This window comes from Euprymna scolopes, chromosome 15 (assembly GCF_053919585.1).
Source record: "Euprymna scolopes isolate OS-2025 chromosome 15, ASM5391958v1, whole genome shotgun sequence".
NCBI classification, from domain to species: domain Eukaryota; kingdom Metazoa; phylum Mollusca; class Cephalopoda; order Sepiida; family Sepiolidae; genus Euprymna; species Euprymna scolopes.
This window is the reverse complement of record NC_136496.1, coordinates 64,809,296-64,950,993: the sequence shown is the minus strand read 5'-3', so window position 1 is coordinate 64,950,993 and position 141,698 is coordinate 64,809,296. Positions and strand designations below refer to the sequence as shown.

Below are 141,698 nucleotides of genomic sequence, written 5' to 3'. Positions count from 1 at the left end.
GCTTTTCAAAACCCTACTTAACGTTTGTCTAGTTTCCTGAAGAGGAAATAAATAAACTCACTAGACTTTTGGCTCAGCACAACGTGTAGTACCTCTTCTGATACTACACATCATCTTTTCTATCCTCAGTCAGTGAAGTAGAAATCCTTCTAGACTGAGGCATTTTAAAATATTTTTTGTCCCGATCTAGAGTACCCGTTTTGGGGATCTAGATTTTCCCCACATTAAAAACCGACTTTGTGTCTAGCTCTGCCCTCGTACAGAGACAAGCAAATAGGACCTTGCTTCTCCACACAAGTAAAGCTCAACACAAAGTCGACTTTTTTGTGGGGGATAAGAAATGTCTTAAAGAAATATTTTTCCTCCTCTGACTGATCTATTTTAAATACCTCTGATCATAGCCTGAAGGTCATTATTAGCCATATCATATTTTTTCCAGAATGGCTATTTATTGATTCACGTGTATGATTCAACTTGTTATAGCTAATATATTTTTGTTGTTAAGACATGATTTTTCTTTTTAGACATGATTGTTGTTAAGACATGATTTTAGTCAAAAATAAATTATTTAAGAGCAATGCTGAAACCCATTTCACTATAAATAATTGACGCTTTTGAAACTCATAAAACTTATTATAAATTTCCTTACTGCCTGTCTGTCTGTCTGTCTGTATGTGTGATGCTGTTTAACTCAGCCTACAGGCAACCCACCCAGGCAAGTTAGGTACCGAAATGAAGCTTATGACCCATGTTTGATGTATGGAAATACAAAAAAATGCAAAAAAAATAACGCTTTACTAAACAATGTTTTATTTACTGGATATTTTTCCGGTATTCACCGAAAGTTATTATCTCCCTTAGTAAGTTCGATGTACTGTGTGTGTGTGTGTGTGTGTGTGTGTGTGTGTGTGTGTGTGTGTGTGTGTGTGTGTGTGTGTGTGTGTGACGCGGTTTACCTTAGCGTACAGGTAACCCACCCAGGCAAGTTAGGTATCGAAATGAAACTTATGACCCAGTGGATGTTTTAGTGATATTTATATCCATATTAGGTGTATAGAAATGCAAAAAACAAAATACAAAAAAATAACGATATACTAAACAACGTTTTATTTACTGTATATCTATATTTACTGGATATATATTTACTAAACAACGTTTTATTTACTGGATATTTTTCCGGTACAAGAACCCAAGTTTGCCCAGCTGGGCAAACTTGGGTTCTTGTCATGTCCATTTGTATATCTATCTTTATGAGGAAAAAAGTATTCATTCAATAAATAAATAAAAATAATAGTTAAATGATAAAATTCCATTTTTCAAAACCAACAGTGTAGTAAATAATGGGTTATCTTATCAGAGTGTAGCTGCTGGGGTTGAGAAGTCTCTTCTAGCGTCCAAGCCAAACGATAGTTTGGCGGATATTTATACTAATAGAGAAAGATTCATTTATTATAAAAACCTTCCTCACTTGTAGGGAATTACTATCTTCTTTGTTACATGTACTTAAATGACCTGAGAAGAGGGTCGTGAAAGAAGCTTGAATTTTTTTGCAACCTCACTTCAGGCCAGCTGGTATTATCTGATTTTTTGTTTTTTTTTTAAACAATATATAAATATCAGGAAGTTTCATTAGATATCCTTTTTTTTTTTTTACACAGAAAAAAACACTTTTTTGAACTCTGTCAAAACAGGATAAGCTGCTCCTAGCGGCTCCTGCCCGGATGTGGCAACAGTACTCCACTGTTGGCCATACCTGGCTTTTATTTAGGTAGAGAATTGCATCAGGAGTGAGATATCTACTGGAGCGGTAGAAGGATCCCACCATTTTTCCAGCGACCTTGGCAATGGATTTGATATACGTGTTCCATTTCAGATCGGGAGTAAAGGTCAAGCCCAGAAGCTTGTCAAAACATGAAGCCTCCCCAAGATGAGAGTCATTCATTTAAGTTGATGCCAGATGGACATCAGAGCGTTGATGATGTTAAGATAGAAGCTTGGTTTCAGATGCATTAAAAGTAACCAGCCATCTCTTTCCCAATTGTACCATGTGCTCAAGATCAGAGTAGAGAGAATCAGAGAGAACTTGGTTGTTTATGGTCTTTGATGTGCTACCATAAATGGTAGTGTCGTCAGCATAAATGTCTACGAATGATGTAAGGATATGGTTTGGAAGATCATTAATGTAGATCAGGAAGAGAGTGACTCCGGCATTAATACTGAGAGCTTCTGATTTCTGCCCATCAACCACTACTCTTATGAACCTATCAGAGAGAAATGATTTAATAATTGAGAAGACATTTCCAGCTATCCCGTTGACTTGGTAGGCCGAGATCAGACTCAAAGCATATTTACGAATACTGATGATGAAGAGACACTTGCAAAGCCAAGTAAATTCACGATGGCATCTCATTAAAAGATCAAGTCTATTGAGGAAGTCGCCCGTGGTAAATCCTATCGCTCTACTCATCTCCAAAGTAGTCAGCTGAAACACAAATTTGTTGAAAAGATGGCGCATTTTGATTGCTTCCATGCCTAGGGTTTGTCGCATTTGCCATCCCTTCTGCTGAAACTAACTGGTTTGAGAATCAACCAGAAACCAGCAGGGTCTGTCAGGGCCTGTCAAATAATATCATTCAAAGGAAATCTGCCCACACTCCTAATACATGAAAGAGTAAAGAGTCCATTGACTGGTTTACCACACTGGAACTTGTTAATGCTGCACACTTAAACCTATGCTTAGGACGATAGTGAATCTGAAGAAAAATACATAAAATGACTGCTACCATAATGAATAAAAGCTAGTTGCCAAAAGCAGTGTGACATCATAAATGATGAATGGTAATTGCCAAAAGCTGTGAATGCTTTCTGTCATGTGTATGTTTATTTAAAATTAAGTTGCTTTATTAAGAACTCTCAAAGTTTAAAAATTATTTATTTAATCTATTATATAAAAGAAAGTTATCTGTATATATATATCTGTGTGTGTGTCCATTTGAAAGTAAAAAGAAACTACACAAGACACACCCACATAGCTGATACATTCTTTTTCAATATTGCCTCAGACAGAATATAAACATATTTTTTTTTTGTAATATTCATTCTTTTGGAGCCACCAGGAAAACAATTAGCCAGAGGGAGCAATGGTTTTGTTTGGGGTAAGATAGTACTTGTGATAAGGAGTAGGAGAGGAGAGGAGAGATAGATAGATGGAGAAGGGGATAGAGCAAGAAGTTTTAAAAGATAGATATTCAGATATTGCACACACATTTTTACACTTCTATTTTATTGACCATGTGCCCAGTTAACGCCGGGTAGCCATACTAGTGATATATATAACAAATACTAATCCAACGGACAAGCTTCTCTAGTATTCATATATATCTGCATTATAGCATCATATCCTGATGAAATATATTATAAGATAAGGACTCAATAAAATTATTAAATTAATACTTATCGGTATACAGAGTTATCTACCTTGATAACCGAAACATAACGTTTGTTTTTTTTTTTTTCAAAGAATAACAATATGCATGTGCGAAGCAAGATGCCCGCACACATTTAAATCACATTGATCTAAGTCATTGTTGAGGTGGCGTGCTGTCATGCTGAGGTATTACTCTGTGCAGTTCTAGGTAGTTCATCTTCCTAGATTTTACTTTCTCATCCTAAGGGGTTAGTTTATTGCTTGTTGCCTAAGCTGCCCCTATCGGGAATGCCGATGGGATTACCCAGGAAATTTTTGGTCAGCCAGAGTGCTTTTCCACAAAGGCACTAATTTTTCAAATCAGACTTTGCCGACCTTGTGTCACATCTTCCTGCCATAGAAGAGAGATAAATAACTCAACCAATCACATTATGATAACAGCTTAGAATAGTTAATGCTCAATAATTTAGAATCGCCTCCCACAAAAAAAAAAAAAAAAAAAAAACGTATAATTTATGTAAAATGTATTAGAATGACATTCTCTAACAAACCTGGCTAATTTTAATGTGTGGAAAGAAAGACTTTTATAAATTGTAAAAGTACAGAGTAGTCAACAGTTGAGAACTAATAAACCAAAAGGTCAACTGCTGATGTTCCAACTACAATATCAGGCAAGATCAGTTAATCCCTTTACAGTCTTTTTTTTCTAGAACAATAGCTCTTAACATATCAAAGGCTTTTGACAATGTCTAGCACAAAAGTTTGTTTCAGAAACTTGCTGGCTATGGAATGTCTGGCAATGTCTTCACAACCATTGAACCTTTACTTTCTGATAGAAAGGTCTATAAAAATGGCTGTTGATGAGTAGAAGTCTGAAGCACAGTATCAATGCATGTCTCAAGGATCTATCCTGGGCCTTGTCTTCTTCATCGTTTATATTAACGATCTTTGAAGTTACATTCTAAGATCACTTATTGACATCTATAATATAAATCTCACCTGTCTGTTTAAATGTATGTATGCATGTATACATGCATGTCTGCCTAAAACTTTCGACAGAGGTGACGGATTTTCAAAAGATTAGTATCATTTTGAAAGTCGACACTTTGGAAGACAAATATAAAAAAATTGGCCAAAAACATTAATTCCTTCACCCTCAACTGGGCACTTTTATACAGGAAGGGTCGCTTTTTTCGCTGACATTTTTTGCAAGTCATTCAACCTTCGACGTCACATAAAAGGCATTATTTTGACCGCCCGTGACGTCACGACCACGGTAGGCACAACGGTAAGACAGTTTTTTTTTTTTTCACCTCTTTTTCCTCTGGCACATTACAGGTTCGAGCCTGTTTAGTACTCCTATATTTTTTTGCTCAACCAACACTCTTACACACACCTCCACTTTCTTTTCCGCCTTCATGTTATGGGTTCGAACCTGCTTGCTTACTACAATTTTTTTTTTTTTTTTTTGCTCAACACACACCTCCAAACACCTGGGCAACACCAGGTACCCAGGCTAGTCTACACAGAAGATACAACTGTCTATGGCAGCACATCAAATGTAATATTATGCGCCAGTTGTAGAGAAACGTATGAATATATTTGCAGCTGTACTTTCTTCAAATGTGTACAGATGTATATTTTTAATAACACAACAACTCAGCTTATGAAAACAACTGTCTTTAATTTTGATAAATCAGCTCATCGCTTGTGACAAGTGACATGAAGATCGAGAAAGAATCGCACTTAGCATAAACGATAGTGAAGAAAAAACAAGCACCATTCTGGTCAGTGCCTCTGTCGTCTCTCTCTTCCTTTGTTATGTGTGTGTATCGTGTATATTGACCAAACTCCACACTTATTTTGTCTGGCCATTGATGTCATGCTCCCAGTCAATATCTGGGATGTATTTGCTACTTACAACCCGGCATTACCAACACTAATTCAAAACAAAGAGCTCTGATTAACAAGCTCTGAACGATTCCCTCTCTGGAATATGTAGTGCAATGGAAGTAAAAGATGTTTGTTACTTTCAACACTTCCAAAATCAAGCTTCTTTCTTTCCATCACTAACACCTGGATCCTTGCTTTACTCTAGTCGAAATGAATGGCTTTTTTTCTTGCAAAAGTTCCTTACTTTGATAAGCTCCTATGGCTGACTATGTCTAAAATGGAAGGCTTACATCCAATTTGTTGCTAACGTCACTGGAAGAATATAGTTAGATTATTCTACTGGTCCAGGATTCTTAATGCAATCCTGTACTTATATAAAAATCGCATATGCACAACTCTCAACATCTATGCTCTCCTATCGGCTGTCAAAAACTTGACTGCCTGTTCTTTCCAATTCGTTCTTCTAATAGCGACTACCCCCACCCCCCATATGCTAATTACTAGCAAATGTATCGAATGGACCCATTTGGAAAATTAAGTTTTTCTTTTCTTCTTTTTCCTTCCCCAATCCTATCACCTGATTGGCTAAACAGAGGTGCGACCGCTTATCTGAGTAATATTGTTTCTTACATACATGTGAACTAATGTTTTTTTGTTTTTACCTTCATGGTGTAATCGTCTGGACGTCGTAGAGAATAATTGGTTTAAGTACACTATATTTTCACTCAATAAAAAAAGAAGAAGAAATGCAAAGGAAAGAATAAGTCAAACAAATGAAGAAAGAAAAAGAATTGTGACAGCAGTTCTACAAGTAGCAGCAGTATAACAGCAGCAGTATAACAGCAGCAGTAGCGACAAGTGCCATAACGATTTTGAATCTATGCTTAATTTCTAAGCTGAGTGCTGATTGGTGCAAGCATTTATCTTCCTTTCTAACTTGTCCAATCATGCAAACTGAACATGCGATGGGAGGTTACAAAAGGGATAGCTCACTGTTTACTTCCATGTCTTTCTTCCATACTTCTTTTTCTTCCCCATGTGCCGGAGCTGACAAAAACTAATCCACACTGCTTAAACCAATCTGGAATCTTCTCTCTTGAGACAGAGTAGAACACCTCAGGCTGTTTAATATCTTTCTCACTTTTGTTCGTCTCGCATGCCTATGTACCTCTAGACTTAATATTAATAAGGCTGTGTGACCACTTTTTCTGTATCTTTATGTGTGTCTCATCTCTATGTAACTTGCAAATTATTATATTTATTTATTGTTAACTGAAATAGAAAATGCACTAACATAAATTACCAAATATAACTTGGAAAAATTCTATTAAAAAAAATAGTTTCATGATCAAACCTACCATTTTGGCTTATTTGAAAACAAGTCAACCATTTAATATTTTTTTTTATTTTTTATTTTTTTTTTTATTACATTTTCACCCCAAACAAGGCAAATTGCCACTTTGGTGTAGGGGGCTACTATCAGGGGCAACAACTACTGGGGTACTATGTAGGGATTTGGGCAGCAAGGTGTCGGTTCACGTTACACTTGAACTTCTGCACGTCAGTACTGTTGGGGAAGCAGGGACCTGGAATGGAATTCCAGAGTCTAGCGGTTCTGGGGAAGAAACTATTGGAGTAAAAAGATCTTTTACATCTAGGGATCTCTACAGTGTGGGGGTGGGATTTAGCAGCCTGTCGGGTTTGTCGAGGGTGCACACGTCGTGGGGGCACAAGTGATTGCAGTTCGTCAGAGCATTCACCACTAAAATACTTGTAGAAAAGGCAGAGGGATGCAACATTTCGTCGATGGGACAGAGGCTGAAGCTTAGATGCCAGTTCAGGGCCTATCAGGTTTGCGACTCTCTTTTGAACCTTGTCAAGGAGCGAGAGACTAGTAGCAGATGCACCAGCCCAGATGTGGCAGCAATACTCCATACATGGGCGAATGGTGGCCTTATAGAGGTACAGGATACTTTCGGGTGTTAGTAGTTTTCTAGCACGGTAGAGAGAGCCCACCTTTCTTGTAGCGGCCCTGGCAATGCCTTCAATGTAATTGTTCCAACTCATGTTTCCTGTGAACGTTAGGCCAAGGAGTTTGAAAGATGGACTCTCAGATAAAGAGTTGTTGGCCATTGCTATGGGTGGTAGAGAGGGTTTCTTGTAATTATTGAATGAAACTAGTTTAGTCTTGGCAGCATTGAACGCGACCAACCACTTTTGTCCCCATTCCACTACAGATTGGAGGTCTTCCTCTAGTGTTTCTGCCATTTCTTTAGAAATGTGTTCATTCATCTTCCTGTCGTGCCTGCCATAGAGTGTAGTGTCATCAGCATATATACCCATCTCAGAGGCAATGTTGTCGGGGAGGTCATTTATGAATATCAGGAACAATAGAGGTCCAAGGATAGAACCCTGGAGCACCCCCGCATTTATATCATATTGTTTAGATGTACGACCGTCGAGGACAACCTGGATTTTTCTCTTATCTAAGAAGGATTTAATTATGTTAAGTATTCTACCAGTCATACCGTATGATCTGATTTTACTGAGGAGACCCTCATGCCATACCCTATCAAAAGCCTTAGATATATCTAGAGCTACCGCTCTGCCCTCCCCCGCGTTGTCCAGTAAATGGTATATGCGTTCAGAGATCACAGTTAAGATGTCTGCTGTGGAACGGGCTTGTCTAAATCCATATTTTTTTGTCAGTCAGTAGTTTAGCATCATTTTGTTAATAGTTTTAAAAAACAAAAAGAAAAAATGTATACTTCGAAATTTGAAAGGAATTTGGACGTTTTTAAACTATCATATAGGAAGTAATCTGTAACTTCAAATTAAAAGAGAGAAAGTTTTGGCAAATAGAGACTATTATCCAAATTATTCTTATGAAAATAAATTATAGTTTTGTAACAATTTGGTTTAATTAATTTTATGATCAAGCGATACTGTAATACTTAAAAAAAAAATAATAAATTGAATGAAAATACAAAACGCAAAGTAAGAAAAATATAACAATGAAAGTAAAAACACTTCAGGGCAATGTCAAGTAACTACAACTACAAATTAAATATAGCCTTTTTATGGGAAAAAAAAAGAAGAAAATATAGAGTCCACCCTCCCAAGATTCTATGAACCTTTTTCTTCTTGTAGCATTATATTATCATACATTTTTTTTCTATCGAAACAAAGAATTTCTACTTTTTCTGAAGAGAAAAGAGACGGTATTGACATAATAATAACTACTTGTTTCTTCATAACAAAACGAATCTGTAATACCTGTAAAAAATGTGCTGAAATTTTAACATGCTGGAGGAGCTGTTTTGCATTAAAAATAAATATTTGGATCTTGGAATGTAACTATACTGTTAATATTTCATGTATATATATATATATATATATATATATATATATATATATATATATATATATATATATATATACATGGAATATATATATGTGTGTGTGTGTGTGTGTGTGTGTGTGTGTGTGTGTGTACAGTGGAATCTCTCTCTCTCTCTCTCTCTCTCTTTATATATATATATATATAAATGGAATACATGTGTGTGTGTGTGTGTGTGTGTGTGTGTGTGTGTGTGTGTGTGTGTGTGTACAGTGGAATCTCTCTCTCTCTCTCTCTCTCTCTCTCTCTTTATATATATATAAAGAGAGAGAGAGAGAGAGAGATTCCACTGTACACACACACACACACACACACACACACACATATATATATATTCCATTTATATATATATATATATATATATATATATACATATATATATATATATATATATATATATATATATATATATATATATATATATATATTATATACACACGCACATAAGTTCACATGTATACATACGAACAAAAATTGCAGAGTTGTTTCCCTTACATTAATAGAAATTTAGCTGTTTCGTGTAAATACTAGTCTGGTGTTAGGCTATATGCAGATGGGTCTATCCTTCCAAGTTTTTCATTTACTCTGAGAAGAGGTTAGTCTATTGCTAATTTTCCGAGGTGCCCCCATCTGCGAATACCGACTGGGTTGTTCAGGCATTTTTTGTAGGCCAAAGTACACTTCTTCCAATCACACTTGACCTTGTGTCTAAGCTTCTGGCAAGGCAGTAAATGATTTACCTAAAAGGAGTAACCACTTATCAAGACCAAGATGCTACTCGAGGATGAGGGTTAATGAGATGTAATGATTATCAGAACCAAGTTTGAACATTTGTGAGGATGGTTCTAAGTAGGAATGTGTTGACATTGGTTTGAAGATGGGCAAGTTGTAATCTGTGAGGTGTCAGTTCTGCAGCAATGTGTTCCACAAACAGGAAGCTCTTACGAAAAAGCTCATTTATGGAAATATTGCCTGATGCTAGACACACTGAAGATGAAAGGAAAGATTTCTTTGGTGTGGTAGAAAAAAATTTTTTGTTGTCTTACAAAGTAAGCGCTCAGTAAAGCACCTTCAATGAAAATAACGGTAGAGTAGAGAGAGATTAGCAACGTTTATTCTATGAGAAAAGGGCTGTGATGAATGGAAGAGATCATTCCTACTCACTAGATTGTGAAGTCGGTTTTGTACTCTGTCAAGTATAGATGTTGAGAGTTGGTATAAATTACGGTTTAAGTTAAGAGGAGTTGGTGCGAATTGTGACATTAGCAGGAGTTTTGACATTTTTTTTATTTACAATGTAGATACAAACTCACAAATTCTTAACTAATAAGAAAGATTCACATATATTTGAAATGGCTTGTCTGAAATCCTTGGTAAATGGACTAGTTCCAATATAAATCACATTTCGTTAACCAAAACGAAAGTTTTAGGTTGTTTTATTATTTTATCTTTTTTTTTTTTTTAGGCTGACATCCTAATGTCACTGTTACTGTGATAAGATGCTGGAAACAACAGCAGCACATACTTGTAGTGGCGGAGCTTTACCTTTACGTGCACAAAATGAAAGTGTTCAAAATCGTTTGTGTGCAGACGATTCTGCACATACATTTGTCTGAATTAACAAAAACAAACAAATATCATTTGAACCAATAAAAGTCTTCTCTATGAAATTGTTGAATTTGCCTTACCTTTTTGATCTACCTTGACTTTTCTTCAAATATGTTGAGTCAAAATCCAGAACAGAGCTAAGATCTATATCACACTCAGATTCTCTCTCCTCTGCGGTAAGAAAACTATATTCAACTTTCAAGTTACACACACACATTGGGGACACTAACTTATATACAAACCTTAGTAAAAGTTAGTGTCTCCACTTATGCTGGGTTAAACAGAGTTGAGAGAGAAAAGATAACAAAATACCAACATCTTATTTATGACATGAAAAGAAACTGGAATCTTAAGAAGATCACTATCATTCCAGTTATTATAGGAGCAATTGTACTCATGAAAGAGAATTTCACAAACTACCTAGCAAATATACCCGGTAAACTAAGTGAAAGAGAAATCTAAACAATTGCACTTGAGGACAGTCAGAATCTTAAGAAAGATATCTCAGTTTGGAATATCTGAGCGAGTGAATGTTTGGCGTCCGGTAGGATGCTCCATCCCCAGCTTGAACAAACTGGTAAGAAAATTAAAAAAAAAAAAATACACACTCTGAGAAAAAGTGACAGACACACAATGCCTCATTCTCTCATACTGTCACACACAATCCACATTCACTAAAGACAAAAGTATAAACTTGTTCATTTAAACACTTTTAACATTTCTCACTGAATTGTCTTCAATGAAAACTACATGTATTAAAAGAATATTAAATAAAGTTAAATGTTATCATCAAACTCTACAATAAATGCCTTGCTGAATCTTGTTTCCCTTGTAGCTGGAAAATCGCCTCTGTGGTACCAGTGTTGTAGAATTTTGATGAAAGAACTAATGCACTCAGTTACCGCCCCATCAGTATCTTCCTCCACTTTGCTAAAATCTTTAAGTCATTAAGCAACCCTCCCTAGTAATAAAAAGCCACCAAGATTCCCACTCTCTACTCTTAAAGTAGAACCCTAGGATACGGTGGCCCTGGGATACGTTTTTTCAGATTACGATGTGGAATACAATGTTTTTCCAGCTTCTAGTTACAGTATTTGCCCCGCCTTCCAGTGTTATTTATAATGTTATTTGATTATATGCATATGTATTATATACTGTACTGTATTTTGTTAGTGATTTTTAATATGTGCTGTATAAAATTTTGCTTAGGCCTCACCATACGGCAATTTCACCTTTCGATTCCAACCCTGGAACAGATTAATGCCAGATTCCAGAGTTCTATTGTATTTCTTTTTTCATCCATGGCCTTTATTCTCAACATGCACTCGTCTTGGAAGGACTCTATCCACTCCCCAACTCCCTCCTCTTTCTTTTCACCCACACTTAGATCCCACTCCCACTTAGAGATTAACCTGCTTGTTTTTGGCAAACCGAAAAATAGTGAGAGGTCTATCATTTAGAAAGGGTTGGGAAGGCCTTACTAACAAATTTTTGTTGTTTCTTGTTTATTACCCATCCCCTCGCGAATAAAATGTTATGAGTGTAAATAATTCAATAAAACTTTTTCAAATTTGGGTTTATCTTAAGTAGGACAGCCTTTGGAATGAATGTGGTATTGTGGTGACTGAGACATTTTTAGTTAAGAGTAGGATAAACAATTTTAAGTATTTGGGACCAAAGATGACTAACAACACTCGTTATCCCCACATTTTTGAATGACTTGTTATTCATTATGTATTTTTATATTTTGTGCAAATAAATATTTCAAGTGCAAGTTCACTACTTTGTAAAGACTTCTTTCTATTCAAAGCTGGAAACTAAATCACATTAAATGATGCATTAGATAACAAAATAATTTGTTATCCTGTGCTTATGTTGATGTTTCTCATTCATATATAACTGCCATCGTGTGTTTTATTTTACTAAAACATAAATGAAGTAAAAATTACTGAAACCTCTTTTTACGCTTAATTACTTGGCTGATTTAAATAGGAATTAACCATATATATACATATGCATATATATATATATATATATATATATATATATATATATATATATATATTTGTAGTTATTCACATACAGTACTGTTTTGTTGTATCACAACTCATCAGTGCAGCTACTCTAGCATCTTTCCCAAGCCAAGGATTGAACCTAGAATCATCATGTTGATAGCCAGAAGTTCTACCCCCTCGACGCACAAGAGCGGCGCCCTAAATGGCCTCAACAAATGTCCATTTCAAACAAACATTCGTCCACCACTTTTATAGTGCTCAAGCAGCTTGTTTACAAACAAATAGCGAGTCTTGCATTTATAACCAATATATATATATATATATATATATATATATATATATATATATATATATATATATATATATATATAAAATAAAAATTACAATAAGTTTACCAAGGTAATCAAAATGGTAAACTTAAAATATATTATAAATATTAAAGAGTTAATATTTATAAGTAAAGTAATCTCAACCAGATGTAAAAGCTCAATAAAACCGAAAAGGAAATAGAGCTTATAATATGAACAAATGATTAATAAAACATGTTAAAAGACATCTTGAAAAAGAGTTAAAAACATATTTAATTTTAAAAAAGGAAGCACAAGATAAGTGGATAGTCCTTAATCTGCGGAGTTTCGAAGAAATACTCTCCTTCTCATCACCTATCCACTTATCTTGTGCTTCCTTTTTTAAAATTAAATATGTTTTTAACTCTTTTTCAAGATGTCTTTTAACATGTTTTATTAATCATTTGTTCATATATATATGTGTGTGTGTGTGTGTATATATATATATATATATATATATATATATATATATATATATATACAGGGTGATAAAAAAAAACAAAAGCTAAATGGAGGCCATCTAGAACAGATGTTGTAGCACGGAGAAAAAAAGGCCAAAGACCCTAGTGTTTTGATGTGATGTTTTGAATATAATAAACTATTTATGACCAAAGTTTCATTTCATTCGGACAAAACACTAAGAAATGGGGCCTAATTAGAGTTTTGGGGGATCACCCTGTATATATATATATATATATATATATATATATACAGGGTGACCCCCAAAAAACGGGCCTCAACTCTAATTAGACAATGTTTCTGATGGATTAAATACCAATATAACGAACCAATCGAAATTATGTATTGGCACCAATCAGAATCCAGTATTCAAATCAGCAAATATTGAATGATTTTAGATATGTGAGAGTCGTTCCAAAAGTAAAGACTCCCATTTTTTAAACTCCAAACAGTGAAAAGCTACCAAGACGGGAGTGGTACCATTAAAACGAGCGATCTTTTGTGGTCCAGAATTTATTTTTCTACATAGTCGCCACCATTCTCAATGAATAGTGATGAACGATGGCTGTGCATTATGTTGAAATTTAAACGTTCGTTATTTAATATCGAGACATCCGTCCAGACTGATCTAATGATTATAATATCATGATCTGCACATGTAAGCTTAAATAACCGACTTACATTTCAACTTTTTAAGTGCTCAACAATAAGAACTGAGTTCTTAAAAGGGCTGACATAATTATTGCTATTATAATTTTTTTTTTTCAATTAAAAATTGGTCTATCACTGACAGACCATGTGAAGGACCATTGTGAGTGACTCCCATCATATTATCCAATAGAATGTTTCGAGCTTACTCTCAGCATATCAAACCAACAGTACATCAGATAAAAATTCCTAATGATCCAGATTTATTGATAAAGCCTTTTCTTTAACTTTGACAATTGAAACAAATTATTTTCAATAGAAAGGCAACAAAAGAAATGCTCGTATTAACTTTTTAAACCGTTTAGATTTAAATCTAATTAATTCAACAAAATTTTGTCAAATTTTAAATTATGTATCAATTGAATGAATATCTTTGAAGAGTAAAAACATGATAAGTGAACATTCTTTTTTTGGGCAAAAGTGCATTATAGTTAACAAAAAAGGGATGGAAAAATACACATATTCAGCAAAAAAAAAGTTGTTACAAAAGGCAATAAAGGTTACTTTTCTATTTACCTGTATAATTCTTTTGTTTGAAAGTACTTAATTTCAATATCAGATTTTGTTCAAATCAGATACCGTTAGAGTCATGATCAACAATGGTTGCCACTTTCCAAAAAATCAATGAAGTCTGATTATTATCTTTTTTTTTCTTTTTTTTTTCACTATTTTCTCCTTTTCAATTGGGTAGAATATAAAATTTATTGCATTTGGAATAGTTAATTGTTGTATATTTGTTTTTTGTCTTTTGTTTATTTATTTTTGTCCTATTTTACCCCAAAACATGGAAAACCCTCAAATAAAACTAAATAAAGTTTAAAAAAAAACATAAAAAAACAAATTCTAAAATGCAAGGTAGGTAGAAAAGTAAATTTTCTTACATTTTGTGGTTTCAAAATATAATTTGCATATGAGTGACTGCAAGAAGAGAGGTGAATTGTGGAAGGAGGAAGGGTTGAGTATTTTGCAAGGATAAGAACATTGCAAAGTTAAGAAGTCATGCTAATGATTAAAATGCTGGGGGCGCGTTGTCAATTTTTTTTTTTTTTCTGCTTAGATTGCAAGCTATTTTTGGCAAGAAAAAAAAAGTTGATTCGATCATGTAAGAAGGCGGATTATTTGAGAATTAGAATCGTCATGTTATGGGGAAGTTTTAATTGGAAAGGAGTTGAATTTTTTAGAGTTGGCATTGACATGTTTTAGACTTTTTGAAAACTATTGTAATTGTGTTATTCAGAAGTTTAAAAAATGATTTGAGAGCCAGACTTTTTGAAAATTGTTGTTGTGCTATGAACAAGATTAAATTGCGTGGGCTTTTCCAGAAATGTTGTTATCATGTTATGAAAAAGATTAAATTGCGTTGGTTTTTTAAGAAATGTTGTTATCATGTTATGAAAAAGATTAAATTGTGTGGGTTTTTCCAGAAATGTTGTTATCATATTATGAAAAAGATTAAATTGCGTGTGTTTTTCCAGAAATGTTGTTATCATGTTATGAAGAAGATTAAATTGCGTGGGTTTTCCAGAAATGTTGTTATCATGTTATAAAGACGATTAAATTGCGTGGGTTTTTCCAGAAATGTTGTTATCATATTATGAAGAACATTAAATTGTGTAGGTTTTTCCAGAAATGTTGTTATCATGTTATGGAGAAGATTTAATTACGTGGGTTTTTCCAGAAATATTGTTTTCATGTTAGGAAAAAGATTAAATTGCGTGGCTTTTTCCAGAAATTTTGTTATCATGTTATGAAAAAGATTAAATTGCATGGGTTTTCCAGAAATGTTGTTATCATGTTATGAAGAAGATTAAATTGCGTGGGTTTTCCAGAAATGTTGTTATCATATTCTGAAAAAGATTAAATTGCGAGGGTTTTTCCAGAAATGTTGTTATCATGTTATAAAGAAGATTAAATTGCGTGAGTTTTTTCCAGAAATGTTGTTATCATGTTATGAAAAAGATTAAATTGCGTGGTGTTTTCCAGAAATGTTGTTATCATGTTATGAAGAAGATTATATTGCGTGGGTTTTTCCAGAAATGTTGTTATCATGTTATGGAGAAGATTAAATAATGATACTAGTAATACTGTTTGAGAAATGCCATTTTTTAAAGAAGATAATTGCAATTTAAGTCTAACATTTTTGTGTTTGAAAGTTAAGAATATGAAGGACTAGTTGTGTCTAGCTGTGTAGTGAGGGCTAGTTTAGTCTAGGCAATGTATCGAGATTTAGCTGTGTCTGACAGTGCATTGAGGACTAGCTATGTCTGGCCATGCATTGAGTTAGTTTAGTCTGGCTGTTTATTAAGAGCTAGCTGTGTCCAGATGTGTATCGAGAGCTAGCTGTGTCTGACCATGTATGAAGGGCTAGTTGTATTTAGTCATGTATGGATGGTTACTTGTGTCTAACCATGTAGTGAGGACTAGTTTAATCTGGCCATGGAGTGAGGGCTAGTTATGTCTAATCTTGTATTGTGGGCTAGTTATGTCTGGCCGTGTATCGAGGGCTAGCTGTGTCTTGCTGTATACTAACAACTAGTTTAGTCTAGCCATGTATCAAAGGCTAGTTTAGTCTGGCCGTGTATGAAACACTAGAGATGTAAGGTCTATGTGATGGTAAATGATCTTCAAAGATCATGGGGTCGTGTGGTTTCAAAATATAATTTGCACATGAGAGGAGTGGTTGCAATAAGAGGGATGAATTGTAGAGGAGAAGGGGTGGAGTAATTTGCAGAGAAGAGAACATGGCAAAGTTAAAAAGTTATACTAATAAAGTGAATGCTGTGGGAGTGTCGTAAATTTCTTTTTTCTGTTTTTAAACCTTTGGTAACAGCTATTTCTTGAATATTTGTTGTTTTTTTCTTTGTTAATAATTATGGATTTTTTCCTTAAAAAAAAAACAAAATGATATCTGACTAAGAAGAATGGATATTTACAATAACATTGTGGCAAATATTGCAAATACGTATCCATTAATGTTATAGTAAGCACTGACTAAAAATTAATAATACTTAAATGAAAACAGTACATAATATGAACAGTGATAAATAAATAAACCCATTATATATTTTTTAATAAGGTTTAAGCCAAATGTTGCTAATCTTATATGGATTTAATACCTGTAGACACGGAGATTATCGGAAATAAATATTTAATGAGTTATAAGAGAGAGTTATGATTCGAAATATAGATCGAAAACAAACCAGAAATAAATGTGGAAAGAAAAATGTAAGAGAAAAACAATGAAAAATCAAAAGAAAAGTGCATAGTTATCTCCCCTGAACCGGGAAACAAAGGTAACATTTTATCTATTTATTCATTTTTCACTTAATTTAACTTACAATTTAACATTAAGGTTTGAAAGAATTTTTAACTTCAATGTTTGAGATAGTTTTATCAAACATTTTTTTATTTTCTTTAGTACATGGTGAGACAAACACCTCAAGGCTATATATAAGAAAAATGTGATTTGTTGGGTCATCCACTGAGTCTGTGTTGCATTGTTTTAATCGGGGAAAAATGTAGTTTGTAAAACCAGTTAAATTTTAAAACATTAAAAGAAATTGGCGCTTTCTGTCATATATGGTGCTACCAGATCAGGTTGCCTGAAGATACTTGCTTCCTGATTCAAAATGCACCAAACATTGATGTTGTTTTTTTCCTTTCTCTTTCTAAATCTCAATCATGTTCTGCAAAATCTTAAACAAAAACAATTTTTCTCTAAGAAAACAAGCAAACCAAACACCATGAATAAATATTTGAAGACTTAAAGCATAAAAACATTTTCCAAAATTACTAGAGTCGCAAAGGGTTGGTATGGCCATAAAAATCAAATAAAACAGATAATTAAAGGAAGCATTTTTGTTATCAGAAAATAGGCACAAATTTTTCCAATTTTGATAGCGATTCCGATGCTTAAAAAAATTATAGTTTTTTTCATTCCTGATTCTGATTGATCATCCCACCACTAATATATATATTTATAACGCTATACAGTAGTTTGTAAACAGGCACACAAATTTGTGGAAAAAGAGACGAAGGACACAAGTAAGAAATATTTTTTAATGACATGAATTGGCTAGCCTAAATTTATCTGGAGGAAAAAACTAGATCCAGTATTAAAGCAAAATTTGTTTGTGTGTTTTAAGGGAGGTAGTGTTTGATAAATATTGTTGGGGAGCTATGATTTAATATACTGTTTTGTTTTATATCCCCAAAACAGTGTTTCATGGTAAACAACTGATGATCTCTTTAAGAACATTGATACTATTGTTTGTTCATGTAAGTAAAAATATTCAGCAATATGGGAGATTAATTGACTTACTGACAAAATAATGTTCCAACAAAAGACAATTATTATTTATTTCTTTTTCTAGTTTTAAAGGTTTTAAAAAAACTTCCAAGATTATATATATATATATATATATATATATATATATATATATATATATATATATTAAAGCACATCTGATTGAACACGACAGAGTTATTCTTTTTTCAATATTTCAATATTTCTGAATATCTTTTCCATTCACTGAGCAATCTTTTTAATTTCAGCTGGCATATTGTATAAAATGACACCCAAAAGTTGTTGTTCAGCCATATTTTTCTCAAGCGCTTTCTATCAGAGCATCTGATTATCATCAGAAGTGATTGTTGTTAAAGTTTTCTTTTCCTTTTCCTTTGAGGCTTGATATATTTATAATTTTTTTTTTTTATTATCGGTTATAAAGGTGGGTGCAAGATAGTTAGGGGCGAATTATTTTTATTTTTAATTTCAATTTTCCTATTTTATAGTTTATTTATTTAGATTCTTGTTAGTTATTAAATACTGTTTGTATATTTGTCCTGGTGTTAAATGAGATCATGTTAAAAAGGGCTGTAATTTTTTTATAAGTATGGCTTCTAGTAATTTTAGTCATTGTGTGCAGTTGTTAATATATCGAATTTTAGTATTTTTAGTTAAGATATTTCTAATGTCGGACGACTGTAGGTTTTTATCATGAGATGTTAGGTGTTGTTTTATGGCACTATCGTCAGCTAAATGATAGGTTAGTCGTCGAGAGAGTGTTGTCGGAGTGTGGCTTATGTATGCATTGTATGAGATTTTAGAGTGGGTTCGGAAACATTCTTCGGAGGGAGCAAATAAATTCATACACTACATTACTTATGTTTAGTGTGGTGTTAGTATTGTTATTGTTTTTGATTATTAAATTGGAGGCTTTAAATTTAGTATAATATATTATTAGTTTGATCTTTTTGTTCTGGTCAGTGGGTCTGGAGTATCTTTTAATTAGGTTTGCTATTATTTTTTCATCTGTTTCGAAGTTAGTGTAGAGCTGGATTTTATAGTATACTTTGATGGTGTTGATATAAAGCACTTGAGAAGAATATAGCTGAACAACTTTTGAGCGCCATTTTATACAACATGCCAGCTGAAATTAAAAAGACCGTTCAGCGAATGGAAAAGATATCCAGAAAAATCAGAAAAAAGAATAACTCTGTCGTGCTCAATCAGACGTGCTTGAATAATGACTTGCTGCTAAAATCACACACACACACAGTAGCGTCCAAAACTAAGGGACAAAATTTGAAAACCTAATATTTGTTAGAAATAACAACTGTGAAAAACTGAAATTTTGACAACTGGTAGTCATTATCATCCATAATCTTCTATATAAATAAAACATTAGATGCATGAGGGTGTGTAAATATCTAACAGGTAAACTCTTAAACTACTGGTCACATAACACTGACATTCTCACGAAATAATATTCATGTACCAAGGGTGGTTTATAGTGAATAATATCTTTGCTTACATGCATATATATCGCATCCAGACATCGGCAAATTTACATGTAAAATGTTCATTAAACATTAGCTGACATTTTGTTTTGTATGCGCATGTGCATACATTCAGTTTTTTCTCAGGATGGAACGCTTGTTGTTTTTTTAAATATTTATTTCAATTCTAACTGATGACACCAACTCATTTTTAATGTCTTTGTATTATAAAAAAAAAAAACGTAATCATACATAAATTTTACTCGCGGTTTGAAATTTGTAAATATGAAAACAAACCTATATATCTTTTTTACGATCTCATATTTACTTTATTTCATACATATGTTTAAGACGAGGGGTGGGGATGACACACGGAATACAGACGGTGTTGAAATAATAACGTTATTATTTAGAAAGCCATTCTTAATATGGAGAGGGGAAGGTATTATTTAAACTATTCTGTACTTTCACCTAACAATTTATTAAATAAGAAACTGACATGTATTATCTCTATTTTTGTTTAGCATTAGTTAACATTAATATCTGTTTCTTAATCCAATTTCTTGATTAGTTTATTGTAAAGCAAGTGTTGCCTAACCACTAACTGCACTTTGAAATATTCATTTTTTTAGTAGCATGAATTTTAAAGAAGGTGCTTCTACAGTGTAGTACCCATATTAAAAAAGTACAAACAATTTATAATGAAATCATGTATTTTGAAAAACTGCTGAGTCATTTTTCGGAAGTGAAGTCATGTGTTGATGATAGTGGTGGTGGGGGGACAAGCACGATTATGTTTTTTTAAAAGTATTCTGGAGGCCTCCAGGGATTACCAAACCTTCTTTTTTTTAGGTGAGGTTGGGGTGTAATGAATTAGTGCCTGTTCATTCTCCCAAGCATTAGCTCCACTTTTTTTGTTTATGGAGAGGGGACCAGTAGATGATTTCGCTGAAATGCTGTGTCAGAACAGGTACTACATTTTGATCTTAGCCCAAAGGCCAAGTTCACGTAATATAGTTTTTTACCAGGCATTACCTCCTTCAAAAAACAAAAATACAAAATAACCGACACAGCATATATTTTAAGGGGTAGGGAGGGGAATATGGATTAAGTCCCGGAAATGGCTGGAGCAGTTTATGATCTCAAAATTACTTTATTTCATATATATTTTTAAAAGAAGTGGGGATACGGAGTCAGGTCCGGAAACGGCTGAAGAAGTTTACGATCTCAAAATTACTTTATCTATATAAATAAAAGAGTAGACATATGTGTGTGTGTAAATATCTAACAGGTAAACTATTAAACTACTGGTCACGTAGCACTGAAATTCTCATGAAATAATATTCATGCACCAAGGGTGGTTTATAGCGAATAATATCTTTGCTTACATGCATGTATATCGCATCCAGACATCGACAAATTTATATGTAAAATGTTCATTAAACATTAGCCAACATTTTGTTTTGTATGCACACGCGTACTTTTGTATTTTGTTTTTTTTTTTCTTAGGCTGGAACACTCGGTTCTTTTTAATTTCAATTCTAACTAATGACACCAACTCATTTTTTTAATGTTTTTGTATAATAAAAAAAAACGAAACCATACATACATTTTATTCGCGGTTTGTAATTTGTAAATCTGAAAACAAACTTATATATCTTTTTTTACGATCTCATATTTACTTAATTTCATACATTATTTTTAGACGGAGGAGGGGGATGACACACGGAATATGAACAGTGCTGAAATAATAACGTTATTATTTAGAAAGCCATTCTTAATATAGGGAGGGGGTGGTATTATTTACACTATTCTGTACTATTCCTGACAATTTATTAAATAAGAAACTGACATGTATTATCTCTATTTTTGTTTAGTATTAGTTAACATTAAGATCTGTTTCTCAATCCAATTTCTTGATTAGTTTATAGTAAAGCAAGTGTTGCCGAATGACTAACTGCACTTTGAAATATTTATTTTTTGAGTAGCATGAATTTTAAATAAGATGCTTAGCATGAATTTTAAATAAGGTGCTTCTACAGTGTAGTATGCATATTTAAAAAAATACAAACAATTAATAATGAAATCATGTATTTCAGAAAACTGCTGAGTCATTTTCCGGAAGTGACGTCATGTGTTGATGATGGTGGGGGGCAAGCACGAATATGTTGCTTTAAAAAGTACTCTGGAGGCTGCCAGGGATTACCAAACCATCTTTTTTTAGGTGAGGTTGGGGTGTGGTGAATTAGTGCCGGTTCATTTTCTCAAGCATTACCACCACTTTTTCTGTTTATGGAGAGGGGGCAATAGATGATTTCATTGAAATGCTACGTCAGATAGATACTACACTTTGATCTTAGCCACAAGGCCAAGTAAGCGTAATATAGTTTTCTACCAGGCATTACCTCCTCCAAAAATAAAAAATACAAAATAAACGACACAGCATATATTTTAAGAGGTGAAGAGGGGAATATGGAGTAAGTCTCGTTAATGGCTGAAGCAACAGTTTATGATCTCAAAAATACTTTATTTCCTATATATTTTAAAAAAGAAGTTGGAATACGGAGTCAGACACGGAAATGGCTGAAGCAGTTTACGATCTCAAAATTACTTTATCAAATATTAAAAGCTGAAACAGTCTACGATTAAGACATTACGTTGTTTCATGTATGTTTTTAAAACAGTGAGGTGGGGGATATGAAATCAGTCTAGGAAATGGCCAAAACCATTTACGAGTAAAACATAACTATATTTCATTCATATTTTTAACAGTGGGGTGGGGCTTGCAGAGTCAGTCCCGGAAATGGCTGTAACATTTTACGTTTTAGACATTAATTTATTTAATGTATATTTATAATAGTGTGGTGAGGGATAAGAAGTCAGTGCCGGAAATGGTTGAAACAGTTTACGATTTAAACATTACTTTATTTCATGTATATTTTTCAGAAACATTATTACATAGTTATTATTTTCATAAGGGGAGAGGTGATAATGTGCGTTAAAATTATGAAAAATGATTGTCTAAATTAGTAACATATACAAGAATTATGAAAAATGATGAAATGTGAGTTAATTGATTGGTGTTTTTTTTTTATGAAATAATCGGCCCAGACAATATATCAAAGTTATTATTTTCGTAAGGGGGGGGGGGCTAAATTTGGGTTATAATTATAAAAAAGAACGATTGTCGAAATTAGTAACATATACAAAAATTATGAAAAATGATTAAATGTGAGTTAATCGATTGGTGTATTTGTAATGAAATAATAAACTCAGACAAAATCTCAAAGATATTATTTTTGCAAAGATGGGGCCATTATGTTGGTTACAATTATAAAAAATGATTGTCAAAATTAGTAACATATCCAAGAATTATGAAAAATGATGAAATGTGAGTTAATTAATTGGCATTTTTGTAGTGAAATAATCGACCCAGACAATATATCAAATTTTTATTTTCGTAAGGGGGGGGTGCGATAATGTGGGTAACTATTATGAAAAATGTTTATCGAAATTAGTAACATATACAAGAATTATGAAAAATGATGAAATGTCAGTTAATTGATTGGTGTGTTTGTAATGAAATAATCAGCCCAGACAATATATCAATATTATTTTTTTTTGTAAGGGGGGGGCGATAATGTGGGTTAAAATTATGAAAAGTGATTGTCGAAATTAGTAACATATTCAAGAATTTATAAAAATAATGAAATGTGAGTTAATTGATTGATGTGTTTGTAATGAAATAATAAGCCCAGACAATTTATCAGTTTCTGTAGGTGATCAACAATATTTTTCTGAATTTTCAATGTTAACTTCTGGGAATGACATCACAGTTGTAGTGGTGAGTAGAAAGACACATGATTATGTTGCTTTTTAACGTGCCCTGGAGTTCTCTGTGAATTAACAAACCTTCAATTTTGGGATGGGGCTGGAGAGATAATGTCCATTTTGGGGTCACTATGCAATCTCCCACAATGTCATATTCCAAAAATATGGAATAACTATTGAATCATATTTCGGAAATGACATCGTTTCTCTTACTAATGTGTTGTTGGCGGTTGTGGTAGTAAAGGGGGAGAACTATATTTATATTGAAAATTGTGGTAAAGTAAAAGTTGCCTAATTATCATTCCCATCAATGCATTTTTGTAATTATTTAGAAAACCTGCTGAGTTATGGTCAAGAAATGACATCATTTCACTTAAAAATGATCTGTCAGTATTAGGGAGGGAAAGAACACAGTAATGTGGAATTTTGTAGTGAAGCAAGGGTTGTCTAATCAGAAAGCTTCTCAACATATTTCTTTATTTGTTTGTAAAGCCGGCTGAGTAATCTTCTGAAAATGGCGTCTTTTTTCCAAAACATTTTGACTGTCAGTAGTGGGGAAAAAATGAAACAGAGTAATGTGGAATTTGATAATGAAGCAAGGGTTGTATAATCACTTAACTTTGTCAATGTATTTATGCATTAATTTTAAAATCCTACTAAGACATCTTCCAAAAATGACAATTTTTCATACAATAATAGTGCCGCTAGTGAGGGAAGAAAGAAACGCAGTAATGTTGAAATTTATGATGAAGCAAGGGTTGCAAACTCATTAACCAACACAATGTATTTATGTATTAATTTGGAAATCCTAATGATCCATCTTCTAAAAATGATTTCAATTTTTCTTAAAATCATGGTAGCCTTGGTGGAAAAAGAAATTATTTCATATATGTTGTACAATACCTGTTGAGGGTGTGTTAAATTGTTTCATATATGTATATAAATTACCCATGTGAAGGTAGGTAAACATATTTTTAATATGTGTTGTAAATTACCCATTCCAAAAAGATAAAATTATTTCATATACATTCTGTAAATTACCTGTCCTAGGGAAGGTACAATTATTTCATATGTGTAATAGCCATCCTAGGGTAGGTAAAATATTCTTTTGCTCGAAAGAGCAAATGATACATACACATTAAAAATTCCTCTCCAAAGAAAAACAATTATTATTATTCAAAATCAACTTCGATTTTCACATTGTTTATATGGTCCGAACAACGTCGAGTAGCCCAGCTAGTCTAATATATAAAAGCTGAAACAGTCTACGATTTAGACATTACATTATTTCATGTATGTTTTAACATTGGGGTGGGGTATATGAAATAAGTCTAAGAAATGGCCGAAACTGTTTACGAGTTAAGCATTACTATATTTCATTCATATTTTTAACAGTGGGGTGGGGGATAAAAAGTCAGTGCCAGAAATGGTTGAAACAGTTTACGATTTAAAAATTACTTTATTTCACGTATGTTTTTCAGAAACATTATTACATAGTTATTATTTTCGTAAAGTGAGGGGGCGATAATATTGGTTAAAATTATGGAAAATGATTGTCTAAATTAGTAAACAGATCCAGGAATTATGAAAAATGATGAAATGTGAGTTAATTGATTAGTGTTTTCTTTAATGAAATAACCAACCCAGACAATATATCAAATTTATTATTTTCGTAAGGGGGGGGGGCACAATGGGGGTTAAAATTATAAAACATTACTGTTGAAATTAGTAACATATCCAGGAATGATGAAAAATGATTAAATGTGAGTTACTTGATTGGTGTGTTTGTAATGAAATAATTAGCCTAGACTATAAATCAAAGTTATTATTTTCGTAGGAGGTGGCAATAATGTGGGTTAAAATTATGAAAATGATTGTCGAAATTAGTAACATATCCAAGAATTATGAAATATGATGAAATGTAAGTTAATTGATTAGTGTGTTTATAATGAAATAATTAACCCAGACAATATGTCAAAGTTATTATTTTCGTAAGGTGGGGGGGGCGATAATGTGGGGTACAATTATGAAAAATAATTATCGAAATTAATAACATATCCAAGAACTATGAAAAATGAAATATGAGTTAATTGATTGGTGCATTTGTAATGAAATATTAAATTCAGACAATATATCAAAGTTATTATTTTCATGCGGGGGGGGGGAGGCAATAATGTTGGTTAGATTTATAAAAAATGATTGTCGAAATTAGTAACATATCCAGGAATTATGAAAAATGATGAAATGTTGATTAATACAGACAATATATCAAAGTTATTATTTTTGTAAGTTGGGGGGAGGGGAGTGATAATGTGGGTTACGATTATTAAAAATGCTCGTTGAAATTAGAAACATATCCAAGAACCGTGAAAAATGATGAAATGTGAGTTAATTTATTGTTTCTTTTTAATGAAATAATCAAACCAGACAATATATTAAAATTATTATTTTTGTAAGAGCAGCAGGTGATAATATGGGTTAAAATTCTGAAAAATGGTTGTGAAAATTAGTAATATAACCAGCAATTATGAAAATTGATGAAATGTGAGTTAATTGAATGTTTTTCTTTAATGAAATCATCGGCCCAGAAAATATATCAAAGCTATTATTTTTGTAAGGGAGGGGGCTATAATGTGGGTTAAAATTATGAAAAATGATTGTTGAAATTAGTAACATATTCCAGAATTGTGCAAAATGATGAAATGTGAGTTAATTGACTTGTGTGTTTGTAATGAAACAATAAACCCAGACAATATATCAAAGTTATTTTTGTAAGGGTGGGGGGCATAATTTGGGTTAAAATGATAAAAGATGATTGTCGAAATTAGTGACATATCCAAGAATTATGAAAAATGATGAAGTGTGAGTTAATTGATTGGTGCATTTTTAATGAAACAACATCACATTCAATATATCAAAGTTATTATTTTCGTAATGGAGGAGGGGGCAATATTGTGGGTTACAATTATGAAAATATTTGTCGAAATTAGTAATATATCCAAGAATTATGAAAAATTATGAAATGTGAATTCACTGATTGGTATGTTTGTAAGGAAATAATCATCCCAGATAATATATCAAAGTTATTATTTTTGTAAAGAGGTCAAAATTATGAAAAATGTTTGTCGAAATAAGTAACATATTCAGGAATTATGGAAACTGATTAAATGTTAGTTAATCAATTGGTGTGTTTGTAATGAAATAATCAACTCACACAATATATCAAAGTTATTATTTTTGTAAGGTGGGCTATTACTTGGATTACAAATATAAAAAATGATTGTCGAAATAAGTAACATATCCAAGATTTATTAAAAATGATGAAATGTGAATAAATCGATTGTATGTGTTTGTAATACAATAAACAACCGGGACAATATATATCAAAGTTATTATTTTTGTAAGAGGGGTGGTTAATGTGAGTTAAAATTATGAAAAATTATTGTCGAAATTATCCAAGAATTATGAAAAATTATGAAATGTGAGTTAATTGATTAGTGTTTTTGTGATGAAATAATCAGCTCAGACAATATATCAAAATTATTATTTTAGTAAGGGGGTAGGCGATTACGTGGGTTACAAATATAAAAAATGATTGTCAAAATTAATAACATATCCAAGGATTATGAAAGATGATTAAATGTGAATAAATCGATTGATGTGTTTGTAATGAAATAAACAACTCAAACAATATATCAAAGTTAATCTTTTTGTTAAAGTGGTGGATGATAATGTGGATTATAAATATCAAAAATGATCGTCGAAATTAGTAACATATCTAAGAATTATGAAAAATGATGAAATGTGATTTAATTGATGGGTATGTTTGTAATGAAATAATCGAACCAGACAATATGTTAAAGTTATTTTTTTCGCAAGGTAACAAAGTTCGATGGCTTGCGATCTTAGCCCGAAAGCCAGGTACTTTTTCTTTTCTGGACAATATGGAGAGAGGAGCCTACAAGAAAGGACCAACAAACCTCTATTGAACATACTATTCTGGACTTCTGTAAACACACACTCTTTTAAATGTACACCCCATTTTGTATTATTTATTATAGGCCCTTCAAGGTCACAACAGTACCATTACTATTAAACATGACTTGCATCCTTCTTGGTGTCACACAAAAAACAACAAAACGCTCTAAGCTCTAGGACGTTTTCCTCGCTTTACTTCCATTAAAATATTGTTACAACTTCTTTTTAACCCATCTATCATCTCAAGAACTACATAACTAGTCAACAGTGCTCTGTACTATTTTTTACAGAGATATTTGGCAGCCCTCTCCTAATTATGAACATGATAACACGTAAATGCATACATCTAACATTAGACCAAACAGGAAAACAAATAAATTAGTTAGTGTCATATCCAACCTCGTCAGCATCTATATTCTATATTACCAAACCTACCTCCACTATATTATTTTATTTGTGGACTGTTATCTTCATAGTTGTTCCTGTTTCATAACGTTTCGGCCAACTATTTCTCTGGCCTTCTTCAGGTGGTTGTTAACCACGACGGGATAGAAATGTTGAGTCTCTCAACTGTATCCTCAGTAATTACTGCCTTCCATAATTGTTGTCGTCTCACCATATTTTTGGACAATAAATCCTCTGGCCTGCTTTGGGTAGGATTAAGACCACTATCTTCAGACAATTCTCACCTGGAACTTTAGAGACTCAATGCCTCTACCCACTGCACAACAGGCCCCGAAGGGTGATCAAGGTTGGATTTTTTGGTCTTATAAATCCAAGTTTTTCGTTTTTATCTGATCTTCTATCATCAGGTCCGTACCGTACACACACATATATCTCTGGACCAACCTAATAATTGCATATCCTTTCACTGGCATTTTTAAGTTTTCATTTTGCATTTCTTTTCTGCATTTCACTAACTTTTATGCATATATGATAAGTTTCAGATGATGCAGTTTCAATTTATGCTAGTATCAGCAAAATCATAGCTTCGCTATAATGATTACTTTGCTAATATCTTTTCTTTGATGAGAAGAACGCATTTCTTTGAAACCCTGCGGATTAATAAATTCTGAATATTTCTTTTCGAGTATCCTGTCGAACAATAAATTCTTGTAAATTATATTTTACAATCTTTAATTGTGTTTTTTTTATGATAAGCTCTATTCTATATTTTGATTGTATTGAGCTATTTTTATCAGGTTGGGATTACGATATAAATATTAATATCTATATTCTCTTCACGTTTGCAGACTTGTACAATTTGTTTTTACATTGAGTTCATTGGAACACTAATATTTATAAACATGTCAATGATTTTTAAAAATATATGATGATGATTTGAAATCAAATAACACCAATGTACGTATTTAACATTTGAATAAATACCAAAATATCTGAATGTCTTTTTCTGTTTTTTTTTTTTTTTTTTTTTTCATAAACTAAAGCAAACCATATTGTTAATATTTTGGTTTTAAAAATATCTATCTTATATTTTCTGTTTAAATGCCCATTTTTTATTTTCTTTAAATCAAACTTTAACCATTCTTTTTTTATGATCAGTATTGCTCGTTTATTTCTTTTTTTTCTCCTTTATTGTTATTTTTCTTCCAATGTTTGACGTAAAATTCTTTCTGTTTTTTATTTTTTTATATATATATACATCTTTTTTCTTTCATTCTTTGTGAGTGCTTATATGTGTTGTATTAACACAATTACACGAAGGTGATGTCCTGATCTGCCTTATAAAGACTCACTCTTACTCTTTTTGTCTCAAAACCTTCTACAGATAACATCAGTTAGATTCTCTCTGTCTCTCTGTCTCTGTCTCTGTCTCTGTCTCTCTCTCTCTCTCTCTCTCTCTCTCTCTCTCTCTTTCTATTTGGGCTGACGGCTGCCATTCACCATGTGTACACACACACATTATATAAAAACTTTTCCTCATTCACAAACATATGCGCAAAATATTCAAACTTTATACTATAAATATTTCCAATGGACACTTTGTCTCTACATATACATATAAGTATGCGCACACAAACATACACATACACAAATGTACAAACACACACACACACACACACACATGCACACACACGAATCCATCATTCCACAGACTTACTTTGTATATGTCTTAATGAATACTATTTCATGGTATGTTCTGCATATATTAAACCTTTCATTGAATTATGTTTTCTTTAATTAGTTACTCTGCTCTCATTAGTACATACTTGTATTGTGAACCCACACACACTCATATATATATATATATATATATATATATATAAATAATATAATATAATATAATAATTTTCCAAATATCAAGTTTTCTCAGTTGGTCAGTTATTACTTTTCAAAAGGAACAGTAGGGTGTGTCGGTTGCATGAACCATGAAAGTTGTTTAAAATAATGTTTTTTCTAAATGTTTTAAGATAAACATCTGATGAGTATGTGACTAAATATGCAGCAATAACATAATTTTGCAGACTTGTTAGTTGCAATATGAAACACTATTGTAATGGATACCTTTTGAAAAATAATAAATGACCAAATGAGAAAACTTGATATTTGGAAATGAGTATCGAATGTGTGTTATATTTATAGTTTTTATCTTGGTGGTGTGTTGGAAGTGTTGCTAAATAATTGTGAGTGCAATATTTAAAAGGGATTCATTTTAATATTTACATTGTGATATAATCTAAATTTACAGTTTTTTTCCTTATGGCATTAACTTATAGTCATTTACGAACCCAGACACTTCAAAATATCATGCCTGGATTCGTAATTGATTTTATTTATTTTTGGGTGTTTCGTTTTTATATACAGCACTTCTAGTATTTTAAATCTTTTTACATTGGGTTCACTATGTAGAATTTTGGTATTTTCTACCACCATTTTTCGAAATTCAAGTGTTGAAATATCGACCTATAGTGTGGAACAATAAATTTGTTGCCCTAAAGAAGACGACATGATTCCATTTCCATTTGATGAAAACTAGTTTTTTTTTTGTTTTTTTTGTTACAGACCATCTACTAGTTGGCCAATTGTGTACAAATCCCAAAAGCGATAGGAGCCTTTTATTATTTCTGAAAACGACACAATGTACAACGAACAAAATTGGAGATGCACTGCTGTACAACTCACGCTCTCTACTAATCCAAGTTATGACAATAGGACCATTGTCAGCACCCTGAATTGCTACAAATAACAGGGACATGCCAAGAGTGATGAAAACAAAGTTTCCAGCCAAGGTTATGGTGTGGTTTCAAGTGAGGACACATCAGGCCACCTCACATCTTCGAAGTCAGCTTGAAAGTCAACATTAAAGCGTATCTGGATGTGCTGAAGAGTGTATTGATCCCCTGGTGCAATCAGGTGATCACTGGTAGGCCTTGGGTGTGGCAGCAAGACTCGGCACCAGCCCATAAGTCCAAAAAGACCCAGGTTTTGATACAGGAGTGCTACGACTGTGTACTTTTCTTTCACTGCTCCTTCCTTCCCAACCTAAACCCGCTGAACTACTTCGTTTGGTCATACATTGAGAACATCACCAACATGACCTCTCACAATACTAAAGCCAGCCTGATTGCCGCCATCTGCCGAGTATTCGCCGAGCTCCTGCCGACGCTTGTGGAAAAAGCATGCTCCCAGTTCTAGACCCGTATCAAGGTAGTGATTGAGGCTGTAGGCAGCTACATTGAATAGATGTCAGCTCTACTACACAATCAAGTTACCTGAACTGATTTTTTAAATAAAAGTTTCAGAATAAAGCTGTAGTGTTGTTTTCTTTAGGGTGACAACTTTATATTTCCACCCTGCAGAATCAGAAAGGTGGAGTGTAAGACTTTGGGACAATATGTTGGCAGTATGACTATAATGTTAGGGTTGTTGGAAAGACATTCTCCCAATGGGTAATTAAACTGATAGATTACATTAGTTTTTTTTTTTTTTTTTTTTTTTTTTTACCAAATGGTGTTGTTGTTAATTATCAAGTTAACTGTTTTTGATTTTTGATAGTAAATAATAAAACTGACCATGTATTATATTTTTAAGAACTTTCCAATCGAATTTGAATTTATCACATAATTGGTTACGGTAGCATATACTAATGGGGTGGAGATTATTTTGTAGTGGACTGGTGGATATATTATATATATCCCCCAGTCGTACAAAATAGGAAAAATGAATTGAGTTGAGAAAGAAATGAACAACGCGTTTATTGAAATAAACGAACTAGAATTTATTTATCGGAGCCGAATCAAAAAGGAGGAAACAGCTCAAGTCTTGCTTTTGTAACTGTTTCCGGTGGTCTTTTGCGCATGTGTGGATTTCCTTTAAAGGGAAGTGACGTTGTCCATGTGTGCGTACGTGTGCGCGTATGTGTGTGTACATGTGTGTACGTTAGCATGTGTGTGTGTATGCACATGAATGTGAGTGTATGTACGTGAACGTAAATATATGTACGTATGTGTACGTGCACACGTATGTTTGTGTGCGCGTATGTGTATGACAAGAAACGTGGTATGAAATGTGAACGCGTGTTTTGTGTGAGACTAGAAAAGCTTGCACAATACTCCCTTTCCCAGGAAAAAAAAATATGCAGTGTATATATTTTATTTTATATAAGTAATGTTTTGGGCAATTGACCTTTCGTCCCATTTTTTTTTTTTTCTGTTGGCGTGGTTGTTTCAAAAACGGAGTGTGTTCATAAAAAAAAGTATTTACTTACATGTGGAAAAGGCGTTTACTCTTTTTTTAGGCTGACATTTGTTTGTTTGTTTTTTGTGCTGACATGTGCAACAAGTTGCTTGGGCAGTGAAGTGAATTGTTCGTTTGGAAGGAAAATTTTGTTTGTGTTGACATGAGTCTTTGCAAGTGAGTCTGCGGTAGTGTGTGTATATTGCCTGTACGGGCGCTTGTTACGCATCCATTCGTGTTGAACGGTGAGTGTCAAGTTGCTGCCTGTCAACGAAACTTCCAGTTGTGAGTTTATCCATGTGCGTGATGCATCTTAACTCGTATTGTTGATTTAACTTCTTCCTATGTGTTAATAAGGATGTCCTGTTATTGCTACTTTGTTGTTGCCTCTGCTGTGCGGGAGAGAGTGTGTATAGGCCTATGTGATTTTGCTCCTGGCGTTTGTTGCAGGGTAATGTCAAGAAACCGTGAAAAATGTTTGTCAAGCTCGAATTTTTTTTAATTCGGTATGAAGTCGACAGCTCCGTGTTTATTTATCTTAGCCGAGTCTGACGAGGGGTTTTGTCATTGTAGTTCGTCCGCTGCTGGAGAAATTCTCTTTTTCCTCGCCGTCTGTATACCCAACATTGCTTGTGTTTAGTCAAATAATGGGGTGATGTGCCGGTTGTCTAAAAGGGAAAAGAGTTCTGGAAAAATGAGGTCTGTTAGCGCGAAGAGGAAAAAGGGGGTTGAATGCCATTGTTGCTTGTTGAGTTTCTTGTCAGTAGTAGTTTACTGGTTGTCTTTCTTTGTTGAAAATTTTTTTTTTTTGTTTATCAAATAAAACGCGCATCTCACTCAAAACAATTCATTTAAACAAAATAGTGTCACCATGCTTGTTCGTTTCATGTCAGTCGGTCGCCAGTTTGTTGCGGGATTTCTGGTGTAGAAGGAAATGCGTGTTCATCTCATGTTCAAGTGTCACCAGTTTGTAGTGGACTGGGGGTGTACAAGGAAATGCGTGTTCATCTCACGTTCGGGTCACCAATTTGTAGTGGACTGGTGGATATATTATATATATCCCCCAGTCGTACAAAATAGGAAAAATGAATTGAGTTGAGAAAGAAACAGACAACGCGTTTATTGAAATAAACGAACTAGAATTTATTCTGTGAAGAAACAAATAAAAGAAAAGGGTACAGCACGTGTTTAGTTTGGCGTGCGTCTCTAGCTGGTAACTGGTGAAAAGAAAAGTCTATTGTTGTAGAGAGAGAGAGAGAGAGAGTGAGAAAGTCAATCCTGTTTGGCGCACGTCTCTCACTGTTAGCTGCTGAGAGGGAAAGTCTATTGTTGAAGAGAGAGAGAGAGGGAGAGAGAGAGAGAGAGTCAATCTAGGCCATGGAGAGAGAAAGCGTGTAAGGTGTACGTCCCCTGCTACTATGTGTGGGGCAAGAGCCCCACAGATAGTAGCAGGGGACATGAGGCATGCGGGCGCGCACCCTGAAAGGGAGTGAGTGGTCCGTCGACCGCACAGGTTGGGAGCTGAATCGAAAAGGAGGAAACAACTCAGGTCTCTTGCTTTTGTAGTTGTTTCTGGTGGTCTTTTGCACATGTGTAGATTTCCTTTAAAGGGAAGTGATGTTGTCCGTGTGTGTGTACATGTGCGCGTATGTGTGCATACATGTGTGTACACTAGCGTGTGTGTGTATGCACATGAATGTGAGTGTATGTACGTAAACGTGAATATATGTACGTATGTGTACGTGCGCACATATGCTTATGTGCGCATATATGTATTACAAAAAATGTGGTTTTAAATGTGAACGCATGTTTTGTGTGAGACTAGAAAAGCTCTCACAATTTTGTTGATTATTAGTCGTTTGATCTAAGTTTCTGATTTTTAATTTGATTTATTTATCGACTAGGAAATTAGGGAATTGGTTACTGATTAAGACTTGTTTAACTTTTTAGTTCACTAAAGAATATTTTTATTTGAGGAAATCAATTTAGCGAAATGTATTATATTCTTTATGATTGCAATTTTATAACTATATATGGACATTCGCTTCTGTAGTTCAAGATACAGTAATTAATTCATCTAGGTTTCATACATACAGAGTCGATGAATTTGTCTTTGTTAGAGTCAATAAGAACGTCAGAATTTTGTTATTGACATTCAGTTCATAAATGAATGTAAGTACTGAATTTATTTGGAATATGCTTTTTAATTCGCCTATTTCATTAGTGTGTCTGCAATGATAAATATGTCGTCAACATAACTGACATAAATAGAAAGTTTTTTTTTTGTTGTATTAAATATTTTATTTTCAAGATTAGACATGTAGAAATTACTGAATGTTGGTCCAAGTGCGGAATCCATCTATCAGTTTGTTTGTAAATGTTGCCCAGGTGGTTGTAGAATGGGACTTCGGTTGTGCAGAATAATAGTAGTTTTTTTTTTAATTATAGGATTAATTTTGTGTGGAGGAAAGGATGAAATGTATATATTATCAATAATAATGTCGATCGTTTCATGCATTGGGACATTAGAAAAAAGACTTTCGGCGTTGAAGGAGGCAGTGATTTTGTTATTAACTTTAGTGGTTTGGAGAATCTGCATAAGTTTTTCAGTATACTTAACACTGTATTTACAAGGTAAATGTGGAGTGATGAGTTCGTTGGTTAATTTATATATTGGGGTGGGCACTGGTGAGATTATGGGATGGAGGGAAGAAAATTGGATTGAAACTCTATTAATTAAAATTTACAACAAATTTATTTTTTAACAAGGAATACAAATTAAAAATTTTTCCTTATTCCTTGGAGTTTCAATGAATGACATATCCTCAGAAGAAACGTAGTTAGCAAAAGGATATTTATAGGCAGTCCATAAATTTTACTGGTTAGCACATAAATTGAAAACTAAAAAATTATGAAAGCAATCATATTTGCATGAAAGCTGACAAAATGCAGAGATTCATAGGTCATAGGTTTTAATATTCCGCCATTGACGCGTTTTTTACCATACAAAAGCACAGGTTAGACGTGTGTGCTGTATTTTTGAATTTTTAAGAATTCTTTAAAATTATTACAGATTGATTCTCTAACTTATTAAAAACCATTACGCTGACGTCAGCATCCATATTCGATACTAACCCCTGTGGAAAGATTAGAAATATAAAAAATCGTAGCACCTAACTCCAACACTTTGAAACAATCACACTGTTTGTTAACTATACTAGCTTGAAGACTCTTCATATGGTACCCAGATGTCGTCATATCATTTTTACCACTTGAATTAATCTCATTCTGATATATCTCTCAATTGTCTCTCGATTGTTGGCATACATCTGAAATTGTTTTTAATACATTGCTGAGTTGGCCTACTTCCAAATAAAAACAATACAATGTTTGCAATTTCAGTTTTAATCTCAAGCTTGAAATTATCAAGACAATCACAGCCAACAGTGGAATTAACCTACTTTTGTCTTGAACAAGGAATGTGATCATCGCAACCAGCTATAATCCAAGCCGATGTCTCACAAGTAGGAATTTTATGCGCGCTATAGATGTTGTCATGGCAAACTTACCTAATAAGCAATATGCAATAGACGTTTCAGAATGTGAAAGAATATATAATTATTTCCACAGCCAGATAACGTCACGGTTTGCTTGATCTGTGTTAGTTAATAAGACTTTCTTGTGTACAGCCCGTTTGCTCAGTAGGTAGAGTGTTTGCTTCGCATGCAAGAGGCTTAGATTTTGAATCCTGAGTTCAGATGTGTCTAACTGATGAACCCAAATGCGAGCGAAATTCGAGTCTTGGACTTCCAGTTTGTTGGCTTTCATGGCTCTCGTGAGCTGCGACGTTGTCTGGCTGTGGAAAGGATTATATATATATATATATATATATATATATATATATATATATATATATATATATATATATATATACACACACACATGCACATAAATTCATTCATAAAAACGACTGGGGTTTTATTAAGTAAGGTTAACTCCAGGTGTGAATGCGGTGTTGTATTGAAAGGGGTAGGCTAAGAGTATTCTGAAAGTATCGTAGACAATTTGAAAGATCCTCGAAACCCCCTCCTCCTCCGCCAAAGTCAACATGACTTCATGCCTAAATTTAGTGGAGATTATGTTAATTCTTATTATTTTTATGTATTCATTATTGTAATATTATATTGATATGATGTTCAATAAATTAAATATAAGAAAGTTCTCTGAACTTTATATTTTTCTTTTTGTGAGTCTAACTGTTTTAAAATCTTAACCTAACCATTTGCATACATTCGTCTGCTTTTTTAACATTTTTTCGCGAGTTTCAAATCGTAAACTGCTTCGGTAATTTCCGGAACTGACTCAAGATTCTCCATCAGTGTTCGGACTGTATCTATTAAAACTAAGATCTTCTGGATGTCCATTCTTTACAAGTACCTAAAATTCTTTTAAAAGAAATAATTTAAAATATAAAAATTATTTCATAGTAATTTCATCATTTCATCCACTGTACATAAAGTCCGTTACCCACCGCGTCCATCTAAAAAGAAAAAAACAAAACAAAACAAACACAACAACACAAAACATTCATCCATCTCATATATTAAAATAATCTTTTAAAATTATTTAATATTACTTTATTTTAATAATATTTTTGTTATATTTTGTTTTTAGAAATTAAAAACAAAACATTAAAAATTATAACTTTTAAATTAATTTGTGCGCCAGAAAAAAATTGTCAAAACTTTGTTCTTTCTTGAAACTTAAAATGATAATTATGGTAGAGCGATACAGAAAAAAACAAAACTCGTCAGTACGTTAATATACTTATCATTGTTAAAAATTTAAAGTTTATAAACTTATGCATCTTTATTAAAAAATAATTTTAAAAAAAGTTATGCATACAAATAATATAATCTTTGTAAAATATATTAAAAAATAAATAAATAAAATCAATGCGTGCATTCATAGTATTTTAATGTATAGGCATTTAAGGTATCTGTTTAACTATGACTATATATTGTACGTCTGTTCATCCATACATTTGATCGTTTTTGTTTTTTTTGTTTTTTTGTTTGTTAGTAATGCTCTTTTTCTTATTTGTTTATAAAAATAGATTTTCTAATATGTTTTATTATATATTAAAAATAAAATAACTTAAACTGGAATAGAATTTGCAAAAAAAAAAAAAAGAAAAGAAAATTAAAAACGTAGCATCTATTTACTGCTGAGAACCGGATGCTTTTATTTTTTCCACCATTTTCTGCCGAACGTTTGATTTTTTTTATATTCTGCGCACGCGCGCTTCTCCTCACGGCAAATGAGCATGGATGTACATAATGGCGGACAAGTTATCTGACGAAGAGCTAGCCGAACAACTGGCGAAATATGGAGAGAAAATCAAGTTGCCCCTTACTGAGAGCCGGCGATCAATTCTTCGCAAGAAACTTAACCATCTGCTGGCAAAAAACCGGCGAAGGTCGGCGCCGGTTCGACAAAAAACATCTCGAAATGACCTGTCCGGTTTTAGCTCCGACGACACTGACTCTGAGTACGTAACTTCTCCTCGTTCTTCGTCCGGTTTTGCCAGCCCAGCAACGTCTTATTCAACATCTAACGTTTCCAGGTCGAGATCCACCCGAATTTCTACTTCAAATGCCGGGAATACTTCTACTGGTAGCGCTAAACCCTCTTCACAACAACAATACCATCGCCAGTCTGACAGGAGGAGGGCTACTACAACACCCAACCATGAAACCGACACCCGGCACCCTACTTCGTCGTCACCAAATATCCCTAATAACACCGCCGGATCGGCCCCATCGCCGTATTCCGGGTGGCACAATGCAACTTCTCAGTCTGCGATGATGCATTCTCATAACAGTTCCACATCTTCGACGCCTCAGGCTTTAAAATCGACCATCAAGAGCGGATCTGCTACTACCCCAACTACTACTGCAAAAAAATATGCTTACAAAGTGACTATCCCTTACGGCACGCCGCCGGCCCCTTCTGTTTCTCCGGGTTTTGTCGACGGTGTGATCGGAAACAGCGGCTACCCCAACCATCATCATCAACAACAGCAGCATCATCACCCACATCATCACCTCCATTCGCAGCAACAGCAGCAAACCCTTCAATCGAGGGTTCACCCTTCTACCACCCTTCATACCCGGGGTAGAAGAAGTAGTAGCCGTACGTTGGCCGCTGCTGTTGCAGCAGCTGCGGCTGCCCAAAAGAAATCCAGACCAGGAACGACTATTTTTGAATCGAGTGATTCCGATCTTGGCCTCGACGACGACGATGATGATGATGACGATGATGAAGACGAGGAAGATGCCGACCCAGCGAAGCCGACTTCTTCGTCCCTAAACTCTACTATCATGTCGTCTTCGGCGTACTCCCCTTCTTCGTCTTTCCTTAATAATTCGGACAACCGAGCCAAGTACTCTACGACAGTCAACAGAACCCCGACGTCAAAAATTCTGAAGGAATTCAGACACAACTACACAAAGGCCCGGAAAAACCCCTACAAGCCCGGTAACAGTTTCTGGAACCCTTATTCACTCTGTGGCTTTGATGTTCCGTTTAGGGAGAGGAATTCACATTGTGTATCGTGGGTACTACCGATGATCGCGGCCCTTTTCTTTCTTGTTCTCGGCATCGTCTATGTCCGGAATTGGAATAACAATGAGACCCTTCCAGAAAATAACGAAGGTTAGAACTCTTTATTTTAATGTACTTTTTTAAAAAAATAATTACTTGTGCAGTTTAATATTCGCAAACAAATTTAGAAAAAAACATTCTTTACATGAGGGCTCTATTAACGCTTACATTGCGTGGACGAAACTCTTCTAAAATGAAAAGTTTGTTTGCAAAAGGTAAACTGCACTAGTACCAATTTAGTGCTTATGCACTTATGTTACCGTGCTAATTTTAAATATTATTTTCAAGTTAAATTGAAGTTTTGTGATATCTTTTTTTATTAAATTGCTTGGTGAAAGTACATAATAGTTACAAAACATCCCCTCCGAATGTCTTTCAAAATAACGTTATTTCAGCACGGTAGCATAAGTGCATAACTACCGCCACTTTTTATTTTATTTTTTTTTGGGGGGGGGGAATTTATAAAAATCGCGGTCATGAAAAGAACGCGAAAAAAAAAATCTGTCTAGCGTTTCTCAACCTTTGGTGATCCGTGGGGCGTGGGCCCCCTTACTGAGTATCTCAACACTCGTGGCCCCCTGCGCTCCAACAAAACGGTGCAGATTTCGTTTTATGTTTATTTAGCTTTTATTTCATTCTGGTTTTACTTTTATAAAATTTAAAGAATATTTTCATAGGACTTGGAACGTATTAGACGATTTATGTGTAAAATGCTTTTCAGGATATAAAAACCAAGCCGGAACCAATTAATTTCGTATCTAGAGGTTCTACTGTATATAAAAAATAAATGACTTTTGGCTGGAGTCTTGTTACCTTATTGCAAGTTTCTGCATTTTGAATTAGATTTTTCTGGTGTCCTTTTACGGCTCCCCGATCCTTTTAGGAGGGACATGACGTACCCACAGTTGAGAAACGAAACGCTGGTTTCGTTATATATTACTAAATGAGGAACAATATCAATTAAAAATCCAGTTAATCTAATGTTGAAAATAGCATGTTTGAACAGTGTCAACGTTATGTGAAAGAAGCCGAAATAATAAAATGACCACCCAATTTTACCCGATGTCGTGTTTATCCAATCTAAATGAAAACTACTGTTCTCAATTTTACATGCATAATAATACTAACTTGATTTTTAATGGAAATAACTTAATAAAACATCGGTTAAAAAAAAAAATGAATTGCTTTTAATTTTTCGGTGCTTCTAATTAGAAGACTCTGTTTCCGGTTTGTATTTTCCGCAACAAACCTGAAGCAGTTTACAATTTTGAAGATCACAAAAAAAAAAAAAAAAATGTAAAGATGTAAACGTCACTAAAAAAAGAAGAAGAAAGTGGTCAATGTACGCTAGAGTACCAACTTACCGTTAGAAGGTTGATTTTTCGGTGTATTCGGCTCTATTTTGAACGAATATCACTTTTAAAATTGTCACCGACAAGTAGGTTTTATGATATTAAGACCTTTGCTATCCAATGTTCAATTTTTGCACGCGAAAACAAACATGGCCACCAGTGAAAACAATATGGAATACATCGGATAATAAGCGTTTTAGGTGCTAGTGCAGAGTGATCCGCGCTGTTTTTTAAATCGTATTTCCAAGTTTAATTAAAGTTTTTTTTTTTTTTTAATTTTTTATTCAATTGTAAGGTTGAAGTATAAGAATAGGTGCAGTTACGGTGCAGGTGCACTGGTGGTGGTGCACTGGTGACCCTCTCCTCCCCATGTTAAGAATGGCTTTTTACATAATGTTATCTACGTCCGCGAATCACTCTCTGCACTGCACTAGTACCGAGTTTTAATATCATTAATTTTATTATAAATCTGAGAATTTTTAAATCTAAAAATTAGTTTATAATTTGCAGAAGTTACATTAAATGGTTAACTCGAAACGCTGAGTTGTAGAAAATTTTTATCGTTCACGTAAGACGCTGAAATGAAAACTCGCGGGAAAATAGATGCCATTTTTATAAACAAGTCGAAAAATAGGCTAGCTAAGGAAGAACGATAACTTGAATGTAATCAGAATATTATGAACATAAAAAAGCATTATCCTTCATTAACTAGTTTCTTTTTCAAATTCTTTATATAAAAAAAATGGCGACTATATATATATATATATTTTTTTTTTTTTTTTTTTTTTTTTTTCAGGCGACTTTTTATTTTAAACTTGTTATAACTTTGTCTTTTTGTTTATTTAAAAAAAAAAAAACATGATTCTATTAGAACACTTAAACACTTATCTTTGAAAGTTTTGATAATGACTTAAAAATATAACAAAATACAGTTAGAAACCCACCCAATAAATGTCACGGTAATATTTATTAGGCAGGTTTCTAACGGTATTTTTTCTTATTTGTAAGTCATTATCGAGACTTCAACTAGTTAAGTATCAGATCGCAGTCATTTTTTTTGTTCTCACGTAACGCTAGACACTTTGTTTTTCGAACCGAAGTAAAAACACTAAAATTCTTTTCCGAAAACATTTATTTATTTATTTTGACCACGTTTTCGTACCAATGGGTATTGTGACGTAATCAGTTTTGTACGATGTGTTTAACGTCAGTATTACACATTAATAGTGACGTCATCATTTCGTGTGTTCATGTTAATTTCTATGGATAAGCGTTCGCGTCATAATTGTTAATGGAGTAACGTGTTTTTTTTTTCTTCTTTTTTTGCTATGGATAAAAAAATAAAACTTTTTGTAAAACAAATACATTTTTATAAACGAACTACACAGACTAGAGTTAATAAAATAAAATTAATTTTAACGTCTTCTGTTGACACATGTATTTAAAGATAATGTTCCTTACAAGCCTCCGTACATTTTTGGAAAAAAAAAGCGCCGAACATAAGGCCCGCCCTCTATCAATTTAAATAATAAAATCAAAACGAATTTTTTTTTAAGGCCGATTTTGGATTTACAATTTTGATTATCTATGGATATATTTTTTTATTTGAATTTAATATCCTTTAAAAATAATCATTGTTTAGAATTGTATCTTTTTTGTAATTCGAATAATTATATTATCGGGAAAAAGATTATCAAGAAAGTGTTTTTTTTTTTAAATTTTTTTTTAACATAATATTGAATTTATGTCCAATTTTATTTACAACTTTGAGGTAAGTGAAATAACAGGGTTTTATATAATACTAGCAAAAGTACTCGTCGTCGACTAAGTTCAAAAACAGCCCACAGAAAATGGAATCTGATTTGTTAAAGTGTGATAGGTTATGAAAAGGGAGGGTTGTAAAGAGATAGCTTCGAATTTGGGGGTATCAAAACCAAAGCAAAATATGATGAAAAAATAAAATAGATAAACCCCATAATTTATTATACCATCCTATTCACACTGAAACACTTATCACAATATTCTGTGGATCTATATTAAAAACCTTGTTAAACTTTGTGATATATTTCCATTCTATGGAGGTCAGGTGCGAACGAACACCCCATAATTTTATTATACCATATTTCTTCAAACTGAAACATAATTATCAAAGTATACTTACGTAGATAGATATGAAAAGTCTTTATTAAAGTTTGTGCCTATTTCCATTCTATGGAGGCCAGGCATGAACGCAAACTCCACAATTTTATTATATCATCCCTATTTAAGTTAAAACATACTTATCAAAAACACTTGTAAACATTTTTTAATTTTTTATTTTCATACTTTGTGGACCAGGCGCGTACGCAGACGCCACAATTTTAATGAATCATCATTATGCCAGATCAAACATGCCCATTCCTGTGTCTCGATACATCTATCATTATATGTAATCAGTTTTCTATAATAGTCAACCGTACAGGAGCCTATTCGTGACGAGACACACACAGACGTTCAGCTTTATATTATAGAAGATATATATATATACTGTATTAACAAAAACCAAGACGTCAAAAAAAGAATTGATAGCAACAAAAAGTCTATTTCATTGTTAGTTACAATTCTTTCAAGACTAATTGGACAAATTCAAACATTATGGCATTTTGAAAATTTTCACCTAAATAGCCTTTCTTCAGACTTATTCAATAAAAAACACTTTAACAATAGAACATTATGTAAAAACATTTCCCTTAAAGGGTGCTAGTGCACTTACTGATCCGCGCTATTTTTTTAAATCGTATTTCCAAGTTTAATTAAAGTTTTATGATATGTTTTTTTTATTCAATTGTAAGGTTAAAGTAAAGAATAGGTACAAAACACCCTCCCCTCCCCATGTTAAGAATGGCTTTTTAAATAATAACGTTATTATTTCAGCACGGATTAATAAGTGCACTAGTACCCCTTAAAAGAAATAAAGCATGCGAAAACATTTATCCTGGACGTATCTTTGTCAGGAACTTATTTAAATAAGAAATATGAAATACAGTTTTACTGAATGTTCATTTGGTTACCTACGAGGTTCCATATTTTGTTTGGCAAAGAGACAAACAAACTGTGAGGGGGGACCTTACAAAATGCATAATATTTGTGCAATAATATTTTCAAATTGGTTTTAATCTGGCGATAAAATAGCTGACAAGAGTCATGTATATATTAAAACTTAATATTTACAAAGTTTCTTCTTGGCAATTCAACTGATTATAGTATATATTAATTCGAAAAAACGCTATTTAAAAAAAAACATAAGTTTATATCAATATTTTAATTTCAACTTCAAGGTAAATTTTTGTTCCATATGTATACTTAAATTTTTTAAAAATAAATATTTCAATAGATTTAAATATATTTTGTTCGAATTTCGAAAAAATAAATATGGGGGGGGAGGGCACACACTAAAACAATATTTCCCCTTGTATATTTGACGAAAACTGCATTTTATATGTAATTTCATTCTAAAATGGATAAGTATCGAAAATTTCATGAAAATCTGACCATTAGTTGATTTTTGCTAGATTTATTAAATACGGGTATGTTTTCACGTTCAGAATATCTACTACATGGGAACGTTATTTTAAATATGTAAACACGATTTTCGTCTCACAATTTTATCATTTTTGTTCAAGGTACTGGTCGCGATTTGAGTTCCCTGCCAAACACCATAAAAAAACACTGACTTCTCCCTACGCATGAGCAAAGGACATGTTTTAGTTGCCATAGTAACTAAACGATCATGAATTTTTTATCGACTTTTTTTTATAAGTTTTACTGTTTATGAATATTGAAATAAATGAAATTACTACACATTTATTAGTAATAATTTTATCGACTTTTTTTTTTAATAGCATTTTCTATATATATATATATATATATATATCATACAACGCGAATCGTAAGTGCACTAGCACCCATTTTTTTTTTTATTAATAAATGTTTAGTAATTTTTAAAAAGTCGATAAAATTATAATTAATAAATGTGTAGTAATTTCATTTATTTCAATATTCCTAAACAATAAAACTTATAAAAAAAGCGATAAAAGTGAGACATAAACAGTAAAACGTCATTTAAAAAGAAAATGCTATTTAAAAAAAAGTCGATACTGTTTATGAATATTGAAATAAATGAAATTACTACACATTTATTAATTATAATTTTATCGACTTTTTAAAAATTACTAAACATTTATTAATAAAAAAAATGGGTGCTAGTGCACTTATGATTCGCGCTATATGATATATATATAGAAAATGCTATTTAAAAAAAGTCGATAAAATTATTACTAATAAATGTGTAGTAATTTCATTTATTTCAATATTCATAAACAGTAAAACTTATAAAAAAAAGTCGATAAAAATTCATGATCGTTTAGTTACTATGGCAACTAAAACATGTCCTTTGCTCATGCGTAGGGAGAAGTCAGTGTTTTTTTTTTATGGTGTTCGGCAGGGAACTCAAATCGCGACCAGTACTTTGTTCGATGAAAAAAATTTTAAAAAATTCTTGCTGTTTTATTTTGCCCTTCTTCTTTTAAATGGTACAAAAGTTATACTGATAATATTAATTTATAATGAAGTTACATCGTGTTACATGTATGGTGGGGAAATTCTGTGGTGAATTTTGACCATGAAATATGGGGGGGGGGGTAGAACACCTAAAAAATATATTTTCTCTAATATATTTGACGAAACCTACTTTTATTATGTAAATATATTTAATAATGAATAAATATCAAAAATTTCAGGGAAGTATGACTATTATTTGATTTTTACTAGATTTTTAAAACATGGGTGTGTGAGCGGTAGGTCCCTCCAACACATGCCACAATTTTAACCCCCCTTCCTGTATGTAACACGATTTAACTGTAATTAACTTATCATCATCCTAACTTTTTTACTATTTAAAAGAAGCTTCAAATAAACTGCTAATATTTTTAAAAAATTTTTTACAGTTTACAAAATAATGAAAATGTGAGACAAAAACGGTGTTTACATTATCGATGCATTAAAACAACGTTCCTATGTAGTGATGTGTTTTAAGCCATTGACACACCTATGTTTTAAAAATCTAGCAAAAATCAAATAATAATCATATTTACCTGAAATTTTCGATAATTTATTATTAAATAATTCAGCAAATGAGGTCAATGACCAGGTTTGTTTGTTATAAGCGAAGTAAAAAAATGAAAACATAAAAACGAACGTTAAAACTTAAGCGGTGGGAGTGATAATCAAAACATCGAAAAAAAAAAACGCATAAAACTAACGCAAGGCAAACGAACAATGTTAAATGTAAAAATCGACAAAAGAAAACAGAAAAACGAACGTTAAAACCAAAAAAAAACGTGAAAAACAAAAACCGTCCTCATGATGAGTTCGCTTCTACGCATGTGTCATACGACGTCGTAACCTGATTTACTTTAAATATTTGAAAAAGCGACACAATTCGTCGTCTTAGCTCAGTTGCTTAGAGCGCTGCCTCATTATCTCAAACGTTTTGGGTTCGAATCGTGGCATGAGATGTCTTATTTTTTTTTTTTATCGTTTTTTTTTTTAAATTTAATATTGAAGCAGGGTTATTAAAGCCGTTTTTCACATGCTTTTTTGTGGGGGGGGAGTTTTTTTCACATTCGTTTTTCTGTTTTTTTTACTTCTCTTATTCTTAGGCTTTCATTAACACCCCACCCCTACCGACCCACACACACCCAGAAACACCTGGGCAACGCCGAGTACTTCCTCGCTAGTTTAAAATAAAGCTTTTGGTCATAACTTTGTAAACACAAAACAAAACCGTTTGCATTTATTCATTAAGATAAACATTTTGGTAATTTTGATACAAGTTTATTAAAAAAAAAGAAATCAATTTAGAATCAGATTAAAACCTGTTGAAAATGAAGCGGTTCCTCAATAGCAGTGTCAAAAGTCGTCAGTAAGAAATTTGTGGTAAACACTAGAATATTTAGACTTATTGTCTTTCGAAGCTTAGAACTTCTTGAAAAATGTAATTCAAACCTTAATTTTTAAAATTTTGTATTTAATTAAAGGAGCAAAGACCAAAATCTAAAAAAATAACAGGTTTAATAGCAAATTATGCAATATTTGTTTTTTAAATCTGTTTTCTTTAAAAAAGATTTAAAGAAAATCAACAAAATTTTACTTACTTCGATTATAAAAAATATATATAAATTCAAAAAAATCACTTACATATAAAAACTACTATTCGATGAGTACTTCAATTGTCTATTAAGAATTTATCCATATTTATACTTATATTCCATGTCCTTTTTTAATAAAATACTTTTTTAAACGAGGATTAAAAAAAAATGTGAACTCACATTTTTTTTTTTTTTTGACTGTTCAAATGAAGGGAGAAAACTCTGATTTTATTTGCCTTTATCTTCCGGTGGCTTTAAAGGGACATAATTAATATCTCTTTATTGCGTGCTGTGAACCAAAATTAGTATTTTGGTGCCTCCGTAGATAAAAACTGAACACATTCACTTTTAAGTTTTTGCCGTTAAACAGAAGAAAAAGTCAACCGATTATTTTTTTTTATTTTCTTCGTGAAATACATGAGTTTTTGATTGATATATTTTAATACTTCTTTATCGAGTGATTTTTTTTTTTTTTTTTTAATATCTAAAAAAAGAAAACATTGAATGGAATAGAAAAAATTGTCATAAGCATCCGATATTTACTTGACATTCTAAGCATAATATAAGCTTTCACTTAAAAAAAATAAAATCAACATGGTTTTTAAAAAAAAAAGTGTTTTACACTTTGGACTTTACTGGTAAATTTTCAAAAACACTTTTTTTTTTTTAAATTAGAATATTTTATTTGAAGATCTTTTATCTTCAATTTGTAATATATAAAACTTTGGTGAGTAAATTAATTATTAAAATTTTAATAGACATTTCAAAATGAGGTGTGGGGGGTGAATTAAAAAAAAACGTTTGTCTAAAATATTATATTTGGTTTATTGGAAAGAGCATAAAATTTCATATTAACCCTGAAAATATCGTAAAAATTGAGCCAATAGAAAAATTTCGATAGATTTTTAAAGTTTAAAGATTGAAAAATATTTAACTCGTAAAATTCAATTGATTTAATTATGTAAAAAAAATGGCTGCATGAATGCACGCCGACACTTTGTAAACACTGTTTTATATTTTTTTAAACAACTTTAATAGTTTATTTTGGAAGTATATTCCATAAAGAAAATAAACAACCCACTTTAAAAAGGGAAATTACGAGTTTTTATATTTTATTTGCAGTTTTGTGTTAGGGGTGTCAAAAATTTCCCCAAAATTCTGATACACCTAGTTCTTCAATACAAATCCTAAATATTTGTCCAGAAATTAAACAATATTGTATAACAGAGCTATTTGTTATATTAAGATTAAAATAATTATTGGATTAGCAGTAAGAAGTAATAGTTAATTTATAAAATGTCCTTTTGAAAAGCAATATGCAAATTAGGTAACTTTGCAACTGGTATTGCATATACATAAGCCAAGGGTCGGCAACTTGTGGGTTGGATCCGACCTATCAATGCATTTTGAACGGGCCGCAAGCATGATAACTAATGTCTCTATTTTTAACATGAGAGATGAGGCTTTCAGATTCAACAAAGAGCCTGCTGTTATCTTACTCTGATCCACCCAGCTGAATTTGAATACTATGATTGTTAAAATATGATCAAAACCCAATCGCCTCCATTTTTGCATAAAAAAAAATAACAGAGCTGAAAGCTGATTGACCAATCAATAGGAGATAAACATTAGACGGGGACAGTTTTAAAGGGACAATATCGTCTCGCTCAGCTTTCTATTTCATTCTTCGAAAAGTGACCCCCCCCTTACACACACACACACACACACACACACACACACTGCATTACCTGCTATCTACTTTGTATGTTACTGAAATCATTTCAATGGGCCATGTTTTTATCTTATACCCCCTTTTCTCAAACAAGCTTTTATCATTTGGATTAATCGGACTACCGTTCTCATCCTGAGTGTGATTTTCACAACATTTTGGTCGATGTAACCTCCGACCTTCTTCAGGTGTATCTTGTAGAACTTGGGAGATTTTCTATCTAACAGAACATTCCTGAGTTCAACAAGATGCGCCTGAAGGTCAGAGTTTACATCAACCAAAACATGAAAATCACATTCAAGATGAGAACAGTAGTCCGATTAATACGAATAACCAGTTCTCATCTCAAAGATTCAGAAAGAGGCTATATATCGCACTTTTTAAAGCTTACTCTGCAAACAAAGTGAATAAATTAGAATGTTTCAAATGTGGAATAAAACTCACATCACGTAAAACTCAGTTTAGAAATAAGATGCTTTAAATTGTTGCCGTTCACACACAAAAAAAATTGTGTTCTAGGAACATCAACTTGAAAAATGAGCATCATTTTTGTTTTTGTTTTGCCATAGGTGTGTACATCAATATAAATTTTTCTTTTCTTTTTTTTCTTTTTCTTTTTTTTTTTGTGGGGAGAAATTTTGATGAGAACCTTTGATTCTAATCTCATTTGTTTTTATCATCATCTTCATATATATATAAAAGGCAAGTGGCGAGCGTGTTTTTGCATGTCCAGCAAAGGCTTTTTTCGGGAGGGGGGTACTATGTTTTAGAACTTTTGTATACTCTCTAGATTATAATATCTACTATTTGTGAAGGGACGTTGTCTCTAGATTTATTTTGATCGATTTTTATAAAATTCACGCTATTCCATCCTCTTGCGTGTTTGTTTGTCTTTTTCATATGAATGAAGCGAAACTGAATCAAATCAAATCAGCTCGCTGGCCTTCGTGGCTGGCATGTCTTGAAAGCAATTAGTTTTGATCAATGTGGAGGAAGCCCTTCATATCAGACAATTGTTATTCATTTGGACACTCCATTTTTGTAGGGGAGGTGGTTTTCCTCAACATCGTGGGGGGGGGACAAATAAATGAAATGGCGGAAAGCTGAACTAGTCTTCAGCCAACGTTCATTTCTGCACCTGCTAGCAAGTCAACTTTTTGATTGACATTGCTAAATTTGAATGCTTTTCACTTCCTATGGCCTCGTAGCGTAAGGGTAAGATGTCACGTTTTCTTTCACTTTCTCTTCCACCTTCGGGTTCGTCATGGGTTCGAGCCTCCCTCGCTATTAACTTTTTTTTTCTTTTACACCTCCAAACACCTGGGCAATGCCGGGTACCCCCACTAGTCCAATCTAAAAGATAATAATTTGACTTTATTGCTCTATTTTGTTAATGGAGAATTTAACCATTCTATTCGTCTAGACAACTGTAGAAAGCAGCGATCCAGAACTGGACAGGTCTTCAGTACAATAGTGAAAATAGTGAAGTTCTCCCTTGCTTGCCAATTGTTATTCAACTTTGAATAGTACCATTATTGGACAGATAACATTCAAGGCAATTAGTACTTCATCTATGACTACGTTGTCATTAAACTTATTTCATGACATAAAAAAAAATGGAGTTAACATTCATCACGAACAATGTAAATACTTTTATGTAGACATGTCGATGTAAATTTATTTTTAAAACAAAAATTTTTGTTTTTTAATAACTTTTTAGCTACCACAGACCCTGTTTAGTGTGCAAAAATTGGTAAATATAGTGAAATTCATCGCTTTCAATATGTGATGACTTGCTTTTTTCTTTTTTTATTTTAATAAAATTCGGATGCAAACAAAATTGGAAAAACAGAAGAGTAACCGACTCTACAGCAAATGGTGTTGTCAGATTTAGTTGCTGTTATTAAATTTCATCTAATATAACTTCTGATGAGTTTTAGTTTCACAAATTTATTAACTTATTTTCAACTTTATGACCAACATCTATGTAAGTCCCATCCTAAAGAAAGAGTTTCTAATCCATGTAGTGAGCTTAATATAATTTTACAGTTTGTTTTTTAAATAAAGCTGAAAACATTAGTGAATGAAATTCTTGCTTTATCAAATTGGTTTTCTGTCTGTTTTTACATGGTTCAATTTCACTTTTAAAGATTAAAAGAAAAATGTAATTTGATCTCTGTGCTAGGAATCTTGAAGATTCAATGTGTTAGCTGTTGAAAGAGGTAATGTTGAAGCTTGTTTTGTCTAATAATTATTGTTTCCATTATAATTAATTTTCATTACTACATGATGAACTTTACATTTGTAAGGATTTTTCACCTGTTCCAAACCTGCATTTTTACTCTGTGCTGGATCAAAAGAACATGTATCTAATTTCTAACAAGCTTTGAACAGTCATAAACTTGGTGTCATTGTTTATGCCTTGCAAATATCTAGGTGCTCATATTGAAAATAACGTTTGGGTTTGAGATCGTTATTCGTTTTTTTTTTTTTTTTTTTTTTTATAATTGTAATTATTCGATGTATTTACCTAGCATTGCCCATCTGGAAATATATTGTTGATCAGAAGATTTATTTTAGAAAATAAACTAATTGAAAGTAATGATGCTTACAATTTTTGCTTTGAAAGAAAAAGGTAAACAGAATATTCGTAATATAAAGTCAACTAATTAAAAAAAAAAAAAAAAAAATCTCCCATACTTCCAGCCCTGTCGGTGGGGCATTAGAATACACCGACTGGCCCCCCCCCCCCTGCAGAGGGTAAAAGTCCCTCAATGGGGGTCCTGGATATGACCTTAAACTATATCCAGTGGTGAGGCCCCAGCTTGTGGGCTTTGGTGAGTGTGGAGCCACCCTTTAATTACCATTGCTCCCAGGTCCACTCTGACCCGGAGTGGTAGTACCTGTTAGGGTCCCAACTATGGGTTAAATAGAAACCGACGTGAAAACAACAAATATATTCTATTAAAAAAAAATTTTCTTCAAAATCTTTGGATTCGGCATTAAATAACCCAAAAAGGGTTGATATGCCGTAAAACAACCAACCAACCCATACTTCCCTTGGGTGAAAAAAGACTTTTAAAGATTTGGCATCACTTCTCTTCTCTTTCCTACTAAATTTTATACACTTGTAGATTTTTTATCTTTCTATACAGAACACATAAACATTAAGCATACATGAAGTTATATATATATATATATATACGTCTGCACTCTTATATAAAAGTCACTTTGTGTATGTGAGTTCCTTCCTCATAAGTTCCAAAACGGCTGAGCCTATCTTTTGCAAATTTCACACAAAGGTAATTTATATGTCTGGCAGTGTTCTTAGATATGTTTTGTACAGAAATTCATCCAATAAGTATTGCAAATCGAAAAATTCCAATCTTAAAAATAGTCTTGCTGTGATGTGATGCTGTGGAATATTTTCCGCATGCGATTTAGTATAGTTTTATTGTGGTGATATCTTCTGCAAATATCATTTCTTAGTGTTTTTGAATTTGTTTTTCTTTCCCTGAAGTAAATTTGTTCCTTTTTATTCCATCCACTTATGTGTGACTATCAATAATGTTTACCTTTCTCTGATGATTTGTGTGATGGCAGCATCGGTGATAATACACAATGGAACATGCATAAGATGCTTATAGAAAGAGGTAAACGTAAACATTCACCTATATATTAAAAAAAAATCATGATTGTAGACTGACGTTTTGTGGTAACTGGGATATAAATTTATTGTGTATATGCTCTGAAAGTGATAATGCATCTTCATTGAGCTTATAAGAATTTTGACTATTTTATAAAAAAATATAAACTTTTAGAAGTATATATTTTTATATTCACTCAAGATATAATTATTTGTAATTTATAATTATTTTGCTGCTTTTAGAAGTAAGTTCTTAAAAGTTAAGCACTGTCTGGGAAATGAAAAGTGGTCAGTTGGCCTTGTGCGAGATCACAATTTCCAATTGCTTGATCACTATAGATCATCTTAATAACGTTGTGTCTGTATTTGGCTTTATAAATGTTAAATTTCCCTTGATTCTTGTGGTGGTTGATGGTGACCCAGGGGTAATGTTCCTTAAACTCTGACTCTTAAAATTCTTGCATTTTAACTCCTTCCAAAAACCTCCAACTTCTCAACTTTGATATCCACTTTTACAAAAATGACTGGATTCCACATCAAATAACATGAAATCGGTTCATATGCTAGAAAATAACCTGTTAATTTTCAAGGGATCTCCTCCAGTCTTTGTTCCAAAGGTAGTTTTTTTTATTTGGGTTCCAAACATTGATCACTCCTGATGTGCTTGTCTGTCACACTTGTTGCATGGATGAAGTATTTTCTGCCATCACCTCAACCTAAAGGCTGGTATTCATCTTGTTGCAACATCTTCAGTTGTTCAAGGATGCAGTTTGTCACTTAGAGTGGAAAAATGTGACTTAATCCTCTTTATTTCTTTGCCTGGGTGGCACAAGTTTATTGCTGATTAAGTGGATAACCACCATCAAGGAGGACTTGGCTGAGATCGCAAGTCCATAGATAGTCAACCTTCAATGGTGAAATTGTGCTTGGTTAGCCATTTTGTGTGACCTTGCTTAGAACCTTCGATGTTAGGGATGTGATGCAAGCCAAAGAAGATCATTCGAACTAACTAGGGTGGTTGTCATTTCAACAACTTGTATGCTTCATTCTGGTTTTGCCTCTTGTAATTTTAAAATGTCAGACTCCACCTCAAGAAATCTTTCACTCATAATTTATATACTAGTGAGATTCTATGGAAATTCTATGGCGCTTTCTACATGGATCTGTATATTTTATTAATAATATTCCTTTTAAAATAGTGTCTTTCATGGAGTGTTGCAAATTTTAATGAAGAAGGAACATATTCGTTTAAAGATAATAAATGAAACGAATATGTTCCTTTTTTATGTAAAATTGTAGCAACTGGATTCTTTTTAAAGCAATAAATATTTCGTTTTTAATCAAAATCTAAAGAAATTTGTGTGTAATTTTGACTTGTATACAAAAAAAAAAAAAAAAAAAAAAGAATCCAACACTTGACTTTTAAAGCAAACAAATTTGTTCAGACTTTGACTCCATAGTAATGTAGTGCTTAGTGAAACTACTATTTTCTTTAATACTAATTTTTCAATTATTCCAAACATTTTTTTTTTTTTTTTTTTTTTTTTTATCAGTGTCTCCTCGGTTTTAGATCATGCTTTTCATTGTAATCTACCATTTCTTATTTGATAAAGAATTGTTTCTTATTAATGTCAGGTATCTTATCTGCCATTTGATTAGATCTCTTCATGTTGTACATAATTTCTATTTTGTTCTTATTGTTAGCAAACAAAGCTGGTATTGCCTAGTGATACTTTACTTTTTCTAACTTTTCTAACTAATAAAAGAAATTGTCTATGTATAAAAATAGTTTAATTTCTGATACTAAAGTAATTCATAATGCGGAGATGGTTTGCTCAATATTTCAAATAAAGCATAGTAGTAATAAAAAAGGTTATTCATATATGAACAGTTATCCGTTTATTTTAAAGATTCTGTAAACCGTCCATCAGATTCGCCTCTTTTTCGAAATTTCAGAATAAATAGCAAGTTAAACTCATGAATATTAATATATAGTTCATCCTCAATAGGCAACTTATGGCCAATTTGTGATATTGACAATGGTACAAAATGATGACTAGCTCTGGTTCCTAGCAGTGTCTCCCCTGGAAAACCTTGCTTCAAGCGACTTTCTCATCTCCTCCATGATTTCCTTACTAATCGCAAAGAAACAGATGGCTGACATCTGGCAGGCAGCAAGCATGGCTTTATAATCAAGGATTTGATTTAGAGCGACCACTTAGCCACATGGCATTATACTGAACCACTAATTCCATCACAAGAGGATTTTCAATGATTGGTGGCGAAATAAACTCACTCACCTTCAATACCAAAGTCTTCCTTATGCAAACATAAATTGATGAAATTCTTGCGGTTTTTATATTGAGCCCTGCAACCATCACTGAAGTAAATCATTTTGTTCACATGTGGTAATAAGGTCTGGATTAAGTGAACAGACAGTGTCTGAGTTTGATGCATGAATGGAGTATCATGGGTGTTGCCATTGAAAATAAAGCAATGAAATGTGCTTTAGCTGCTAATCAGAATCTTGGTAGTAAATCACTACTGGGTTCAATATTCCTTGTTCCAATGATAACTTTGAATTTCGTCTTGTATTAAAAATTAGTTTTCTGAAAGTCTCTCAGAACAAGGACCTCATTGGAACAAAGATTTTTTTTTTTTTTTATTCAAGAAGGTATCCCAAACTAGCCTAGTTTAGGATGTGAAAACTGGTTAAAAAAAAAGTTAAATTTCCCTTAGCTTCAACTCGCAATATCTCGTTTATTTTTTGGGTTATTGTGATAAACTTTTGATCTAAATAAAATTTAATCTTTTTACTTTATAGATATATAATTCTTTTTCTTGTGTCTTTAATAGTTTTTTTTTTTCCAGATTACTTCAAGTTATGCCACTAATTTTGGTGAACGCGGCTTTATTTTTTACTCCCTAAAAATGTTTTTTCAGATTTGGTGCGCGCGATATTGTGAGTCTCTAGGTGTAAAAATAGTACCATTTTAAAGAAAAAAGGTCACTTATCAATATGGTGATCTTAGAAAAGGTTTTAAGTTATTTTTCACAAAAAAAATCCAATTTGAAAACTTCAGTGAAAGAAAATTAAAAGAAATTCAATTGAAAAAATTCCGAAAATTGCACCGTTTTGTAGAGAAATATCTCCTCGTTAATAATCTGTTAGTGTCATATTACTAGGCTCATAAATCAAGGAGCACCACGAATAAAAGTGAATGTGCCTACACATCGAGATTTACAACTTAATGCCAAGTGACCGGTGTCAGCATGACCCAATGAAAACGTAAACAAACAATTTGTTTCACTATGGATTTGTTTTTGTTTATTTAAAAGTTAAAGAAAGTTATTGTTTAAAATAATATTTTAGTGCGTCAATAAAAGAAATGAAAATTTATAATTTGAAAAATAATGTCAGTTGTTTATTTTCTATATCTCCTTTCAAACTTTCAGGTTTTTTTGCTTTATCTTCTTTTGGTTGGATAAACTTCAGCATTGTAAAATTATCTTTTAAAAATTAAACTGAGTACATTTTAAACCCAAAAAAAAAGTTTTAGTTGCGTGGAACTGACGTAAAAACAAAATTTTCATTTAAAAAAAAAAATGTGCCTCATTTTTTTTTTTTTTTTTTTTTTTTTTTTTTACTTATTTCTCTTCTATTCTATTCAGACTATTTTGATATATCTAACAATTTGTTAAATTATTTTTTTTTATTAGACTGTATAGTTACATTACTTTAAAAAAAAAAAAGAAATTAACAAAATATAGCTAAGTTTTAAGTTACGTGCAACAAGTCATGTAAATAAAAAAAATTAATTTCACGTACAAATGTGCATTTTTTGCTTATGTTCTATCGAGCGTTTTTGATAAATTTGAAGATTTTGTTAAATTATTTTTTAATTACACTGTACATTACTTAAAAAATAATAACTGAAAATATAATTAAGTTATGTGCATGTGGTGCATAAATGAAAAATTAATTTCACTGTAAAAATCATTTTTTTAATTGTTTTTTTATTTAATAATTACAGAGACGGTACTTCTACAGTTTATCGCCGAAAATGGAGATGCCATTTTTTATTTTTGCGCACCTGTTATTAAAATCCGAGGGAGAAATCAGTATTTTAAACTATAACCGAAGTTAGAAATAAATAACAAAAAAATTAAACTAGATATTAATTCCGGAAAGAACTATGAAAAAAAGTAAATAAATAAAGTGAAAGAGAACATATATCCGTAATTATTTAATTGAAAATGTTTCAATTTAATTAATGAAAATGGGAATGTTTTTCATGAAACGGATATATTTTTATTATCAAAAACAGAAAATGAAAAACTATTAAAAAAATGACATATTCATAATTGTCTAAACTAGACGAGCGCCATTTGAAAAGCAAAAGATTTACTGTATAAAACTTTATCGAAATATAATTGAAAAAACATTTACTGAAAAGCTGCGTGAGAAAATATAATTTTAATAAAACAATTTTGTAATGAAAGCAACATTGGATTTTTATGAAATAGTTTTTTTTTTTTTTTTTTTTTTTTTCGAACATATAAATTTTAATGAAACATTTTTTTTAATTAAAGCAACTTTAAAGGGTCAACAACAAATTAATTTAAATGAAACTGAAAAATCATTATTTAGTTTAATTTTTTTTGTTATTTATTTCATGCTTCGGTCATAGTTTAAAATACTGATTTCTCCCTCACATTTTAATGATAGGCGCACAAAAAAAAATGGCGTCTCCATTTTCGGCGATAAACTGTAGAAGTATCCCTGAGACCTATATGTTCTATCAGGTTATTTTGATAAACTTGAACTGAGATATCTCAAGGTTGTGTTAGGTGTCAAAATCAACACCAGTGGAAATAAAGTTCAACTGGAAGCTGCTTTCTCTGACTACTTGAGAAGAAATCAAGTTAATTCATTTCCACCTCCAAAGCAACAAAAAAGTCCCTTAGTAAATCTGCTAAACATTCAGATAACTCCTGCAGTTGCTATGAAGAACAATCTCAGGATATCTTCAGTTATGAGCATCAAGGATAATGGGTTGCTGTCTACTATGACACCAATTTTTACATTGGCCAAGTCATTGAGGTTATATCTGCATCAAGTGCCGGAATAAAATTTTTATCGCAAACCAAAAATAGAAAAGATTTTTTTTCGATGGTCTTTGTCATATAGAGTCAGCATTTGTTTACTGATTGGGTTTTGAGGTAATGCCAGTTTCAAGTGGTGGTAGGATTTGGAGTGTTCCTGATATATCTACCATAGAAGAATTCCGAGAGAAAATCAGTAAGGAAAGGAATTGTAGTAAAACCTCTGCCTATAAAATATCTTGTTTACTTGTCTTTTAGTTGAAAGTTTTTCAATGCTTGAAAAAAAATGACTTGTGACTTTTTGTATAACAAATTTCTAAATATTTTTGTTGTCGGTCCTTTTTTGGCAAGTTTAAATTCCGCAAAGTAAAAATATTTCTATGGCAAAAAGTTTTATTAGAAACAAGGCAAACATTTTTTTGAGTTCCTCACCCAAAAATTAGTTCCCCCCCCCTTTTTACCAAATTGTCTGTTCGACTGCTTTTACATTGAGTTGTTTTATCAATTTATAATTAAAAGAAAAAATTATCTTGATCTCTCATGTGTTATAAAGATTCAATACATTAACTATTGAAATGAAATTGATATGAACAGTCAGTTTCATTTCCGTGTCATATTTGCACTTTTTTCCCCCGTTGGTAGTGGGATTTTGCCTAGTGTTTAGGTTGGTTTCATCTAATAATTATTGCTTTCATTAGTATTAATTTTCATTTACCACAAGATGACATTACATTTATAAGGATTTTTCACTTGTTAGCTGACATTTTTAATTATATACTATGAAATTTGGCTTCTGAACCATGATAGCAAATTTTCATCTTTCCGACAAACTTTGAACAATCATAACTTGATGGCTAATTAAGCTACCAAAATAAATTTGGTACTTTTGTTTATGGTTTACAAAACTCTATATGACCACATTAATTTTTTTTTTAATTTTTTTTTTTTTTAGATATAATGAAAATAAAATTTTAGTTTGGGATACCTAATTCAGGTATCTGGCTTGGCATTTTGTTAGATAGGAGTGTCTAGTAAGATTATCAATGGTGTTGATCAACAGATCTTTATATTTTGCGTGTTGTTGTATAGGTGCTTAATGTTGCATGGTCGGTTGTGTCCCATTGACTAATTCATCATCAGCGTTCGTATCATACAGCTCCTTATCCAAGAATTTCTGCAATGCTTCTCCACCAGGGCAGTTTTTACAGTGATGCATCATATACTCTTTTTAAGAAAAATCACAAACTAACTTTGAAATCAAATCTAAGTGATGTTCCACTTCATGGCATCGACAAGAAGTTTTGCATTCTGATGTATGCTACGGACACAAACAGAATGTGTACCCATAGATCCAGCTAAAATACCACTTTGGACACATCTCCACAAATTTGGAAAACCCCACCTTGACATTGGGATACTTCTGTTTAAAAGCAACATACAGTTCATGCAAATTACACACTATCAAGCGATTTTGTTTGTGAATACCCTCTGCTATACTAACAAAGTCCTTTTTGCCTGACATTTGGTGGCTGTGTTCATCATTCTTGTACATTTGTACTATCAGGTCGACTGTCTCCGGGGAAGTCATTTCCCTTTTTTAGAGTTAGGTTTTGTCAAAATACCATTGGCCCTTTTCAGTACTTAGGCAGTTCGAACAACATACTCAGAAACTTTGAAGAATTTGAAGCTGTATTCACAAGAGCAGGAATCAGGAGCAAGTGTCATGATTTGGATTTCTTCAGAAGTTGAAGCGCTTTTTAACTTTCATCAGATAATGTAATCAATGCTGCTTTTTCTTTAATATCTGTTTCACTGTGCATTAATTCTGGCACAGTTAGTTTGTCAATACCAACTTTGTACACCATGGGCATGTCACTTTTGAGTGTTTCAACAGCTTGTTCTAACTTTCTTTTGGCGCTATGAACACGCCTATAAGAAGCAACACTGCTGATTTTCAGGAAAACCAGTTTTTGCCCATATTTCACAAGTTTTGCTACTATAATCAACTTTTTATGTTTTCAGATAGATTGCATGTAGTTTTAAGTATCCCATGATGAAACGCAATAAATTTTTGTATTTTGATCATTTTAGGTCACTTTTATTATTTTGGAATTTCTGAAAAATTTGATAGGGGTTACTCTCAAGGGCACCCCTACAGAAAAATTATTTTGTAAATTTATGATTTTTTGACACTATATGATAGATTAGAAATATTCAGGAAGCTCAGAACGAGGTTAGGAAGATATAGACAAAAGTTTAAAAAGTTGAGTCAAAATGACCCCCCCCGCCCTCCTCCCATGGTCTTTTAAGGGTTAAAGTTTCAATAAATTTTTTAATCAGAATTGTTGGCTTGAGATAGTACTATTTCCATAGTTTTGGTCCAGTGTTTAAAAATAAAAATATGAAAAAAGTAATGCATTACCATGTCAGCCACACATTTTTTTTTTTTTTTTATTAGATTTTGGGGCACATGTGGAAAAATCCAAAAAACCTTAATATCTCTAAAGCTTCATTTTTGAGTACATCTGATGCCATTTTTGGATTCCTAAGGTCAAAAAACTTAACTGGGTGAATTTTCAGGCCATATGATCTTTCAATCAGAAAATATTCAAAAAGATGGCATCACAAAATTGTAACCCACGTGTTGCATTATGCAACTTTTGCCAGAACAAAAAATGCTCTAACTCGCAAACTGCTTAGAGTTATGTGTTAAAATTTTCAGGATTTCTTAGTTTCTATGCTGTTTAACTGTAGTGCTAACTACGGCCAGATCTGTGGATTTGAGTTTCAAAATCCCATATTTTTGGATGAGTTAAGACAGAATAACCCAATTTCATGTTCTATTTGAAACTAGCCTGGGTGGTCGACGTTGCCTGGGTGTTTGGAGGTGTGCGTTGAGCAAAAAAATTAAAAAAATTTAGTAGGTAGATAGGCTCAAACTTGTGACGCGAAGGCGGAGAAAAAAGTGGTGTGTAAAGGTATCGGTTAAGCAAAAAAAGAAAGGAAAATTGCGAGTGCAAAAAAAAAAAAAAAATAGTAATAAGCAGGCTCGAACCCGTAATGCATCAGAAGAAAAAGAAGTGAAAAAAAAACAAAAAAAAAACAAACGGTCTTATCGATGAGCCTACCGTGGTTGTGATGTCACAGGCGGTCGAAATAACACCTTTTATGTGATGTCATGGATGCAAGGATTGAATGACTTGCAAAATATATCAGCGAAAAAAAAACTAACCCTCCCTGTAGAAAAGTGGTTAGTTGAGGGTGAAGGAATTAATTCTTTTGGCTAATTTTTCGATATTTGTCGTCCAAAGGGTCGTGCTTCAAAATCATACCGATCTTGTGAAAATCCGTCACCTCTGTCGAAAGTTTTAGACAGACAGACATAAATACATACATTCATTTAAACAGACAGGTGAGATTTATATTATAGATGTTTATTTTATGTTTAATTAATATATAAGATATTTATACATACATATACTAGGAGAATATCCATCTCTTGAGAGATAAAAATAATTTTCTGAGTACTAGTTTATCCCCCCTCCCCTTATGAATATTGAAGTCAAAGTATAATGATACTATATGTTTAGAATTATTCCAATTTGGGTGAAAATGATTTTCATTCTAGAAAATGTCTAAAAATTTAAGACTTTAGCTTATGGGGTCTTAAGAACAAATTGAAATTCAGAGAATCTTAATTCGTGTTTAATGATTATGAATTAAATTAAGTGTAAATCTGAAATGTTTGAATTTTAGAAAAAAAAAATGAAATATTTGTTAATTGACGTAACAAATTTGAGGTATCTGAATTGTCACAAAATGCTTCCATGTTTTGTCCCTTTTTTTTCTTTTCTTTTTTTTTTTTACTTTCTTTCCATAAAACAAAATCAAACTATAGCCCATATTTAGATCTCTTGCATCCACAACTGTTTCAAAACCCATAATGATCTGTTAATTAAATTAGGAGTGAATCCTGAGCATACAAATATATAAACGTACCTACTTTTATAAAGATAAAGATGTATGTAGATAACACACATAGAAAAAGCAGAATAGAACATGAGATGAACACAGATCATGATAAATCATGGTTTTATCAAGAATAAACCTGATAAAGTAACAATCAATATTTATATGTTGAATCTGGTGGTTACAATAATGCATGCTAGTCAGATAAGAGAGAACCTCCAATCTCCAGAATACTTTCACTTACCATGCTATCCATTGTTTTTGAAAATTGATGGTACAGGCCATATTAAGAATATAATATAGAATTATTTTATCTGGTCGTAGCTTACAAAATGAGATCACTCTATTACTATCGATTAAATAAAGGGTTCAGTTCGAAATTTTGTTTTCTAGTTTGCCAAGACATCCTTGAAGAAAGTCATAGTTATATTGTCCAAAACACTGAAAATAACATCTACGGTGTGAACAGTATTCCAAATCATCTGAAATATACAAATTGTATTAATTACTTATCGTTTAAATCTCCTTAAAGTCAAAGGGACAAATTTGCTTAAAAAGTGTCAATGTAAATAAAGTCCCAAAATACTTGAATGCAAGCAAGAACATACTATATCGGGCTTCTCTGGACAAATTTTTCTTTAGTTGACCTTTGACAACTAAATATTTTCGTTTACTAGTCAAATAGAAGCGTTACTAGCCAAACCCACATGATTTTTAGAATATGACATCTTCATTCTATGACGAGTATGTACATAAATATTTTTCTGCATTTTTTTTTTTTAATAAGTGTAATTCTAAGTATACAACAAATTTTATGTTGATACTTAGAGGAATAAACATTCTAATTTCTTCAGATGTATTTTTAAACAACCTTTGTAAAAAAAAAAAAAAAATCTATATTGTTCTATTAAACTTTTATTGTTTTAATAATTTAACTTAATTTGTTTTATTAAAAAAAAAAAAAAAAAAGTTGAAAAGATATTTTTCACTCAGTAGTGAGCTTTGGAAGATTGTCAGTGAAAGAAGCGCAATTGCCGAAAGATAAGCGTTTCATTATTTTTAGTCGCCACATTGAAGAATCACTTGCAAATGTGACCGTTTCACTCGCAGTGTAGAGCTCTGTATATGTGAAAACTGTTGAAGATCTCATCTTAGAAAAGTGTTACTTTTCTGAAATGAACCCATGATGATCACAAATCGACAGGAAAAACACAGAATATCTATTAATCCCCTGAAAATAGTAGTTCATTACAGATATTTCAAAGTTATGTAAGGCAACAGCACTAATCATTGTGATGTCAGCAGAAAAACGAGAGGGAAAGGGCTTCTCTTTATGAAGACCATGGTCAGATCCTTCCTCTTTTCAGCATCCTTTTAAGAGTTTTTATAAGTATTGATACTTTTCAAATTTTGTGAGTTTTTAATCATGTATAATGTAATTTTTGATTTTAATCTTAAGTTCGATGATAAAAAATATTTTTTACTAGCTGAAGTACCCAGCATTGCCAGGTTGTATCTGATACATTTAAATATTTTGTCCTCATACATTATAATAAAGTAAATTAAACAAAACATAATTAATAATGGTGAATACCTGTTTTTTTTTGGGGGGGGGGGGTTATGAAAATCATATTCACGCAAATTAACTATTCTACTGTAAGCGAAGTGTCGTTTTAAAAATAATAGGCAACAAAACTGAGAATTTGACCCCTGTCGTTCAAGATATCTTTAAAGTATTCATCTTCGGTTGTGATCTCATTCATTCACGCATTACAATAAATCATAAAAAGATAATTTACATATTTTTTCATTTTTTTTTATGAATACAAAGACATGAAAAAAAATCAGTTGATGTCATCAGCTAGATTTGAAATCAAAACCTCTAGCGTTCCAGCCTGATGTTGTTTTCTAAACAACTTGAAGAAATGAAGCGAATATGCACATGTGCATAATAAACAAAATTGCTAGTCGTTAATGAACATTTTACATGTAAACATGTATGCAAATAAAGATATTACTAGCTATAAACCATCCTTGGTGCATGAATATTATATCCTGAGAATTTAAGTGTTATGTGACCAGTAGTTTAAGAGTTAACCTGTTAGATATTTACATACACATACTGTTTTATTTATATAGAAGATTAGTATTTTTTATTAGGAATATTATGTTTGCATAGGAGACTATTTTAGTGAAAAAGAATAGACAACCTCTAGAAGATGATCTGTACGGATGGATTATGATTTCTACTAGATTTAAAGCTTTTCATCTAACAAAGCATCAACAAATTATGTGACATATACTAGTTGTTCGTATCTAACGTTGGCCTGAATTTTTTTTTCTTTTTACTTAGTTTTTGATTTTTTTTCTTTATCATATTCGGTTTAGCATTCGTTTTACATGTTGGCATTCATTGGATAGCTTTAAGAAATTGATTTCTAAACTAAGTTATCTCTGGTCTGGTCTTTATTTATCCCTCTTTCCCTCAAGTCCATTTTTATCACTTCCTCTCATGTTTTCCTTGCCCTTCCTTTGTAAACGGAACCTGATACCTCAACTGTTCTACATCTAATTAACTCTATTCTTTCAGCGTGATAAGTTAATTTTAAGATAATTCATTAAATGAATGGTACTGAGCAAACAAGATGCATTAAAACCCATGTTTTTATTCTTTATTTATAAAATTATTGGATATAAATAACTTCCTAAACCTTCAGTTATTTAAGAAATAAGGATTTTCTAAGAATTTCAAAGCTAGAAATAACCTTCTGTTCGACAGTTCAAATGCTCCCACTTTCATTTCATATTTCAAATTGTAATGATTTAAAGACTTTGAAATCTCTTTAAAGTAATTCATCTATTTTCTTGTTTTGAAATTATTTTACATGATTTAAAATTCAAAATATAATTAGTCTAAATAAAATTAAACTTCTCTAATTTAGAAGCAACATAGCGATTACCCAAATCTGTTGATTAGCCAAGCAAATGCACCTGGCATTGGTGCATGCTAAAATGTTGCTTATTAAATATAATCCGATTTTTAATGAGTGACAGCAAGAGGATTTTTGAATATTAAAAGTAAAAGTGTCTCCCTTGCTTAATAACTAATCTAAAATAAAATATTGATCACGATTAAATATTAAAATTGGTTAAAAATAAAATTTAAAAAATTTACCTTTTTAAAAAAAACACACTAACCAATATTTGTCAAATAAACCTGGTAAAACAGAATTATGTACCTTGTGTTAGAAAAAGGTAATTACAAAGATATAAGAAACAGACTCTGACTCCTCAAACAAAATTGCAGTCTCTGTCCAATATGGAGCTTACAAAATGTGTTATGTAAGTAACACTGAGCTATAAATATTATTTGTTTCATAAAAATAAATAAAAAAATCTTTTAATACTTCTACAATGGGGGGGGGGGATAAATACTAAATAAAATTCTAGTTTTTGGAAATACTTTTTTGTGCACTGAAAAGAAACTATTAACCAAATTTTACATAAAGCAATCTAGTAAGTATTTTTTTTTCTCCAAGAAAGTAATTTCTTTATTTGAATCATGACTTCAGTCATCCTTTTTTTTTTTTTTTTTTTTTTTTTTTTAATATATTAAAGAGAATTATCGCTTTTTGTGTAAATGATAAATTCCTATTTAATGGAATATCTGTGGCAATAGAAATTAGATAAATTGAATATATTAAATACTACTAATAAAAAAAATATTGGATTGTTTTCTGTAATTTTTTTTTTTTTTTTTTTTTTTTTTTTAATCAAAAATTTGGAATTTTATTTAGAGACTATTACGAACTCCAAAGAATTTTTGCCATATTGTTCTAAGTTTGTTGCATGTAATGTTTTTTTACATAATGAAAACATTGAAATGATGCAGTTATGATTCAATTTAAATCGATCTTCAAATTGAGTTTAATGAGGGTAAGAAATTTACTGGTTACTCCAGATTCTCATTTTTTGTACATGATTAAAAAGAAATTCTGCTTGAAGTTTCACAACTTGATTATTTTTTATTTTTTTTTAATTTTTTTTTTTTAGTCACTACTAAACATGTGTCCATATTGGAATTTTTTTAAAAGTATTATTTGAAATTTAATCTCTTTTTTTTCTTACTGCTAAAACAAACAAACAAAAAGTAAAAACAACAAAACAAAAAAAAAACAATCCAAACATATCAACATCTGAGATGGCTGCTAGCACTTCCGGTGTAGACGTAAACAAACGAGAAAGGTGCAGAGTATGTGATATAAATGAAGATATGACCCACACAATACAATGCTATGATTGGATTCATTACTACTGTAGAAAATTTCCACACTACCAGTTGCTGTGCTTCTCCAAATTGAGCAGGAAATACACTTGTGAAAAGTGTTGCATGAATAAATATAACAATGAAAATGGTTGGCTGATGGAAGCAAATGAAGCTGCAGAGAGACAAGTCCAAATAATATCAACCATATACAAAAAGAGCACAAATGTACTGGAAACCATCTCTAACGAAGACCACTAAAGAGATGAGTGTACCTAGTAATAAAGGAATAAGATTGATTCATTCACAGCATTAAACAACAGATGAGGAAGTTGATCTAACCCAAACCACCTTAAACAATGATATAGAAAGAACTCCAACACAAAACAAAAAAAACATTTCCTCTGGTACAATAGATAGAAATAGTAGCAACGCAAACAATTTGAGACCAAATTAAGCGGTCAATGAAACTGCAAACAACATGCTGATTTTGACATCAAAATCAGCAGTCAATGCACATCTAATGACACAAGGTCCAGAGAAAGAAGGTCGATGTATGTAGTTTTTATATGAGGAACGAATGGTGATTTGGGATAAATGGAAGAGGATACAAAAAGGATCACGTCCAAATATGCAGAAAGTTCATGAAGCATGGCAAAGATAAGACGGGTTGCAATCTAGGATGGAAGTGTACTTATCCTTTTGTCTGCAGGAACTCCCTCTTCCAAAAGAAGTGTGACCATGCCAACTGCAGGTATCCACACATTAAAGTGATGGAGATAACAGTTAGCAGTCACTTAAAGAGACAACACTACACATCAAGCCGAATCACACAGGAGTCAACTGTCAGACATGGAGCAAAAATCAACCTCTACAAAAATGAGATGGATCAAAATCCTCTACTGAGCCAGAAAATTTTTTTTAGAGAATATGATGGAACAGATCATTGCTCTAGAAATACGGTTACAAACAATAATGAAGACATTTCTGGCAAAAACAGTCCAGAAATGAAACCCAGTGGCAGTTGCAGCCACCACTCAGTAATTTCTACATGCATAACATGAGAGGAGTCTACCCCCCAAGAACAAAGTCCCAATACTAGATGAACTGGTGGTAGTCAACAAAAGAAGGAACTACAATATTTATTGCCTTCACATAAACACATTTAAACAAGGATATTCTAGATGCAGAAATAAGCATACATAACTTCACCATCTTCAGAACAGACAGAGAAAACAGAAGCCACGGTGAGGTAGATCTGTATTAAGGGAAGATCTAGCTGTAAATGCCAAAAAAAAAAACTTAAGTTTCTCAAATGGCACAGTGGAATTATTGGCAGTATATATAAGGAAGATTGACCTCATGATAACTTATCGATAGACCTCCTAACAGTACAGAAGAAGGATTCATGGACATCACAGCAAAAATCTGGTTACTATTACATAATCTGCTGAGGACCACAGAAATCATAATTACAGGGATCTTCAACTTTCCCATGATAATTTGGCCATGTATGAAAATATCAGGAGGAGCAAATTCTGAGAAGTGGCAAGCAGAAGAATTGGTGTACATTGCAAACACAGCATACATAACAGTCCCCACAGGAGGAAACAACACATTAGATCTGCTGTTCTCAAACAACTGTGAGCTTGTCCACTCATACGCAGACATTAAAACAGTGATGTCAGATAGCTTTCATGTGCGACTTCTGAAAAATTGCGCACACCAACTATCCCTCCCAATACAACTTCTGAAATAAATTGTTACAAAAAGGATATGTACCTCAAGCGCTGAAGTATGGTATGAGTATGCCAATACAAAAAGGAGGTAGTAGACGAATAGCAAAAAATTATAGACCAGTAATGTTGACATCACATCTAATAAAGATTGTTGAAAGAACAGTGTCACATAAGATGGTAGACTTTCTGGAAAACAAAGGAGCCTCCAAAAAAGAACAGCATGGATTTCGACAGGGTCGCTCCTTGTCACAGCTACTATTTTGCTGAGAACATCCTACATGATATTCAAAATGGAGATAAAGTAGACATAATCTATATAGATTTCGCCAAAGCTTTTGACAAAGTAGGCATCGGTGTACTCCTGCATAAAATTTGCTTGCTCTGAATTTGTGAAAAACTTGAGACATGGATACACAGCTTCCTCTCAGACAGGACGAAAAGTAACCGTTCAAGGAGAGCTTATCAGAGACAAGTAAGATGTACCACAAGGCTGAGTATTAGGTCCTCTATTGTTTCTTATAAATGGTTACTAACATAGAGACCTGGAACATGCCATGTCAACATCTTTCGCTGATGACACACAAATCCTGAAAAAGATCTCCACACCACACGACTCAAGGCTTTCACAAGGAAATCTCAACAAAATCATAAAATGGCTAATGACAGCAATATGGCTCTAAATGGAGATAAATTTGAACTACTCCAATATGGTAATAAAGACTATCACAGGGAAACATCTGGATACTAGTGTGAGCAACAAGAAATCACATCAAAGGAAGTGAAGGATTTAGGGATATATATGATATACAATATATTGATCACACCACATCGGTCGCAAGACAACTAACAGAAAAGATACTGAGAATCTTCAGAAGTAGGAACAGTGAGTGAATGCTCACACTACAGGAATACCAAGGCTTGAATACTGCTGTCAGCTGTGGTCTCCACAAAAAACTTACAGAAATCTACAAAATAGAAGCACCCCAAAGAACATTTACCACCAAAATATATGGAGTAGATCAAATGAATTACTGAAAGAGGCTGAAGGGCTGCAGCTATATTTATTACAACGTCTAAGAAAATGACATATCATCTATGTATAAAAAATCTTGAAAGGAAGGGTCCTAAACACAATAGTAGAAATAATCCACCAGTAGTGAGGGAGGCTGTGCTATGTAAAAACCTGGGACTACGCAGAGGATCAAGTCTCACAGCTTCACCTACAGTGGTACAAGAACATTCAACTTTATTCCAGCTGTAATAAGAAATATAAGTAGTGTCTTCCAACACTTTCAAGAAACATTTGGAAATCTGGCTGGAAAAGATACCTGACCAGCAGCAACACCAGGCTACCCTCATCCCAACCTCAATCGTCTAGTAGACTGGACCTGTGGAGGAAATGGGCAGCCTGGGTGCAGCAGAGCTCCAGCTCAGCTGTGTCAGTAACCAGCAAAATAAAATAAACAAGGGAGAATTATGTCAAGAAACCCCAAATATATTATTGCCTATTTTCAACTGTGCGAAAATGCACAATTATTGTGTAATAGTTGGACTATGTTTAACTTTTAATTGGATTCAGTTTTTGTTTATAATGTTCATCACATCAGTTTTTTTTTTTTTTTTTCATTTAGAGATAATCTTTGATTTTAATTCTTTTTATGTCTGTCTCTTTAGCATCTATCTTCTAAACGAATGAATATGAAATTGGGCTAATTTCTTACATGAACTACAAAGTCAAAACACCCTATTTTAAGTTAGTTCAATTTTTTTTACACAATAAACACACAATCTTTTTCATGTGCTACTCGTGATATGCGATATCAGCTGCAAGGTAAACTAATTTGAATATTGGTTTTGAAAAGGACATTTTATTAATGAACTGTTATTTGTTATTGCTTGTTAATTCAGTGATTGTTTAAAACTTAATATAACAAATCGTTTTGTTTGCATTACCCTGGACAAATATTTAGCATTTGCGTTCAAATGTTTCTTTCTTTAGAGCCTCTGCCCCTACCGAATTAACTTCTTTTTTTTTTTTAACAAGTTGCAATCTATTTCTAAATGAGTGAAAAAAAAAAATGATTTTCTTTCACTAGTTACATTTCAAAGATAAATAAATTGGTATCAGAATTACCAAAGTGTTGATTTATTTATATGATTGAATGAGAAATTATTTTGTATTTACAACAAAGTTATAAACGAAATATTTATTATTTTAAATTAATATTTCAGATATTTCAAAGAAGCAATAGTGAGCCAACAAAGCCAGTTAGTATTTAATTCTGAAAACTCTTTCACTTGATTGATGCCCTTCACCTTCTGAAAAAAAATCCTTTAGAAATTGGTTGGGCAATGTTGTGTGTCTGTGTGGTGGGGAGGGTGAAATTCTTTGTATAAGAAGAATCAGTACTGCAGAAAACGAAATCTTTAATTTTTGGTACTCTTATTACCGGTCGCCCCTTTTTCTCACTTCCAAGATTGAACTTGTTTGATTGCTTATTTTCCTTAGATTACAGATAACTAACATATTGAACCAATAAAACAGACATGAAATAAAAACGAGCACATCACCAGAAAAAAAAAATTTGTAAATAAAATTCATTTTTAAACAATAATAAAATTCTACCATTTTTATATTGAACTTAATTGGAAGAGTCATTTAAACTGACTTAAAATTTAAAAGTCCTCACTTATTAAAAGATTGAAATTTTTGGAACCGATCTAGATTCAATTATTTTATAAATAAAATAAAACATTACCTCAATAAAGTTGTTATAGTTTTTAATTTCTTTTAATTAATGGTCTAATGACTAAACCATACTGTAATGAAATTTTATTTTGAAAATTTATATTTATAAAGATTCCTGGACAGTGATAAGTATAAAAACCAATCTCTCTCTCTCTCTTTCTCTCTCTCACACACACACTTCATAAAAAAGAGAAAAGTACATGGTTTAAATAGAAGTATTGATAAGCTTGAAATATATTGAAAATGAAAAGCCTTTTACAATACAAGATTTTATTTAAAAAATTTTATTTTTTTATTTTTTTTTTTTATACTTTAAGTTTTTCAGAGTTGACCATGCAGATTACAACAAAGCAGACAATTAAAAATATACATGACACAATTCTGATCATTTCTGAAAATAGAATTTTATTCCAAAAAAGTTCAGAATTAAAGTAAAAAGATAAAAAAAAAAAAAAATGTTGCATTGAAAAGGTTGATTTTCAGTTATATATTTATACTAGTAGGCTGCCCAGCATTTCCCTGTCATAAAATACACAAAGATATTTTAATTCATGCAATTTTATTATTATAGAGCCAATTCTTTATTGATTATTATCCAATATATAGTAATGATCTCCAGTTATTAAAAAAAAATGACTGTAATATCGTCCGCTAGAATCGAACCAGAACGTTTATCTCTCCAGCATCGTTACATTTGAACTACTGGTAGATGGATACTAAAAGTTAAAAATTAAGCAACTTTCAGCTCTGCTTGTTTAATTTTGCGCATGTTCAAAAGTAACAGCAGGAGTAATGTTTTCAACTTAGCCTGCCATGGTCAACTGTTTTGTTTTCAATTTTAACCCCTTAGTAACAATTTTTGCCAGGTAAAATCTGAATAGAAAGTGCGCTACAGGTCCAAATACTCTATATCAAATTTCAACTCTGTAGACAAAATATTCAGAGAGGAGTTTGGTAGAGACTTATTGCACACACACACTGACATGGTCACTTATATATATTTTCGAGTGCTAGAATGTTTTCATCTTAAATTTTACGCAATTATTTGGAAACTATGCATAAATAGAATTCAGATTAATAGTAAAATAACCAATCCTAGAATAAGAAACTTTAAAAATGAACAAGTAATTAATGCTCGGTTTTCAAAGGAATGTGTAAATTGGTTAACCTTCATATTAGCATTGCAAGTTGATTTTTTTTTTTTTTTTTTTTTTTTTTTTTTTTTTTTTTTTTTAGATAATTGTTATTTTATCAACTTGCATGAAAAGGGCTATGTAAAAGATGCTTAAAACCGTTTGAATTATGCAAATACTATCAGTAGTTCAAAAGTTATGAGAATTTTAAGTGCCAAAATTTATGCTTTTCTTTAGAAAAGTGGGCTAAATTACGAACCTCAACATTTCAAGAAATTTAATAATTTTGCCACCATTTATTTATTTTCAAGCCATTCTCATGAAACTTGGCACTCTTATGTAAAATTGTGTGCTCTTTCTGATTATGCAGTCAAATCTGATGTATCTCTTTACCATAAGTCATGAATTATAAATTAAGATGCACAAATTTCAATTTTTCTTTTTAAACTGGTGCATGGTATCATACAGTGGGTGTCTATGAACAAAATAAAGTATTATAGTGGTATTTAAATATAGCTTTATTGAGAATAGGCATTTTCCTGCCTCCTCACCAAAGGAGAGTTTAATCTTAAAAAAAAAAAAAAGGAAATAATACCTCAAAGGCAATCTTATAACAACAAAACCAATACTATGCTATTCCCCCCCCCCCAAATTAAATGATACAATAGTAGATTAAATACTTTTTTTCTTTTTTTTTAAAATAAAATATTGGGGGCGCTTGAAAGCCAAATTACAACGCAATATTACGAAAATAAACAAATATTTTACTTTAATATTTATTTTTACAAGCACACCTGCTGTGTATTTTATTTTATTCAAATTAAATCAATGCTTTTATAACGGAACTCCCACCTCTGACGTTAATCTCGCATAGCCAACGTGGCGTTCTGACATTTCAAAATACAACCGCTGAGAGACAACACGCGGATCTTTACTGACTTTTCTTTCTCTAACTTTAGAACATGTAGAAAGAAAAATAAGATGCACCAAATACTGAGGATGGAGTTTGACTCCGAAATATATTTAAATGATAATTTTCAAACAAGTAAAATATTTATTTTCGTAATATTGTGTTGAAATTTGACTTTCAAGCGCACCAGATGCATCTTTTATTTTATTCAAATTAAATCAATGCTTCTATAATAGAACTCACACCCTTGACTTTTTTTTTTTTTTAGAATGTCTAACCATGAAAATATATTTCCTAAACCTAAGGTCAAAATGTAATGTCTGTTCTCAGCACCACGGTGACATCACATGTTATTATCACCGAAAATATTGTGTGTATATAAAAAATATGATCATGCAAAATTACAACAGTATGAAAACCTAATGATTTTTGTGTTTACAATTCTCTCTCTCATATATATATATACTAACAGAGCCCATTGCAAGCCTTGTCCAAGATAAAATATAAGAGTGATTTAAGTATATAAAAAAAAAAAAATACATGTGAAATGTTTTAGAAAAGAAGAGAGGATCAATGTGGATGGGGGTAGATTTTGTTTGTTCCGTGAACGGAAGTAAAGACTTTGCAAAATAAAAAAAACTCTCATTGCAGTTTTAGTTTGTCGTCTCATGGAAAACATTCATATTTATTTTTTTACTAGCAGGAATACCCAGCATTGTCTGGGATTGAATGAGGATCAACAAGTGTTCCACCCTCCCATACTTTTATTGCGATCAAAATGGGTGAAATTGTCCATTTTTAATCAAATTATTGATTTATTGCCTGCTCTTGTTAGAACCCCCTCCCCCCAGTGTACCGGGAGGAAGCGTCACATGCCTTCCCCCATTGACAGTTTTCACAATACATTGTAGTCTACATTGCACTGTAGAGAATCTTCTGTTGATTTTGTAAAATTTTCTGTAAATAATGGTTTGAATTAAAGTTTAAAATGCAAAAGTCAAGTATCATGGTTCAGTTGTGCTTTGACAGAAGCATTCATTTCAAACCCGCCCCTGTCATATCAAAGAACCAATTGTTGATTTTATTAAATTATTTTTACATGATCACTTAAATTAAAGTTAAAAAAAAATAAAAGCCAAGTATGATTGTTCAATTGTGCCCTAAAACGAAACCTTCATTTCAAATGTGCCTGTCTTATAAAAGAATCTACACTGAATTTTATAGGCTGAGCCTTTTTGCTTGTGTGGTGATAAAACTTCTCAAATGCATTTGTAATGTTAGGTTGTATAAAAGTGTTAACTTTGGTCCAAATCATATTTCCTCCTTTAATCAAATATTTTCGATTATTGATTTTCAATACTCATTAGGCGCATTCTGAAACCTACAAAACCTACATAAGAACACTCCCAGATGCATCAAGTACCTTCATGTAAAATTAAAAAAAAAAAATCTACCCATCCCTTTCCGAGTCCATAGCGAATGAACTCCCACACCCGCACAAAATTCCTTTTCTATAATGGTAGACATAGAGATTAATGTGTTTAGATGTTCTAAACAAATGAAGTGGTGGTCACAGAAAGTTTATATCATATTTAGAAGAATGTTATGATATGTAATATTTATAAAGCAAATGTAAAATAAACCTCCACCGAATGTGTAATGACAGGAGAAAAGCATCAAGAAGAATTTATTGTATCTATTGTTGTAATGTTTACATTGTCAAGAATCTGTTGGGAACTTATTTAATAAATAACTGCAGAACTTGTACATATTTGTAAATAAATAGAAAGGTTTAACTTGTAAGAAATGAAAGGCATTTTTCTGAAAACATGTTGAATATTTAACTTTGTCTGGAATCAACCGAAAGATGAAAAACAATAGGATTAACAGAAAAGTTATATTTGAAAGGAAAAAAAGTGAAGCATAGTGTATTTACTAGTGTTGGGACGATTAATCGGAAAAATGTGAGCCTATTTTCCAAGGCCAAAACCGATTCCTTAAATTCTCTTTTTTATTTGATTTAGGTTTAAAAAACATCTTCCACTGCTTGTAATAATAATAATAATAAAATAAAAAATATTTATTGATTTTATAAGATTAAAATCTCTAGATCATCCCATCACAAGTGTGTTTTTACGTTTTAGAAAATATAGGTACATTTAAGATGTTTTTACTGTAATCAATACAAATTAACAATTTAAGAAATTTATAATGGTTCTGAATCGGTAATTGTTTCTGAATCGAATTTAGTACGGAATCGGGGGGGGGATATTGGAATCGTCCCATTTTCGTATCTGTAGAAATACTGGATAAGTATTGCTTGCGACTCTGTAACAAACGAACTAGCAATGTTGTTACTGTTTAGGTGAGTTATGTAGGCCTAAAGAAATGAATTACTCCATGAACTGGATTTTATTTTTAAAATATGGAAAACTAAGATGTTTGTTGTAGCAAGTGTTTAAAGCATTTCAGTTATTCTGTATGTTTAGGTTTACAGGACTCTACAGACAAATTTTTAGTTGCCCCTTGACAACTAAATGTTTTTGTTTACTAGCCAAATATGACTTCTTCAAATTTTGTTTACTAGCCAAATATGACTTCTTCGTTCTGTGACGAGTACATATATCAAAGATTTTTTTTTTTTTTTTTTTTTTTCGTAAGTATAATTTTAAATATGCACCTAATTTTATGTTTAGACTTGAAGGTATAAATATTCAAATTTCTTCAGATCTTTTTTTAACAGCCTTCGTTAAAAAAGTGTATATTGCTTTATTAAACTTATGTTTGTTTTTTTTCATAGACAATTTTCCAAACTTCATTATGGAGAGAAAAATGTCTTTTCAACCTTTATTATTATTCTAAATAAAACGAGCAAAGTCAAATTATTTAAACAATAAAGTTTAAATAATTTGACTTTGCTCGTTTTATTTAGAATAATAATAAAGGTTGAAAAGACATTTTTCTCTCCATAATGAGGTTTGGAAAATTGTCTATGAAAAAAAACAAACATAGTTGCCAAAAGATAAGCGTTTCATTATTTCTAGTCACCACTTGGAAAAATCACGTGAAAATGTGACTGTTTGACTATGTGTGAAGTATTCAAATGTAACTGTTATACATAAACATAACTATGATAATGTGATTTATTTTATTTTTTTATTTTTTTTAATCTTTTCATTAGAGTATTTTAGTGAATGAAAGAGTACTGCAAAACCTAACGTTGTTTAACCTATAACTTTTAATTAGTGTATACACAGAAAAAAGCAGGTGTAGTCAACTTATGCCAATGTATTTTTATTTTTTTAAATATTGACCTCTTAGCAGCAATTTTACTAGCTAAAAAACAAATCAAGTGTGCTAAAAGTCCAAATACCCTATATATCAAATTTCAACTCTATAAACCAAATATTGAGATGATTTTCGTAGGTGTTTTGCACACACTCACAAGGTCACTTATATATATATATATATATATATATATATATATATATATATATATAATGTTTTCATCTTAAAATCTTACATAATTATACAGAATATAGAAACTCTGTATAAATAGAATTCAGTGTAATAGTGAAATGAAACGAATAAGAAAGTATAAAAAATGAAATAAGTAAAGCTCGGTTTTCAAAGAAATATGCAAATTTAATCTCCATGATTGAGTATATTAAAAAGATTGTTTTAATAATTTTGAAATAGAAAAGGTAGGCTTTTAATATCAATATCAAAGCAAGAAAAAAAACTCAACTGTATAGGTATATACATCTAGATGAATAAGAACAGAACTAGTTGAAGACAAACCTTACACAAAGGGGCTTGATATTCTTTCAAATAGTTATAACAGTAAGTAATAAATTTGGCTTATCTTAGCACTTTATTAGTTTCATCAAAATTGTATCATAAAATCCATAAGGTTTTGATATCTTTTAAATTAAACCACAAATATAGGCTAACTTTTTTCATTAAAAAGTTTTTAAAATTATGTCATTGTTTAAAGATAGGATTGCAATTTATAACAATTGTTGCTTGCACGATCTTCTGCGAACTCTGTAGTCTCTCTCTGGTCTCAATAAGAGGTAAATCTCAACAAAATTTAGAAATACCAACAGAAGATATGAATTGAAATGGTGAAGACAGATTTGGTAATAACTAACCTCCATGTTTTTGATATTTGTCACTGGAACTGGAAATGGTTGAAGTATGTTGAAGACTCAACTGTAATTTCACCGCCTAGATGCAACAAACTCATTTAAGGTTGTCTCACCTACCTCGCTTATGATTGTTGGTTCCATCAATTTTCCGAGCAACGTAGAGACTCAAGTCTTGATAGTATGTATACTGTATTCAAGGATGCGAGTTTTCCACTTTTTAGGGGAATTCAGAAAAGGCAGAATTTCACCGCTTTTTGTTTATAGGTAAAATCGCTAGAATTTAGTCCTTATTTTCCCTCCATTTGGTACGGTTTTCTTTCTCTTTCATTTCCTGTTTTATTTCTATTCTTTTCTCTATCATGTGTGGGAACATGCCAACCGGATGCTAACGTCTCCAGCATAAGAGACAAAATAAAAAATCGTCGTTTGCACATGGCTCCACGCATCGCTTCCGTTTGGAAAAAGAAAAATAAGAAACCATAAAAGAATTATGAACCAATGGCAGAGCTCCCCGCCGAAAATAAAGGCCTAAATTATCACAGCCGCTGGGAGCCGGTTTACGACTATAAAAGGAAGGGACCAGAAAGAAAAAGAGGAGAGATTCGCCTAGCTGCGTCAGTGAACGCACGGACAGTCTTCCACCCGACCTAAAGAAATGAAGAAGAAAAAGAAAAGAAAAAGAGATTCGCCTAGCTGCGTCAGTGAACGCACGGACAGTCTTCCACCCGACCTACAGAAATGAAGAAGAAAAAGAAAAGAAAAAGAGATTCGCCTAGCTGCGTCAGTGAACGCATGGACAGTCTTCCACCAGACCTAAAGAAATGAAGAAGAAGAAATAAGGCACCAGTGAACTGAAGCCAACTCCGCTCTCACGTTATGAGCCGAGACGCCTTCAATTCTAACAATGCCTATTTTACACAAACCAAAGAAGAAAAAGAAGAAAAACACAGGAGGCGAAAACGCTGCGCTGCAAGGTTTATAAATGTAGTCGCCGCTCTCAAGTTAAAAGCCTGACACATATCACCGAAGTAGCACGACCAGCCGCCCACTTACCACCCCTGTCGTCTGAAAAGATAAGTACGCTTTGTTTAATTATACTACCCTACTCAAGTTCATTCCGTATCGATGCATACACACGCTGGACTACCATTCTCAATTTTCCTACAACATGTATTTCTCTTCCCACGCGCGAACAAACAATAGTGACCCGAACTTGAGATGAAAACACATTTCCTTTTCTTGCTACAACCCAGTCCTGCAACGAACATTGGCCACATACGCGCGGATATGTCCTAACTAGAATGTTCATTCCTTCAACAGCAAATAAACCACGTTTACCTTCTCCATTAGTTGAGTCTTTGTTTCCTTCAATTCCTCATTCGTTTCATTACTCTCTTGTAACGGGATTGGGGTATTTATATATCCTAGTCCCCTACACATGTTTTGCTTTGCTTCCCTTTCCTCTCACTCTTAAAATGTTAATTTTTCCAACTTCAAGCGATTTTTTTTTTTCTATTGGCTAGGAGAGGTAGACTTTTGTTTTATCAAATATCTTTCCGGCTCCTTTTAAACATTTCAATATCAAAAAAGTAATCTTTCAAATTTTGTTGCCAGTAGTCACTCATGTCTCTCTCTGTTTGGACCTTTAGGGAAATGTCTCCACTCAGGGAATCAACATTTTAGGGAATCACTGTTTTTAGAGGGTTTCTTAAAGTGTTTTGATTTGGGCAAGATATTTTGAGATAAGCTGAGTTTTAGAGAAATATTTTCAGTGAAAAAAGTTTTTATGTTTATCATAGAAAACGAGATGTGTTATCCAATAAACAAAATAATGAGTTCAGAAGGCATGTATTCACAATATATATATATATATATATATATATATATATATATATATATATATATATATATATATATATATTTAAAATGGAAGTTTACTGCAATAGAAAAACATAGAATGTTCATGAATGTTTTAGAGTCTTTGTAAAACAAGGGAGATTCATTAGTTGAGATATCAAAAAAATCGGTTGATAGTTTAACGGCCATACATTACATGGGTCAGAAAATCGTAATCAAAACTTCTCAATTATATAAATATTTTATTAAAAGTTGTTAATAAGAGTCCATGTTTTTTTTTTTTGTTTTTTTTAGAAAATTCAGTGAATAAGGTTTGTAATATTTCAATGAATTTGAATGAGCAGATGACAATGTGTGAAGCTTTGTAAATGAGTATTGCGTAAGTTGACATGCTAGCAGGCTCAAAGCCAACGAAGGGGCGCTAAGGATGCATGGATTTCAGCTCAATTTGTTCATTGAAGAAAAATCTGGCTCTCAAGGATCAAAGTGACTTCTAGAAAGGCCATTTTGATTAAATTAAGAAAATCCTTTGATTGGTCCAAATTATTTGTTTTTATATTAATTCAAACATGTGCGAATTCGTTTGTGCAGAAACGAGTTTATACATTTTAATAGGTCGCAACAGACTGTCCAATGTTGAGTTGGTCTTCTGCTGGTTATTTTCCCAGAAAGGCTATCTTTATAAAACCTGTAGGTGTAGTTGTGTATTCCACACTGCCAATCACATGTCCAAACCAGTTTTCTGTTTTCCATTTTACTGTCCAATATGATTTTTCACTTCCAGTTTCTTTCTTGTGTCGGCCCTCCCCTGTCTCTTCAACTCTTCCCAGCTTTTGTTCTCAAATAGCTCCACCATTTTTGTGAGTTGAGCTTTCTTTAGAATCCACGTTTCAGAAGTGTATAATGGCAATTTATGCATTAATAACTTTATTTGATCTGCCTTTTTTCTGCAAAACCTTATGAACCGGGAACAATAAAAAGAATTCTAAGTGTCTGGTGGAAGCTGAAAATAAATTTGTTTCCGAAGCAACAACCGTTTTTGATGTTTTGGCATGAAGTTTCTTGGTTATTGAAACTAAACAGCATTTTAATAAGTCTAAAATGTTCTGGATAAGTCAGTTTTTATTTTTTATTTCTTTCAGATGTATAAAAATTATGATGGTAATCGTTTTTGATTTATCTTTTTTAAAGTTTTAATCTAAGGCAAGTGAGAACTGTTAGAGTAATACTTTAATTAGAAGAAAATGGGTTCTATTATTTTATTCTTATAAGCTTACGCTTTCCGTCAGAAATGGTGGGGAGTGTATTTTCTCTCATTAAACTGTAAAGTTATTTTTAAGAAAAAAAAAAAATCTATAAATCTGTATAGAAAGCTGAGAGCATCCCATCACCACTGCCGACTTAAATATCTTCACTATTAAAGTCGTTTTTGTAGTCACCACTTGCAAAGTTAAAAAGCTACCAAACTGTAGGGGTTAATGAGATGGATAAATTGTCAGTGGAATGATGAAGAATATTATAAGAGGATTGAAAGTGATATACGGGATGAACAAAAGTTCATTACTTATGAAGACAGTTTATGACAAATATTTGACTTTGTATTTGAAGACAACCTGGTTGTAGCATGCAAGGAAACAGTTCCATAGTAACTTGTTCCATAGATGAAAAGTTTTAGGCAGGATTTTGAAATCTGTCTTGTAAGAATGCTAGGAGTTAATCTGATTTTTTTTTTTTTTTTTTTTTTTATTTTTTATTTTATCTCCACGGAATTAAATTTCAACCTTGGAATACATTAAAATAAGGAATTGGATATTTTTGAATACTGAGTCTGTGTTAGATCTTAGACCTTTTGACTTTGCAACTATGGTTAGAAAGTTAGTGTCAGATTTTTTTAATCTCTGAAGAATCAACAGTCTGAATATTGGGAGTTACTGATTTTTAATCCTAACAATCAGTAAGACGTTATATGTTCTGACTTCACAGCCTGGAAATTCCCTTTGATGTTAAATCTACAGAAGAAAGGAAGATGTGTTCTTGCTGTGAATGTCTGGCATTCACATGAGAAAAGTAAATTGAACTTTTTTTTTATTTAATTCTTTTATTGAGGCAGTAAAGAGAATTTATTTTTAGGTTTATACAAGGGTCATTCCAAAAGTAATGCCTTCTAATTTTTCATTCTGTCTAAATGGATCAAAGAGGGTTGCAGAAAAAATTGCATTGTTATGATGACTGAACTTATGCATTCATGACCTGAAAGATTCATCTTTCTTGTAAATATTGGTGTGGAACTCTAAGAAAGCAACCCCCTGTCTTGGTGTGTGTCAGAAACCTACAGGTGTCATTGAATTCCTTGTAAAAATGCACTGGGAATGGTGGTGACCATGTAGAAAAATATATTCTGGAACACAAAAATCGCTTGTTTTAATGATGCCGTTTTTCTCATAACTCTTAAACTTTTCAAGTTAAAATAAGAAAAATGGGAGCCTTTAGAACGACCCTCGTATTCAAAGAAAACATGGAAATTTGATGGGTTAGAAATAACTACCATGGATAAATAGTTTAAAATTTTAGTTTAGATAAATGTGGATCGGATAATATTATTTATAGATTCCTTTCAAAAGATTTTCTGAACGTAATAAGTCTTAAACACTGGTTTAGTTCTAATAACTTCAGAGGAAGAATAAGTCTGGAGAGTATAGGGAAGTGTGTGCAGATCAGGAGACTTTGATGGTATAGTCACATTGAAAGAGTGGATGAGAGTTGTCAGCAGATGTAGAACAGTTGAAGTAGCATATCCAGTTCATGGGTGAAGGCCAACAAAAACGTGGGATGAAGTGATAAAAATGGACTTGAAAGAAAGAGATAAAGACCTGATTGGAAGCATTTTAATTTGAAAGTAAATTTCTAAAAAGCGTCCAACACATGCCAGCATAAAAAAAAAAAATGGACATTAAACCAAATATGATGATAATGAGTGTCTTTTTTTTTTTTTTCTTTTCTTTTAGACTTTGTCCTACAACTTATGTTCAATTTCATTATCTGCAGATTATTGACTAAACGTTTTACTTTGATTTTTTTTTTTTTTTCTAGCTTTATTGTTTTGTTGGCTTCTTGTTTATTGTTTCAGGGTATATCTGGAGTCTGGATGTCTGTCTTTATTTCTACATGAAAAGAAAGGAAAATTGTATTTTAAGAAAATGAACTGAATTTAGACAAAGAATGGGGGAGAGGCAGGAAAATAACTAGAGTATTTAAACTGATAATAATTACTTGTGATAGGGGTGGGTTGAGCCAGTTCCAAGTGTCTTCACTGCCTTAAGGCAATTCACTCAAGTCTGTCCGCTGCTGACTCCTCAGCATACTTCAACCATTTGGGATTCCATCATCTACACCAAAAAGATGCAAAGCCTAGTCAAAGCTACCAAGTAAATTTTGACCATTGGGAGCCATGTCCTCAATTGACCATTACCCTTCTTGTGCCATCCATGTTAATAATAGAGTAGATTTATTTGTAAATGTGAGGGGGGGCATTTTTTTTTTGTCACCTCCTTTCAACTATTACATAAGGTAACATAGATTATCAACATTAGCAAAAGAAGAAAAAAAATTTTTGCTATTTTTCAATGATATATTTAATTATACTAGCAGACCCATGGAAAGCAAAAAAAAAAAAAAAATTGCTAACTTTCGCTTTAAGCAGGGGTGAGGAATCTTGATATCTTGTTATTTAGGCAATGTGTGCTGAGGGGAAGCTATTTCTTTTCATCTTGAATATTGATGAATAATTGATATACTGAGACCTTGAAGATTTTTTTTTTTTTTTTTTACACACCTCACACAAGCACTCCTTGCCTGATCCTATACCCCATTTTCAAATAGACAAACTCTGGGGCCACAACAACGATCCTTTTTCTTTTTTCGTTTCTTTTTGCATTGCATTAGTAGATATATTCAGCTATGTCGAAATCAATTCTGAAAAATAATTTAGATTATTCAGACTACTGTTCTCATCTTGGTGCATATGATGTAATCACGTTGACACACTGATTCTTGCTAGATCACTGAAGTTAAGCAACATTGAGCTTGGTCAGTACCAGATGGGTGACCGATTTAAGAATATCAAATGGTGAATAATTTGGGAATACGAGGCACTGTATATAGGACGTCAACACCTCCCTGCAAAAGTTGCAAAAACCTTATGTCATCATCTTCCTTAACAAGGATATACATTCGACTGGGGACCACTTGTGAATTTCATACTCCCATGGAACTTCCTCCTTCAGAGGAAGCAATTAAACCCATTCTAGAGATAGTGCCACAGTTTCTCATCTTCAATATTCTCGCAATGTTTTGGACACTGTAACCGATGACCTTTTTCAGGTGCTTCTGGACGAACTTGGGGAATTTGTGCAGAATTTTGAACGGAACTCTTAATTTAATCTATCAATGTGGCTTGCTCTCATTCTGTTAGTCATAACTAAATAGAAGTCTTAAGTAATTCATAATTGTATTCTTAGTATCGTCTGCATTGATGATTGAACCATCAATCAACCTCCAAAAGACTGTTACTTATAACTAATTATTACTTAGCACTTATATCCATTATATCACAGGCGCTTTGCGTACAGTTCTAGTATAAATTTTAGTTTGACAAGTTGCACCTAAAGATCAGAGGTTACATCGGGCAAAACACTAGTTCGAATAATACAAATTGTTGATTCTTTCTCCAAACTTCTGAAACAAGATTGCATGGGCAAGATCAATCCTAAAATTTATTTTTGGTGGTGGGGATAGACCATGCCAACTAATATGACATCTATATAAAAAAAAAAAAAAAAAAAAATCTAATTTTTTTTTTTTTTTTTTTTTTCAGACATTCTCTGGTGACCCTAACTTCTACCATTCAGTGAAAAGGTCTTAAATCCTCTAGCAACACAGTTGCCTATCCTATAGTTTATGAGCCTGTTGTATTTGGCTGCTGTTGTATCTCACTCTCTTAAGCTTTGTTTGAAGTGCCCCCTTCTCCAACACAGATTGACTTTTAGATTACATGTTGGGAGGAGGGGATGATCTAAAGACTAGCCAAATAACTAAAAAATACATTTAAAATAAATTGTATTTAAATTTCTTTCATTAAAAACAAACAAACATTAACTTGGAAAACCTGCTTTTCTTTTCTTTTTTTTTTTTTTTCTTCAAAACAAAACATGTATATAATATCCTGCTTGTTCCTTTCTTTAGTTCATCTGCATGTTACGCTTTGAAAAAAGGCCAAGTACAATTTTTGAAGGCTAAACTGCTTCAAAGAAGGCCAAATTCACAAAATTTAAGAAAGGACAATCTAGCAACCCTGGATAAAAATGAGTGACCTCCCTTTATAGTTTCATTTTTTAAGATTATAATAATATGATCATTGTTATAGTGGTGTGAAAAAGGAATTCGTCATTTTGATGTGCAGTGGTTCTTCACTGAAGAAAGAAGTCAGTGAAACATTAAGGGACGGAAACACTCAAAAGAATCAGGATAAAAAAAAAAAAAAAAAAAAAACACCATCTGCCAAGAGCTTTATCGAAACTGTGGGGGTCGCCTGGCCTTTTTTTGGGAACTGACTTCCTCCACAAATAATAAAAATAAAAATAAGAAATCTTATGTGCAACACAAATGGAGGTTTATTTCCGGAATAGAAATAACAAACAATAACAAGTTAAAACATAGTTCTCAATATTTCAGAGTTCTTTTTTTTGAGTTCATATGAAAGATGGAGAGTCTTTTTTTTTTGTGTTCTTTGAATGTTCAAATTTGTAACAGACAATATTAATGTTCGTCTGTTAAAAAAGAGTATTAATGCGCGGAGCAGTGGAAATGAAATAATTGATGTTTGTACGCGTGGTAAGTCCATATGAGAAAGCGTTGAATGAGTCGGAAGAGTTTAAAGAGACGAAAGAATGCTCGAAAGGCTAAGAGACTAAAGAGATAGATTTTGTGTTTGTGCTTGTTTATATTCGATTTGATCGGCTCCAAACGAGCTCTAGAAAATCAGTTTTAAAATGTGTCCTAGGAGGAATTCCATTGGATGGAAGACATCACATGGTGTTTTCGACTAGGTCCGCACCTTTGGTATATAAAGGTCATGCCGGAATTTGCGTGGGTGTCATTTTTCATTTTTTTTAACGCGCCGAAACAATCAATTGCACTGCGCGCCTAAATTGTATTTAACGATTTTAAATTTGAATATTAAACTGTGCCAACTGGCACAAAACCTATTTCTCATTCAGTGGAATTTCCACGGATCATGCTAGTTATAAATAATATCTAATATATATATAAGGCTATATGTCTGTTTGTCTGTCTCCATGTTTTCAAACTTTATCTCCTCCGAAACTAAAAGTCGCAGAGCAACGCTAGGGGCCTCAAATGATTGGATTTTTTACGGACTGTTCTTTTATGGGTCTTTAGTTAAAATAGGGGTTAAAAAAAAAAAGATCAAAATTGAAAAAATCATTGTACATTCATCTTAGTTTATTTTTAATTAGTTCATATGTGTGTCACGTTGGTACAGTGGTAACGTCACCAGCTTTGAATGATAGTGTTGCTTTCATTTTTGATTCTAGCTGATGGCACCCAAATACTTTTTTCTTACTTTTGAAATCATGACATAGAAAATTTGGACAAATTAAAATATCATTTAAGCATATTTTACCACTGAGCACCCCTCCACTCCCCCAGTATAGTACATATAAAAGTTATTGCAGTGAAAGATTTCTTAAGTTTATTGAGAGTTTAAGCTACACAGCTCTGATTGGATGTCGTCTTTTTATAAAGATTTATGCATTAATTGCAAACACTTTCGTTGCGTATTTGTTTTTGTTTTGTAGATTCTTTGTGTATTCAACCAACTTTAATGAGATTTTTTTATTTCTCTATTTCAGCTTTTCTTAGAATACAAGATTTCTGCAAGTATAATGATAATAAGGTCTTTGATGTAAGTATAGATTATTTATCTTCCTCTGCTTATGTATGCTCCCCCCCCCCATTCTTTATGTACAATTTTGCCAGGTTGTTTTTTTTTGTTTGTTTTTTCTCTCTACACAAAGCATAAGATTTGATTGGTTGACAGAATCAGTATGAGTTAACGTTTATCATTTCATTGGCTTATTTGTAGTAGTAATGCTTTTATTGAAAAACAAAGATCTTTCATGTGAGAATTTAAGGGAAGAGTCCTCTGTTCTACTTTGTTACACTTCTATATGTACTGCAGATGATCCTACAGGATTGGTTTAAGAGTAACTACAGTTTCGTGTGAAGCTGACTTTTGGACTTTTCTGTCATGTTTTCTCTGTCGAGGCATATGTTTGTCTCTGATCTATGATCACCACAGGAACTACCACTAGCTGTAAAGGATAGTTTTTATTTCTGACTCAAGATCAGCTGTGTTCTATTTATGCACAAACATATGTCCATGAAAGATGACTTTTCACCAGATATGGACAGTAATTCACTTGTAGCAGCACAAGTGCTTTGAAACACATAATATGGTACTGATTACATGGGGATCAATCCTAGGCATTACGGAAGGCCATCTTGGAATGGCATTATTCCTCGACATGGACTCTCAGCCACCGTGCATGGGCTACCATGATTTGGGATGTAATGCAAGCCTAGGTAGAAGCTGCTTCAGCCTGACCAGAGTAAATGTTGTTGCAAATGATGTTTTTAGTTTGTATGGAGTGGTTGGTACCATTAAAACGAGCAACTTTTAGTGTGCAAAAAAATTTTTTTTTCTACATGGTCACTATTCTCAATGCACTTTTGCTATCGATGAGTTGGTGGTTGTGCATGAGCATTCGGGGCGCGCTTTGTCACTTGCATCCATGTCGCCACTCTGAAATTGGTGAACCCATCTCCTAACTGTGCTGACATCAATTGAAACGACTTCGTAAATGTTTAACAGGCGACTTGGTGTGCCAGGTTAGTTATCTTAAGACTACTACATCACTTTCACTAATACTCTTGAAAAAAAAGTATGAATCCATATATCTTTTGTTTTATTTTACTTCAGTCGAAGTTCTCAGAAATCAAGGGGCCCACAACCAGGGGCTAACACTTGAACTCTATATGAGATACATAGATATTCGAATGTTCCATTTAAGTTCTTTATTTCTCAAACACTGAGTTAGTAAAGAATTGAGAACATAATTTTCCTCTCCCCAATTAACCATTTTTATACGTTGTAGTATATATCTGTATGGATACTCCAACTATGGATTAAATAGTAGAGAAGACTAGACTTTGAAACCTTGGTTGTGCAACTATTCTAGGAGAAGAAAAGCTCTGAAATAATCCCAATCTTTCTCTGCATAATCGGCATTGTCATCTTTAACTGGATTCAACCGATACAAGTACAGGAGAAGTGCGTTTGCAGTATTTCACAACATGTCATTCACTAGAGACTTCCTTCGCAGTTATCATTACAGTAGATATCCATTGTCTCTTGAGATTAAGATGTTTTATATATTTACTTTTAGGTGGTTTATTTTGTTATGAAAGTTTTAATGCAAAATAGTCCTACGAATGTTATCTAACTGAGGACCTTTTCAATGCATTCTAAAAATTTTTTGTGATTCTGATAGTTTTTACATTTAATGAGTCCTTGGATCCACAAATTAATTTTTATAAGTCCCTGAGGAATTTTGTTATGATGCTCACAATAAGATGGGGGAAAAACAAACATTTAAATCTTGATAAGTACTTCTTTATAATTTTGACACTTTTTCTTCCATAAATCGCATTTATACATATATAAAGTTGAGTTATTTTTCACACTGTCATTGCTATTAAAAGCTAACTCTTCTATTTTAAAAGTGAATACAGCTTGCGTATATCTTTAGTTGTGAATATACCAATGACTTTAAAAAGGATATACTATTACACACACGTGCACATTTTCTACATTGTGCATAGCATTTGGAGTTGTATTCAAAGTAAATCTCTATATCTCTATCAAGCTACTCTCTTAATTTTTGGTCTACAAACTTGATATATGACATGTTCAGACTTGTGTAACAAAAATAGATTTGTTTTTTAACTTGAAAAATAGCTGCTAAAGGGTCAAAATTGAAACTTGGCAGGTGAAGTTTAACATAGTGTGTATGCTCTATACATGTGCGAATATACATTTATTTGTCAGGTTTTGATATGCATATGTTGTTAGCTCAGATAGTAGTAAATATTGCTAGAAAGCTAAATGTTTTTTTTGGTTTTGATTCTAGCTAATGGCACCCAAATCATATTTTTTATCTTTTAAAATTACTGCTATATATTGAGTACAATATAATATTCAATAGAGAATTGGCTCTATAATAATAAATACAAAATCTGCATAAATTAAAATATCATGTTTTAAGCATATTTTATGACCGAGCAACGCCGGGTGGCCTGCTAGTAACAATATAAATGTGACTCTCATCCCTCCACCAGCAGGAGGGATCATGTGACCAAAATTAAAGAATGAACATTGCAAAGAAGCTGTTTTTGGTGATGTTCCAATGAGTCTGTTCTTGTAAGGAGGTGAAAATGGGGTTCTGATCTGAGAATTTTTGTTCATTGTTGTATTGTACAGCCAAGTAATGTATTTTTCTGATCCTTGTCATAAAAATAAATGTTTAAAAAATAATAGGTACATAGGTCTGGTCATAGTTAGCTTGAATAAAACAGGTGAAGCATGCATGCTCCCACCGTGAGTACACAGTGAACAAGGCATAAAAAAGATGATTAAGTTCAGCCCCCCCCCCCTCCCTCAGCCCCAAAAGTTCCCATGGGACGTCAAATCCTGGTGAAAAAGAACAAACGGTGCAGTTTTAGGCCTTAACATATGTAAATTTGAGTTCAGCACCATGCAAAACTGCTAAATAGACATACGCAGAAAATTTTGGACAAATATGGTAAAATAGTCCCAAAAATAGTGTTTTTATTAGCCCTAAAAGAGCCCCTAGGGCACACCCAAGAGCTATCGTGAAGTATAGACAAACAAAATTATGTAGAAATCGGTTAGTTAAAACTTTTCAGAAAGTTTTATAAAAATCTAAACCATAAATTTTTTTTTTTTTTTTTTTTTTTTTTTTAATAAGCACAAAAGTGTCAATTTAAGCTATTTTGACCCGGGGGCAACTGGAGTTTCCTGGAAAATCCGTTCTGTTACTTTTTTACTCATATTATGTTTAATGTTTGTACAAAATTTCAAAAAATTCCAACCAAAGTGTCGTTATTGAGAAAAATGCAGACAGACGAACGGACAAGAGTGAATTTGCAGGTCCACCCTCCTTTTGTTGGGGGGGACCAAAAAAAAGAAAAAACGGGAGATAAAATAGAATCCACATTGGACAGTTTTCTGTGCATCGCAATGTATCATATTTTATCAAACAATTGACTTGCATCCTTGGGACACATCGGTAAGATTTTACTGTGTCTTTTTAAAATTTTATACATTTGATGCAGGATGCATAGTGAGCATGACTCTGTTCAAGTTGAGCACTTTAGGAGAAATGTGAAGTTTTAAATTAAGCAATATTACATATGTTCTCTGCCTTTACAGATCAAACATATTTTTTAAAACTTGCTATATTCATAAATATAGGGTTTAGAGATGAGATGTTAGATGGGTTTAACTAATTCTAACTTGGGTTTAAATTGTTCGACCAGCGATACAATTATAAGCCACACTGATGATTGTTAGTGCACATGATATTAATACATGTGGATGATAAATATGTATAAAAATTAATTATATATATGTATATAACTTTGAATTACTATATTGATTATTCAAATTATTTGCATTCTTTAGATTACTGTTCTCATCTTGATTGTTATTTGCACATTTCGGTCAACAAGATACACCTGCAGAAGGTCGGAAGTTACATTGACCGAAACATTGTACAAATAACACTCAATGAGAACAGTAGTCTGAACAATCCAATTAGATAATAGTCTTATATCAGAAATTTAGACACCAAATAATTTGAGTATTAAACAGATTTATTTTTCTAATCTTGCTGTTTAATGTTTAGATGGTGGGAGGTAAGACAGTTATGAATGAAATCTCAAATGATCCAACTTGTCAAAATTACCAAAAATCAAAACCTTATGTAATTATATAGAAACCCCTTGTTTTTATTTTTACCCAAAATAAAAACAATATGAAACTGTGTGTGATATAATCGTACTTGACTTCTTTATTGAATGACTGACCTGTAATTGGAACAACACTTCCTACTTAAATACAAAACAACTGAGCATCTGCTTAAAATTCTGACTGTTCTATGAGCTTGACTGAATGAAAACATCAGCTCTAACCGAACACAAAAAGTTTGTTTGCTTAGGGCCACTGCCTTTTGAGACCAATAGAAATCAAATCTCTCCCTGCCTGGAGTGGTTGAAAAGAAAATATAAACTGTGTCAATCGCTTTATTGCAGTTAAGTAAAATATCAAAATTTCACTAAATATACATTACAACAATATGAAAATTATATCAAACGACTGCTTAGGTTAGTTATTTCCAAAAATTTTATTAAAATTCATGGGATATTCACAAAGTTATGACGTTTTATTCTATAACAAGGAAGGAATTTCCACTGTCCATCGCTTTATTGCAGGTCTCTTAAAATGTTGTTTTTAGGGCAAAAATACAATGTCTTGTGAACTTTTTATTATATTTTTCTGTCAAAGAATAATAAACTAAAGCATATCCTTGGTATAAGTCTCGTATAAATTAATTATCGACATATCCATCATTTTTTAAAATAACTTAAAACAACCTTTTGTCCCACAAGGAAGTCAATTGTTTGATCTTAAAAGGAGTTATGGCTCTAGCAACATCAACTATGTTTCTCCAGAAGGCATCCTTTGAAGTAAATTGCTCTCCTCCCTCATAAACTCCTCTTTTTAATATTGACCAGAGATATTCAATGTGGTTAAGGTCATGAAAGTTTCCACAATGGATCCCATATATTCAAGGAAGGCTGCAGTTGCCCCAAACAGAATGGGATGATACATTATCCTGTATAAAAATCATCTGAAAGTGACAATGGTAGGTCATCTAGTCATGTCGACAAATGATTATCCAAAAAGGCTGCGCATGCATTGCTAGTAAGCTTTATACCCTCTGGCACTCTGCATGGTCCAATCAAGTTATTCTCAATGATTCCCGCCCAAAACAGGATGCCTCCACCTCCTTGTTGATGATGAACTCTGTAACGGGTTGGAGTTCCATTCGGGTTTCAAACTTTGGTCCATCTATCTGGACCGTCAAGAGTAACATGGGCCTCATCCCTAAATAGGACCTGTTGGAAATCTATTTTCATGTAATTCTGTGTCCAAGCCATTCGTATTTCCCTCTGTTGTTTACTCAATGGAGGCCTTGGAAGAGGTTTGATGTTCCTTGCAGTCTCATTCAACACATTGTATCCGGCCTGCCTGAATCTTGGAGCGATTCCAGCTCTTGCAAAAATGGAAGCACTGGTGCTGTTTGGGTTTCGGTTGACTTCCCTACAAATTTTTCGAATATCACGATGTGAAAGGTTTCTCCTGGTACCTTTATTTTCTGGATTTTGTGTTCGGGTTGTTCAAGAATGAGGCCAAGGTTCTTGGATTCCTTTCCAGCTCCGTGGCTAAATCTTTTGATGGGCAATACTTCTGCGAGTCCAGCAACTATCCTTTGCTTTTCGATAACCTTTAATCGCCTGTTCTTTTGGCATTTTAAGAGATCTGCAATAAAGCAATGGACAGTAAAATTACCTTGATAATAAATAAAATGCCGTAACTTTGTGATTATAGCATGAATTTGAATAAGATTTTGGGAAATAACTAACCTTAAAGCAACCCTTTGATGGTACAATTGTCATTTTTTTGTGACGTATATTTAGTGAAATATTGATATTTTACTAATCTGCAATAAAGCGATTGACACAGTTTATATATTCTGTCATTCGGAATAGACTCCACAAGTCTGGTTGAGAATTATTCACTGTTTAATGGACATAAAAACTGACTTAGTAGGAGGTCTCTCAGCTGAAATGGATGTAACTTCTGTTATCTCAAATGGCTTACTTCCTCAGCATGTAACTGTGCTTTTAAAAGTGATTAATTTCTTCAAAATGGTATCTCATCTTTTGAGTGATAAAATCCAGAGCCCGATATTTTTTCCATTGCTGATCTTCATTACGCTGACACCAAACATGCATCATTGTGCACATCTACGTTAATCTGACACAAATACACAACTTATAAATTATGCAAATGTTATTCTTGAATTTCTGTCCTTGCACAGCTCACTTTTTAATTATCTTCATAGCATTACTCCATTTGTTTGCATAATTTCTACAATTTTCAGTGCTTACGTTATGACAGACTGTAATCTTAGATTTCCAAGCTACCTACTATAGTCTGTTCATAATATTTGTTAGAACAATGGCAGTTAACAGAGACTTTCTTAAATAAACTTTCTCCCTTAATAACTTATTTTAGCAGATTACAGAATATCATAACTGATACAATCAACGTGATATAGCTACAATGAACAAATGTATGATTATGGTGATTACAATTTCATACAACTCTATTATTTTTGTAAGAAACAATTGCGATTCTGAAATCTCTTCTCTGTATCCTAGCCAAGTTTTAAACATTTAAGTTGCCTTTTAAGTTTTTCATATCAACACGCATTATCAAATGCTATTTTTAATAGAATCTAGCTAGCTTTCAAATAGCGAATGAAGTTAAGGTTGGCAGTTTTGAGAAATTTAAATTTTAAAATGTTTCCTGTTGCAGCTAATTTTATATGGCTCCTAGACTCATAAACTGAGTGTTAAGGGTCAGTTCCCTTTGAGGATGTTTTATTTTTATTTTTTTTTTTCCAAATCTTAAAACAATTTTAAGTTTTATTTGTGAGATTATTTGGAGAGAAGGGGTTCAATATTTATGCAATTAACAAATATTTTCTATTTTTTATTCACTTATGGAAGCATTACATTAATACTCACTATGCATCCAATGAAAGCATAGAATTAACACTGACATTTTCTGTTCATAATATGATACTGCTATTCTGCTCCAGTTTTAAATTTTTTATTATTCATGAAAATGTAACATAATATGAGTTTCATGGAACAGGAGTCTCTTGGGTCCTTTACTTTCCAGGTTAATGCAGGGGCACTTGCTATTTTTTTGTTCTATTTTACTTGTCGAAGTTCACAGATCAAGGGGCCCACTACCTGGGGCTAACACTTGAACTCTATATGAGATAGATATTCAAATGTTTCATTAAATTCATTATCTCTCAAACACTGAGTTGGTAAAGAAATTGAGAACATAATTTTCCTCTCTCCAATTGACCATTTTCATATGTTGTAGTTTATCTTTTGTCTTGGTTTTATTGGATGCCAGGACAAGAATTTATCTAGTCTCGTGGAGTATCCAGCTTTGTGCTATTACTTGAGGTAACATCACTTGGAAAAGGTGCACCATTCCTTGTAATGTGAATTAGCCATAGAAAAGATATTATTTGAGCTGCGAATACTATGTGATTTTTAATATTTGGTCAGGATTTACTTGTAGAAAAAAGTATCCTCATGTCGGGTTGTCCTGACAGACCTCTATATAGAGAGACCTTAAACACTTGAGGATAGTATCTAGTAAGCATTCAAATTGTGTGTGTGTGTGTGTGTGTGTGATTTCAAATAAAAAAATAATTCTATTAGACAGATTTTTATGAAATTTTGAATATTGATAGTATACTTTATAGGGAGTGTAATAGATTGTTTAATTGATTTTTAAGAGCAACAGAGTGAGCAGGATCCTTCTTTGAAAATAAATGTATCCATAAAATTAATTATTCTTATACTTTGGCATGTAGTGTAATCCTTACCAACCTGTTGATAATGTTTCAGTTGATTCGATAGAAATTTAGTAAACACCTACTTAATATTTTTCTTTGATTTAAATTTCTTTTTTTTTTTTTTTTTTAATGTAAGTCTATTGTATTTACCAGCAAACATGTGGTTGAAAAGAGTATATATTTACTAATGTTTATATACTTGTAGGGAAACCCGACGTTGCTCAGGATTGAATGGGGATCAACGAATGTTCTACACATCCAATGCCTTTATGATTGTCTAAATTAGTGAATTCATCCATTTTTCAATCAAATCGATTGATTGCCTACTCTAGTCAAGGATCCACCTTGGTGTACTAAAAGAAAGCTTCACATGCCTCCTTGCAGCAACTTAGTCTGCAATACATTGTAGCCTATATTACATTGTAGCGAACCAACTGCTGATTTTATAAAATTATCTTTATATGATGGCTTGAATTAAAGTTTAAAATGCAAAAGTCAAGTATCATGGTTCTAATGTGCTCTAAACAGGAATATTCATTTCAAACATGCCATTGTCTTATCAAAGAACTTACTGTTTATTTTATATGTTGAGGACTTCTGCTTGTGTGGTGATAAAACTTCTCAAATGTATTTGATGTTAGCCTGTATAAGAGTATTAACTTTAGTTAAAATTGGACTGTTCCTTCTTAATCAAGTTTTTTCGATTGATTTTCAATACTTAGGTTTTGTATTAGAATGCTTCCCATATCTAAAAACATTCCCAGACACATAAAATACATTTGTGTTAAATTAAAAAAAAAAAAAAAAAAAAAAATCAGCCCAGCCATTTGAGTTCATAATGATACTGAAGCGGCACTCGCTTTAGATAGGTTGAATCGGCTTCCTCCAAAGGAGGTAATTTCATGGGAGTACGAAATTCACGAGCAGTCCCCAGTCGCATATGTATCACCATCAGGGAAGATGAGACGTTGCGTTCTTACAGCACTTGCATGGAGGTGTCGACATTCTTCTACATACATCGTCTCCTAATCCTAAATAACTACCCATCTGCTACTGACCAGATTCAATGGTGCTTAACTTAGGTGATCAGACGAGAACTGATGTATCAATACATATCAACTAACTGTCAGTACATATCAACTAACTCACAAACATAGACAAACACACAAAGTTCCTATTGTAGATAAGTAGAAATATGTTGTTTAATTTTTTTTTTTTTTCATATAAATTGCTTTAGATTATTCTGAGAACAAGTTGACGTAAAAATATTTTTTGTCTTTTAGAGGGGGAGGGGGTTGAGTAACATTTGATATGGTGTCATACTAAACCCATACCTTTCAGCTACTAGTATAATTGGGTTGCTGAATCTACTTTTAGTCAAAAATTATTTTTGTGACAATTAGTTATCTAGGATTTCCTCTGATTGTTTTGCGTATTAACTTTAACATGGAAACCTGGCTTAAAATAGAGATTGATTGACAATATGACGTTGTTGTTATGATAGCTTTTTTTTTTTTTTTTTTTTTTTTTTTTTTTTTTTTAAGAACTGTTTATATATTTAAATAGAAAAGACTAAAATATATAAACCTGGTGATTATGAGGAAATGGACATGCCTGAAGAAGTGCACTCCATAACACTGTGACATTTCCTAATTTGGTTGTCATTTGATGCCAATAATTACAAAAATTATGCAATTATTTATCTTTGCTTGTATGAAAAGAAAGACGAAATAAAACTACAACAGCCCTTGAAGATATACAAAGAAAGCAGTTTGTAAAATATCTGTCAAAGAAAATTAAAATTATTTTTTATTGGATTTGACTTGGGTTAATTTTCGTTTCTCAACCCATTTTTTTTTTTCTTTTTACATGGAGTTCACCACTTATCAAGGCCCAATGGCCACTCAGGGATAAGGGTTATTGTGTGTACAGTAATCAAAGTGATAGTGTAGCAATAGTATTGGAGAATTGGTAAGGTGTCATTACTTAAGGGGGAAGGGCGGTTCATCAGGAATTTGTTTGTGTTGGACTTGAAGACATCCAGGTTGAAGTCGGGAGGGAAACGGGCAAGCGGAACAGAGTTCCACAGGTGTGCAGTTCTAAGAAAGAAGCTTTGTTCATGGTATCTACGTTTTGATTTAGGCACATATAGGTGATGGGGAAAATTATTGACGGTGGTTTCAGCTAGTCGGGTGTTTTTTGAGAAAGATTGGCGAGGGGGGGACCAGAGAATGGAGCTCAGACGAGCACCTGCCATGGAAATAACGATAGAACAATGACCGGCTCGCTACGTCTCTTTTGTGGGAAAGAGGTTGCAGGGTAGAGAAAAGGGCATCCCCCACCAAGCCCTATTTTGTACTCTGTTAAGGCAGGATAGGCTGTTTTTAGCAGCCCCTGCCCAGATGTGGCAGCAGTACTCCATCTTTGGACGTACTTGGCTCTTATATAGATAGAGAATTGCATCGTTAGTGAGATATCTTTTGGAGCAGTAGAAGGATCCCACCATTTTCCCAGCGACCTTGGCCACAGACTTGATGTATATGTTCCATTTAAGATCAGATGTAAAAGTCAAACCCAGGAGCTTATCAAAGCCTGGGGCCTCCCTTAGACGAGAGCCATATCTGTGTTTTTATAAGTTGCCATCATCATAGAGATCTATTGTTATATAAAAAGGAACTTTGTGTGTGTGAGTTCGATCCCTATTGATTTGAAAACGGCTGGGCTGATTTTTATAAAATTTCACACAAATGCACTTTATGTATCTGGCAGCGTTCTTTGATAGGTCTTGTATTGAAATATTTTTGATAAGTATCGATAATTGATAATTGAAAAATCCAATGAAAGAAGGAACAGGCAATTTTGACGAAAGTTAACACCTTCACAAATCCATTTGAGAAGTTTTATTACCGCACAAGCAGAAATGCCCAACATATAAAAAATCAACAGTTCTTTGATATGATTAGGATGTGTTCGAAAATGAATGTTTCTGTTCAGAGCACAATAAAAGTATGATACTTGACTTTTGTATTTTAAACTGTAATTCAAAACATTATATATAAAAATAATTTTATAAAATCAACAGTAGGTTCTTTACAGTGCAATGTAGGCTACAATGTATTATGGACTGCCACTGCAAGGAGGCCTGTGACATTTCTTCTCAGTGTGCCACAATAGATTCCCAACTAGAGCAGGTAATCAGTCGATTTGATTGAAAAACAGGCAATTTCACCAATTTCAATGACAATAAAATATGGCAGTTGGAAACCGGCATGCATCGTTATTTAATTTCAGGCAACGTTGAGTCTCTCTCCTTTTGGCTAAGGATAGGTTAGTTTGGAAGCAAAACCATTCAATGCAAACTGATATAAAGCGGAATATGTATGTGTTATATACGTATGCATAAAAAATTAATGTGAAAAATGTTTTGTTTTTTTTTTTAATTTATTTGTTTACCTATAGGAATACAAAATGTCCTTTTAAAATCTTTTTTTCTAAAAGAACGAAACTTTCAACAGCTTCCAAAGTACATGTATGTTTGCATGTTTTTGTATAGGATTTACTCCTAAACTAATTACTGGACATTATGCATTTCGAAACACAGCTGCTAGATGCAAGGGTGAATAATATGAGCTATATTTAGTTTCATGTAAAGAGATCAAGTAGACAAATTGAAATTTCCACATTGAAACCTTTTCTGTTTAAAGCATTAACGAGAATGGGGAAAAGAGAAGGTTTCATTACCTTAATGTTGTGACATTTCTTTTCTCCATCCTCGAAAAAAAGATTGATTTGCAAAGTCGATGAAGACAATATAATTTCAATCATATCATTTTCAATGCCAAAAGAAGCTATAATAGTGTTATCTGTTTCAACTCTTAATGTACTGTTGATAAGAGTCTGGATGCCACATGTCAACCCAAGCTTTGTGATAGAAATTATGTATGATAGAACTAATGTCGGATGTAACATATAATATGAGTATTTATCAGTGATGTTATTTTTATGCTATAAAACATTTTTTTTGTCATATCAATATGATTGAGTATAACAATTTAAATTTTGATATGTTTTTTTTAATTCTATATCTTGTTGAATTATACCACTATTATAATTTGCGGTTCTAAATATGTCTTAATGGATTAATTGTTGAAATACAACCTTGTATTATTCATTTCAAACAGCCATTGTGATTCGCTGTTCAAAAATAGTGATCAACACGTGTCGATTATCATCCAGCCAGTTTTATTTATACCAAACTGATAGAATATTGTGTCGGAAAAATATTCTGAAATTTCTGGGGCTCATAGGGTCTTCATAACTTCAGTTATTGTTGTGATCAGCTTATAAAGTTTCTTGGACATCACTGATAGTGCCTCATGGCTGAATGGCGTTTACCTTGATTTTGGTGTGATTTCCAGTATGCAACGAGTGAAACTAGAAAAAAAAAATCATAGTTTTTCAGGAAAATTGCTCCACTTTATTCATCTCTAAAGGATATAGTGAGTTTTGTTGCCATTGTATTTGTAGTAACTCTGTATATGAAATTTTTTTTTTTTTCTATTATTTTAACATTTAAAAATTGTTAATCTGTTTTATTTATTTTTCATTGTAAAGAACACTTATTTTAATGGTTATTATGATATGGGGAAGGGGGTATTGTTTTTATTAAGCTACAAACTAATTTAAAGACCATCAGTTTTTAAAAGGCTAATCGTCACCCCACTCCTATAATTAATTCCTTTAACCTTGTATTAAAGTAAACTTTTTTCTATCAAATATATAGAAAAAAAGCTTATTTTAGAAAAATATTTTATCAATTTCTTGTTATACGTATTATTTCCAAAATATCAAAATATTGTTTTTACAAATAAAATGATCAATTTATTTATTTTTTTAGAATTGTTCCAATTATCATATTGATAATATTCTAAGGCTTCTAAAGATAGTTTATGAAGACCTCAGTGATAAATATGGTAAGTATTTCCCCTTTTTCTTTTTTCTGTTAATCTTTCTATTATTGGGACTAATGTTGAATATTTTTTCTTGAAATAAATTGAGAACCAAATCAGCTAAAGTGGCCTTTAGAATATAACTACATTGAATGTTAACAATGTCATTTCATTCGTTCTCTGCAAAACCAAACGTTGCTCACCGATTTTTTTTTTTTTATTCGTACAAAAAAAGTTTCAGAATTAAAAATTTACATCGAAATTGGCAATCTGTATTTCCCAAGCTAATCGTAAAATATATTTGCCAATTATTTTGTATTTCAAAACTCACTGAAATATTTGTAAAAAAAATATTAGAAAGCATACTTGATATTGTCTAGGAGGGAATCTCCACTCCTGCTCCTATCTCTGAACCTCATCTTACCATTTTTATGCAGTTTTTTAATTATAAAGGCCAGTTATCTGTTTGCCATACTAAAACTCGGAAACTATCAAAGACCTTAACCTAAGACATTAGCAGGTTATAGTAAAAACAAAGAATTGTTATAATCTTTGACTTAATCAACCAAATTAAATAACTTTCATTTTTCTTCAAGTCGTTGTTTGGTAAATGTTTGGAAAAGACTCATGAGAATATTCTAAAACGATGCCAAATAGTCAACTGTTTTCTTGCAAAGTTGGTGCATGTAAGGTTTTAAATGGAAGATGTTCACCCTGTTGTATCCTCACAAGATCAAAGTCAGATTCAAGGTTGTGTGCATGTGGGGAAAAATCTAACTCCCCAATCAAAAGGGTTCACTGGATGGGAACCAAAGTACCTGTATAGTCCCATTGACACTCCCTCCCTAATGTGGATGACTGAGATGATACGCAATAAACCCACTCACCCTCAGAAAGGATTATGCTATATACTGGATATTGTTCCTATTAATGGATATCTTGTGAAGCTGCAGTAAAATGCTAAGCCATATTGTTAAAAAAAGAGGGGGATATCAAGCCCTTTGTCCAAGTTTGGCTGTTGTGATTCCTTTTTTCCAATTTTGCAAGATTTTTTTTTTTCCTTTTTTTTTTTTAAAAATAGTGTGTGTGTGCATGTGCAGTCTATCTATTGAAAATTAGGTACTCATGCACTTATTGATCCATGCTGAAATAATGTTATTTAAAAAGCCATTCTTAACATGGGGAGGGAAGGATGTTTTGTACCTATTCTGTACTTTAACCTTACAATTGAATAAAAAACATATTCTAAAACTTTAATTAAACTAGGAAATATGATTTAAAAAAATAGCACAGATCAGTAAGTGCATTAGCACAGAAAATTATAAGGTCACAAATAGGTGAAAAAATAGTTATAAAACCGAAAATGAATAAAAAAAACAAAATTTGACTTGGAATTTTATGCTGAATTTATTGAACAGTTTTAAAAGCATAAGTAAATCTCAATTTCTTTTTGTGTTTTTCTTTGTGTTAGGATATTCTGCAGGAAATTTTTGGGAACCATTCCCTTTGTTGAGCATTCAATAAAGTGTGACTGAGTTTTTGTAATCCGGCCACCAGGGGTCGCTTCTCAAGGCTATATGTGGATGTGTTGTCTATTTCTTCTTTTTAGTTCAAGATCCAAACTATTTGAAAAATCAAATCATTTCTTAAAAAAGAAACATTGGAACATGCATACTAAATATTTGTTCAGAAATACGATATTGTGAAACAGAATTATTTATATTAAAATAAAAAAAATCTTTGAATTTAAAATCTAACAAATAATAGTTAATTAATAAAATCTCCAGTTTTAAAATCAGTGTGCAAATTAACAGTACGATTGATATTGCGTGTATGCGAGCAATATATAAAGATTGTGTACCTATTATGTAAATCTGGATTAACTTGCATTCTTAGTGCAAGAAATGGATATAACTGTCACATTTATTTTGATAACGTAGAAATTTTTAAAATTTTGTTAATTGGCTTATTCATTTCTTATTAGTTACTGTGCCATTTGAGAGGAGGTAGGGAGAGAGTAGAGAAGGAAAATGTTCACAAACATTTTCCCCATGGTGGAACCCACTGCACATACATCAAAAGATTTAACAGTTTCTAAGTTCAACAAAAAAAAGTTAGATCTTCTGGTATTAATTTCCTTTTACCGAATGTTAGAATCATCCAAATTTTTATTGTTCTATACTTATTAAATATATGTACATATTTATATTTTTATTTCTGTTAATCAGGTAAAGTTGAATGTGGATATACGACTGATGTTAACAGCCAGAAAATCTCCATTGTTGAATTACGAAGACTCATTGCAAAGAACCTGAATGAAATGGATACGGTATGTTTTCAAAACAAATTTGAAAAAACTGTATGTTGCTTAGGGGACATTCCATGCCAAATCTAGTAAAAGATCGAAATTTTACCACCACCCTCATAATTTTTAATCCTTTTGACCCCTGTAAAATCTACATAAGTTATGAACTGCCAAATTTCAGAACCAGCGATCACTGTTTTTGAGCCCAGCCAAAATAAGGCCAAGAGGCCGAAAAAGAATTGTCTATTCATGACGGGACTATCCATCGTTACAAAATTATAAATTTTTTGAAAAGTATTTAGTTTCTGGCTTAGAAAATTGCACCTAGTAGGGTTTTTTGACTGAGGAATCCGAAAATCAACCTTAGAAAGCCAAGGGAGTTCATCTTGTGGGACTTTTTGCCCATTTATATGCCAAGACAGCTTCTGTGGGAACCACTCAAAAGGGCATAACTTTGGGGGTCAAGAAAAGACAACTCTAGGGGTCAGAGGTGATATCTGTTTTAATATTTAGAAAGCCAAAAGATAGAATTTTCAGATAATATACATATTCATACTTAGTATTTATTCCTTCACATTGAAATTTAATGCCAAAAGTTGACAATTTTCAAAAAATCGTAGTTGAAAGCGCTCAATTTTTGTTGATAAATACAAGAAAGTTTTATGGCTCCCTGGGTCTAATTTAGAGGTATATGTGTTTATCTTATGATTTTATATTTCAGTGGCAAAATTCTCTCATTCTTAGATAAAATTTCAATGTTTTTTCTACATTTTTATGACTGAATTTGTACGCTTGATTGTAGTTGAACGAGCAATTTATGTGAAACCTTGTCCAAAAGATACCAAACAAGTCTACACCATATCTGGAAAAATGCTGTCTTTATTTATTGTTCTTAAACATTTAATTGGAATATCGAATAAATTTGGGGGGGGGGGGTAAGCCATTTCGATTATTTAAACATTTTTTTACAATACTTTAAGTCCCGAAAATCAGTGGAAATTTATGAATTTTTTCCGGATATCGTATTACATAAGCAAAAGTGTACCTTCCTCGTATAAACTTGAAAAAGTGTCCAAAAATCATATGTTCTTTTTGTCTATTTTCAGGCTTGTCAATGACAAAAATTTACTTATTTACTAACAAAATAAATAATAAACCAATTATTTCTTGGTCAAATTTTCATCAATTCTGTTCAAAACTAGGCAATAATCAGATTGGTTTACCAAAAGTATGATTTTTTTTTTTTTTTTTTTTTTTACAACTCATAAAATATCTAAAGTTTCATGTATGTAGTATGTACTATCAATAAAAGTGCCCGTCCAAAAAAAGTCTGGAAACTTATTGAAGGCACCTCACATATATATATATATATATATATATATATATATATATATATATATATGAACAAATGATTAATAAAACATGTTAAAAGACATCTTGAAAAAGAGTTAAAAGCATATTTAATTTTAAAAAAGGAAACACAAGATAAGTGGATAGTCCTTAATCCGCGGAGTTTCGAAGAAATACTCTCCTTCTCATCAGAGGGCAGGAATTAGCAAAATGCAGGATCGGATTTTGCATATAAAAGTATTTAATGAAACTACAAGTAAGTCGCAGATCTTACTTGGTTAAAAAAAAAGGGTGAGGTAAGGGGAACAGGAGGTAAAAGAAATGATAAAAAGATTTCACATGAATGGACAGTCCAGTGAAGGGTAAAAATCCAAAAATGGTAAAATCTAAAACGGTCGAATTTAAAATTTCAATCCAATGGGTAAATTCCAAATGGTCCAAATAATCTAAAAGGCAGAGTTCCTTGGAAAAAAGCGCAAATGGAATGAATTCCAAATTATGAAAAGAAAAGTACTGGAGAGAATATTTAAAAACACGTCTGTCAAGGCTGGATGAATCAAAAAAATTAAGGTTTAAAAAAAAAAAACTTCGAAAAGCGGTGAAGATTTTAATTTGAAAAGCAAGGTCAAACTGACCCAGACAAGAAGCGCGAAAATTAGCGTTAATAATTAGGTCAGCTTAGATATGCACATGAAAGTCCCAGAATTAAATTAAGGAAACTGATCAGAACAAATAAATGGCTAAGTTTATGAAATGGGGCGTCTTTTATATATAAAAAAAATGAAAGTAAATAAAAAAAATAGAAAATTATATATATACACACATGTATATATATACATACATATATATACATACATACATACATACAGACACAAATGCACACATACATGTATATACATACACACAGGCATATAAATATATATACATATATGTATACATATACAATAACACACACACACGCATGCATAAATATATACACATATCCAAAAACATATACAAGTTAAACAAAAACATGCATACTTACATACAAAATAAGGGGAGGGATAGGCCGGTATCTACAAACTCCGGAATAAGGCAAATAAATGTGTATGTAAATGCATATAGTAAAATATAAGTAAACAAATACATAGAATAAAAATGAGTAGGTTGATGTATATATTTAATTAATAGGTATGCTTATACCATAAAACGGAGACAGCAGATGGAAAACTGGCCAAAGAAATAAAGAAAAAGCAAATAAAATTAAAAATATAAAAAGCTTAGAAGGTAAGATTATATAAAAAAAAAAAAAAATTATGGGAAAAGATATATATTTGAAGGGTTAAAATAGCTATGTGATTTCAAATTTACCATATTTAAACTTGGACATATGTTTGCAATAGGAGATCAGTTCGTTTTTAGAGTTTATTATATTACTACTTTATTATATATATATATATATATATATATATATATATTATACACACGAAAAACCAAAAAGTGTTCAAATATTCGTTTCATTTTGATTTCAAGACTTTTGAAAAAAAAACAGAAGTCATGATGTGAAAATATGTGATGCGTCTTTGACATAAAAATGTTTTTAGTTCATTTTCGGACAATATATATTGTTTTTGTTAGTAATTTTACCATAACATGAATATTTGTTTCAATTTTAACTGCATATGAAAATGGATGAAATTGCCAAAGTGGGGGTTTCACAAAAGCAAATCTTTGCAGCTATCTTCGAATATGGCTCGCAGTTTCCACCAACTAAATTCCCAGATTGTGATTCATGTATAAAGAAATGCACACAAGAATTTAATGGGGCCCAGTCAAGGGCTATGGAGCCTAAAACACTAGAAAAGGGATATTTTCTTAATCTTGATATTTTTGTGTAGTATATTCATCATTAATCTTTGAAAACATTCAAATTGTTAACACAAACACTAATCCTACTTTCTATTTCCACAAATCAGTGATCTGGGCCCACTGTGTGGTGGATTGGGGGTTCCTGGGTTAACGAGTATACCGTTGAATGTGTACCCCCAACGGTTTTGCCCATGTATTTAAAGTTAATGAATGAACACACTTTTGACTTGACATCTCTAGATTAAGTGTCATTATTTTTGTTAACTGTCTTATAATCAATACCACTAATCTTAGTCGATTGGATCGAGAAATGAAGCGCCTTACCATGGGACACAACATAAGAAGACGATCGTTAGGTCACCTAGTGTCGGGACGTATTCGAAAACTCCATCATAAAATCAAAAATAAGCAACAAAGCTGACAATTCACATTTTGAATCATCTTCAAGAATATACATACACACACACACACACACATATATACACACACACATACATACACTAGCAGACTGTCTCGTCGTAAAATACACTTAAATATATTTTAATTTATACAGATTTCGTATTTATAGAGCCAATTCTCTATTGATTATTATAGTAGTAAATGCCTGGCATGGCCCAGTTGTAAAATAAGGTTAAATATGAGATTTTAATTTATGCATCAGCTAAAATCGAAACCAAAGCATATAACTCTCCAGTGCTATTCGTTTCCATCTGAGCTAAGTTCATATGCATATCAAAACTTTAAAAATTAACGTAGTTAAACGTATAAACGTATGTTTGCACATGCATAAAAGATACACATTTAGTCAGCTAACGTTTGTCAAGTTCCAATATTTCAATTTTGACCCCCTTACCGGTTATTTTTTCTGGCTAAAACCAAATTAGTTCCATAGATCTGAATCCCCTGTATATCAAAAAATTTGACAGGAGTTTAGTAGAGACCATTCCACACACACACAGAGACATACTAACAGGCTGTACAGCATTACCAAATTATAAAATATGCTTAAATATGATATTTTAATTTATGCATATTGCGTATTTATTAGAGTTAATTCTCTATCGATTATTATATTGTACCCAATATATAGGTAGTAATTTCAAAAGTAAAAAAAAAAAAAAGTGACTTGGGGGCCATCAGCTAGAATCGAAACCAAACCATATAACACACCAGCTTTAGTCAATGCCATCTGAGAAATTGTTAAATGGATAAGAAATAATTAAAAATGAACCAACTTGAATGTATAAATGTACATTTGCACATGCGTAGAAGAGCACTGTTGACTTGTGCTTGCCAAGTTCGAATTTGTTCTACAGGGCTAAATCTTCTGTATATCAAATTCCAAGTCTGTAGACATGATAGGAGTTTTGTAGAGACCATTCCTCAGACATATATATATATATATATATATATATATATATATATATATGGGTTTGTATTACTGTACACATAGATTCGAAAAAGTTGTCAAAAAACAAATATATAACAAATAAATGTTATCAAAGGCAAGATAAGTTACTTTTCTACCAAACTGGATATATTTTTTGTTGTTTTTATTCAATGTAGCATTTATTCGGCTTGAAAAACATAGTGTTTTAACAATGTATTCGAAAATTCAAGATGGCGTCTCACACCCTCGTTAACACCGTAAGTTTGGGAAAAGGTATTATAAATAAAAAACTATACAAAATACTATTAAAAACCTGCCGAATATATGTCAACCTATGTCACGGTAACATATATTGAGCGAGTTTTTAACAATATTTTATTCGGTTTTTTATTTATAACACCTTTTCCCAAACTTACCGTGTTAAAGAAAGAATCAGACACCATCTTGAATGTTCCAATACATCGGTAAACACTGTATGTTTTTCGAGCTGAATAAATATGTTACATTGAATAAAAACACAAAAAATATATCCAGTTTGGCAGAAAAGTAACTTATCTTGCCTTTGATAACATTTATTTGTTATATATTTGTTTTTTGACAACTTTTTCGAATCTATGTGTACAGTAATACAAACCCATATATATATACTAGCATTTCAGCCCCGCGTTGCCCGGGTGTTTGGAGGTGTATGTTGAGCAAAAGAGGAAAAAAAGGTCAATTTTTAAAAAATTTTACCCTTATTATGACCCCTTAACATTTATTGTTTTGGGCTCAAATCAAGTTATTAAATAAGATCCATGTCTAAGGAACCTATAACTAAAATTTCAAATGTTTAGACCCAAAATTGTCGGAGGAGTCTGGTAGAGTTCTCAAAGGTCAAATCGTTGAACTTTGACCCCTTAACAGTCGAATTTTTGACCGAAAACTGATCACATCGATTTTCCCAAATCTCAGTATGCTGTATATCAAATTTTGAGTCTGTAGACTAAAAATCAACAGTTATTGCGTAGGGAAATGCACACAGACAGACAGACAGACACAGATATGTTCACTTTTATAGATATATAGATTATATACAGGGTGTCCAAAAAGTCACTGAAGGGTTATGAACTTCAATAGATTCTTTATTTTTTATATCTTTTTGTAATTTTAACACACTAAGACATTGGGAAATTTAAAAATAAATGCAAAATTCAAACAATCTTTATTTATAAAAAATAATGTCTTTTAAATGTTGCCCATTTTCAGCTTCACATATTTGTGCTCTTTCCAAAACATTATTCATGAGATTGCAGAATCTCTGGATTGTGATTTATCTCCTTTATTTCATTCCTGATATTTTCCTTCAAATCTTGCAGGATGGTTTGTTAACATATACTCTTTCTTTAAGATATCGCCACAAGAAAAAGTTGGGGCTAGTCAAGTCTGGGGAGGTGGTGGCCATTTGACATTGCCATAGCGAGAGATAATGTTGTCGCCAAAGCATTGCCTGCTTTTGGTAAAAAAATTTCATAACTTGTGTATGTTATTTAATGCTATACTTATCTATAATTAATTTCCAAAATATTATCTGTAAAATATCTGAAATAGAAAAAAATAATCATTAATGGTAAAATGACAAAGATTTTCAACCTTTCAGTGGCTTTTTGAACATGCTGTATATATATATAAAAATTTAAATTTTAAAGTCAACATCTGCAATAAATCAGGTGTTTTTCAACTAAAATTTAAAAAACTGAATTTTGGAGTATCTGCAAACCAAAATATCTTTATGCTTTGAAATTGTTAAGATGAGGATCAATTCTTTGAACTACTGTTCTCATTTTAGATGTTATTTTTACAATGTTTCTCTTGATATAACTCCCAATCATCAGGTGCATCGTGTTGAACTCTGGAATCTGTATGGAATTTTCAATGAAACTTCTTATTTAATCCACCAATGTAGCTTGCTCTCTTTCCATCAGCCATGATCTGGTAGACTGAGGATTCTAAAAAAATACAATTATGAATTTAGATTTCTACCCTGTTATGGCTGAGGGAACAAGAGCAAACTATCCATATAGATTAAATAAAGGGTTCCATTCTAAATTCTGTACAGATTCCTAAGTTCAACAAGATGCACCTGAAGGTCGAAGGTTAAATCGGCTGAAACCTTGTACAAATGACGTCCAAGATGAGAATAGTAGTGTGAATAATGCAACTACAAATTATCCGTTTCTGTCCCCCAAAATCTGAAAGAAATGTCTTTAGTTTATTCACTTTCATTAATACTGTAAAACATTGAGAACGTCTGTATATGAAGATCATTACCTCCGTGACATTTTACAAAACTTTGCTTTCATGCTTGTTTGTTTATCCTTATATTTAGAGGGATAATAACACTTTATTATCACCTTCTATATTTATTTTAATAAAATCTTAAATGAATTTTATTATGGTTTTATATACAATACAAATTAAAAGATTTTCAGAGTAAAAAAAAAAAGCATATGAAGCGAGCGTGGCTATCAAATATTGATGTTTTAATTAATATAAAACTTATATATTTCATACAGTTTTGAGGTTAACATTCATTTTTTATTTGAAAACAAGCTTTTTTTTTTCTTTTCTTTTTTTTTTCTTTTTTAGCCCTCAGTTTTATGGAATAATTCCTAAATATGAATGTTTCTTTTTCTTTTTAGGAACCATTTGCAAAGATGATGCTTCATTTGGTAACTGACAGTGAGGATTGGGGAATCAGGTATGAATCCTCCCTATTTATAATTTTTTCCGTATACTATTGTTATATTGTGAGGATAGATGGTGCTACTAACAATGCATGGTCATTTGCTTTGTGGACTTTGCTGGAATATTTGACTTGGTGAGGTGCACTATAGGAGATAATGCATAAAGAAGGATTTCCACCCAAGCTGCTTAACCTCATCAAAGCATATTACTACTCGACACATAGAAAAATTTGCTGCTATGCCTGGGTTCTTTGACATCCACTCCAAAGTTAGTTGTGTTCTTTCTCCTATACTATTTGTGTCATTAACTGGATTACCCGTAACATGCTTTTCAAGTTTCCTGGTGTCTCTGTTGGGCACAACATTGTCCTGATTGACCTTGACTACGCTGATGACATAGTCATTCTTGGAGAAAACTTTGCCGACATTCAATCAGCCATAGAAAAAATGCTTCACTTTGCATTTAAGATTGATATAAAGTTAAATGCTGTGAAAACAAATCATCTTTATAGCATTCCTATCATCTGAGAAGAGCATGATTCTTCTCGAGGGGAAACTCTAAAGAAAGTCTATTGCTTCAGATACTAGGTTTGAAGACACAAGTCAGAAGTACAATGATATTGAGATCCGAATCAGCAATACCTGACATGCTTTCAGTCGCCCACAAACTGTGGTATCTTCTAGAGATCACAAAAGGCACGATAGTTCAGATCTATCAGGTGGTTGTTCAAATGATCGTTTTGTACAGTTGCGAGATCTGACCAATGATCTCAAAAGGTTGGTAGTGCTTGACCTATACTACCTCGTCAAGTTCTGCAGGCTTGTCGACAACATTTTGTCTCCGGTACGCAAATCAGGATATGATGCAGGATCATTCTTATTAAGCAAGCTCTTTTTTAGAGAAGATTTCATTACTTCAGCTATGCTGCAACCCAGGAGAATTCATCCCTATTTATAAATGTTTTTTTTTTTTTTTCTGGTTTACTATTATATTGTGGGGTGATATGATCGCATGGTTAGTGTCAGATGATGAGGCAAAATGGATAAATGAGTGTGTGTGTGTGTGTGTGTGGATTGTATATGATTGCCCATTTGTTGTCTTCATCCAAATTCGATGCTTGATTTCGACAACGATCATCATGTCAATCATATGGTCTTGGTTACTGCTGTAACAAAAAGATTTTCCTCCCAAAACAATTGTAATTTAACTATAAAATAAATAATGATGCTTTATTTTAATGTTATAATAATATCCAGCTTCTTGCCCAAACTACAGATTTGCAAAAATAGGTAAACATATCCTCGAATCGAATATAGTCCATTGGCTTAAGGGTGCATCTTTCTCTGAGACCTACAGATCCCTCTCCTACTTATCCTACTGAAATATATATATATATATATATATATATATATATATATAGAGAGAGAGAGAGAGAGAGAGAGAGAGAAAGAGAGATTGGTTTTATTTTGAGTAGATCACACAGCCAACCTACTAAAAAATTAATGACTCTTTTATCACTGGACATAAAAACCTACTGTCCACTGCTGAAATAGACAATAATTTTTCTAGTTTTCCAAGTGGAGAAGCCAAATTTTGGGTGATTAACTCCCTCAACAGGTATTTTTCACTATCACTAGCCCGTCATCTGTATACATTGCAACTATGCATCCCATTAAACATGCAACATTGCATATATATTTACATCAGTAATGGTGAATAAAGGGAAAATTGTGTAGACATCCTGTGTGAAAACAACTTTAGCATATGAGATGTGGATAAATGATTCAAAATTTAACAATGGAGACATAAACAGAAATTATATTGAATGCTTTAAAAATATCCATTTTTGTTGGTCAGGTTGGGTTTCTAAAATAGCCCTACTTTTTATTTTTGCATATTTATTTAAAAAACATTATCGTTGAAGTATTAATTACCTCCATTTTTGCCATGGCTGATCATGAAATTAATTTAAATAACTAATTCTTCCCCTCCTCTCCATTTTTCACATATCTGGAATTGTCTAACTGTGAATTGCATATGCAAGTCTTGTTGTTCCAGACAGTCAAGTCATCACAAATTTTGTTTTTGACAAACTTAACTTTGAATTGATCTTTGTAAGAGTTTTAGATTTCAGAATGTTTAAGATGCAGATTAATAATTGTATTTGAATTATTCAAGCTACTGTTCTCACTTTGGATGTTATTACCCTCACCTTTTTCAGGTGCATCTTGTTAAATTCAGAATCTGTACAGAATTTTCAGCGGAACCCTTTATTTAATTCACATGAGTAGCTTGCTCTTATTTTTTTAGCAATGACCAAGTCTTAAATAATCTAATTGTTTTCATAGTATCCCTCATAACGAGATTTGAACCTTTAAATAAATAAACATTAGAGATTTTAAACTGCAAAGACTCCACCACCAAATCTATTAAACTTATTACGAATTCAATTATTATTAATGCAAACATACAATAATAACAACACATTCATGAGTTCGTAATAAAAATAAAATAAAAAGACATTCATGAAATGCAATGAACATTAAAACATATATGTTCTGGGTTCAGTACACCTTGCTGAAATAAAAATATGGGGAGACTCTTTCAAAACCAGAAATATACAATAGACGATGAACAGTGTATGAAAATAACGAAAAACACGACACACAATGGTAACTTTCAAAGTTAAATTTTATTATAAAACTATGGTAGGGAGGGGATGGGATCAAATAGAATAAAAAAAAATAAAACAAATTACAAGAGTGTGGAAAGGGGTGCCTTTATCTACTATCTGAAAATACTGAGAAATATATCAAAACAAAAAAACATATATTCAGTCCGAACAAAATGATGGCAAAATGAATTTGCTGATATAATATATGAGAGAGAGGTAACTTACAGTTTTTTATGTTTCTTTTCTCTTTTTTTTTTTTTTTTTCTTTAACTTTCAAAGTGAGCTTAAACCTTCGTTTTATTCGCCTCGGGTGACAGTTCATGACGTGATATTCCTATATCCATCCAATGTTTTGGTTATTCCTGGAGTATCGTATCTCCTGTGTTCGTGAAATTAACATCCTGTATTTTGATTACACTGACTTGTTCTCCCAGGCATTATTTCTTTCCTTTCACTATTGATGGGGGTGAGGGATCAACATCTTCTATCCGGATGACCTCGCTCTCTGTGTCGCTGGGGTAGGAATTTTTTTCACGCCCGCTTGGCACGGTGGCCAAGCAGTAACTGTTGTACCAAAAGGTCTCTTTTCTTTTCTTTCTCTCTCTCTCTCTCTCCTCTTCTCAATACATTTCTTATCTCTCTCTTTTCTTTGTTGCTTAGCAACTAGCAGGGTTCAGGTTGAAAAGTATGTGTTGACCCGGTCATCTCGTTGACCGGGTCATGTGTGTTAAAAGGCTTTTCTCACCGCTCTCTTTCTCTCTCTTTTATATTCCCTGTCTCTTTCTCTTTCTCTCTCTCTCTCTTGGAAATCATGTTCATTTTGCCTTGGTGATAAGATATTAAAATAACTAAAAACCATTTCTTGGCCTAAAATTGAATATTTCAATTTTTATTTAAAGACGTAATCCAATTTAAGGATTACGTCACAAACTGTACAAGCCAAATTAACAAAAGAATAAACTTTACTTTAGGATAATACATAGGAAAAATAAAGTTAGTAATTAATAATATAAAAAAGTACTCCAAGCATACCCATGTTAGGATAAGATCGAGTATTAATGATACATTCACAAAAAAGGCATGTCACCAAAGCAATAGAACATGAAATAGAAGTAGATATATTTTATGTATCAATTTTCAGTATTTACTTCAACAATGTCTTAATCATTAAATCATTTCTCTCTAGGTTTGTAAGCGTAGTGATTGATGGGTAGAAATCAGAAGCTCACAGTATTAATGCTGGAGTCCCTCGTATAACACAACATACAACGTAATATACTCCTATGTTTGTATTATTTGAACTGCTATTCTATCTTGGATGTTATTCTCACGTTTTAGGCTGATGTAACCTCCAACTTTCTCCAGGTGCATTTTGTTAAACTCTAGCATCTGTATGAAATTTTGGACGGAACGTTAATCCTGAGTAGCTTGCTATTGTTCTGTCAGTCATGATTAGGTTAGAAGTCTTAATTTGTAACTGGTTTCTTAGTATCACCTGTACTGAGAATTGAACCTTTAACCCTTAAGAGTGTCACTTAGAACGAATGAGCACTTAGAGTTATGCCACAGGTCAATTCAAGTATGAATTTTAGGAGCCTTATTCTTGTTTTAAATGGTTTTTTTTGTACATAGGAGTCAACACTTATCAAGGCCCAGAGGTCACTCGAGGATAAGGGTTAATGAGTGTACAGTAGTCAATGGGATAATATCACCATAATCGTTAGTTGTGGAAATTTGGTAAATTGGATTACTTAAAAAGATGACTCATCAACAACTTGTTTATGTTGGACTTGAAGACAACCATATTGTAATCAATTGGAAAGCAGGGAAACAGAATAGTTCCACATGTGTGCAGTTCTAAGAAGCTTTGTTCATGGAATCTACGTTTAGGTTTAGACACAGATAAAGAGTGGGGAAAATTATTGATAGTGGTTTCAGCTAGACGAGTGTTTTTTTTTTAAGTTTGAAGGAGGAGCATAGATTTGAACTCTAACAAATAGTTGCCAGGAAAATAACAATAAAGCAGAGGCAGGCTCGCAACATATCTTCTGTGAGAAAGAGGTTGCAGGGAAGAGAAAAAAACATCCCCCACTAGTCTATGAAGTCTATTTTGAACTGTCAAGGCAGGATAAGACTTTCTAGTAGCTCCTGCTCACATGTACATGTTCCATTTCAGATCAGGAGTAAAGGTCAGACCCAGAAGCTTGTCAAAACATAGAGCCTCCCTAAGACGAGAGCCATTTATTTCAATTGATGCCAAATGGGGATCAGTGTTGATGTAAAGATAGAAGCTTGGTTTTAGATGCAGTAAAATTAACTAGCCACCTCTTTCCCCATTGTACCATGTGATCAAGATCAGAGGAGAAAGAATCAGAGAATTTGGTTGTTTATGACCTTTTGAAGTGTTGCCATAGATGGTAGTGTCAGCAGCATAAATGTTTGTGTATGATCTTAGGATGTGATTTGGGAGATCACTGATGTAAATCAGGAAGAGAGTTGGGATATATGTATTAGAAATATTCTGAGAATAATTAGAAAGCTGGGTGTAACTTGGTTTTCAAAAGGCATAGTGGAACTGCAAGGAGGTTGAGATGATAACCAGTTTATTTGCAACAATGATGATTGATGAAAACTAAGATATAATCAAAGTATATTTGAACGCATACAGAAGTTTTTAATGGTATATTCATGTTGAAAGAATGGATGAGAGTTCTTAGGTTAATGGATGTTGAGGTGACACATTCAGATCAGAGGAAGAAGATCAAAGAAAACAGAAGAGGAAGTGATAAGGACTTCAGAGAAAAAGAGGGATAAATGAAAACCTAGTCAGAGGTAGATTAGTTGGCAAGTCAATTTCAAAAAGCTGTCCAATACATACATCATGTTGTAACACGGATGTTAAACCAAATATGATTATGGTAAATAGATTAAAATTCGGGAATTCCTTGATCAAATTAGAAAAAATGAGTAGGATTTTTGGATTCAATGCCCCCTCCCCCCCCCCAAAAAAAAAACTGGTGTAAAATAAAATATTGTTCCACTTTGAAAACAGCAGAACAATGAACAGAAGATTGCATAGTGTTTCTGTTAAGTTGTTAATGGCTTGCCTTCTCAGCATGTATCTCTGAACATGCATCTGTCTGTTCAGTGCACAGGCCCGAATCATCTGCTCATTGTCTTCAGCCAGATTGCTAACCCGATTTCAACATTGGCCGTGGTGTTAATCATGTGGTTCTGGTCAGTATTGCAACTAATGGATTCACACTCAGGAGCTATAAAAATATAAAATCTAGACTTTGACTAAAAGCTTATTTTAATTGAAAGCAAAATAAAAATTCTGTTTGTACCACATGATGTATGATTTTGAGATGTGTTAGAGTGTTTAGATGAAACACTGTCGTGATAACTTTGTAGTTTTGTAAATAACATTTGTATTTTGCATTCAAACTCTTTGTATCATCTTCTCACTGTCTTACGCATAATTCTCATACTTGTGTTGTTTCTGTATCTCAATAGAATCCCTAAACTCTCCAGGTCATGGAGGCGTTGCATTATTTGATGCAGTATGTCTTGAGTAAGAATAGCCTGGTGGTGGCCACCCCTCTCCAGGTTTCAAACCACCTACAGCACTTGGTATTACCAAATGGTCACTCATTTTAGTATTGACCAGGCTTAGCATTGTTTAACTGCAATGCTCTAACAGGAACTGGTGTCTCGGCCTGCTAAGGCTGTATATCTCGATAGAAAGGTGGAAAATTAAACAGTCAAAAATTTAAATTTTAAAAAGAAAAATATCTTGAATAATGTCTGCTGCCAATTTGCAGGAATTCTTGCTTTACTGGAGAAAGATGTAAACTTGGAATTATTGCCACATCTGCAAAACCCAAAGATCTGGCATGGAAGCTCTCCACTCACCTTCGCCCACACTTTAAGAAAACTTAAATCTTTGTTTCATTTTACCATTCTTGTGTTTCTTTGCAGAACTCTTGCAGCTGATGGCAGGAATACATCAGTGGCAGAGGAGGTGAAATATTTGGAAAGTTGTGTCCCAAATATGAACTTCATCTGTCGGCTTCGCAGAGCTGTTTTACGAATGATCTACCAACTTCTTTTAGGTTTCCTTGGTAAGGACATTTTGCTTCAATATTGTTGTCTCTTTAATATCTTTGAATTTGTCTTGCATTCCTACTTTTGAGTGCTCAATTTATAATGGAAAAACAAATATGAATTGTCTTTTTCAAATTTTAGAGTTCTTTTCCTTCTCATCTGAAATATTAGTGTCAGTATTAATGTTCGATAAAGTAATGAAAATGAAATTTGTTTTTCAAGTAAAAACTGCATACCTTCCGATTGAAGAAAAAAAAATAAATAAAAATCTACCAAACTTATTGTACAGAGTGTTTCAAAAAGAATACACTAAAATCATCATGCAATGCATCAAAAAACGAAAAACATTACAAACCTTTAACATGAACACGTGTTTTATATACATTCAAGTTTCATTTCATGTTTTAAAAGTGCTCAACCACCAGTGACGCAAACCACATCCAGCCAATAAAAATTTCTCCCATATGCGCCTCAGTATCTCACAATCCACCGTGCTGGTTGCAGCTATTATTCAATTTTTCAAGTCTTCAATACTTGTTGGAAGTGATGGAACATAAACTTGATCATAAGAAAAAGTCGCACACGGTGAGGTTAGGGGACCTGGCAAACCAAGCACACAAAACGTCTTCTGCTGGAAAGTCACTATTTTGATTGATCTTCTCACAATACAAGTTATACTAACGACAGTGCTGAAACTGATACCAAATCAAACTTTGATAACTAATCTATGAAATAACCATTGATTTAGCCCACTACAATGCTATAGACCTGAAAAAAAACTAATGATTTTGGCGTATTCTATTTGAAACACCTTGCATCTCTGTTAGGTGTTTTTATATGTACAGGATTCACTCCTAAACTAATTTACAAATTATTGAGTTTTGGAAGATGACTGATAGGCACAAGCGATTCAAATATGGGCTTCATTTAGTTTTATGCAAGAAGAGTAAAAATGTGGTAGAAACCCTCTTTAAAAATTGAGGTGCCTCAAAGTTTTTGAAATTTTAACAATAGGTATTTGTTCTGGGGTAATTAACACCCCTATATTCATGATGATATGGATCTGTCTGGCACTATGTAAGCCAGACATTTTTGCCATCGAGCGAAGAGTACACATGCAGTTTAACCACTCATAGTGAACACCAGGATTCTTTCATCTTAATATTGTGACCCTTAAACAGGACCACAACAGTATTAATCAAACATCAATTAATAAATATTCTCAAAATTTTAGTTTCTTTGGATTGTTTTAAAGTTTTTTTAGCAGACATAATATGAGCATAATCTCACGTGTGAAATTTAAATACGTCGGATTTGCATTGAATTTGATTCATATTCATTAGACACAAATGGAGCAAGATTCTCTGAATTTGATTTTCATATCAAGACTTCCTAAGCTAAAACCTCAGATTTTAGCTTCAAATTTAAGACATTTCCTTGAATCAAAATTATGTAATGGATTTTGATCAAAATTAGAATAAGGATTCTAGACATATGGCTTAGTATCATTAAATCTTGATTTTAATCTTAAGCAGACATGAAAGTGAAATTGTTCAAGTAATTTTACTCATCCTGGATGCATAGCCTAGTATAAATGAATGTTAATGTAAAGTATTTATATTATGGAGAAATTATTTTTTTTAAGGTCATTTAATTACTATATTCCTTCCTTCTTCATTTCAAATATGTCCTATTTTTATAAAGAGTTATTTCATTTTGATCTGATAATTCTGATCTTTTGGTGGATTTTGTTTTTAGCCAAGCTATTCATTTTTTATCAAACAAATTACTTTCCTTTCATTGCTGAACCTATATTACTGTACAATTGTAGATATGTTTTTATAAAAGCATTGTTATAAAATTTATGCATAAAATGATTCCTTGCTATTGATTATTTATAAACTATTGAAATACAGTTTGTTTTAGTTTTCAGCTATTCATTAATTCCTCGATTTCATAATTATTACCAAATTTGAGTTTCTATCTTTTTTTTTTTTTCTTTTTTTTTTCAGTATTCATTTTTTCAGTTCTTTTGTTCCGATTCTATTTGGTAAAACGGAAGAACACAGAAGAAGAACAGCGTCAGGTTTATGAAATGGTGGAGAAAATTATTGGCAAGTGTTTATTTATTGATATGTACTAGCAAGACTACTCTCTGTTGCCTGGATGGAGAGTTAACATATTATGTAATATGTGATTAACATAAAATATTAATTCTGATGCATATGCATTAAATGTGTATGATGCTCTCCATTGAAAGAAAAACCTACTGAAATGCAATCATGTCTAGACTCTAATAATACTTGATTTGTACAAGAAATTGACAACACCAACTTTTAAAGGAACACTCATAGTGAAATTTTCATAAAAGAAATGTGGAATTAAAAATTGAATCTTGTAATATGGTCAGATTTTCCGAAAAAGAATATGTATGGTGTTTCTGGTCAAAATGTAGGGCTAATTTAAGTTTAGATGTTTTTTGATAAATAAGTTTGTAGTTATTAAATTTAAATCTGGATAGGTAATTTTGTCTCATCTCAAGGAGGTTTGAGGTTATATTGTCTAAAAAGTTGTGAAAATAACATCCAAGATAAGTATATTAGTTTGAATGATACAAGTTGTACATGCATATCTGTTGTATTTGGTGATGACCATTTATCCAATAATCTAGAAGTTGTGGGCATGCGAGATGGCACTGCTGTTGAACTTGAATTATCAAAATCATTTGGAAAAGGCCTTTTCTGGATGAACAAAACTTAACCATACTTCAAAATGAATAAAAATAAAACCAAGATGATTTATCACTGACATTTAATCCATGGAAATAACGATAAAACAGACAGGCTCACAACATCTCTTCTGTGGGAGAGAGGTTGCAGGGAAGAGAAAAGGGCATCCCTCACTAAGCTACAAAGTCTATTTTGTACTCTGTCAAAGCAGGATAGGCTGATTTTAGCAGATTCTTGGCTTTTATATAGATAGAGAATTGCATCAGTAGAGATATCTTCTGGAGCGGTAGGATCCCACCATTTTCCTAGCAACCTTGGCAACAGACTTGATGTACGTGTTCCATTTCAGATCAGGAGTAAAGGTCAAACCTAGAAGCTTGTCAAAGCATGGAGCCTCCCCAAGACGAGAGCCATCCGTTTCAATTGATGCCAGATAGGGATCAGTGTTGATGATGTAAAGTTAGGAGCTTGGTTTTAGATGCATTAAAAAAGTAACCAGCCACCTCTTCCTCCCACTGTACCACGCGCTCAAGATCATTTATATAACGTTGAGTATATGTTTATAGATTTCTATGCACAGGAATGACTCCTTAACTAATTAACCAATGAACATGAATTGTGCAACATAAATACTAAAGATGAGTAATATGGACGATTTTTAGTTTGATTCATTATGCAAGTGAAGCAAACAGAGGTGGAAGCCGTTTGTGAAAATTCAGATAATACCAATTCTGCAAAATTTTTGCAATTGGGTATTAAACATTAATAAATATTTTTTAAATTTGATAATTTTTTTATTTAAAAAGATTTTTGTGAGTTATTACCTCATATTTGAAAATTCAAATATTTCAGATTTGCATTAAATTTAGTCCATAGTTGTTAGACATTAATTAAGCAAGATCCTCTGAATTTCACTTTATTATTTTTTTTTCTTAAAACTCCTTAAGCTTAAATTTTAAGCATTTTCTAGAATCAAAATGATGTAATGGATTTTAGTAAAAATTGGAATACTGATTCTAGACAAAATATCCTTACATCTTGATTTTAATCTTTGTAAAAAGATATTAAAGTAGTGCAAGACGGTTCTATTTTTCGAAATAATTTTACCAGTCTTGTGATGGGTATTCTAGTTTAATATATAACAGAATGTCCGTGCGTTTTGATAGTTATTATTTATCGTCTACTTTTGTTTTTCATAATTGAAACTTCTGTATAAATTGTGACTTGGGGCAATTTCAGTCAATTCTCATTTATGTATGAAAAATATTTAAATTTTCTCTTAATTATTTTCCTCTTAATTATTTTCCTCTTTTTTTTCCGCAGATATTCTGAAATGTCACTGTGAAGCTTTGGCTCGGCAAGACGAAGATACTTATTTGGCAGTGCAGCATGTTAGAGACCAACTTCTGCCTCCTGCTCAAAGGTATGGAAAAGAGGATTGTATACATATTCCTCTCGATTATTTATTTAATGCCCTTCCCCTCCTCACATGCACTTATTACTCTTAATATTATATCCCCCCCTCTCTCCCTTGTCACTAAAAACAAACCATATTACCATGGTTTCATTGGTTCACTAAGAAATTGTGTAAATTCAGTGGTTCACTACCATGTACAGGCGATCAAATTCCTAAATTAAAATGTGCAGTTGTATTTTCCTCTTTATAGATATTTAAGTATTAAAACTTACGGATGTCAGTACTAAAGAAAGCCGAGTGCATGGTTGGTCAAATGGATACTAGCACAGACTATGAAATCTGCTATATCGAGTTCAATTCAAGGTTGCAGTATCAGAAAGTGTAAGATCCAACTCCAACTGCTAAGATTCCAAAAATTCTAACTCCAATTCCATATTTAAAAATCTACCAATATTCAGACTGTGTTCATTCTTTGGAGATTAAAAACTCCACCTCAACAACCTTCTAAAACTTTTCACTCTACAACCCTGGTACTAATTTTTTATCTGCTCTATTTATGGGAAAGGTATGAACTCCTAGTTATATGTAAAATATCATTTTGCGTTCATTTAATAATGTTCTATTATTTAAATAATTAAGAAACATTTCTGAATTTTTTAAGTGAGCATTGATAATTTGTATTGGTTTATTCGGACTACTGTTCTCATCTTGAATGTTATTTTCATAAGGGTTTGGTCAACCTTCAAGTATATCAAACTCGGAAATCTTTGTTGATACTCAAAAAATGCAGTTGCCTATTACTTATTACTTATGGAACGAAAGCATGATTATGTTGATTAAATAAAGGATGTCATCTAGAATTCTGTATAGATTGCAGAGTTTAACAGAAACATTAGAGTTCAACAAGATATATCTTAATAAGGTTGGAGGTTACATTGACCAAAATGTTGTGAAAATAACACTCAATATGAGAACAGTAGTATCTATATATATAAAAGCGAAAATGTGTAAGTTTGTGTTTCCGCTAAAAATTTTCGACAGACAGAACAAAAATGAACAAACTTGGTATCATATTGAAGATACATCCTTCGCCCGAAAAATATTGAAAAATTGGCCAAAAAACGTGAATTTTTTCACCCTGAAATCAACAATTTTCTACAGGGGGGGGGTCAACAAAAACCATTCTCTCATGACGAGATTGGTTCTACGCATGCGTCAGATGACGTCATGACCTTATTTAGTTTAAATAGTTGAAGAACTGACACAATTTCATGCAGTCATGTTAGCTCGGTTGGTTAGAGCGTTGGTCATTATCTAAACGTTTTGGGTTCGAATCGTGGTGTGAGATGTCTTTTTTTTTTTTCTTTTTTTTTTTTAAATTTAAATATTGAAGCAGGGTTATTTAAGCCATTTTTCACATAACGTTCGTTTTTCTGTTTTTTGTTGTTTTTTTTACTTCGCTTATACTTAGGTTTTCATTAACACCCTCGACAGACCACACATACCCAAAAACACCCACCGATTTTTTTTAAAAAATTTTAATATCGAAACAGGCTTATTTAAGCCATTTTTCACTTTTAAAAAAATTTTTTTTTTTTTTAGTTTTAACGTTCGTTTTTTCTGTTTTCTTTTTTGTTTTTGTTTTTTTAGATTTTTACATTTAACATCGTTCGTTTGCCTTACGTTAGTTTTTTTTTTTTTGTGTTTTTTTTTTTCTCGATGTTTTGATTACATCCCCCCCCTCCCCACACACGCACACAGCCCGGCAATACTGGGTACCCCCCACTCCCACTAGTAAATAATATAAACTAAAAAAGTATTTATATAAAAAAAAATTTCACAAAATAAACTACAATGAATATTTATTTTCAGTTCCATCTTTTTTCTTACAAAATTGTTGCTATATTTTTCTTTGCTTTCCAGAAAACAGTTATTAACTACCTGGGAGAAAGCTGCCAAATTTATTGAAGATAATGAATCTAGAATTCGATTAGAAACCCGGACAATTGAAGGGGAAGAGTTTCAAGTCTGGCGGTGGTTACCCGTAAGTTTGACTTTTTTGTGTGTGATGGAGGGCCAACATAGGAATTTATGTTCAGGTCTTAAAATGGTGACTTGAAATCATGGTAAACTAATTGTGTGAAAAGTTAGATTGGCTGAAGAAAGTAAAAAGAAAAAAACAAACATTTTTTAACTTTTTAAAATTTATTCATAAATGGACAAACTGTGCAAAAAAACCTAATAATGCAAATATTATTCCTTTTTTTTTTTTTTTTGCAGTCGAAATATTAATTTTGTATAATATCATATCCTTCATCAGAGAATGAAAGTTTTTTGTTTTTTTTCCTCAAGTAAAATGTCTGCCCCTTGTCTGATATCAAGGTTGCACTAGGTGGTGACATATGCTGTTTAGTTTGAACTCTCCATTGAGCTTTTTAATTTTAATAATGCTTATGAGAGCTTACCAATTTCAATTTTAATCACACTAGGGTGAACGCACCTTAAAAGCTCATCAACTAGCACAACCTTCATACAACAACCCAAAGGACAGATATTTTACTTGCGAGAAAAAAAAACACTCTTTCTTTCTCTGATGAAGGATATGATAATATCCAAAATTAATAAGTATTTCAATTTTCAAATAAAATATTTGCATCTTAAGATGCAAATATTTTGTCTGTTTATTCAAAGTTTTTAAATTATAATTTTAATGATGCTTATAAGAACTTACCAATTTCAATTTTAATAACACTAAGGTGAATATGCGCCTCAAAAGTTCACTGGAGAATTCCAACAGAACCATGTGGTGCACACGATTCTGTTGGAATTCTCCAGTGAGCTTTTTAATTTTAATAATACTTATAAGAGCTTATCAATTTGAATTTTCATAACTAAAATAATTTTTTTTGGAAACGGTAGGAAGTGAACATGGACCTTGCATCAATCACACATAAAACAGTTTGAAAGATTTCATCAACACTATTGCAGACATATTCTTTAAAGTGGGACATTTTTCTTATGGATACAAGTGTCTTAGCTAAAATAACTGGCATTGTTATGATTGTGATTAAGAACCAGGTGTGTTGGTGAGTTTCTCAACACAACCAATACAAACCCCAAAATAAGATTTCAAAATAGTGTCAAGGAGAGTTTAACATGCTTTGGTATTCCTGCAGTCAATTGAGTGTACCTACTGTCTGATCGTAAGCAGTGGAGGGTACAGGTTTACAATGGCACTGAATACTTTCAAGCAGCCGGAGTAGACCGTGCAAAACTCAAGAGAACATGTAGAAAATATGAAACCTTGCCAACCAATTTTGGATCTGTGAGGTGGGTAACTGAGCTTTGTTGTCAAAGATGCTTCGTATGTGTCACATGGAATCATATGAAAGCATTTAAATTACAACCTTTTCTTTTTCAAGACAAACAGAACCTCAATAATTTAAATTTTTCGGATCAACTGGTGGCTTTAAATGTCACATAAGTGTACACAATGATCCAGTAATTATAGGAGCGACTGAACTCATGAAAAAGAATTTCACAAATTACCTGGCAAATATATCTGCCGAACCAAGTGCACGAGAGATTCAAACAATTGCACTTTAAAGAGATGGTCAGAATCTTTTAAAAATTTCTCGCTTAGAATATTTGAGTTAGCGGCTGAATGTTTGGCATTCAGTAGGATGCTCCATCCCCAGCTTGAACAAACTGGTACGGAAAAAAAAAAAAAAAAAATGAGAAAAAAATTCAACTTTTGTGCTTTCTGGTTTGATACAGACCAGTCATAAACGTGGATGTGAAGCTCATCAAAGGCATAAAATTTGTTGGCAAGGCTTAAAGAAAGCCATCTGTGTGTCGACACATGGTCAATAAATGAAGCAGTGGCATTCGTCTGATAAAACGTCAGTCATCGTGCATGTATGCTACTGGTACCATGTTACTCCATATTACCTACTACGTGGTCGACTCGTTGGTGACTTAACTAGTTTTCTCACCAGACTTGTGTTAGGCTTAACAGATGAGGAGGATGGCATGCCCCCAGCAAGATTAAAAACAAAACCACCAAAGGACGAATGAACCTTCCTAGAGTCAACGACTGGTTTGTGTGGACAGGTGTGTACATGCACATGTGTCAGGGGTACATAGAAATACTCAGATTGGTGTTTTTGGTAAAACCAATGGAGAGTTAGATCTGGAATTTTTTTTATAGAATTTTAGAGTGGTAGATGAGGTTCGTATATGAATTAATGTAAAATTATTCCCCTATTTCTGGGCTATTCTAGCATTTTAGGGCAGTTAACTTTTTTTTTTCTTGAACAATTACATATCGGGGTACAACTTGGATTTAGGGTTAGCAATAAGGTTAAGAGATTGCCTATCAAAAATAGTTGCAGAGTATGTATGTGAGTATTTAATGGCAAAGAAATCCGTTTTCCACAAACAAGTTGAGAAATTTGGAAGAAGCCACGTTCATTTCAGATTTGAATCTTTGAGATATATATTCAAGGGAAAAGTGATATTAAATGAAAATATATATTTTTATGTTGGAAATTATATACAACAGTATGTTGTATATTATGCAGTTTATTAGTTGAAACAGTTTGTATAATATATTATCTATCAAAACATTAGCAACAAAAAAAAAAACAAAAAAAAAACGCATCTATAATATAAAAGCGAAAATTGTGTGTGTGTGTGCAATGTCCGGCAAAGGCTGGGGGGGAGGGGGCTTGAAGTGGTTAACGTTTTTTAGAGCTTTTTATATACTTCCTAGATTGTAATATCTTCGATTTACAAGAGGAGGTCATCACTATCTTTTATTTGAGTGACTTTTACACACTATTTTCACAATATTTCTTGGTCTACGCATGTTTGTTTGGCTTTTCAGTATAAAAGCGAAACTGAATCTCGAGCAAAATGACACTCGTGGCAGACGTTGCGGGGGAAACCCCTTATATCAGACAATTGCTATTCATTTGGACACTCCCCTTTAAATGGGGAGCTGGTTTTCCACAGCATGTTGGGAAAACTGGCTTGCAGCTAAAGTTAAGTGCGGGATTTCATTCCCCTATGGTATGATGTTTAACCTCATTAAATTCATGCACCTGTCACTTAACTTTTTAATCATTAAATTAAAACGCTTTTCAGTTGCTTTCCCGTCATGACCGAGCGGTAAGATGTTGGGCTTTGTCACACTTCCTTTTCCACCTTTGCCTCAAAGCTTCGGGTTCGAGCCTACCTACCAAAACTTTTTTTTTTCTTTTACACCTCCAAACACATGGGCAACGCTGCTAGACTATCTATCTATCTATCTATCTAGATATAGATATGGCAGTGTTTTTTGTATGTCCAAGAAAGGCTTTTTTTTGCCAGGCTTCTCGGTAGGGTTACATTTATTTAGAAGTTTCCTTATACTTCCTAGATTATAATTAGTGGTGGGACAATTAATCGGAATCATTAATCGTAGAAATTGTGTATTTTGAGGGGAATCGCATCATTAAAAAATACCTTAGATTTACGATTCTTTCTTTATGATTCTCTTATATTTTTAAGTTTAGGTTTGAAGTGAGATTAATACTGTCAAAAACTTATGATAAAAATATCATAGAACTTTTCATAACATATTTAATATGAAATACAAGAATTTTATTAACTACTTTAAAGGTAATTTTTATTTATCTTAATGAGTTTTCTTATTCCATCACATACATAGGCGCTGTCTGTCTGTTTCGAAACTTTGAGGCCCATGATTAGTTACCTGTTTGAACTGTTGTGAAACTTTAGGGGCCGCGAGATAACATTGTTTTCATTTGTGAGCAGAGTTTATTTATGTATAAAACAGCCTAACTACGTCAAGTCCATGAAAAAGTTGATGAATACTTAACTCTTAGAGAAAAAAGATTTTACATAGCATGTCAATCATGTTAAAAATCAGTGGTTTTTCCAAGTGGTGACTAAGGTGGGGGGGGGCTTATCCTTTGGCAATTCTTTTTTCTTTGTTTTTTTTTTACCAACACTCTTCCATTAATAAATGAATGAAAAATCTCATTAGTAAATGAAAAATGTCCTGTCAACCTTTATATTTAAAAAAAAAATAAAACAAGCAAAGTCAAATTATTTAAACAAAAGGTTTAATAGAACAATACGAGCGTGCAATAAGTAATGCCACTGACCTACTTCCCATAGCAGTAGAGAAACGAAACTTGGCACAGTTATTAGTCTTTCTCTACATAAGAACCACCCAGAGTTATGCATTTCTCCCGTCGTTTGATGCAGCTCTGGAGACCGTTTTTGTAGAACACCCCAGGTTGGTCCTCCAACCACGACGTGACTTCAGGCTGCATCATCTGGGAAATGCTTTCCTTTCAAAAACAACTTCATGGCTGGGAAGAGGTGAGAGTCAGAGAGTGCAAGGTCAGGAGAGTAGGGAGGATGGGGAAGGATTTCATAACCACATGCCCGTGCTTCTGATCTGGCGATATGCAAGTTGTGAACCGGAGCGTTATCCTGCAGGAGGAGGGTACCTTTGCTGATGTTGCCCCGCCTCTTGATTTTGATAGCTTCCCTTAATTTCCTCAAAAGTGAAGCATAATAGGCTCCTGTAATTGTGGTACCCTTTGCCAGGAAATCTGTTATCACTACTCCGTCCTGGTCCCAGAAGACTGTGAGCATGACCTTGCCAGCGGAGGGCTGCACCCTTGCCTTCTTTGGAGGTGATGAGTCCAAGTGCTTCCACTGCATTGACTGGGCTTTGGTCTCTGGATCATAGGGATGGACCCAGGTTTCATCCTATGTAATCAGTCTTTTGAAAAACTTTGACTCCTCTTCTTGGCACATCTCCAAATTCATCCTCGAGCACTCGATTCGTTCTCGCTTCTGGAATTGTGTGAGCAACCTGGGAATCCATCTGGCAGCCACCTTATTCATATGCAAATGGTCATGAATGATAGTTTCCACAAACCCTGTACTAATCTTGACATCTTGGGATATTTGGCGAATAGTAATGTGCCAATCTTCCAAAATGGCAGCCTCAACTTGACAGATGCCTCATCAATGGCAGAAGGGCGGGGGTGCGATCAGGTCTGGGAGCTGTTTCCACAGACTTCTGGCCATGTTTGAATTCACGATGCCAGCTTTTTACAAGGTCATATGATAAAGCATTATCACCATAAGTTTCTTTCATTTCATCAAAAGTCTCCTGTGGTGTGTGTCCTTTCAAATACAAAAACTGGATCATTGCTTGACATTCAACAGGCTCCATTTCACACCTGACTCAGTTCAAACACCTGTAAAACAGAAACCACAATTAGTTGAGAGCTGTAATTTGCCACATAACCCGTATAGATATAAATCATTGCACATGCAAAATTTCAGCCAGATCAGACAACTGGAAGTGGGTCAGGGGCATTACTTATTGCACGCCCCTCATATATGTACTTTCTATTTTCTGAATGAAGGCTGTTTCAGGAAATATTTCTAAAACTAAAGTGAAACTTATCACGTGGTTGTCAGAAACAGCATTAAGGTGGAGGCGATTTCGCAAGTTCAATAAATGACTTTTATTTAACAATAGAAATAAACAATTATCAAAAATTTACTTTTTTATTTAGAAATAAAGAAGTAAATTAAGACATTAAATAAGAATAAACATTAAAGGACGATAGGTATATAATTATATAATAAAAATAAGTATAGAAATAAACCAATTTATTTAGATTTAAAAAATAACATTGTTAAAAATATTTTTTTAAAAGTCAAATAAATAGGAATAATTTGAGACGATTGAATATAAAAAGCTAAAAATTTAATCAAAAGATTTAGTTATTTTTAAATTTCACTTAGCAATAAGGATATTCTAGAAAGTGGGATAAAAATCAGTTAGCAATTGAAACTGCAAAAAAAAAAAAAAGTTAAGTTTTAAAGAGTTCTCAAAGATAAAGAAAAAAAAATGAGTATCAAAAGATAAACAAAACATGTTATTCCCCTTGAAATTTGATGTTATTGTATTTTTGGTGAATTAATCATGACTTACTTTTTCTTTATATTTTTTAATATATAAAATAACTCCTGAAATTGATTGTTATTAATTTCATTGTGCATATTTAATTCATGCTTGAAATATTTGTTTTGACTTTTATCTTCAATGAAAGAAATTTATGAAAAAAATCAAATCATTTTCGAAATTTCCTTAATTGTATTTCCACTTTTTCGCTGTACCAAATTTTTTCGCTACACAAAACTTTCGATTATATAATGGTATATTTCAAAGCAACAATTCCCTGGGAATCGTACTTGGTATCGGAATTGTTAATCAACATTTTCCTGGAATTTGAAAAAATTTAGGAATCGTCCTAACACTAATAATATCTCCAATTTGCAAACAGACGTCCTCTCTACATTTATTTTGACTGACTTTTAAAATATTTCCTCTATTCCGTCCTTTGCTGTGTTTGTCTTTTTTGTATAAAGTGAAACTAATCGAAGCGAATGAGTTCACTGGCCGTTACTGGCCGTTACATCCAGAAAGGCAATCAGCTTTGATCAATGTGGGGGAAACCCTTCATATCAGATAATTGCTATTCATTTGGACACTGCCAGAGCTCCTCCTTTTTGTGGGGAGCTGGTTTTCCCAAACATTGTGGGGAAACAGATATGGCAGAAATTGGCCTAGAGTCAGTTAAGTGCATGAGTCTTAACTTAAGCCAGGCGTTCGTTTCTGCGCCTGCGTGAACTCCTTCACTTAACTATCCATTTCTGCAAGTCAACTTTTTGATTGGCATCGCTAAATTTAAACGCTTTTCAATTCCTTTTGTCTCATAGCGTAGCAGTAACATGTCAGCTTTCCTTTCACTCTCTTTTCTGCTGTCGCGTCATGGGTTCAAGGCTACCTGCCTACTACCACTTTTTTTTTCTAAACACCCCGGGCAATGCCAAGCACCCCTGCTAGTAATATATACTTGGTAATTGCCTGATTTCTTTGGAACTAATGTCTACAAGTTTCCTTGGAAACAAATATAGACAGGTGGCTTAGAAGGCTGAGAAATCATTTATTTCAGCTTTTTCTGGTGTTGCCTACTCATAGACTGTAAAAAACCCCAAAAACTTTAAAGTTCATGTTTACACTTTTCGATATTTCACAAGTATTGCTAATCATGTTGATTGAATGATTGATTCACTTGTATCAAATTGTTACAATAAGTTAAGAACTGTTTTTATTGTTATATAAAATATTTTCCTTTTTACAATTTTAATCTTTTGTGGCCATCTTGTTGCATTGTATAGAAAATTGTCTGATGTTTCTTAAAACATTGTGATCAAGTGAATGGCTGTTATGACAAGAAATTGTTTTAATTTTTTTATTTTTCTCTTTCAACAGAATTTAAATAATGGTGGTAAAATATGGCAAGGTCAAGGTGAGTTTATTTTAAATTTTGATTTCTCATTTAATATCATTTTCCTTTGTCCTGGGGTCAAACATTTTTGGAGACATTTCTCAAGCTCACTCTCGAGTCCTTCTGATTTAGTTGGTCAACTGTTTCGAAATTTCACTCTGTACCCTCTTCCTCAAGTACTTGCTTCAAGTCTTCTTTGGCCGATACAATTTATCACAGATTTAGAGAGACAACTTGCAATGTTAGAGGTAGCTCACAAAATTTTGCCCATGTTACCTTATGGTAATACTGAATTCACCTCAGACTCATGACTGCCATGTAAAGTATCCTGTCTGCACATAGTACTTCTGTAGTTTGTTGAAACCTTTTGGTAATTTTATAAAATAACTTCTCTTGATCAGGTTGTTTCTTTTTCTATTATTTTTTCAAGTGCCCTAAAAATGGTTTTGGTATTGAAAACTAGTCCTTAGTAATTTGCTTGTAACATATTCTACCCCTAACTGTTCAAAAAATATAGAAAACAAAATGGTTTGGAGACGAGAATGATTCTATTAATATGAACTTTTCTTCCCTTCTTTTCCCTTTACTATTTCCTAGTCTACAATTCTTTTTATGATTTATTCGTTTCATATTTCATATACAAATTTTTGTTGAATTATCTTTTATTCTCATTATTTATACATAGTTTTTAATTATTGTTTTTTTCTTTTTATTTTTCAGCTTTTGGAGAGCATGATGAAGCAGGCACTCCCCCTTACAGCCCTACACCTTGTTTGAAAGTTCGAAACATGTTTGAAGTTGACATGTAAATCTAATTTTTTTTTTTTTTTAACTTAATTTCTAAGACAAAACCGAAAATCTAAATGGAGTAAACTGATGATGCTAGGGAAATTCTCAATCACGTGGACTTGCAATGAGTATCACTCTTGTCAGGTGGAGCCAGTTTTCTACTAAGTAAATACAATGTCTCTGGTCATTGTATCCCACATTTGATTATCATGAGCTAAGTCACATAATGTCTAGCCAGTTCTGATGACCTTGTGAGCCTGATAATGTAGCTAGGTCACCTTTTATTTGTCGTTAGCCAGGTATAAAACTGCTAATCAGCACATTTGTGCCAGCCAGGTAAAGACCTTGTGGATGGGCTCTACCTCTGAGCTGCATTGTTGAACCATCTTGAACAGTGAACAGCATTTGGAGAAGGATGGTAAGCAAGTGTTAGAATTTAGTTGTAATTCTCAATTAAGTTCTAATAACACTCCTGCTGAATCTCAATGGAAGGAAAATCTTCCCTAAAGACATCAATTTACATCTTTGCTATCTTGAACATCTTTACGCCTTCATCATTATATATTCTTTTGAATTCATACTGTTTGAACCAGCTATTCGGCTTAAATCACTATTTTTTAAAGTATTTTACAATCCTAGTCTTGCTCAAATACATTGTGTGTGTGTGTGTGTGTGTGTGTGTGTGTGTGTGTGTGTGTGTGTGTGTGTGTGTTTTCCCCCATAGAGGCAGCAAACTTTTAATTGGCAACTCTATTTTCTTTAATTGCATATTTGGCAACTATCGGTTATTTTGAGTTCAGCTTGGTTTGGCAATTCATGTAGAGTCTGACACCTAGCACCGTTTGCAAATGATATGATCAATTTACTGAGAAACATTTGAACAAATAATTTCATGAAATGGACCTGTCAACTGGCCACCTCATTCATGCAATTTAACCACGTTAGATTATGGGGGGTGGGGGGTATGTAAAGTCTGATGTCTATACTGGTAAATCAGACATAATAAACCACTTGGAAGATCACATTAAATGCATTATAGCAGCTTAATTTAATGTGTGGAGTTTGTGAAAATTGGACCTCTAGATTATACGATATATGCATGAGCCACAAAGGCCATATGCCCAAAATTATATTTAAACTAGCAGTTCAGCCCGGCTTTGCTCGGGCCCTATGTACTGTTCATAACTTGCCCTACGTGTGAATACACTTTATGTAAGATTTCAAATGTTTAGACCAAAATTTGTCTGAGTAATTTTGTAGAGACTGCAGAGGTCAATTTTTTTAACTTTGACCCAATTTTGACCCCATAACATTTAATTTTTGGGTCTCAAATCAAAATACAAAGTTTTACCCTGTCCAAGTTACCTATATCTAAAATTTCAAGTCTTTGACCCAAAATTGCTGGAGGAATTTGGTAGGATCTGCAAAGGTCAACTCTTTCAACTTTGATCTTATGGCAGCCACATTTTCGTCCCAAAACTGATTAAAATGCTTGCCGCATGTCTGAATACCCGTTATGTATAAATTTCAAATGTTTAGACCCAAAATTGGCTGAGAAGTTTGCTGGATACCACAAAGGTCAAATCTTTTGAACTTGGCAGCTCAAATTTTCAACTCAAACCGATTAAAAAGCTTGCCCTATCTCTGAATACCCTTTATATAAAATTTCAAATGTTTAGACCAGAAATTGACGGAGTAATTTGCTACAGACTGTGTAGGTGAATTTTTTTAAACTTTAACCCCAATTTTGACCTTCTTAACATTAATTTTTTGGGGGCTCAAATCGAATTAAAAAGTTTAATCCATGACCAAGTAACCTACATTTAAAATTTCAAGTGTTTAGACCCAAAATTAGCAGAGGAGTTTGATAGTTTTCAAAGGTCAAATCGTTGAACTTTGACAGCCAAATTTTTGTCAGAAAACGGATTAAAAAAACACATTTTTTATAATAAAAAATATTTTTCTGTATTTTATTTTACTTTAAAGTTTGCCAACTCTAAAGGAAAAACACTATATGTTGCAGTTCAGGTCTATATATATTCTTATATGTGCGTGTATTATAAATTTGTGGGGACACGTTCGTGTGTGTATCATATATGCATATAATGAAAGTCCTACCTTCTGTTAACTTTGTCTTCCATCTCGTCTTGTTGACCTGCAACCAAAATGTATGTTCCAAAAAACACAACGCATTTCTTATTTGTGGAGACAGTCATTATTCTTGGAGTTTTTCATACTCTCTAGAAAAGTTTTCCACACTCAACACATTTCTGATTTCTTTTTCTTTATATTTCCTAAATGACCCGTCTTCTTCGAATCTAGCTAATTGCTTTCTAACAACTTTGACGAACTGCCTCGACTAAACTCTCAACTGAACTCCCCAAGCACGTGTGCATTCCTCCGTTTTTTTTATTGAGAATATAGTGTGTGTGTATGTGTGTGTGTGTGTGATCTCTGACTGGGTGCACCTGCAGCCAACACGTTTACAACACATCAGAGCGGTGTCATTAGGTATGATGAATCTTAACCTTTTGATCCCCAAAGACATCTCGCACTAATCGCGTCATGAACTCCATAACCTATATAAATGTTACATAGTAAAGGTTCTTTGGGCAAGACTTGAAACTGATGACCATACAGTTGTACTTGGCCTTTTGATTAGGAGATAGTATAGTATCTTTTCTGATATATTTCATTTTTTCTGTTCTTGGTCAGTGAAGGAGAAATCCTTTTTAAAAGGAGGCAATTTTTATTTCAATTAAGTACCCATCCCCCCCCCTCACAATAAATAAAAATGACCATGTCTAACTGGCCGTATGGAGACGCAAGTAAATAGGGACAACCAAGTTTCACTGTTCATATGTCAAAAGTGAGACATATTGAAACTCCCTGAGGAAAACATAAATTCAAAGAAGAAACAATTTTTTTAACTTTAGGAGCTTAAAGTTTGGTAACTTTGCTTTCTTGAGTGTTTACCTTACCTTCTATCTTTGCCCATCTTCTTCTGCCTTGGCTTTATTCATGGCTGCTTCTCCAATTCAAGTTACAATCACTAAGTATGGAATCTACTTATTACTTGTGAAATCTTTGTTTTACAGGTTATTTGAATTCTACGCACTACTGTTCTCATCTTGAGTGTTATTTTTACATTTCTGTCAATGTAACCTTTTTCAGATTTATCTTGTTGAACTCTGGAAATCTGGACGGGATTTCAAACTGAATCCTTCGTTTACTTGATGGGGGTAACATGCTCTTGTTCCATAAGTCATGACTGAATAGAGATCCTCAGTAATTCGCAATTGTATTTTTTGGTCGGCCACACTGAAATTGACATTTCAACCTTCAGGAGAATATCACTTTTACAATTGATTTTTTAAAAATTCTCTAACCACTGTGTCATAGGTCCTTGCAGACAAGATACACCTGATAAAAGTAGAAAGTTACATCGACCAAAACATTGTGAAAATGACATACAGGATGAGAAAAGTATTATATTTTTTTAAATCCTTTGAGATGAGGCTTCATAATTTGTGAATTCATTTTATTTGCGAACTGTCATCCTCATAGTTGTTTCACCACGTTTTGGCCAACTCCTCCTCTGGCCTTCTTCAGGTGGTTAACCGCGGCAGAGTAGGATTATAACTACCTCCAGCAGGCTAAAGGATTACTTGAGCAAAACATGGGGAGATAAAAACTATGAAAGGCAATAATTACTGGGGACATCTCAGCATTCCTATCCCATCGCGGTTAACCACCTGAAGAAGGCCAGAGGATGAGTTGATCAAAACGTGAAGTAGTAACTATGAAGATGAGGATAATAGCCCAGAAAAAAAATGAATACACAAATTATGAGAAGTAGTCCAAAGAATCCAAATAATCGATCCTCATCTAAAAAATTCAGAAACTTTGTTTAACAATTTTCCTCAGTCGATCACCTGATTTTTGTTTTTGTTAGCAATGACTCTTTTTGGTGGGTTTCATCTTTTAGCTTTTCTAATTTGTCAATATTCGATCTGAACTTATTGTTTATATGACACATCCAAGTATTGTTAGATGTCAGTTTTGCCATGAATCCATGATATACCTTTCAGAAAGGGGGTCAGCTTGCTTGTGATTTTGGTCTGTAGTTGATGCTATTTCATATGGGTTAATTTTTCTTTTCTTCGTGTGCATTTTTATTTGATTTATTTATTTTTTTTGTAATTTCAGGGAGGAAGGTGAAAACTGGCAAATCAACATAGAAGATGCAATTCTCGAGAAATGCAAAAACATTAGTGGAGTCCTTCACATCTACGTAGATAAAGGTTCACGAGAGGTAACTTTTTTTTTTTTTTTAAATCTGAAGATTATCCTTTCTTCCTATGCTAACAGTGATGCTTAAACAGATCCGTTTAATAAAAGAAATGAAGATAAAAGGAAGAAGCAAATCTGATTTATTTTTGGGTGCTTGTCCAGAATTCCCACTGTATTAAAAACACAACCTTTCACCTCCACATCTTATTAAAGCCTGGAATCTATATGGAATTCTTTCCTAAATGTTTTACTTAACACACAAGGGTAGATTGTTCTCGTTTCATCAGTCACATTCAATAAATCTTCAGTAATTTTTATTTTATTCTTAGTATCACTTATAGTGAGGATAAAACCTTCAACCTCTAGAAGATTATTTATTCATTACAACTGATTATTTCCTAACACTTGACACATTTTAAAGTAAATTGTTCTCAAATTGAATTTTATTCTCAACTTAAATTGTTTTTTGTTTTTTTTTTAAATTTTAATATACACCTAATTTTAACTAAATAAATTTTAAAGTTACATTCGTTTTATTTATTTAAATAATATTTAGGTAACGATTTTTTTTATTTAAATTATTACAATATGTTTAAAGTCTTTCAGTAAGAAAGATTTTTACAATTTTCAGTATATAAACAAACGTTTATTAATTTATTCAAAGAAACAATTTTTTTTATAATATATGACGTGACTGATAATTTTACAACTTCATCAGTTTGAACATTTGATCTCACCTTATTGTAACCCCATAGATTGTGTGTGGCATAGTTGAAAAGTTGTCAGGATCGAACTAGTGTTTAGGCATACCTGAAGGCCATAATGGAGGCTCAGGCTGATTTCCTTTATTGTGATGTATTAAAAAAAAAAAAAAAAAAAAAAAAAAACTAAAATGTATTATAAATTTTGAGAATGCATTAGTGATCATAATGCTTTTTTCATTTCAAGTGGTGTCAAATTTATCACAAATCCTCTATATACAATTTTGAATATCTCCTCTATTACTATCCATACCATCCGTTAAAAAAAAATTTTGTTCTTTTTTTAGGGATGCGTGTATATAAAATGTGACACTTGCGTTACAGCCGGTCAGGTCCATCGCGCTTTACATGGCTGGTGGTTTGATCGTAAGTATGCTAATTTTACTTTCTTTACAAGGTGGCATTGTTGAGTTACATCATGGTGTTAATAAATCTGAAATTCAGCTCAGATATCTGATTCTACTAATTATTTGTGAGAAAACAATATTCCAAACATTGTGGAATTCAAAAATTTTAATCACAATTTAAAGGCAAAAATGCTGGTGAATTTTGCATTCTCTTCCCCCACTAAAAACAATTATCTTCGTTCTTATTATGCTAAATGGAATGGATGGCCTGAACAAGATAGAAGTAGGATTGATTGAACAGAGATTGTCGACTTGTATCAACATTAAAGAAAATTCCATGTGTGGAAGAAATTCGAAAAGAACATTAATAAACATGTAGGTTATTTTGGCACTAGCATCAGTTGGAAGGACAAAATTGCAATCATATTTAAAAAGTCGAAAAATTAATTTCCTCATCTCAACATTATTAAACATTGAAAAGGTTTCTACTAAATCATACAAAAACTTTTTAGCAAGAACTAATCAAACAAAAATGGGGTGGGAAAAAAAAAATTACTCTTCTGCCTATCTGAGTAAGTTTTTTGTTACTTTTTTTAAAACGTTTTCTAATTCAATACAAAACTAGTGTCAACTTTATTAAGTGAAAACACAAGACATTATGAAGACTCCACATGACTGTAATCACTCAAAAATCGAAAATTACATTTTCCTCGTGCCCTTTTTCAAATTTGTATGCTTATTTCAGATTTAAATTAACTCTTCAGGAAGTGTTTTGATAAAGACAAAATGTGTTAAACGAATTGACACTTGTTAACTTGCAAGGAAGGATGAAACTACTGGACATTTTATTTAATCTAAAACAAAGCAGTCATGATTTTCTAAATATGGTGCTTGCTTTTAATACTGGCCTTAGTTTCAATCATGTATTCTCAGTCACTGTTTTTTTTCTTTTTTTTTTTAACAAAACGATTTTCCCTCCAAAATATAATTACAACTCAAGTTTAAAATCGGTAGCCACATTTTTTCAGAGGTTCAAAATGTCATGGCATTTCTCCAAACATCCATCCACAAGCAGGCGATTTGTAATAAGAACTCTGAATCCGACCAACAAGACAAGTACTGCTCATCAGCTAACCCAAATGTCAAGTAAAAAGCAACCCATCCTTATAGAAAAGTGCCCAGTTGAGGGTGAAGAAATTAATATTTTTAGCCAATTTTTTGATATTTGCTGTCCGAAGGGTCAAGCTTCAAAATGATACCAAACTAGTGAAAATCCGTTGCCTCTGTCAAAAATTTTAGGCAGACATACATACAGGTTAGAGTTATATTATAGATATATATATATTTCATTTTTTTTTTTTTACCGTACATAAGTTAGCAAGACACATGCATGCATAACTAGTAATCATCAGCATAGCTTTATATTGACAAGGATCGAACCAACAACTATATTGTTTGCAGTCTGACATTTAACCACTGGCTTACAAAGCCTTGTCTAAATATAGTTTTTTTTTTTTTAATACTTATTTAGAATTACACTTAAGAGGAAAATACAGACAAAAATCTTTATGAATTATATACTCATCATAGAACAAAGATGTTTGATTCAAAAAAAAAAAAAAAAATTGATTAAGTAGTTTTTTTGTTTAAGAAAATCAAATTTTACCATTTTTAGTAGCCACATCATATAAATCTCAATAGTCAAAATTGTTGTCGCTCTTGAATTTCAACACATTCTAAAAACATGGTGGCTTCCAACTCTTTGGTCTTGCTAGTCTTGAAATTTGATTATCTTATTTAAAAAAAAAAAAAAAACTTATGCGATTTTCAGAATATTTTTGTGTCTTCATTCAGTGACAGGTACTTACATCAATTATAATGTTTTATATAAAATATATATTTGAATTCTAAATAAAAACCCAGTTTTTATCACTTGACAATTATTGTTTTTAGATTTTTTTTGTTAAGTGATAGCACCGCTACAGTCCTGTTGTGGATCACCACTCAAGAATTATTAGATGTTTAATCACTAGACATAAAAAAACTGCCTAACCAGCGAATCTATTAGTTGGAGTGGTTATAACTTGTATAGTATTTCAAGTGGCTTGCAATCTCAGCATGAAACCTCACCTTTACAGGAAGTTGATTTTCTTACGTGGAGAAAATAAATTTTTAGTGATTTCCTTAACTAAATAGTTTTCCTGCTGTCCTGCATCATTGTGTATATTTACACATACTTTTTTATAATAAATTTATTCTAAATGTCATATTAGCCACTTTTAACCCCCCCCCCCCTTTTTTTTTTTTTTTTTAAAAACATTAACTTATAAATAACCTTTTCTAATCTTTTTCTCTATTAAAAAAAGTTTTATCCAATTTTATTCTCTCATTCTAGGACGACTTGTGACAGTGAAGTATCTGCGTTTGGAATACTACCATGAAAGATTTCCAGACTCTCGGGTGGCCATAACTCCAATGCATCCGTCCACAAGTAGTCGGATGCATTCACTATCCCAGCCATTCCATAAATCAACTTTGGAGATGACATAATTACACTTTTCATTTTGCAGTGCCTTCTTCCCATAACTCTATTCATGTGTCAATCATTACAAACTCATTTATTCCCATTTTGCATTTCCCATTTTCATTTACTAAAATTGAGATTGTTAAGACTTTCAAGAAGTTAACAATCTTGGCTTTGAATAACAATAGTAATAATATACACTATTATAGTTGAAGATATTTATTCATCTAAAAATCACATACATACACTCATGCATATATATATATGCTCTCTCTCGTCACTTTTTTTTGTCTTGTCACTCTCGTCTCACATCACCCTCTTTTCTGTCTGTCCGTCCGTTTTTTTTTTCTTTTGTGTTTCCCTTCATCCGTCCGTCCGTCTCCCCCTTTTGTCTGTCTCCTTTTTCAATTTGCGTAATGCTCATTATTTAGCAAATTTCTTTCTGTTGCTTTCAAGTCTGCACGAAGCCAATTCTTTCAAGAAGAAACGGTTATTTTTATTTCATTTTTACAATTAAACTTTTTTAATTCTGTTCAAATGTTAAAAACATTCAATTCTGTCCTAAAAATTTTTTTTTTTATCCTTTTTAATAAAATTTTTCCTATCCTAATAGAACAGTTAATCTCTAAAGCAAAAACAAAAAAAAAATTCTTTTTCTTAAGTTTTTTTTATTTTTTTTTTTTTGTTAAACATTTTATAATCGATTTTTATTTGAAAATATGGTCATTCTTTATGTCTACCTCATTTAAAAGAAAATACATTTAACTGCAAAATGTTTTGTATTTTAAAAATTCCATGTTGGAATTTACAAAAACTATATATTACATTTCAATTTATGTGCTTGAGTTAAAAAAAAAAAAAAAAAAAATACAATGATTTCTAAGTTTATTTTTCAATTTGACAAATTTTATTTCCTTTCTGCTCACTGCCCCACCCACCTTGCCATGCTCTCTGCATTATGGTTAATAAGGGGGGGGGGGGTCGCCTCAATTTGCATGTCATGTGGTGAGCAAGTCTATAGTATCCTCACTGTCTGTTCATAAAGAAGGTTCCTTTATATACTAGAGCAATATTTATTGCACAATAGTTTCTCTTCTTAATGGTCAGATAGTTTTGATATTTTGCAAGGTCACTTTCCAGTTGAATAGATCTACTGTATGATCTTGTCTTATCACTTACTTCTACGTTTGGTCAGTAAAAAAAACCCAAAAAACATCCAAGCCTCTACAACAGTTTATCAAGGAGTATGAACAAACCACATTACTCCAACAGTGTAACTAATATGTCCTCTATGCTGAACAAATGCAGTTCTTCGACCCAATGTGGTGTTTGGTCAGATTTGTCTAATAACAGATCTGTCATTATGCTGCAGTCAGACAAGCGAAACAGCATCATTCATTGTTGTATCACATGACTTTAATGCCATAGCTACAACTCCCATTTACAGGATGTAGGTGGACAACTAGTGATGCTATCTTTGATAGCATCAATTTTCACTCATGTTGCCTTCTATTTTGTAGTTGGACTAAGTTTGTATCTGCTATCTCTCTGAGGATATCAGAAATTGGTGGATGAGAAGTAGACAAATCTTTAAAATATTATTTTGGAAGGGTATAGAAATTTTATTTCAATCTCTCCCATTAAATGTTGTCTATTATGATTAAAGAATAATCTGATGACATTGTGCAAAATTGGTATTAAATTGGACATTAGGGTGCAGTGAGTATTCCCCATTCAGAAATAGGCAACTATCCATAACAATCCAATCCAAAGCATATTACTTATGCTTCCTCACCTACCATGCTACCTAATGCCTGGAATGTCCAGGCAAGTTATGGAGTTGATGCAAGGTGGCATGTTGTACAGGGCCAGTAAAAATTCTTTGTATTAAAAAAAAAAATTTAAAAAAAAAAATAAATAAATTTATACAACCTAATAGCTTATTAGGCTTTGTTTAATGGGATTCAATTTGTGTGTGTGGGGGGGGGGCATGATATAAACACTGTACCAATATATACCCGAGGCGATTTTAGAGTTGGGTTTCCTTATTTGTAAATTGTTAACTTTTATTTTTAAACATTGTTTTACATCAACTCGTTTTATGAAGATCATCTCAAGTTCTTTTATTTTATTTTTACATTTGAGGAGGGTGGGGGGCATAGCAGTAAATCTACTTTAAAAAAAAAAAAATGCAGCAAAACCACAAACCACGTATTTGAATATTGCACAATTCATATATATATATATTTTTTTTTTTTTCCTCATTTTGTGTAGAAATTGTATTAAAATAATTTCCATTTGTTTTCCAGTCTTTATAACTCCAAACTGTTCTTAGTTTGTTCAATATACCAAGACAGCATTTTTGGTATACATAAAAGTCCCTTAACTCTACATCTCAACCTATATATTCGCTATTTTCCCCAGGATCCTTTGAACCAATAGATTGAATAGACAGCATAAAAAGTAATTCTGCTGAATGGCTTTTGCGCAAAAAGTACTTATTTTAATAAAGTTCTAACTACCCTCAGAATAAAGCATAAGTCACAAGCAGTACCCATCTCATGTTTAGATTCTTTAAATAGAATCTTTTTGGTTCAATTTGCAAGTTTCCAAAACTAAAAAAAATAGTCTAAATATCATTATCAGGAATAAACTAAGAATTTAAAAACAAAACAAAAAGTCCCTTCTCTCATCTTTACTCCCTTCACCTTCAAACCCTGTGTTTCACACGTCTGCATTTAAAATTTTTGTTCTAGTCTTAAATTCCCCCCCCCCAAGTTTATTCTAGAAAAATATAAAATAAAGAAAATGTAATGGTTAAAATTTGAAAATTCTGAACTTTAAAGATTTTTCTGAAATCTAGGAATTGATTTGTCAATTCATACATAGCGAAAATATGCTATTTCAAACCTAAGTGGAAAAAGAAACTAAAATGAAAAACAGGTGATAAAAAGCAAGTTTACATCTCTCCGGAAATCTTCCATGTTAGAATTTACTTATTTCTGTATCTTTAGGGATAATTTATTAAAAACGAACTGACTTTTATAAGCTATTTAAAAAGGCTGTAAAACTATAAAGATTTCTTTTTCAAGATGACACCGACTTCATATATAGCAAAGTTTTGTCATTGAGAGAACCCTCCCCTTCTGAAGGAGAGAGAAAGAAAAAAAAAATAATCTCCCAGTTTTTTTTGTTTTTGCTAACCCTCCTGCCCTTCACACAATGTCAACTGTTTGAAGGAATTTTATACATGTTTTTAATTTTTACTTCTAGTGTTTCATTTATGACTATTGAAATTCACTTTTGAATGGTGATCACATTTCAGTTTTCATGAGGAAAAAAAATTAAGACTTCATTTCTTACCTTGTAATTAAACTGTCTACATAAAGTCAACTTTTCAGATAAAAGTGATAATTTTTTTTTTTTTCAATTTAAAATATGAAGATAAAAATTAAGTAGCTGTATTATAGCATAAAAATATTGACAAAAATAAATGCACTTCATAAATCAAAAATAAGGCCAGTCTAAACAAAACAGTTGGGAATCCCAAGTAAGACCTTTGTACAGTTATTTTTGTAACTTTCTCTCATCCTTTCATTTCATTCTTTTGAGTTATTTTAGACAATGGCATACATCCTCTCAAAAGTTTTGGAAATTTCTGGAGATTTTTAATGACAAGTTTTGGTTGAAGATATTTAAAGCCATTTTCTTAAATCCTAGGAGTACAAAAGTTAAATCCCAGTTCAATATATATATATATATATATTTTTTTTTTTGTACCACAATTTGACAAGCATTAAAAAGGTGATGCATTTCCGGACTTTAGTTTCATACTAGAGAAAACGCCATTCCTGTTATTAAAATGCATAGTTTGCTCAAAGTCATCTTAAAAGCTTTTCAAATAAAATATTTTTTTGCATTTTTAAAAATGAGAAGTTTTTGTTAAAAAAAAAAAAAAAAAAAAAAAAAAAAAATCATTTAATCTCATATAAGTGCATATTTTTCAAACTGTAAACGAGTAGAGGATTTATGGTGAGAGTGGGGACATCTAATTGTTCATTCTTAAATGATAAATGCTAGTTTAAAATTTCATATATTAAAGTATCGTTAACGACTTAGTTATTGTTACATTTTGTCATGCAGAAAAAAGTATTTTAGGTGCTTTGAAAGAAAATTTAACTTGACTATAACAAGAGAGTTCTGGTTCATTAATAATTATGGAGGAGAAGGAGGGGGATTCATTTCATAGAAAGAATGGAAATATTTGATAATGCATTGAATGTAAATTGTGCGATGAATTTCATATTAACTGCTTATTTGGACACCTAGTAATATTTCTTTTACATTCAATAAGGGTTAAAGTGGATTTAGTAAGCATCTGTTAAACAACTGCATTCTCATGGCACTTGCAAAAGTCATTCTACTTAAAAAAAAAAAAAAAAAAAAAAAAAAATTTAAGTTTTACAATATCCAAGTTAAGCTGACAGACATTATCACCTCCCCATTTTATTTGGTCAAGGAGTTCTGGGGGAAAATTTAATGCCATGACACTGCAACCAATAAAAAAATAAAATTGAAACCACCATTGCTATCCAGAATTCTAGTTTTGTCTTACAACAAATCAAATGTTAAATTGAGAAACCTTTTAAAAACACTGTAAATAGATTGAACATAACTTTCATTGTTTGAGAGATCAACTGTAATAGTTTAAAAAAAATTTTTTAAAGTTGTCAACAGCCAAGAAATATCCTAAGACCACAACTCTGGTATCAGTCTCCCACAATGTTAACCATTTCAAAAATTGATTTTTTTTGAGATGGTCATGCAACTTAAATTGAATTTAATTCTTTTATAAAAACACAAAGGCAAGGGAGATTTTTCATACAGAAACAAAAAAATTAAAGAAATTCCAAATCTTCAAACTTATTTTTATGTATTAAATTATTTTGTTGCTTTGATTATTTTGGGATTTGGCTTCTATAATTTCTGAATGAACAGAAAAGCTTTTCATGTTTTATCCTCACCCCACCCTCTTTTTGAATCTGCTTGTCCAGTATATTTTGTGCTGATAAGAAAAATATTGAATAAAAAAAAAAGTTTACAGAAAGTCTTGTAATTTTTGAAACCTTCATTTTAAAACCAAACAGAACCTGCTCATAATTTTTTAAGTTCAATAAAAAGAAATCCCATTTAAATTTCTTTTAAACTGAAAATCTTTTTTTTTTTTTTTTTCTTAAAAAAAAAAAAAAAAATGAATATGATGAGCATGTATGGAAAATAAGCTTTTCTAGGCTAATTTAGCTAGCCATAACAAATCCCTCCCCCCTTTAATCGGGTGGTTGAAGTGATGAAAGAATAAATTTAAAAATCAAATGAAAACATTTAGTCTGAACTAAACAATTGGGTATCAATCTAGAGAGGAGGGAGTAATTTCCACACTTATTTTGAGTAAAACTAAAAAAAAAAAAAAGTGATAGACTGTAAGTGTGTAGTTTTATCATTTCAGATATTTTCTGAAATAGATAAGTCAGGTTCTGTAATCAAAAAGGTTTAATTTCCATAAATGCTTGCTTTAGAAGAAGAGTAATTTGAAGAGAAAAG

General features: G+C 32.4%; 1 protein-coding gene across 1 annotated transcript; it reads left to right on the top strand.

Moving 5' to 3' along the window:
- The first annotated feature begins 37,418 nt into the window (after window positions 1-37,418).
- On the top strand, window positions 37,419-136,853 carry LOC145293845 (uncharacterized). Its single transcript, XM_080140525.1, has 14 exons — window positions 37,419-38,862; window positions 84,534-84,586; window positions 97,393-97,468; window positions 99,673-99,773; window positions 107,019-107,077; window positions 113,720-113,862; window positions 115,858-115,959; window positions 117,898-117,997; window positions 119,915-120,035; window positions 127,368-127,404; window positions 128,104-128,188; window positions 132,382-132,487; window positions 133,514-133,592; window positions 135,969-136,853. The coding sequence occupies exons 1-14, from the start codon at window positions 37,476-37,478 to the stop codon at window positions 136,121-136,123; spliced, it is 2,604 nt and encodes an 867-aa protein (XP_079996651.1). The 5' UTR covers window positions 37,419-37,475; the 3' UTR covers window positions 136,124-136,853.
- Window positions 136,854-141,698: the final 4,845 nt, after the last annotated feature.

Bases quoted from the DNA above. Each gene is read 5' to 3' on its own strand.
- LOC145293845 (XM_080140525.1), top strand. From the start codon at position 37,476: ATGTACATAATGGCGGACAAGTTATCTGACGAAGAGCTAGCCGAACAA. The intron at 84,587-97,392 runs GTAAGTATAGAT...TTATTTTTTTAG, and splicing joins ATGATAATAAGGTCTTTGAT to AATTGTTCCAATTATCATAT. The intron at 127,405-128,103 runs GTGAGTTTATTT...TTTATTTTTCAG, and splicing joins TAAAATATGGCAAGGTCAAG to CTTTTGGAGAGCATGATGAA.